This window comes from Pieris brassicae, chromosome 2, assembly GCF_905147105.1.
Source record: "Pieris brassicae chromosome 2, ilPieBrab1.1, whole genome shotgun sequence".
NCBI lineage: Eukaryota > Metazoa > Arthropoda > Insecta > Lepidoptera > Pieridae > Pieris > Pieris brassicae.
The window spans coordinates 14,018,805-14,151,837 of NC_059666.1; the positions used below are offsets into that span (position 1 = coordinate 14,018,805).

General features: G+C 32.9%; 1 protein-coding gene across 1 annotated transcript; it reads right to left on the reverse strand.

The window, feature by feature from the left end:
• Nucleotides 1–51,447: 51,447 nt before the first annotated feature.
• LOC123720245 (irregular chiasm C-roughest protein-like) lies at nucleotides 51,448–117,755 on the reverse strand. Its single transcript, XM_045676784.1, has 22 exons — nucleotides 117,621–117,755; nucleotides 91,616–91,872; nucleotides 89,596–89,746; nucleotides 89,160–89,240; nucleotides 81,629–81,780; nucleotides 80,599–80,690; nucleotides 80,051–80,159; nucleotides 69,676–69,754; nucleotides 68,718–68,806; nucleotides 66,187–66,289; nucleotides 64,579–64,712; nucleotides 63,765–63,888; nucleotides 60,598–60,743; nucleotides 58,677–58,830; nucleotides 58,269–58,498; nucleotides 57,093–57,254; nucleotides 54,968–55,151; nucleotides 54,529–54,630; nucleotides 53,720–53,803; nucleotides 53,111–53,184; nucleotides 51,630–51,705; nucleotides 51,448–51,473 (listed from the first exon to the last, which is right to left on the reverse strand). Exons 2-22 carry the CDS (start codon nucleotides 91,808–91,810, stop codon nucleotides 51,448–51,450), a joined length of 2,547 nt encoding a protein of 848 aa, XP_045532740.1. The 5' UTR covers nucleotides 91,811–91,872; nucleotides 117,621–117,755.
• Nucleotides 117,756–133,033: the final 15,278 nt, after the last annotated feature.

The window sequence follows — 133,033 nt, forward strand, 5'->3', positions numbered from 1 at the left end:
TTGCTATTTGAAGCTTTCGGTTCGTTGTGAAAACGTGTATGTTAGTTGTAACTTTGTTTTCTTCTAGATATTATGATGTCACATGCTTTGCGCTGCAGCATCTAATAAGCAACTTGTAAAACAAATAAAAAAAACAAAGGATTACCCTAAATTTAACTAAGAGTCCTTCAAGAAATGAGTGGAGCAATTATTAAAAAAACAAGCAACGCACTTGTGAGCCATCTGGCAGTGCGAGTGAGTGAGTGTCCTTATTACATAAAAAACAAGTAACTATACGATTGAAAAGAGTAATGTCAGCTAGTTTTTCTCGGCTGCTTTACATTCTTAATTTGAAAACTGGCTTTAATTTGAATACAGAATGATTTCTCAGAAGTTTACATCATCATAAACAATATTCTATTATTATTAGCTGGTAAAGTAAATTTTCGTTTTCATCCACTCTACTAAACATTCATTAGTTTTCTGTTATTTAAAGGGAAAAGTGACAGAACGTTCTTTAACTTTCTATGGCTTATTATTATTATTATGAGTATCAGTATTATCATTATAAATTTATTTAATTTTTTCATTTTTTATTATGATAATTACTAGTAGGTTAAGGATATTGTAAATACTACATTTGTGTGTAAATACATTTTTTATAAAACAATATAAGTCAATTTTAGAAGTGGCAATACTTCAAGATTTACTGACTATTATTTTATTTAAGCTATTTAATTGTCAAGGTGACAATATAATACTCGAAACAGAACTAGGACCAACCAGGTTCCAGAAGATAAACCCTCCATATATAAATTGTATTCGTTTTTACAACAAACTACATTTGATAATTATCCTACCCAAGCTACATTAGATAATTATCACTAAATAAGTTCAAAGCTGTCGTTAACTGTAAATTATTTAATAAAGCTCTTTATAAATATGACGAATATTTAAATGATCCTAATCCTTAGGATTGCTTTTCTCCAGTTCAAACACTACAAATTGTTGAGACTCAAAACTGAGCGATTAAACAGTGGTGGAAAGTTTCTTGCCAGTTCTTCTTGCCCGCTCTACGCCCTTGACTTGCGAACTGGTACTAAATGTAAATTTAGAATTAATTTGAATTCTATATATAATATATAATTAGTGTCGTTTACCTATATGAATAAACTTATTTTAAGTTGAGTAAAGAAATTTTTGTTTAATATTATCTACATCTACGAGCAGTGTTGGCCTAGTGGCTTTAGCCTGCGACTCACATCCCTGAGGTCGTAGGTTCAATCCCCGGTTGTGCACCAATGGATTTTCTTTCTATGTGCGCATTTAACATTAGCTCGAACGGTGAAGGAAAACATCGTGAGGAAACCGGCTTGCCTCAGATCGACAAAGTCGACGGAGTGCGTCAGGCACAGAAGGCTGATCAAGTACTTGCCTGTTCAATTAACAAATGATTATGAAACAGATACAGAAATCTGAGGCCTATAAAGGTGCCATTGATTTATTTTTTATTATTTACATTAATTTTATTAAGTATTTTCGGTCGTCAATTTATGTCTTTTCAGACAAGAAAACAATGGTCATAAGACACGGTAATAAATCTAAAGGCTGAGGACAACTTTTCCAATAACGTAGCGTTGTAATAACTACTAAAAATATAATACCAATAAGCAGTACAAAGTGATCAGCTTTGTTAAATTTTATGATGCATATGTGTAGCTCAACTAAGCTAAACACAAACTAGCCCAAGCTTTCGTTACTCAAGTGCAATGCTCAATTTTACTCCTAAGTTCCAGGACAAAGTATCAGTTTAAACTTTAAGTATTCTTTGACATAGTTTACACTTATATATTAAAAACAATGTGGTTACTATTTTAAATGAAATGTGGTTCTCGTTATTGAATTGACGTTAGATACATATATTATCTCTTAACCTAATTCGAAATTCAAATTTTACAATTATTATTAAAACAAAATTGTATGTTACATTATTTTTTAAGTATTTTTAGTTACATTAATTATCTATATTCTGGTAAAATGTGTTATAATCTAAAGGTATACGATATGTGACAGAGTTACGTAAATAGTTTGTATTAAACCGAGGAATTTGACATAGTTGGGTTTAAGAAAAACACTTTTTCAACGGATTAAAGCTATGTATTATTTTTAAAACTTATAGTTATTTTACTTCTAAATTACATAATTCTTAATTTTTTCCGACGTTTCGCGTACTTTTCAGTGTGCGTGGTCACGGTGACAGTTGGGTTTGCCTTGTATTGTATGAAGAAAGGGTGTGAAATAGTAAAAGCGACAATAAGTCGGGGCAGTCAATAGGGTGTAAAAACATCAGGTCGTATTGTTTACGTCTACATTGGTTTCAATACCAAAGGGCTTACAAGAATCTATATAGCTACTAAACTTTCGGAAATCTTTAAAACTTATAAACTTAAAAACGAAACGTTTCAATATTCCTTTTAGTGAACACAATCTCCTCTATGCGCATCATACTGTTCTGTCAATATCTGTATCTGTTTGATCTCTGAAAGATATTGACTGGTCCAGGTATACATAATTGTCGACGTATTGAGGGAATGGATTGGATTGATGAATTGATTAAGTGTGAGGTCAACTTCTCTATTTGCATTTGTTAGTTGATGAAGAATTTAAAGCAGGTTTATGGCAAGATCTTAACTGGTTAAGTTGTTAGTCATTAACATTTATTCCAGATTAGGGTTCTAAACGCGCTCTAAAGTACTGCAGTAATGAGTTTTGGAGACAACGGATCGCTTTTTCGGTCATTTCACTCCTGTTGCGACTGGAATCTTCTCCGTATCCTTCTATATTCACCTGGGCTGTGCTATTTATATACGTATTTAATGATGAGTATGTACTCTTTGGTACTCCTTATTGACTTCATTCTTCATTCAGCATTAAGTATTTAGCTATAAAGGTAATGGTTAAAATAAAATTAGAATTCACGTTCACACTATCTGAACTAGTTAATTTTTGCAGGATGCAAAATTGCACGGTATCACACGGTATTACGAAACACACCTAATATAAATATGGTATTAAAATATATAATTCTAATAACATATCAACAAATAAATTTTGATTATATTTACGCTTAAGATTTGATAAAACTCACCAATATGTTCTATATTTATAGTATTTATATAACAAATTTAAGTAAAATCAGTTTACTAGTATCAATAATATGATTGTTTAGATAAAAAGAGACTGCACAGACTAACAAGAAGCATGAATCAAGTAACTTACAGTGCCACATACTTTTGTTGGCCAACGGTTAGAATTTGGTACTACCGCCATTTTGAAATCAGACTGACATTGTCAGTTAGCCCTCATATACTTGTACAATAAATAATTTTACTATTTACCAAGATGCAATAAAAATCTAACTAAAATGTATTTATTTTTATACTTGCATTATTAATTACAAGGCCAAAGTTTTAATTATCAAACGTTATCTTAAAATATATTATATAGGTAGGTAGTACAAAACCTATCATATCAGTAATTCCTAAGTTTTCTGACATATTTATTTAAGCCTTAAACTATATTTTCTTGTATACATTTTATTAAGACATTTCAATAAATTATTAAGTCAGCCTGTATGACTTCAATATTCCCCATATAATGGTTAATTTTTATTTACTGGCAATACGCTCGAAGCAGCCAATCACTATGTGGCAGTGTAACTAACTGTGTGTGGGCCTGGGTATCCGGAAGCTATATGATGGCTACAGGATGCTCCCTTCCCTCGGTGAAATAATATGCGCTGGTTCGGCTATCGCGTGTCAGTATAATAAAAAAAGGAATCCAAAAATCGATAAGACTAAAACTAGCACTTACCATCAACGGTGGCGTATCTCACTCCAAACACTGGATCCTTCAATGATGAATCAAAAAAAAGTGCTATACGGTATGCGGTATATATTTAGTGCGCACGCAACAGCTGTTAAAAATTAACTCCCTTGCGCCATTACACCGGGACACCACCTAGCATCTCCAGTTCGTGTGTCAAAGTCAAATCGACAATTGTCAGCCTTCTTTGATTGACACCGAACACTAACCATAGTTAGTTATAACAATCGATAAAATATGACAATTGACTTCATAAATAAATCGGATTACAGTATTGACAGACTATATGAAATTAATTCTACAAAAAATATTATTGTCTACACTTATAAGGATTTAATACAAATATATAATTTATGGGTACATATTAAGACCTGTAATCATACACAAACATGATTATGAATATTCAGACCCTCCTTTACAAAAACCGTATCTCTCTAGCACGTGACCAATTATAAGACAAGTTGTATTGATTACACACACATCCTCTGACGTACACAAAATTTACTCTAGTAAAAAGTATAATGTATATTATAACAAGGAAAGAGCGTGTTTAATAGACTGGCCACGCAGTTGCGAGCCTTCTACCAGATTAAATGGTCATGGCCGGTGGGGCGGTATCACTTAACATTGGGTGAACCGTTTACCTCATTCTATTAAAAATAAACAAGTTTCAGCAGATCTCAAAAAACGAGAATGTTCTTATCACGTAGAAACGATCATGTTGCATTTGGTTTTTTTTAAATATTTGAAATGGCTTGTTAAAATCTGGCATTGACATCCTGGAGAAATCTGGAAACTTATACTACGACAGTCGTATAAATAAAAACTTACTTATTCCAACCTTATACTAGGAATAGTTATACTTAGGATAAGCTAAGAATAAGGAGATCATAATTTCTTACTTATAAACTTTCTTACGTTACAACGTTAATATAACTATTCCCACGTTATGTCATAGGCACAAGACGGCAACGTCGCATATCATTGATAAGCTTAATAAAAATCAGAAATTTGTCTCTGATAACCGTATTTCTGTCAGTTTGACGTTTCCGGTCGCTGTGATTTGAATCTGAGGTTGTTTTTTTTATTATAATATCCAGTTTTAAAAGATTTTAAAATGCCTAATAATAAAAGAGAGCGCTGGTTTTATTAGAAGAAATAAGAAAAGGTATGTGTTGTGAATGTCGAGTAAAACTGAAATATGAATGTTGCTTTTGTTGACTTTTAATTTGTTTTTTGTGTTCGATAACAGCACCCTTTTATAAATATATTACGACCCTATCGGTCCATAATTGAAAACAAAGTCTTAAATACGAACACAAAAAAGGAGAAAATGAAGGCTTGGAGCGAAATAACAGAGAAGTGGTTTATTTTAACAAGTACCTGTATCTTAAAAACTACATTGTTTAATCAAAACATACAATTGTTTTTAGTTGAGCATGGACATAATCTAAAATAATACGTTTTCGAAGCCAAGGTGACTTCTTCTACTAGCCATTTTATATAACAGGAGACAAACGGGCAGAAGGTTCACATGCTGTTAAGTGATACCGCCATGGACACTCACATTACCAGAAGGCTCGCAATTGGGTTGCCAGCCTTTTATTATTTTTTCTTGAAGGAACGTTAGTCGAATTGGTTCGGAAACACTTTAGTGGGCTGCAGGTGCCACATAGTGGTGGTATTGATTCCAACAACTCCTTTAAACACTCTTTTTGTTAAATACGGTAGAAAATGCAGACACGTTGACGTTGCAAACTTGGTATATAACGTAGACTCAATGTCAAAGTCCTAGTCGCTATAGTTGGCAGGCCGTAACGAGACTAAGTCCAATCCCATATACCCGTGTTCTTTGGTGTAGTTAATGTTTCTCCTGATTAGCAAAACAATAGCCCGAGAATCGTCATATATCCATTACAAAGCATCTAATGTAAAGTGAATACTTCAACATACACCCAGCCTAATTGGTCACGCGCAAACACTTGTATGGATCACGTTTCAAATGGTTTTGATCTTGTTACTACACTTATGTCGAGTGCATACAACCTCCACCCGTATCTTCATTCCAAGGACATTCTTAAGTAAACTGAGCATTTTGAACACATTATTTATTTAATTAATTATAAAAGTTACCAAGTGGAAATATTTTTGCGGCAAACAAATCTTCAGATTTTTGCATATGTTTAGTGATATTCTTGTCTTTCTGAATTGGTAAGTAGGTAATAGCTGCTGTGCACATGTCTCCTTGCGATGCTTTCCTGGTCGTTCCTATGCTCCAAAGTACGAATGAGGAAAATCATTCAGAGGAGTATAGCCACTCGCCTAGCCATAACGCTTATTACTCTTGTCCGTTATTAACCTCGTAAATCTGTGGTCAAAGATCAAACAATGATAAGTATATTTTTGCTCAGTATGATTTAATATATGGAGTGTTTCACATTTTAATAGTGCTTTCAAGATTTCTTAATAATTGCTTGTCCTATAAAGTATTGCATTTATCATATTCTGACCTATGGCCACAGATATAGGCACGGCTTAGTGATAGATAAAATTATTTAATAATAATGTTTATAATTAAAGAACAAATAAAATAAAATCTTATTAACCTTGAATTAAACACGTAATTTGACGTGCGAAGCAATTCAGACCTAATACATTGTAATAACCAGGTAATCATCAATTCTGTATGCTCAGCAATAATTTATTCATGTGGAGACTCATGTATTATGAATTAGTTATATACCAATTGGTAACTACTCCCATATAAATAATAAATTATAGTGTTTGAAATAAGTTTAGTGAGTTTGTATTGATGCCATTCATGTAACTCGTGAATTGATTTTTAGATGATAACATATTTCTTATAAATATAAAATGCGGCGATTAAAAGAATGGCGAAGAGTGCATCATTTATTCATGGTGATTAAATTTTTTTTGTTAACGTCACGAAACAAAGTCACCTAGAAACAAACATTGTAAACAGTGTTCATTTCATTTGGTCGAGGTTGTTTTTGAGGTTATACTTCTTATGGCACCTTAGAGAAAAATGATGAGATTAAATTTTTACGATGCGAGCGCACACCGTCACAATAATCCGACACCCTGAAGTTAGCATTTAATTATATAGAAATAATTGTTTTGTGATATCTAAATAAACTTTATTTAACTTGATAACGTAGTAAATACCTTTATCTATTGTTAGTGTCGTTTTCTTCTACAAACGTACAATAAGGCAAAGATAAAATTTTTAAAAAGATTTTTGGTTGTCACGCCAACGATGTATAACTTCTGACGCGTGTACATAAGTACACACACATGTTTTTTTACTCCTCTGTACTTTTTCTTGCCTTCCATTTATTCGAAATAATATATATGAAATATATTCAAACTAAAAATTTCATGAATAATCGAATAGAATAGATCGTTCCACAATTCAGGTAACTTGAATTACGAGGCTCAAATAAGCCGTAGAACCATCGCTTTAAATTAATGACTTGCCCATTGGACAAACTCCTGCCGATCCAAAGGCCATTTATTCGTCAGATCAACATCTAAATCTGAAGCCCAGCTCTCAAATAGATAGCGCCACAGTTACTGGACTCCGAACAAAAAATATGGACGCAATTTATTTAAGAGTAGTACAAGGTGTAAGATTGAGCGATCGGTGAAATAATTTAATTTTTCTAGCGATTTTTGTAATCGCTGTTTTTTTGAAGGCGTAGGCGTACCATAATGTATCTAGACAGCGCGGTGTAACGGAAACAAACATTTTATTATGATATTTGGAAAACAAAAGAATGCACATTCATTAAAATACAATACCTACGTTTTCAAAGCATTCTAAAACACATCTTATTGTTATGATACAAATTTTCATATACATAAATAAAATTAAATAAAAATGCGTTAGTGATACAGACACTACCATTATCAAGCTAGTTAGACTATTTCTAATTTTAAATATAAATTAAATAAAGAAATCAATGGCGGTACAACCTTATTTTAGGTGTGGGCGTAAGATTTCTGTATCTGTTTCATGATCATTTGTTAATGATATAATAGGCAACCATGTGATCAGCCTTCTGTGTCTGACGCATGCCGTCGACGGTTTTTGGGTCTAAGGCAAGCCGGTATCCTCACAATATTTTCCGCTCGAAAGAAAGTCCATTGGTGCACAGCCGAGGATCGAACCTATGACCTCAGGGATGAGAGTCGCATGCTGAAGCTACCAGGCCAACACAGCTTTTAATATAAATTAGCGCTACATATTTAGTGTCAGTTTCTCACAGTAGGAAAAACTGACAGTCTTAAACTTTAAGTCAGAAAGTCGTCTCGAAAGACGTTGACACACAACGAATAGCTCGACTCTCATGCCCGGTACTTGAAGAAATTCGCGTTAGGGTAGCGAACAATCTCGGGGGTCGGACGGTATTTTATTTGATTAGCTGTCACTTGACTGGATTATGGGGTATGTTTTACACATTGGAGACCTGATTGATTGGGTTAAAAGCCGTCTTTATAAACGACTATAACATTTATAGATACTATTGTAGTTCTCTGTATGATGGAATCGCTATAGAAATGTAATAAAACAGATATGCGTTACAATAAAAGATTTTAATACTTTTTATTTTAAGACCCTTTCATAACAATGGCGGTTTTACAAATTTTAAAGGCTGTGAAGTTTTTGTGAAGCAATTTCTCTCCTTTTACTCATAGTATGAGCTGAGGACGTAGAGGTCTATTGCTGGTTGGTGGGCAGCGTAATAGCTGTTCTACTCTAAAATATAAAAGTTTTCTACACTAAATGTATAAGTGAGAGTGGAAAGACTTTTATCTGTAAAACATACGAAAACCATCATGCGTATTGATTTCTAGGAGGTAGCAAAAAAAATTAAAATTCGAAACCTAAATTTACCGCCTTAGGCTGGAGCCTAATTAGCCTAATTAGCCCTAGCTTATTATGTTGAAGATAATATACGATCATTTATAATTGTTAAAGCATATCTTTACCAACATAAATAGCGTGTTTTTTACCGTTTTTTTAAATAAATCATAAATAAACAATGAGATAAATTTTAAGAGTTTGTTTATTTGGCCATTTTTTAGGAATTGGTTAAAAATTATTAAGCTACCACGAAAAAACGTAGATAAAACAGCAGTATATATATGATAACAGAAAACTTTCTTTTTACCAGCCAGATACTCCTACTTAATTAAACCCTAATAAATAATTCTGAACACTTTACTAAACTACAAAATGAATACTTGAATAGACGCTCCTATTAGAAAGGTCAAATGTCCCAAATCGGGGTCATTTGTCAAACATCAGACCCTAAAGCCTGATAAAATTAGGATATTGAGACCGAACTTTATTAATATATAGTAGTAAGCAACACTCCTGGACTGTGGACTTGGGTAGGTTTTTATTATTTTTTACAAAGCTCCTTTAAATATTTTTTTTAGAAAAATAAATCAATTGAATAGAAGAAAACAGTTTAAATTAAAGCAATTTTACTCATACAAAGCAACATATAAAAACAGATACTTGATCTTATTAATCCCACGGCCGTAGGTCATCATATGATAAGTTATATGAATCTGATCTATGACCACAGAATCATATTAGAATACATATGAAATTCGCGTTTTGTATGGGAGGAAAAAGTAGATTATTTTGAAATAGAATATTTTATTAATGAAAGCATGTACAAAGAAAAAACATTACAACGGGACAATTAAATGAATCATATTTTTCGAAAAACAAATGCACAACTAAATTGCTGTAAAGAATTGAATTTGGAATTCCTTACCAAAGAGGAGATATCAAAGGCCCAAAGGCCCGTCAGGTCAGGTCAGGTCAAAGGCCCGTACAACAAAACGTCAATTTAATATGTTAGGACCTAATATTTGTAAGCATTGTACACGCCGTCCGCACGTATATCGACGCTGTTCTAGTTTATGCAACGCATTTCTTCATCTTCAAGTGTGGCCGGCCTTGTTGATGTGGTTAAATAAATTACGATTCTTTACAATATTAGCTTAATTTTGTTCTAGTGCTTCTAGTGTAGTTTGCTACTGCAAGGTAAAGTTCGAGAAAACAGGCATCTCCTTGACCTAGAGCATTAATACCTGCAGCTGAGTTTTATCATCGGACGTCGAAGCAGAATACGAAATTCCACCCCTATCACCACGATATCCGCCGTTCCACAACTAAGCGTTTTTATGGCAGTTTTTGCCGCGTACCACCACTTTCTGGAACCAACTGCCCATTGCAGGATTGCAATTCGACTAAGGGTCTTTAAAAAAAAGCAGCGTACCAATTCTCGAAAGGCCGGCATCGTACTCGCTACCAAATTACTATTTAATACTTTATATTTACGTATATAACAATTCAATCCAAAACGATGAAACTTCGTCTTATATTTTAAAGTTAAGTAATTCATATTTTTGCATTTTTATTTAAAATTTTAAATATATTGACATAATTTATCAAAAGTAATATCCCCCACTTTTATTGCTATCAACTTAAAAACTAAGAATATATCAGTATATATATGTATAAAAATAGTATTTTATAATTAGTAATAGATATTAAAACATTATATGGTAGGTATATGTTTTGACTCAACTTTACATTCGAACGATCTATTTATGAAAGCCTCAATCGCTGATCTGGCCAAGACAATATATATAGCTATATATATCTATAGGTTTCTAGAATGTGTTATCTCAATATTGTGGATAATGGAGATGGATTGTGCTTGTAAGCAATAAATTACTTCCGGTTGTGGTAAAAATAATTAATTTTTGAAAATGTATGTCTAGTCTGCTCTGTATTCTGTGAGCAAACTTAATAATTCAACAGATTTTACTCACGCTCAGCACTGGCATCGTGCCACAGATTCAATGAACAAACAGTTGCAATGCATTTGTTATAATTTTACAGTTATTGATTTGGTATTCAACTCTTTGATACAAGCTTTTTTACGGTCGAACACCATGATTCAGTTACAGGGGATAATGGAAAAGGAAAGTATTGGTTACCTTAATATACCTGAATAAAATCCTTGTTTAATATTTGATTTTAAAAATGTTATTATACTTACTTAGACAGAAATAAGAAACAATTGACAAGAGGTGGTACTGTGCAGTTGTAGATCCCACTAGTTTAGAGTTCTTGAATGCACAACTGAATTAAGATGGTTAGAATTGATATATTACATCTATAGATAAAAATTAATTGCCTTGAAAAGTGATTTTTGAAGTTTCTTTTGGCGCGTTAGGGAAATATGATGAGAGTAAATTTTTCGAAGCGCGCGCACACTGTCACAAAAATCCGACACCTCAGCTAAAGTAACAGTTTAGTTTTTTCTATAGTTATTGTCGTCTACAAACGTAGAATAAAATATTTGAAAATATATATATATATACGCATAATAAGTATAACTTTTAACGCGTGTACGTACACACACGTTTTGTTTTAATTTTGAATATAACAATTTCAAATAAGAATTTACTTTTTCAATACACATAGGCTATATTGAATATAGCTAAGATGGCCGTAAGCATCGCGCCAGCGGCAATCAGCTACGAAATATATGAGAAAGAAGTAATTGACTTGACTTAAAACTACATAAATAACAAAACATTCACATTACGATCGCCTTAAATATTTATTTTTGAAAATTAATTTGTAAAATGCTTTGACATTGTTTTATAAGTCAAAAATAAACAAAGCAACACTTATGAATGTAAAAAAAAATCATGCTTTTAATTTTACATTTAGTGCCAGTTCTCAAATCAAGGGCGTAGAACGAAAGATAAGAACTGGCAAATAAACTCTCCGTCACTCTTTTTAATCACCAAGTTTATTGTTTTACACAACGTTTGTAAGGGGCTGCAACCATTACACCATGTTCCACATGACATATTAAGTAATAAATAATAATAAAATAAAAACTAAGGTTTGTCTCAGACTGTCAAAGATCTTCTATCATTCTTTATAGCTTTATAAGTCATTTTAATTATGCAGTTAATGTTACAAGGTTCCTAATAAATTTACACAAAACAAATATGTTTTTGTTTTCATTGTTCACTTCAATACTATAAAATAACCCAACTGGTGAAACATCACCTGTGCCCGCACCTACAATAGACTACACCACATATTTCGTAGAGAATTGCAATTTATTACTATTATTATTTATGCTTCTAGTTTATTCGCGATACTGAATATCACTTTAGTTAACAAGTTTGCTTCGCACCTTGACCTATAAACTATTGCAAATTACACTGGCTTATTGCCAAGTTTCTTGTAAAAATATGTATTGAAATTTTTATTAAAAAACTTATTTTCTATTAGTGGACATAGCAGTAGTCTAAAATGTACAAAGTTAAGTACATGAAGTTTGATGATTTCTTCCAATATCGAACATCGCGGCAGATTGCGAAATTCCACCCGTATCACCGCGTTGCTGACATTACAGATGATAGCGATTTCCAAGACACTTTCTGCGGCGCACCAGCTCTTTATGGAACCAGTTGCCAGTGGGAGTATTTTTAAAACTTTACGACTTACGGGTCGTTAAAAAAATGTATCATTTCTTAAAAAAGCCTGCAACACACCCGTAATCAGAGGTTTTCGGGTACGCACTCGAATTCCTTCAACAGTTAAGTATAAAAAGGCAGATGAAAGAATAGATTTTTTATCTTTTAAAGTATATTGGAACCATTATTTAATGGTAATGATTATTTTTACTCAAAGGCTCAAGAAAATCTCAGTATCATTGCCCTAAAGCCTACCAATAAGATGAGACTGGTTTATTTTTATATAGTGATGGTAATAGCTTTGTCGATATAAGAACATTCCACGGATATACATTTTATTTTCATGAGTCTAATTTTTAGAAAATATAGTCAGATCTCATATGATTTGATAACATAATTTTACTTTTAAAATTATTAGTGCTTTTAAAGGTCTTCTTGATATTTTTTTCATATAACAGGGGGCAACAACACACTGGCGGAAGACTCGCACTGTGCTTCCGGCTTTCTAAGAATTGGTAAACCCTACTCGAAGGACCCTTAGTCCAATTGGTTCGGAAATTCTTTGCAACTGGTTCCACATAGTAGTAATGCACAGCAAAAACTGCCTTAAAAACACTCAGTTGTGGAACGACGGCCGACGAGGTGTTACGGGTGGAATTACGTATTCTGGTGTCCGATGATAAAACTCAGCTGCAGGTATAAATACCAACCCAATTAGGTATTATACCTGATATAGGTATGAGCATATGCCACTCAGTATTCTATACCGGTCCGTAGCAAAAATGTTGACTCCTGGAACAGACCAATTTCACCGTCGCTCATTTACAGATATTGATACAAAGGCGTTGATAAAATTAGTTAGAGTTCACACCGATGCTGTACAAAGTATTTAAGCAAGACTCAAGCAAATATATCAATAGTGACTTTACTTCGACACCTGATTGGGCAAAGGCACTGCATATTGACTTTACCAATGTATCTCACGTTGCAAGCTTTGACGCGGCTTCAGCAAAGTAATTGCAAGGAAATCATAAGGAATATAAGGTATATTTGTATAGATGTTTCAGGCAAAAGTAATGTTTGGAATATTCATTTTACAAAAGAAATAAATTGCTAATAGACGTGCATTCAAAATATTTGTTTACAGACGTACCTGAAAGAGAATTTAATTATAAACTATTTTGAATTATAACAATTGCTCTGTAAAACTTTCTGATAGCAAAGAGAACACACATAAAATAAATAACAACCAGAGTATGTGTTATTTTCCTAATTTACTGTTTTATGATTAAGGCCCTGTATTCCTCACGGTGAGGTGAACCTCACCTGATGTCACCGCTGCCTAGGGATACTCACATTTCCAGAAGGCTCGTCAGTGTGTTGCCATCCTTATGAGAAGATCCCTTAGTTGACTCAGAAATACTTCAGTGGGCACCTGGTTCTACTAGTGGTGGTGCGCGGCAAGAACTGCCTTAAAAACGCTCAGTTGAAGAACAACGAAGGTCGAGGTGATACGGATGGTATTTTAAGTATAGAAAAGTCAAGGAATATTAAAGAGGAGGAGATAAGATATTATATATCATTGCTAAGCAGTAAAAACGTTTTTTTTAAACTTTCATGTGAGCTAACAAAACCGAAATTATACACTGAACAAGCTTAAATAAATCTAATTAGTTTGTTTATGAACGCGTTGATCTTAACTTTCGAAAAACATTAAAAAACTATTTTTAGCTATAAAATAATGCTACAAATTAACGCTGGACCAAACTCTCTTTATCTTCAGTTGGTAGCTCATATGTGAGCGACGTGGTGATAACAAGGAAACATGTGGCAGCAAATCTGTTTCCACCAGATTCTGTCCAGCGCTTCTTTTATTACAGTGTACAGTATTGAACGTACGCTCCATATAGAGCAGGGCATAAGATTCAACCTATATGTCTTATACCTATTGGAGGATATTGGAGTATTCAGTTCCCAACCTGATGAAAGAACGGTTTACAAATGTGCAAAACTAGTCCAGCTATGTATCGATAAATCATCTCATCCCTAAATTAATCAGGATTGTCTGACGTATTGCTACACATTCGTCTTTGACTTAGATACAGACTATTTAGCCAAATCCACCGCTTTTTTATCCGTTGTGTAATTTGTACAATGTCGCTGTCTCCATTTTTAAATTAAAGATTTGAATTATTGCTGTACACTACTATACTAATATTATAAAGAGAATAAGAATTAGAATTTTGTTTTTTTTACATAAGCCTTGAGTAACATAGGCTATATTTGTAACAATAATAAAAAAAATATTTTGTCATCCGAAGCCGGGACAGAGCAAAATAACTCGGTCTTAACTAAGCAAAATAGTGATTCCTTCAGCAAAATTGAATTGCTGCTGTGTTGAATAGGAATAAAGAGAAGAACTGGACAGGAAGAAAATAATAGGTTTATATGTTATCATGTATGTCATTATTTAATTTCGCCATGTTTAAGACCTACCAATTTCAAAGCTCATTTTTTGTCTATGGATTATAACATAACCATATGTTGGTACAGGCTGTAAACATTTATACTAAATATGTCTGTTGGAATAGTGACATGTTAAATAAAACAAAAATAATTGTCAATTTTAGTAAAAATCCAGAGCAAATACCAAGGTAACAAGGCGCTACTGCGTAATGAGCGATCCAGCTCCTTCACCAATCATTCAACTCAAAGACTGGTAGACGAAGATCTGCCTGCGCGTTTGGGTTCAAGAATCCTAAACACAGTAACAAGTCATTGTTCAGAAGCGGATTCCTAAATTAAGGTTCGAATGATGATCGCCAACTCTTGAAAGGTACTATAAAAAGCGTATTAATCGACATGTAAGGTACGTAAATAATCTAATTAATTCGTTTTAACACACGTAAAATAAATTTTAATTTTCTGTTCATTATTTCCTTAGGACTTCGAAGAAGCGCATATGTTTATAAATAAGCCCTTCGCCCTTAATTATTCAAGAGGTACATAATACATTCATACTTGTACAAATAAATCGTCGTAGCGTCAGCATATTTGTCCTGCAACTGTGTAATTTACAGCAGATTTACTTGATACATCGCCCAATTTCACATTTATGGATGTATTCTGGTATTTCGAGATTATTTCACGTATTCTATGTTTGTAATAACTGTCGGCTGGTGTATACAAAGTGTAAGCTATATACATTTAAAGAAAACTATATACAATTTATTTTTCTACTCATCCAAAGGTTTGATATGCTCTTTTTTCAGTACAACAACTTTGATCTACCCTATATATGTATATATACATGAAACTTTAACATATTTATTTTAAGTTTTGAAAGATTTTCCCGCAAATAGGAATAGTAAATTTTTTCAAATGTTCACATAAATATAACTCTCTTTTCTTGAAGTTGAATTGGTTCAAGAATACTTCTGTGGGTAACTGGTTCCACACACTGGAAGTGTATGGCAAATACTACCGTAAATAACGCTCAGTTGTAGAACGATGAAGGCCAAGGTGATATAGGTTTTCTAACTAATGAGATTATTTAGTATAACAGTGTCAATAATCTCTACTAACAGTCTCTAATAAAACTCTGTTCTTGTGATCTATTTTTTCACTTACCCCTTTTTAGCATTAAACACTGAGGTCTCCAACCTTTTTTCTAGGCTCGCAGTAAAAGTAAGACACGGACCGACAACAATATATAGTCGAGAAGTATATCTGTGATATACTTCCGTTTTATGATTATATAAGTAAATTCTTATGTAATCACAATAGAAATTATAAAAAATTTTTTTTTCATTTACATTGTTTATATACGACAAATATTAAATCCTAATCATTAAGTAAAACCAAACTCAATAATGTTTAATATCAGTAAAACAAACGTACATATTTAATCACTCCCGCTTTAATTTCATAGATCCAATTTATTTTATATTATTCCATCAAATAAATTTCGACTTTATCGCGTCTACCAAGGGCTTATTATAAATTAACCATATATTTAACTTTTTATTATAAATCAATGTAAACACAGTGTTCCAGTTTATTGTTCGTGAATTACATTTTTGAAATTGATTTATTAATTTTGGCTAAAAGGCTTTTGTGAAGTTATTTGTGAATTTTATTTTATTAAACATTAATAATTTTCTCATGTTTCATAGTTAATGTTTATAACAATTTGTGTAAATAACGAATATGAAACAAGTTATATTTTAAAATATATGTTCCATTGTTATCGTAATTACTATATCATTTTGTGCCCTAACTCACCTGTGCTAAATATAAAGAGATATATAATGAGATGAGGATAAGGAATATCAAAAGACATCTTGGCTCTTGGTCGTAAAACTTAGACAACGTAGAAAACCTTTTCGTTTGACACTCTCGCCCCTGTAAAGGGTGTGACCAACAAGAAATGCAAAGAAATAAAAAGAACAATTATTATCTCTGAGCAATCTCTAATTTTGTTCTAATGTCCTTGAAAATATTCTAACTACCTACAGTAATTTCTTATAGTATTCATTTTATATCAAAAATCTGTGACTCAACCTTTTTAGGTCTGGGCCTCAGATAATTGTATTTATTTCATGATCAGTCTAATAGGTAAATAGATGATCAGACTCCCGTGCGTGACCCTCGCCGTCGTCTTTGGGTGTAAGGTAAGCCGGTTTCTCGTTCGAGCGAATGTTAAAAGCACTTAATAGAAACGAATTAGTGTACATCCGGGGATAGAATTGAATCTCAGATATGAGAGTCGTACACTGAAGCCACTAGGCCAAAACTGCTCTCCAAAGCAAAGTTATATTTTAAAAAAACTTATTGTACTAATACGCTTACAGCTTTACATAATCGTGTAAATCAAATAGATATAGTTGTAGAAAATATTATTTTTTTAATGTAAGTCCTTATAACGGCTGTCGTATTTGAAACTAAACGGAAGCGCGAACATCATTCGAATAGAATTCGTAACTAAATTAATTGTATAGAAGCCACTAGGCCAACACTGTTTTTTACTGATATTAGAATTAATCCTGTGTTATAATATTAAACACAAAATACTCTTATTAAAAGGAAATTGCACTTTATTGAGGTGAGTTTGTCCATTATATTTTATGATGTTATGCGCCGCGGGTATAATGCAAATTAATGTCTCATAAGAGACTTTAGGGTTGTGTTATTGCAATTTTTAAACATTTATGGGGCCGTTGTTTACAGGTTACAAATGTATTTAGGGGTTAAGAGACAATGTCAATATGTATTATAAATAATAAGTAAGGGAATAATAATAAGAAAACGTAAATAGATTTTTTTTTGGTCTGAAGCATATTTATTATCGCTTATTAGTTGCTTTTTTTAAATTGTATTTAAAGATATTGTCAAAGTTGATTTCTCAAAAAGCACAGCAAGCAAGATTTTGATGAAAAATACTTTGTTTACCGCAATACAGCGAGGAAATTATATCATTAAAGGCTCCAACACAAGGACCAAACTATTTAAATTTGTTTTAGTTTTCAATTATTTTTGTATTATTATTAGTATTTAGGTTAGGAATGTTTTAAATGCTTTATAACTTTGACTTACAAATTACATAATTTGTTAAATTACAAAGAAATATAGTATAAAAAATGTTTATTCATTTTAAGTACATATGCATTACAATGTGTAATTTGGGAACCGTTTTAAGTAAAAAATACCTGTGTCAGGGTTCCCAGCTCTTCAATAACAAACTTAATTACACTTTCCTTAAATTATGTAGGCATATATTTTAATTAGATCTAAATAGTATATAATAAGCGTTCCAATGACTACGCAGTACATATAGATTGAGATTTCTTAAACAGTATTTAAGTCTTAATAGGTTGCAACCACATTACGCAATGTTCAATAATATCAAAAACCGCTTACGATTTACAAATTCCTGATGCCACTAATTTAATTAAATTATGACAACCCTATTATTCGCATCAGCGAAGTATTGAGCGAGGCTCTTGTCTATCTATGCTGAATCCAATTAACAAAGTCTGCAGTGAAAATGTTCATTGCCGACACTCCCTTATCACACGTCAATCGATCGCGTAGGGCTGCCAAAAGCAATTAAAATTAAAGTAATGTTAGTTACATTAGGCAAGTACGTACCCCTACCAAGCGTAGGACAGTTTTAAAATCGCATATCTCTAGTTTTCTATGATATATGTTCAACTAAGACTTGTAATTGTATTGATTTTATATTAAATTATTCGTTCCGACCATAATTAATAACAAATTCAGTCTAAAAATTACATAAATGACCGTTGAAAACAAAACAAATCGTTTTTCTTTCATCGTCAATCTGACTTTTCTATTCACATTCAACGCTGCAGTAACCATGATATTTAAGTATATTGAATAATCATATAACACAAATTTTATAACATATTATTTTAAACATAGGCTTTTCAAATTAAAATATATTATATCACATGAAAACGAACCAAAAAAATCTAATTGACGTTCCCAAAAGATTCAATTCAAATAAGTAGAATATTTAAACTAAATTCTCCAGTAAAGTTTTTCGTCTGATTATTACCGCTGTTCTTTTATGAATTGACTAGCTATGTATGTATCTAGGAGCGGGTTGAATAAAACGTATTAACTTTTTAATATATTTTTGGGTATTTGTGAGGACATTATGAAAACATTACGATGATTATTTCACCCATTTACACTTTCATTGGTATCCAGTTATGTTATGAATCAATGGTCACACCACTCCGTCCATACCGAACAATCGCTTTATTGTTCTACTTGACAAGCGAACAATACAAATACACTGAAATTTGCTGAAATATCTGTACGTTATGTCGGCTTAATGCTTTTGTATAATTGACGCATTAAAATGCTAATAAAACATAATGCGAGTTCATTTATGAATATTTAATTAGACATTATGTTTATAGTTGCACTTGTTGGTATCAGTGGCTTCGTTTGGCCTGGTTTTCTGAAGTATATATGTAGTTATTATTTTGGTTTGGTTTTTTTATATTGTCATTGATAGCTTTGTACAACGACCCTATTGTACGAAAATACACTGATCAGTGTAAAATTATATTAGATTTTATACCTTACAAAGCCAGAGTGTATCAACTTTTATGAATGAAGTAACAAGTATTATTGCGAATCTGTATAAACATGGCTTTGTATAGTATTTAAATGAAATAAATCAATGGGGACAACCTTTTTATTCCTGCGCCTCAGTTTTATGTATCTATTTCATGATCATTTGTTAATCTAATCTAAGGCAAGCAGGAGATTCTGTGTCTGACGCGCGCCAACGACTTTTTGGTTCTAAGCCGGTTTCCTCACGATGTTTTATGTTATGTGAATGTTAAATGCGCACATATAAAAAAGTCCATTGGTGCACAGCTGGGGATCGAACCTACGACCTCAGGGATGAGAGTCGCACGCAAACCACTAGACCAACACTGCTGCACTGCTACATTTAGGAGTATAATTATTTGTAAATAATCATTAAATTAGCGAAAAATTATTTTAAATATTTATTTTTGTCAGTCAGGAAAAAAACTATCAGGATTAGTCAAATCGATGATTACAAAGCATGTTTTTGAATAATTTGTCTTCGCCAAAATCCTCATACTTTCCTGGACTTTAGTTTTGTTTGAAACTGTTTTGATCGAAAAATGATATAATAATGATAGCACATGTAAATGCTTTACAGTGTCACCTCATAGCTAAATATTTAAAAAGCAATTTTCTAATACGAAAATCAAATATTCCAACAGGTAAGTAAATTTAGGGTAATAAAATACAATAAATTCCTAGTCTATTGTAGACCTTTCGTATTGACATCGCGAATATATTTGTCTGAACGAATCACGTAGGAAGTTACGTGACTTCGTGTTACACAGATTTTCACTGTAGAGAAAATACCTGCACTATTCGAATTTCCATCACTCTAAGATCTCTAATAAAAATGCCTAAATGTATTTCTTAACTATATTATTTGTATGTATATACACATATATACACAATTTTGTATATTTTAGTCACTGTGGCTGTGTGCTTTTAATACTCACTGTATTGCGATAGTTATTTACAATTATTATATACCGGGCGCCAAATATTAACTAGGTCCTGTCCAGTCGAACCCCACGGCATGCATTTTGAATTATTTCCATTAGGGCAGAGACTCTTGGGCCTTGTGTCCTCAGAGTGGGGGCATACATAATAATGTTACTTTTATTAGTTTTTTGTCAAGTTTTTAAATAATCTATTGCTATTTAATGAGTTGGTATAATGGGCTACTATCAATATACTTGGTTGGATACCCCATTATTACAATGATCAATACTAAGATCTGTTGATTTCTATATGCGCCAATAGCTTGCACTGAGAACATCGTTACGAAACCCAATCGACGACGTGTACTGGGCACACGCTTGAAAAAACAAACATGGCTGCTATTCGTACAAATGCACCACACTAGGCATATCTCTGTGTTGTGGATGACTTGATTCATGGTAAATATTTAACGGTGATCTTGTGAGGCAAATACATAAAAGGATTGTAAATCCAATGTAATGTTTAACATAGTAATAACAATAATTGTAATAAATGGCCAAAAACAAAGGGATGCCCGAAGCGCCGTTAGATTCGTTGTTCAGAACAATAATTAAATAAAAGTCATCATAGATAGCGTTATCCTCCGGCAAAGGTCAGTATAAAATTTAACAAAATAACTCCGGACCATGTTCGCACGATGTAATACATTATGTAGCCTTAATATCATACAAGAAACGGCTATGTACCAAAAAGCAAAGTTTTCCTTTGACATAAAACAACCTACATGTCGACATTATCAGCCCCGAGCGCTAAGTTAGTCGCGCCTGGATAAGCTTTATTTTTCATTTCGTTGTTAAGCGTAAAAATTCGTATACTTTCATTCAAACTTGTATGATGATTAGAAGTTTTGCATAACCTCTCTTAATGAAACATAATTAGTGTAATTCAACTCTTATATACCTATTCTTTTATCTCTTTCTATGTATTTATTTAAATAAGACAGTCAAAACCTTCAAAACGGACGATTAGCTTTCACAAACAGTAATTAATATAACTAAAACTAAGATTTACAATAGTAAAACATACGTTTTACGATACGGTTTACGCTGAGATGTACTCGTAAACATTAGTTTTAGTTAAGTGCAACGGGGCTTATTTATTTTATGAACAAACGAATTACTTAAGATATGTACCACACTATCTTTTATCTCGATAAATTAATGTACAAGACGGTATCTACAATCCGATTTTTTATTCGCAGACCAGGTCCTTAAAAAAAATCTCAATGTGCAAGCAACATTTCTCCTTTTACCGGCTTTGATATCAATAATTAAGTTTCTGGCCATCGGTTAATAGCTTTTCTTTAACATGAATTATAAATGTTTGTACTCCAGTAACATCTAGAATCCTTGGTCAATGTTCCAGTTAAATACAGTAAGTAAAATTTAGAGTCAGCGTAAAGGCACAACATGTTAAATCCATTCCTTCTCTAGAAGTTTTATTGCTCAGAATCTAACCTTTGGGAGGCTTACTTTAGAATTACTGTGGTGTATTTAAAGCTTTCATGGGACCGCGAGCTAACAACTTATAGCTCAGGAGTAAGATTGTATTTACGCTTTATTTAATTAAATATAAGTAATAAAAGAAGCGACGTTTGTTTTAAATAGTACAAAACAATTGTACGACGTTTTTTAAATGTAAATATAAGATACTTAGATATTCATTACATTAATCTAACATACTTCACCACAGCCAATATATTTATCTATTGGATTTAAAAAAAATACAATAAACGTATGTGACGGTGGAATTAGTAACAACACTATTCATATTACTTAAGAATAAAATTAACTACTAAAAACTCCATTATCGGACGTCGAGGCGGAATGCGAAATACGAACCTTTCCATCCAACACTGCGCTTTTTAAGGAACTTTCTACGGCGCACCAACTGCTTGTGGAACCACCTGCCATAAGTGATATTTCCGAACTGATACGACCTTAAAGAAAACATCGTACCATTCCCCGAAAGGTCGGCAACACATCCGCTACCTGTTGGCGTTGCAGGTATTCATGGCAGACATCACTTCATTCTGTTAGGGTTACTAAAATTTTATAATGAATACGTTGCTATATATAACATAATTAATATTTATGTTTAGTATAAATCGAAATAGTTGATTTATATTTACTGTATTTTATAATTAGAATATAAATAACACTTCTATTGTATGCCTCACAATTGTCCTGAATGATGACGCGGAGATGCTAACCAATCATAGAAACTGCTTGGTCTGTGATACTTTATAGTTTATACAACAATATCCGGTGTTTTTTACAATAAAGACAAGTTTTTCATGAAGTAGGTAATTTAATAAATATTTGATTTGTATTATTATTATCTTCAATTATTAGTACTTAGAATAGATAAAATGACGTATATTTAATGCGGTTTTTTAAATAACAGTTCTATTGACAGGACCATGATTGGTGGTTTTTCTCGAGTAGTGAAGCGGGAAAATGTCGGTGTGATCATTCAAAAAACTTGTTATACTTGGTAAAAACTTGGTATACCAGTGTGCAATTAGGTATTTACCAAATCTATTGTTCTCTTCTTTAAAACGATATGCTGCATTACTAGCTGGAAGAAGCTTAAAATTCAAAGTTGCTGCCTGCTCAAGCGAGTGCTAAATGGACAGCTAGTTATCGAACCTGCGATCTGAAGGACAAGAGTCGTACACTGAAATCACTATGACAAACACTGCTCTATGTATGTATTAAAAATCTTTTTAAGTCACAGAATGTATAGCTACGACGGTAAAATTTTGCACTCACGTATTCAATAATCAACAATTCAAAGCGGATCAAAATCGAAATCTCTTGACTATAAATTTATCGAAACAATCGAGACGGTATCATTCACTCGGAATTGTCTAATATTGACGATAAATATTCGCAGATCCCTTTTAAGTAATGAACCAGCAATCCTTTCACAGGACCTTATTGAGAGTTTGGAATATACGGAGTGTTATTATTCAAGCATGCATCAATTGTCTATGTTGTATTAACAGAACGGAACAGATATTTGGACGCAATTCAGATAAGTGAGAAGCGGCCTGTTGGAGGGGACGCCAGTCCAAAAGATGCCAATTTAGCTGCCGCCTAAATAAACCCATGGAACGATTGAAGTCAGCAAGAAGTCATACTCTATCAATCCACATCGTGTGCCACCATTTGGGGATGTCAACAAAAGCAGGATTTTTCTAGGCGAGCGTAATGTAAAAGGGGGTGCCGGAATTGTGTAGTTCCAAAGAGCATTCCCTGTAATTCCATATATACGACTAAAGACAAACTAAAAATGTGTTTATTTATTTGACAATAATTCATTATGTGTAAGATTTGGGAACAATTTAAAGTAAAAAAATACATATGGTTCAAGCAAGGTTGGCAAGGTTCCTAATTTCGTAACAATTTTTTTTTAATTCCATAAAAATATATATTTTTTATTTCATTACATCTTTTTTTTAATTATCTTTTTAATTGTTATTATTGTTTCCAGCAAGCCTGAGTGATTTTGAGTGTGTGGGTGCATTTGACTAAAGTGCAGGCAACTAAACCTACTCGAATTTATAGACTTTTCTATGTAGATATCACTGTAATAGCAATAAAACTTAGACTTATAATGTCTATATAAAATCATATTTACAATTATTTGTCTTTATGCATGTACTATTTTAACTGTGATTTTTTTTTGTACCCGTTTACCTATATTTGTTGGCTTTAGTAATTTTCTTCATTTGATAACATTTACGTTGTCATTTACTAGGAGGATTATATTTAACATAAAAATGCTAGTCCTGCTTTATAGGACAATAAAATTAGACAAAATCAACTGGTTGATAAGATTATCAAACCAATAAAACTAGATAGTTTTATTGGTTTATATTTGCTTTTTTTATTGTTTTCTTTCTTTAAGAAGAAATCAACTTTGATGTAGATTACACCCTGATTGACTGTATATTCTTTTATAAAGGAAAATGTAAAATCTACATTTGTAATTATGTGAGCACCAAGTATCTTCATAATAATTTAATTGTCTGCTGCATTATTTTTTATATCACCATGCACCTTTTGTATTTTAATTTAGTAGTTTTTTTTGTTCTAGGTACATGTTCTTCACGTAAAATTATCAAATCAATGTATACAAAATATTGTAAAAACTCAACAAAGAGTATGAAGTTTCTTGCTCATTCTTCTCCAAATTAACTACCTTTTGGCTTTCCAAAAGTGCCGACTTAATAGGCCTAATTGAAATTTGACTGATTTGACTTTGACGTTATCATATATTGTTAGGGGAAAACATCACATCTGTTAATTTACAACTAATGTATAACAATGGAGTAATGCAACTATAAACCGTATGTTTACAAATTATATACTTTATCTTGATTGATTTAGAAAGCCTTCTAATTATCATTGAAGATTGAATTCAATGAGATATCGTCTCAGCTACACTGACTAATCGCTCGCATTTCGATAAACCAATATAATTTATCAAATAACCAAGTTATTTATATTGGCGAATGAAATTAAGGAAATATATACTCTATATATATATATTACATCGATGTAATTTGTAAAGTGTTTTTTTTTTATAATCATTACAATTACTAATTCAACACTGGATTCTATCGAAACGTATTCGACTAAAATAAAAATATTTTTTAATCTTTTTGTATTCATACTATAAAACAAAGATATTTACAATAGCCCTGTGGAAACATAAACTAGACATAGTTTTTCTGTCTAGTTGATGTCGAACAAATTTCAAACTTTTACTCTCATGTATCTGTATCATATATAACATACAATTATAATTATTATATCAAGCGTAAAAAGACGGTACGGTACTAAGCCCATCAAAACATTAGCCGAAAACGATAAAATTAAAAATAACAAATTATGAAAACAACAGATGTTATTTCTTTTAGTTGGTGTACAAAAACGACGTCTACAAAATATTTGTCTAAATAGCGATAAATTTACTCTAATCATATAATAAGTTGATGTTAATTGATGTTAAATAATCTAGCGACAACTTTCTAAGGAGCTGGGATGATGTTCTTTGCAAATATGAATTCCAAATATATTAGGTGGTCTCACTTCAGTTACAGACCAACCAACCAGGTGGCTGTGGGGTCCAGGCAAGCAGGAAGAGGTCATTGGCTTAATGCTTATCTTTTGTTAAGTTGCTTTAGATGGCGCCTGGTAGATAGTAACGGTGACCCCAGAGCTGGTGCTTTCCTAGCTACGAATAAGTATCGCAATACAGCTAGGAAAGATACCAATGACCAAACTTTTTTAACTTTCTTTTATTAATTTTCAATTATTTTTATTATTACTATGTAGATTAAGATAATTGTAAATACTGTATATTAGATTGTTATGATTACTAATAAAGAAAAAGGTAATAACTGAAAAAAATTAATTAAAATCCTCGTTTTATCCTATTTTCACTACCTACTAATAAAATCTACAATTACAAATTAAGCAAACACAACACGAACTTCACACGTAGCCAGTGTAACACTGATCTACCTAAAATCAGAATCGAATACCGACTGTATTCGGTTCCACCGACTTATTTCGAAGCAACCCTACACCAGCTTGCTTCTTCAGCTACTGGAAAAAGTTTCGAATACGCCTGCGTTTTTGGTAGATGGACTTTGAAGTGATAGCGTTCGATAACGCGTGATACATTTTTACTTTTCATGTATTAAATATTATTTTCTCATTTAAGTTACCAGAATGTTTTACTGAGAATCAACTTCTTTAAACCTAAGAAAATATAATTAAAACGCTTACGCTTTGCTCAAATTGTACAAATATTATTTTAATTTATGTATAATTTTATATTTTTACGGAATTTGTTGTTCAGATTGTTATGGAACGGCTGGGAACCGTGACAGAGGTCTTTCTTAATTTAAAAAAGTCAATAGCGCTACAACCATTTTTAGGTCTGGGCCTCAGATTTCTGTATCTGTTTTATGATCATTTGTTAATTGAATAGGCAAGTAGGTGATCAGCCTTCTATGCTTGACGCACGTCACGTCGACTTTTTGGGTCTAAGGCAAGCCGGTTTCCTCACGATGTTTTCCTTAACCGTTCGATCTAGTGTTAAATGCGCACTTAGAACGAAAATCCATTCGTGAACAGCCGGGGATCGAACTTTATTTAAAAGGGTTCCCAAATCTTATACTTTCATTATAATTGATTTCAAATAAATAAACACATTTTTATTTTATTTATACTATAAGTAATTTTAGTTGAATATAATGACATCTAATAATTCTTCATATAAGTATTAGTCTGTCCCAATTCTTAATACAAACTGAAAACGTTAAGTGAGAAAACGCCACCTACACTAATGTCCCTAATTTTCCATTTTCCAGCATAATTTATCCTCATTTGATCGGCCGCTTTTAATTTAAATGACAAGCAATCCATCATTTTTCGTAAAGAAATTCCCATTCAATCTATTACAGTCACTGAATGGTTTGTAAAACGGTGCGATTTTTCAAAGTGATGATAATAATCAGATTTTGGCCAAGTGCGAACACGTTTAGCACTACGGGTTCTTCATTTAATATTTGTTAAATGAAATCAAAGAGCAGTGTTGGCCTAGTGGTTTCAGGTCTAAGGCAAGCCGGTTTACTCACGATGTTTGCATTCGCCGTTCGAGTGAATGATAAATGCGCACATAGAGAAAAAGTCCATTAGTGCACAGTTCAGAAATATAGATACGTCAACTGTCCAATGCACGGGATATATGTAGTTTCAAATGCCTTTGTTCAGTATATAAAGAAACGATATAACCCAATTCATACCTTTACGAAATTACTGTTTCTTGTTAATGTGCCTTATAGTCAAACAGATGAAATGAGAGGAACCCTGAAGGAGGTCGTTTAAATAATATCGTAGACGATTTTGAACAATGCCTGTCTAGTCAATTGGGTATTTTGATTGAATACCAACTTATTATGCTAAATTTATTTAGGTATGAAACATTTTATTATAAATGGTTTAAACTTCAAATTTAGCTACTAAAAACTCACGTAATTAATACATAAAAATTAATGATTAAAAAAAACACACACACCCATATATATATATATGTGTGTGTGTGTATTTATATATTAACTAAAATAAAATAACACACTCTATGTATATTAAGTATACATCTTTAAAGTTAAAATATATATCAATTAAAACCCAATACTTTAAATATTTTATAAACCATGTATGTATACCCAAAATATATAAATAGAAAAATAAACTAAAAATAAAATAGAATTATTAAATAAATATAAACTTGGTATATCAGGTATATTAAAAAATCAAATTCGAACAATATTCTATGTTTTGCTTGGTTAACATCTGTGCGGTCTAATTATTAGTCTTAGTTTTACATATTGTTTCTCAGTAAGTGAATTATGTACCTATGCAATTTTTATGAGAAATATTAGAAAGTCATTTTTAAACAAAAAAAAGGTCATTCCATACATATAACCCTCTTTCATTAAGAAACATAACAATTAATTTATTTTTAAATTATTTTTATTATTAAAATGTAAGTTCAGAAAATTTTATAAATACTGTATTGTTTGTAATGTTTAGGTTTTAATAAACGAGTTTTAAAATAACCATTACATAAGCTTTACATACTAATAATTTACTGATGACATAATATGTCCCAGGCTCCTGAAGTAAAGAGAATTGAGGAGTTGTTCGTATACTTAATCAGAATTCCATCATCAGAGATCGAAAGATCGAATACAAAAGAGCGAACCATTTCGTCAAAGGTTGATCACGATCCCTAGCGTTGCAGGTGTTCACAAGAGGTGCATTATTCTAAGTCATTATAATTGTATTGTAAAAAAATCAAATCTAAAATCAAAATAAGTTTATTCATGCGAATTAGCGCATTCTTATGAATGTCAAAAACGTTTACAAAATTTGCGAAAGAGCAAGACTAGGCAATCCGTTCGCAAAACTACCAGGAGGCCTTGTTCTGAGAAGAACGGGCAAGAAACTCAGCAACTTATACCCTCCTTAGGAGCCTGTGACTTGCCTTTTTATATTGTGAAGCAATATAAAAATATTATTTACCATTTTAGTATTGTTACGAAGACGGGTCGACTGAGATGTTTCTAGATTTTCCACAACTTAAAGAGCTTTTCAGCAGGCTGAAATATGATTGCTGACCATTTCAGAAGAGGGTAAATCACTTATTAGAAAATTGTAATTTGCATAATGTTACCCTAGTTTCCAGGAGGACATTTTTCAGGCAGTTTCACAACATGTGTGGTCGAGTAGCGCAGGTTTCAAGAGACCCGTTTTCAGGCGTTTTCAGGCCTAGTTATACCCATAGAAGGAATATTCTAGACCGAATTTTCCTGGTGTAGGACAAAAACGGAATGAAGGCGAGAGAGAGGGAAGATCAGAACCTTCTCGAAGCTAGACTGAGCAATCTAGAACGCCGTACGACAAGGACGGAGCAATGTGCGAGAGAGACAAAGAGTACGGACGTTCTAGAATTGTGCAATCGCTACTCAGTAGTAATCCCTCTTAGAGAGTTCTCAAATATTGTTCGAGATTATTCACAGGGATATATAAGCGAGCCGAAACGCGATCAGTTAGTTTAGTTTCGAATGCGATATCAAGAGATAAATACCGAAGCGATAACGTGCGAATAAAGTCAAGAAATATCCCTTGAAAAAATCTACGGCATTTTCTATCCGGCCCCCTAGCTCGTAAAAATATACACACAATATATAAACAGTGAAATAATATATGATAATTTAAAAAAAATCGTTCTATTTTTAGTCAATATAACATACATTTTTCTGAAATTGCTAACCAAATGTTTGATTATTCTGGTCCAACACAAAGGTTTACCATTCGAAATTTTCATATATTTATTTGCATTTAATTTTCCTAAAAAATATTGTCTGCGTTGTAAACAAAAAGCGTTACGTCCTTTTATTATTATATTTAATTCCCAGTTTTACAAATACCAAATAAATTGATAAAGCTGTTGATTTCCACGGACCCACTCAATCACTCATCAATAGGAATAGTTTCATCGAAAATTCTAATAAATTCGGTAGTAGTTAATCAAATTTGATTATTGCCAAAGTTGGTTAAAAGATATCGTAAGAGACTAGAACCTTATAAATGTAGTTCTTTCATCGATAGTAATTGATCCGTATTACTTTCCTCTAGGAAGCAAAAGAGGAATCATTAGCATCATTCGTTTGATCGTAAGTGGTGAATTGTTTTTCTAAACCAATCAGAGACATTCAACGCGATGCGTTTTGCTGACAATCAAACAAAACGCGCCATCGTACGTGTTTTGTTTTACATACTTCCTTTTTGTACGTATATTTATAACTTAAAATTACAGTAGTTTGTGAATAGCGGATAAATCGATTTATTTTAAAATTCAAATCTACCGAAATATATTTGTTGTTTGAACTATTTAAGATTAAAAATTGACATTTATTTATTCAATGGTAGATCCCTTACAAATTTCATAGTATTAATAATAATAATAATTATTATTTATTTATTTTCTCTCATATAACATTTACAACAAACAATAAGATTACAGTTAAGAAGGTATTTTGATTTTTGAGACTGGTTTCTAAACTAGGTAAGATCCTGTGGTATGGATAACCAGGCTTCCATTCCACACCAAAGTCATATTGAGTAACAAAAGTAATAATAATATAACCTAAAATAAATAACGTATATAAAGTAATCCTACAGCTATCATAACTTAATATAACCAAAAACAATTACTAACCGTAAAATATAATAAATAAAATAAATTATTGCCTTGCCTAAAGGGACTCCCTTTAGGCAAGGTTCCAAAGTTACTGGCAGCATTCGTTCATAGTATTTGTAAAGTTAGTTTAGAAAATAATATGTCTATATTGATTATATATAAAATAGTTATTTAGATAAAATACCATGGTGTTGTAATAATCGTAAATGTAGAATTATATGATATAAGCGTTAATTTTGTAATAACGTTCATTATTTACCTTCAGGTTATAACGTAATATCATTATTACCGTTATTAGGAGTTAAGGAAACATATTCACAAATGAAGAGGCTTTTATAAGTAATTTCAAAACTATGCATTTGAAATTTAATTTTGCGAATGTCAAGTTGTTACACGCCGAACGATCTCGTGATTTATTTCCAATTCTTTTCTTGGATCCAAGCTTATAGCATGGTGCCATTCGTATTCGAAGGGGTGTTTTAAAGTGACTTCCAAGAACACAGCTTGACTGCGCTTGAAGGCTTACCTGCCTGCGTCTTGACTGAGTGTACAATTCAGAGTCGAGACTAGTAACTCCTGTGTAAAAACGGTTTTATACATTATATGCAAGGGACATGATTTACATACAAAATTTAAGCATAAGAGATATAAAAAGCAATGGATTTTTTATGACTTTAATAAGAAGAAAGTGTTAACCTTTTCGTTAAGAGACGTTACTTAGCTAATTTTGAAAAAAAAAATACTTTGGACTCTGTTTATAAGTAAATAACTGTGCCTGACACACGGCGAATGAATAATTATTTAACCCATGGCGAAATAAAGAATGCGCAAATACATAGCAAATTGGAAAACCAAAGTCAATGTAAAAAAGACCCAGTTCTCTTCGGCGGGTAACTTTAATATTTTCGATCACTTTTACTAAAGAAGGCTTCTAGTGATTTACCCTTTAGATTTTCCATTGACACATGGAATATATATCTTTTATAAATCATTAAATGCCATCTCATACGGTCTAGTGGATTTGTCGTCAGTCCCGAACTTTATGGATGGTAATTTTTTTACAACGTAAAATATTTTATGGGTACATCCACTTTTTAAATATAAAATATGGAAACGGTGCCCAAGTATCAACTTTCATTGATATTCATGTTAAATAGAGCAGTGTCATCTTGGCGGTTGAATTAAACTTGCAGGAAATAAATAATATCTTTAATAACTCAACTTTATAGTCGAGGGCTATAAAGACTACTAGAGCTTATATAGTTATTTATAAAAGCTCTAGTAAGCTCTTTTAAGAATCTTCATGCCTTTGAAGTGCCTTTCCTGCGAATATTATCGTCTCAAGACGTCTACGATAAATATTTTTATGTAGTGAATTTTCTCTTAAAACTAAACACATTTAAAAAAAATCTCTAACAGATATAAATGCAACTTTCTTACATTCGTAAATATGATGTGCTTCAGTAATGGTTGTCAGGGATTTCGATAACGACAGAAAACAATTTCAACAACTAACTCTGTATATTAAAGTCATCTATTGCAAAGGATTTCCAAATAAAATATAATTTAGTGGAATTATTTATATAATGTAATATTTACATTTATCTTTATATAATTCTACCGTACGTGAGTTTGTCACAAAACTCCTCTTAGACGGCTGGATCGATTTGAATGATTTTTTTTATGAGTTTGGGTAGCGCTCTGGGTGATTTAGAATCACAAAGCAGATGGTACTGTATTCGGTATCTAGGTTAATTATGTATACTGATACTAAACAGATGGTTTTTTGGTACGAGTCCCGGATACCTTAACTGGCAGAGCTTTTGCCGCGTTACCAAAAAAAAAAAGTTTAATTTGGGATATTAGATACATGTATCACTTATTGCACGTTATTAAATTGCAATCAGTAGAAATCCCTACTCATCGGCAAAGAAGACAGAGGGTGTAGGCCGAGAGAAAAAGCCGGCGAAAAAAAACTCTCGGTACTCTTTTAAAATAGCATTGATGATTTGCTAAAAAAAAATTAATATCGCAAATTAATTAGAAGTGGCCTGCCTAGCACTAGTCCCAGGCCCTTGTATCAACTAGATAATCGTTAACTTTATAGTAAACGATCTGGGTTCGAGTCCCAGTGTGAACCGTTACTTATATTACTTTACCACAACGCGCCGTGCGAAGCCGGGAAAGATCTCTTGTATCACAAAAAAAGCACAATACTTCAGGTACCTTCAGGGTTCAGTGTGCGTTTATCTACGTGAGTTCATTTGCTTTGTGTGCTAAAAACCAAAAGTGTAGCTATGTCATTAAATTCCGTATTCCTAAATTGAAATTTATGTTAAACTTAGCAAGGCCTAATATCCAAAAAGAGTCCTTAGACGTATGATAAATTCATGAATTAATAGGATAACAGGGTATCTTGTAAAGCTGTGGTGCAGATTTTTCATGCCTTCGCTCGCGTGAAGGGCCCTTAGAAGCCCGCCGAGAGCCCATTGTTCTATCGTATAATAGACGCTACTTCACAACGCTGTCACCTTGTAATATGTTTTTGCGAGATATTTATCAGCTGTATTTAGTATCAAAAATGTCGAAGAGAAATTTAGATATTTGAAGATCATGGGATTTTTTATACATTCATTATAAGTGAAGCTGGTGTTTATTTAAATAACCGCTTTTCCTTTGTATGGCCGGTATGGTAAACAATTAGTTCTTAAACAGATACATTTAACAGTCACTTGTTTAATTATTAATTTATAATTTCCTTAACACTAAAAATGTTTAGAAAATGAAAAACTATTAAATGTAGAAAGTTGCCAATACTTTTATTGTTTTTCCAAGTAATCGCCGTTCCTCTCTCCACATCGTCGCATACGATGGAACCACTGAAAAAAGTAGTAGGTCCAACTTCCTTTGGCATTATTTGGTAGGCTTCTATGGCATTTTCGTACACTTTCACCGCATCTTCAGGGCTCGCAAAGCGAATACCTCGAATTTTATATTCAGTTCTTGGGAATAAATATAAGTCGCAGGGCGCCAGGTCAGGTCTGAATGGCGGATGATTCAATATGTCGACACCTGTCATAGTCAAATATTCAACAGTCTGTTTTCTGGAGTGCGCTGAAGTATTGTCGTATAGGAGGATTCTGCTTCGAGTCACTACTGTCAATTTTTTTCTAAGACAACAGGCAACCAGCGATTGAGATACCAGTCTGCAGTAACTGCCCTTCCATCTTCTAGCACAACTGTCGCGAAATGACCTTTCCGACCAAAGAATGAGGCAATCATCTTTTTCCTTGACTTCTTTACCTTAGTTGACCGATCCTCGAAAGGAAACACCCACTGAGCTGATTGTCTTTTGGTTTCGGGTTCGTAGCAATATATCCAGCTTTAATCACCTGTGACGATGTTAAATACAGCATTTGAGTCACCGCCGTTCAACTTATCTAACATTTGGCCACCAGTCCATGCGAAGATGTTTCTGGTCGTCGGTTATAGTATAGGGAAACCATCTAGTACAAAGCTTCCTGACGCCTAATTGTAATATTTTTTGAACTTGACTCATACCAATGCCTAGGCTTGTCCGTATTTGCTGATAGGTCACTCTCTTATCTTCCTCTATCATGCGTCGCACAGCACTGATGTATCTTCAGCAGTCGCTATTAAAGGACGTCCCTCGCGCGGATTATCATTGAGATGGTTACGTCAACGCTTAAACTCATTAAACCATTTGTAAATAGTGGCACGAGATGGGGCTTAATTAAGAAATGCTAATCATAGCCTGTCATAGCTTTGTTGTTGTGTAAGCTCACAACGAACTTGACTTAATGTTCTATAACCCCTAGGTGGGGCAGAGGGCGTCCACAGTGAGTCTCCATCGCGTTCGGTCTTGAGCCTCGTGTTTCACCTCGCTCCAAGTCTTTCCGGCTCTTATTGCCTCGTCCGCAACTGTCAAGCTCACAACGAAAGTCATTATAAATCCTTGACTGAAAATTTTCTCACCTTAGGTACATTTTCACCTGTAACAAGAGTTTTAGATTTGCCGCCAATTCACAAAAACAATTGAGAAATAAATGCTACATTAGGTTACCAAAGAGTTCTGAAATTTAAATTCAAAAAAGTTTTCATTTGCACGTTTCTAACTGGCCAGTTCTAAACATTTTCAGTGTTACCCACCTATCATCACTATCATAAATAAGCGTTAATGATCACATGCCGTTGTAACGCTAACAATCGATATATATACGAGTTCGTTTTACTTTTATAAGTAAGTAGAAATCACTAATTTCCTATGCCTATGCCTTGCTAGTTATAAGGCCTGGGCTCTCATGTTGCTTGATTTTATTTGATAATCCCAAAGGTCACTATAATCTGCGGGTTGGTTTTTGGACTCAGTTTCCGCACATAGACTCTCAATAGGTCCGTTGTGCGTGAAGCCCTGGTTAACTAAGCCAGCCTAACTCCTTCCAGAACCACATAAGCCTCCTGGGCACTTCACAGGTTTCACACAGCGACCACACTGTTCCGACTGATTCCACTGCGCTGAAACAGCCTCTGTACATGGGGATGTCTATTACCGCGGGTTATTAACAGTTTTATGGTGGGTTCTAACGCAGTCTGAATTTTTTTATTTGAATATAATTCTAAATTGTAAATAAAAATATTCTGCAGTAAGCCTTTCTAAATAAATGAAAGGACCACGACTTCGTACATATATTTAACACTCTTCTGTCTTATTCACTCGCTTACTAAACATTTTGAGTATTCAAAAAACAATAAATTTTTAGCTTTATTTAGTTCAAACCTTCACCTTATATGAAATGATCTACTTTAGTGGAGGTGCTGGTTAACTATGCGCGTACTCCAGTGTTTTATATATACCGTTGACATTTTTAAATTTATAAACGTAGGTATAAAATTAAGCAATTACGAAAAACCTTTCTCATTTAAATAAAGGTTATCGTCGGGAGGGAGGTATTCAATTACTTAAGGAAAATTGTAAGGAACGATTATGTAGATTTTGAATAGCAAAATGACTTGTTATTTTTAATGAAAAGCCTCTGAATGGGCCTTTTAATGTTTCTATCAGGTACGGGCTAAATACGAAATTATTTTGATCATCATTTTTTTATATAATATTATATCCAATTAATATGTATAGTTCAGAGTATATAGCTGTTAGTCCCAAGGTACTATGGTTCCACTGAAAAGTGGTTTCAGTGATGCTGGTGACAGCAACTTAAGCTGAGTTTGGCCCATTTTCTATTAAATTGATTGTGTTTGTATTATTTTTATGTGTATAAGGGGCTCAAAAAATCTTATACTTTCTATTATTATTACATACATAGTTTATAAACAAGAAGTTCATAGTATATGGCTGGAAACAAAAAGTATGAAAAGTATTCCATGAAAACGTCGAACAAATTCACACGACACAAATGGTCTCTACGAAAGCTTATTATTACCAAGATATTCATAGAATCGACACCATTCTTTTATAGAGGAAATCAAGTCCATTCAAGATCTCTAAGCTTCTACCGTCATAAATACGGGTGGCATTATTTCATATGAGAGCCCCTGAACTTGTTACTTTGTTCGTCGTCGTCGAAGTCTCTACCTCGAGTTCCATTATGGAACCAGCTTCAGGTTTTAATCCTTTAATTGCTTTTAGGTATTGAAAAATACATACTACAAATCACAGCGAGTGAAGCAGGACACAACTAGTAATATAGGTTATTGATTATAGATATGATTTGGTACAAATTTGATTTGTTCAGTATTTACGAATACGATCTTCTATATGTACTACGAAACATACATTCAAAGCCAGTTAGTGTTACGTCATGTGCTTAGTTACGTAATCCGAAGACAATCGGTATATTAAATGTTACACATTCTAATAATTATAATATTTCAGAATTATGTTATTTGAAATCGGGGTACTTGCTAAGTATATTAAATTTATATCCAAGAACATAAAAATCCAAGATATTTGTAGTAATGAAATCAAACATAAAAATAACTTTTAAAAACACTTCTGGAGCCTGGTTGGTCGTACACTCAAATTGGTTCTATAATCTTAACACATCGAATGCCTTAACAATGGATCAAAGTAATAGCCGTAAACCAGAACTTTTCATTAAATTACTTATTCCTTTTCATGAATAAAATAATATAGCGTAGGCACGTACGAAAAGTATGAAATAATAAAGAAAAAATGTTTATTTGATTAAAGAATACACACATAGAAATAATAAATTAATTAAGTTAAATTAGCCTAAGTTGCTGTCACCAGCATCACTGATATTCAGTGGAACCATAGTATCTTGTGACTAACAGCTATATACACTGAACAAAACAAAAAGTGTTAACAATTACAATAAAAACTATTCAAAAATAGAATTGAAAAAAATCAAATTACAAACAGAAATAATCACAGAACATAAATTAAAAGACTGCAACTACACTGAACAAAACAAAAAGAGTTAACAATTACAATAAAAACTATTCAAAAATAGAATTGAAAAAATTCAAATTACAAACAGAAATAATCACAGAACATTAATTATTAGACACTGCAACTAATTTCCCAACCAAAGCGACTGATATTCCAAAAGATATATTTTACATTTTATTTCGAAAGACAAAATACCTTGTTGTGAGCAGGTTGATTAAACCGGGCAGGTGTTATGAACGCAAAGTATGAATGGTACGTGAATATGGCACGAACGGTCCGAAATTACTTCAACAACACACACAACATACAACACAATTAAAAATACTAATTCACGAAATTAAATCTCTAATTAAATATCATAATGCAATTATGATTATGGTAAACAAGCATATATTAGTACAAACAGAATTTATACAGAATCAGTATTTAAATAGATTTGCATACAGTAATGAATTAAATTTTAGTCTGTATTTTTGAAGTGAAACATCTTTATCGGCGTTGGAAAAAAAAATACCGTCACATTTTTCGGTTACGCGCCATCTTTTTCTTGTCCCTACCACGGTTGATTTGAAGAGATTACAAGCGATTAATAACAAAAATCTATAATAACCAATAAAAAATATACAATTAATGAAATTTTGTAATAATCTTAGTAGTAATAAGGTAAAATGAAATAATTTTATTATTTTGTATTCATGTCTATGATAATAAAAGCCTTTTGTTAATCTTTATCTTATTTAACTTTATTTAACCGATTTCTGTAAAATTACATATAGTAGATAATTTTTCGAAAAATAACGTCATAAAGAACTTTCACTTCTTAGACTAGTACACGCACACATTTTTTTCTTATTAAGTAATTTTTCAGCGAATAATGCGATGCGTAGAGTGTAGGGGGTCTTGCTGTATCTTCTACCGCATTTACCACGGAGAGTGTTCAGAGGATATGTTGGGAGTAATACCTGCAGCTGAGTTTCATCCTCGCATGTAAAGCATTACACAATACGAAATCCCACCTGTATCACTTCGACGTCCGTCGAGTCACAACTGAGCGTTTTTTAAGGCAGTTTTCCGCGCACCACCAGTATGTGGAACCAGCTGCTCACTGAAGTACTTCCGAACCAATATGACTTAGGTTCCCTCAAGAGTGTATAAATTCTTAAAAGCTCGGCAATTCACTTGCAAGGCAATGTGAGTATGGGTACACTTAACATCAGATGAGCCACCTGCCCGTAAGTCTCCAATTTTATAAAACAAATTTGGTTGTATGTAAAGTCGGTTTAAGGGCTATAATTTTACGTGATAACATCATAAGAACACATTGATGACAAAATGCCTTTTTCCTATAAACGGTCACTTTGAGGGAACCTGTTTTAAGAGAGGGCTAAGTGTAAAACAGTTCAGTGCTCGAAGTCGACAGTTAATACAAGTTTAATTATTTATTAGAGCAGTGTCGTTTGTGCCTTCAGCATGCGATGATGAGAGTTATCCCTGAGGTCATAGGTTCTAGCTCCGGATGTGCACCAATAGACTTTCTTTCGATGTGCGCATTTAAAATTCGCTCGAACGGTGAAGGAAAACATCGTGAGGAAACCGGCTTGCCTTAGACCCAAAAAGTCGACGGCGTGCGTCAGGCACAGAAGGCTGATCCTACTTGCCTATTATGATTTATGATTTAGACAAATTGTCATGAAATAGATACAGAAATCTGAGGCCTAAAACGAAGAACTCAAAGAAAAATGATTAAACAAAGAAAGTTGTAATATGAATTAATTGATATTAAATGAAAATGTCCTGAAAATATCTTTAAATCTCTACTGTATAAGTATTACCTGCATGCAAAAATGCATTTTTTTCAACTATTAAATATTTTGAATTTGGAAAACGTATATTATTTTAAAAACTTCTTTCAATTTTGCGCCATTTCGAAATATTTTTTGTGGTAATTATCAAATTACCCCCCAAGGTAAGAAAATAGGATTGCAGTGATCGCCTTGCTCAAAGTGGGATGGAGCCGCATGTCATATTCCAGACACTTCAAAAGCTTGGTATCGGCCGTATTTTCATATATTGTATTATCAACAGATGCATCAATACTTCGTCCGTTGAACCAGAAAAGATCGGGGTGGCTCTTAGAACTACAAAGGCTGTTAGGTAGTTAAAGTCAGTATTCGTCTAAACTCCATTAGGAAGCAAACAATCTTATCGCGAGAAATGAATATTCCCGCTAGAACTATGTCGCGTTTCATAAAACAAGACCTGAAGCTCAGTGCTTATCGTCGATATACGAGACAAGCCCTGCATAAATCTTTAAAATAAAAGAATGGATCGAACAAAAGTATTCTGTCGAGATACGTAGATGAAAAGCACAGAAATATCCTCATTACTGATAAACAATATTTTCACGTTTGAAGAACACTACAATTAGCAAAATGATAAAGTGTACGCTCACAGTTCTAAAGAATCAAGTGATCGGAAAGGTTCAATGTGTTCATCATCCTGCGTCAGTGATGGTTTCGTGAGGCGTACGACACGCCATCTAGGAGTCACAAAACTAAATTTTTATTTTAAATTTAAATTTTATTTATTATTATTTAACTTCAGCCAAAGTGTATCAAGATACAGTCCTGGATAATGTTGTGAAACCTCTAGGCAATAAACTTTTTAAAAATATACCGAATTTTCTAGCAGGATTCTGCACCTGGTCACAGGGCAAACTACCCAAGCCTGGCTTGACAGCAACGTTCCGGACTTTATAACAGCTGAAGACTGACCCTTATGTAGCCCAGACGTCAAGACTTCAAATTATGGTCATGGCCTGCGCGACATTAAGTCTCTTAAAGACTCTTTGGAGCAAGTAGTAGCAAGAAATTTCCCTTTGTATTTTTGAAATATGTATTTTAAGATACAACATTTAAAGTTTGTCATTTTACTTGAAGACAGTCATTTTTATCCTATTTCTTTTAAAATTCAAAAGTTCTTAATTTAAATGACAAGCCAAAACTAGCGTATTTTCCACAGACTAACAAAACAAGCTAAAAGAAACATACATTAACACATAATAGATAATCATTAATCCAAAGTATCTAGTCTGAGAAATATAATTATTTCTTTACAATGTACTTTTGCGGCGCTTGCACGAATAGTTTCGTAACATGGCTTAATTTGTACAACAGTTTAATAATATGTACTAAATAGCTAATACGCGCTGTGGCAATTTCGGGTAGTTCTACTATCTATTTGTATATGTTGTTAATTAATAAAGTCAAAAAAAATCTGTGATGAGTTTACATTTTGATACCATTGCGGTAAAAGATTTATAAGTTCATAAAACTTTCATCTGTCTTTGCGATTCGGTTACCGCGCACAAATTTTCAGCATATTAATAAAATAAATTGTAACGTAATATTTAAACATGTACACTCAGCTGGTATTGTATTGTGTCGCTTTGCCAATATATAAGATAATAATTTACATACCAGTTTGTGTTGTTTTTATCTTGGATGCTCTTTGAGCCCGTCAAATGATATTTGTGACACTAACATGCAAACGTTATATTGTCTTCTTCGTACGTTACACATTGTTTATTTACGCCATTTCGCTAGAGACATTGCTATTATGTGAATAAAACTTTTTATGCATATTTGCAGAGGAAAATGTTTCAGAAATGTCTTTGCAAAGAACTAAACTAAACATACTATTTATATATCATATAAATAATAAATGTTGTGTTATATCATTATATTAATCGATAATTACTTAATCCAATGACACTAAAGCCTTAAACTTCTGTATATTACACGTGTCATCGCTTTTTGTGTTTGAAACAAGCTAGTTTCCTTACTATTTGTTTATATAAGTCCAGAGAGCTTGCAGGTGCTTTGATGTTCTATTAAAAATTGGTATGCTTTTTTATTTAACTCTAAGTCGAATTGTTTTAAATACATTTTATTGGATAGCTTTTGCTTAGCCTTCACGAAAGATATTTCCATTGGTGCACAATCGTGATTCGAACGCGTCAGGGATGACGGACGCATCCCTAAGCCACGAGACTGCTAATATCATTATATGATTTTATATATATATATATAAATAGTACAGTATAAAGTATTTAGATTTAGATTTAGAAATAATCTCTTTTATTTTCGAGTTTTTGAGTTGTATATTGTCATGGTTGTGTGCGCCAGCAATATATCCCTCACAATACTCAACTTGCATCGCACCGATGATTATGGTTAAACAGTTTGTATCAAGTAGGCCGTATAAACGATTCTAAGAATTGAACAGAAAAGGTTCCAAATATCTCGCGGTAATTCCATGCACATAAAAAGAGAATCTACTGTATTGTTCAATTCCTATTTTTGTAGATTTTGTGTAGTAGGTATATATATTGTTTGTGAAATCAATATATATTTAAATTTGTATTCATTTCCTTTATATACTAAAAGGCTTCTCAAAGACGAAAGAAATAAGTTCTTAAGTTTCAAAAATAAAGTAGGCGTGGAAAATATGAAATGAAAAACGGAACTCGTACAAAAACGTTAAGTGATTGGTAAAATTCGAAATCCGATCTCAGAAAAATTGATCCAATTATCTGGGTATCAAAGTAAATTACGAAAAATAACTTGTAAGAGGGCCTCGAATCTGTTAGAACTTTATTTACCTCGGAGCGTTCCTCGATAAATTACCTTTGAAAATTCCCTTTTTACTGAAAACTTTTGTAATTGTCCCTACTTCGAGCTAGTAATGGCGTCGCAACTTGCCTTTTGAATTTTTATCCTTTACATTTTTAATGTTTCTCACAACCAATGTTTATTTAAGATGAGTTTGGGAAACTTCCCGAAATACGTTGTTTATTACATGTTATTTGATTACTATCAAAGAATGAGGTTAATAATTCTCTGTCTATATAGAAAAAATACTGTATCTCTAAAAATCGAACCAAGAACTACCAATTTTAGAGCTTGCAGCGTGCAATATATCACTATATATACTGATATAATCAGAACACATTGACAGCTGCTCACTTCATTCATGATAACGTACAAATATGATATTTTTTGAATGAATGAATGAAAACATAAACCCGATCAACTACTGTAAACAGTAGTACACATTGTACACTAGTAATTATTTATGAAAAGATCGAAAAACATTCGTAAGATATTTTAGTTAAACTCACTTGTTTTTTTTTTAAATTTCAACTTTGGTATGAAAATATGGAAAACAAACAACATTGTTATCTCATTTTATTAAATCCCCGAGACGTATCGTTGTCAAGGAATTTGTGAAAAAATCCAATTCTGATACGTAAACAAAAATGTATACCATAGTAAAAGAATAAATATAGTATTTTAAGTTAACCCCGACAACCTATGAGCTTTAAAACAGCTCTATGCAGCTTACTCCTTCAAATGTAGAATGAAACATCACAATCAATAATTTTTACAATACTAACAAAAACAAATATTGTCTTTTAAATATCTGGATACTTTATAAATTTGAGAGAGCGATTAAGACCAATCGGCAGAGAGTGAGAATGGGTGAACGTAGCAAGAAGCATATAGCAATGGAGCGAGAGGTCGGAGCGAGTAGGCAGCCTTCTGTGACTGACGCACACCGTTGACTTTTTGAGTCTAAGACAAGCCGGTTTTCTCGCGATGTTTTCTATCATCATTCGAGCGAATGTTAAATGCGCACATAGAAAGAAAATCCATTGGTACACAGCCGGGGATCTAATCTACGACCACAGGGATGAGAGTCCCACGCTGAAGCCAACTAGGCCAATACTGCTCATTAATAATGTTATATTTTTGTAATAAACTATAAATATATTATTATATCGGCAGCGATTTTTTATCAAATTTAATCATATCAAGTGAAATTCCCGCATTTTATATCATGAATTATATACTTAGGCTTGTAAATAATTAGTTAGTGAAATTAATCTGACGCTTCTTTGTAGTATTTATTATTCCCTTCATTTTCAAAGAAATCAACATTATAATTCCCTAAAATGAAACATCATATCATTTATTTTTGCAAAATAATAATTACACTAACAAGTCTGGCTTTGTCATTATCATCCATTTACAGGTATAGTAATATTAAATTAAAATATACGTCAACTCTCTGTGCAATATTAAATGTAATACAATGATAACATACATCTCCTTTTGTACTATGTTTCACTTCTACTAAATCCTGGTAACATACTTCCACAATTGCGATACGCGAATTTGACGCGTATTATTGGAGAGACACGGTTTACATTATCATACAAATTCCAACGCGTGCTAAACCCATACATTGACACTTAATTTCACAAAACAAACATTAATTTTCTTTTGAAGGCAAGCTAGCCTTATTAAAGTACTATAAGCCATTCGATATATTTTATGAATTCGTAAATAAATATATTACATGATTGATATCATAGACATTTCTGGATCACTGGATTGGACCAGATTACAATCTAGCTGATGAATGTCAATTACTCAAGATTTATAATAATTATATATTTTTTTAAGTTGATGAAACTTTATAAAGAGCTTTTCAGAGAGTTCTTATATTTATTTAAAAATTTTACCTTTTAGGCAAACATATTTTTGTAAATAAATCTAAAAATAATTGTCACCGATTAATGTCAAAGATTTATAATCCCCGCTAATTACCGGGTAATGTAAAAGGGTGTCGGTCTGAGTGACTTTCCCTGTTTACTGAGTGTCCTTGGACTATTGCGTGTTCCCTAAAGTGTGTTATTAACCGTACAAACTACACATTAAATGACTATTATAGAAAAATCAAAAGTATGTTTATACAGTTATCGTTTATCTGACATCAAGGCGTTTTTTTTTGTGGTGGACGCCCATCAACAAATTTCTAAACATTCACAAATCGTCCATCAATGCGAGCGTCTATGGGCAGCAGTATCATTTAGCCTGCTGCCCAACTATTTGCCTATAAGAAAAATCAAGACAGTGTTACTCTAACATCTCCGAGAGCACCTAGACTCTGGGCGAGTAGTCTCATATTTTCAGTTAGTAGTCATTTATATCCAAAATGAAATAGAGAAATAACTGCAATTATTTTTTTAAGAGAACTTCGTTACAAGCGAATACAACATATAAAGTTTAACTGATAAAGTTTTCGAGATTAAAACTCTTACAACGAAAAGAAAACTTACGAACAATAAATATAGTAATTGCATGTGCAATAGCGTTGCACCTGTTTTATACGGTTGTGAAGAATGGTCTAAGTTATAAGCTTAGGGCGACCAAGAAGACGTGGTCACAATATTTTTATGAACATTTTGGTTCTTATTGAAATTATTTGCAATTACTAAGCAAACATCTATTCAATACTAAGCAAACGCTAATTTTAAGTTAATTTTAATAACTTAGGTTAAGAATATTATTTGATCATTGAACGGATGTTATCTTTTCCATACAAATCTATAAATATTTTTTTTATTTACACATACAGCTTTTGTATATATGACAAATTCAAATTTATTACTTACTGTAAAGGTTATACAAATTTTAATTTAAAAGTGCACCGATGTTCGTGTATTTAGAGGTCGAAACAACCAAAACAGCCTTCTTAGCCAAATATTTTAAATGTTTGCCTCTTATAACTTAAACTATGAGGTGTACATTGCAAATTTTATCGATAAAGTTTTGTAGTCAATGTAAAAAGTTAATAAATAAAATACTACATTTGATTTCTTTTTCTCTACTCCACCTCTGCGCTATAATTACAGTCAAAAGATCGACATTTGAGAAATTTCTATAACCCTTTTTACTGGCCTCAAACCTTTGTCTATCTTTGTTATCGTTGCCTTGGACATTTCGCATTCCATACTAGATCTTGAATAAAAGGTTGGAAAAGTTGCGGCAAGCGATACGATGGCTATATAGTTTTGATCACCAATGCAATTGCAATTACGAGCTGGAAGCAAAAAGCACATAACCGGCTGGAGGTTCTAGCTTGAGCAAGGTACACCATCACCTTGATGGCTGGAAGTATTCCACGGTTCGTTTCACAAGGCATTTTCTTTTGCGAACTAGCGAACTGTGGAATCGACTCCTGGTGGGGGATGTTCCCTGAGACATACGACGGCCAACTCTTCAAAATTCGAGTGTACTTCTCCCTCAAAGACCGGAAACGCTAAAGATGGGTGTTGCGATGAGCGTGAGATTTTTTGGGCATCCCGAAGGCTCATTTACATTTTATATTATATAAAAAGAAAGTTAGGGCCCAATGGGTTGTACTGATCATGAGGTACATACCTTTAACTTATCTTACGGGGAGGCGTAAAATGCGCACATGAAAATAAAAACGCATTGATGCACTGTCAGGATTTTAAAGCACGGGTGTCGGGTCACACTCTCGAGTCTCTAAGCCTATACTAATCATTGATTAACATGTCTAATTAAGTTTCAACCTAGATACGAACCGCAGGCATTTCTATCCCTAATAAAATATTTACAAACGGGACGAATTCCAATTTGCAAATTCAGTAAGCCCTCAAACGACCTTGTCGCAGGCACTGAACCTTATACCTACATCGCTGTAATATCGTATAAGCCATTCAATTATTTTTTACGATCAGGTGGGATAATACCATCTAGTACAAGGTATCACCTAATTGGGTTAGGACTTAGAAATATACGCACGCGATTGTAGAATCTATTTTCATATTATAAAGGCGAAGTTCGCGCGCAAGGTAGAATATTGTGTAATGGTTGTGGCAAAGTGAATTTGTATAAAAATCTAACTTTTTAATCTATTAGTAACAGTTATTGTCTCAGAAATTCAATAATGTGGGTTCAAAGTTTTTACAAATATTAAGCTCTCTTCGTTGAACTTTTTCGATCATTAAATTATTTTCGAGTATAACAATTTATATGGATTAGTTAATCGATACATAGTTACGGATTTTATGAGCATAAATAGCATTAATATATTATTAATATTAATTGCATCTGATTTACTTCTATTTTATAAATTTTCATTCCTGTCCATGACTTACAATAATTTTTTGTTTTAGCGAAAATCACATCTAAAATGTTAACGATGCTATTTGATTCGCGCCAAAGTATAGTTTTTTTTGTCACTTAAAGTATTCAATCTGGTGGACGGTAAATTTCTTGATATGTCAGCGTTCTGTACTTTTACTGCGTGTCTTTGCAAGTCAGTGTACATTTTTGGGTCTCAGAAATGCAAGTTTCCTTAGTGTTGATATAATAAAAATATACAGACTCAGTATCATTAACATTATATTTATTTATACGTATATTACTCGACGGATGCGGAAACGCTAACGCAGCTATCCTGCAACCGGAAACGCTTGTAACCATTTCCGGTCACCGATGCTGCGATCTTGTTATAATGATCATGATTACCACTAACATATAAACCTTGTTGGTTAGAAAGTTTCTATTTACGACTGTATATTTGGAAACATCCATTAACTTCACAGATTATTTTTTTACCAGAATTATCTAAATGTTACAAAATTATTTCCTTAAGGATCGGATTCGTTATAAGGAACCTCCAGGAAAGAGAAAAGTGGAAAGACTACAAAAAACTGGACTGTGATAAATGGTAGGGAGAAGCAAAAAAAACATTCAGTGGTGCTACAGATTTCTAAATCTATTTCATGCTTAATTATCAATCTTCTAGGTGACCAGCCTCCTATGCTATATTCCTAGACTTTTTTGAATCTAAGACATGTCGTTTTCCTCACGATATTTTCCTTCACCGTTCGAGCAAATGTTAAATGCACACATAGAAAGAAAGTCCATTGGTGCACAGCCGGGGATCGAACCTCATGGATGAGAGTCGCTCACTGAAGCCACTAGACCAACACTGCTTATGAAGAAGCAAGAAACAAATCGAAATACCAAAGATCAGGATACAGACTGCAAGACGCGAAATGAAAAAAAACATACTTAGAGTAAGTATGTAATAACGAAACTAACACCCATTCGAATTGTAAGTTTTTCTATGAAATGATATTATGTGATAATAAATCAATTCAAGAGAATATAATATAAGACAAGGTATGGACCTTGTCTCTTTTCTTTACCTGTCCTCTGAAGTCTATTCTTAACCGAATATTGGAGCTGAAATTAATCCTCTACAGCTAATTAATTCATACCCTATCACTAGTGAAGCAGCCAGGCAGTGCTCGAGATTGAACGTAAACACAAGGCAAGGCTTTTGTCGGCCTCCACTTGATATTAATGCCTTCGTCGATTGCTATTTAGTGGGATATTGCAATATGCAATACATCAGAATAAAGATAACATTACGAAGGAACTTGGGCTACTTCAGGAAAACTTTCGTATTTCCACTTCATTGTTGATCTTTGAGATAACTCTTTATACCTTTTATGCAAAAGTCAATAACTTTTATTTCAACTCCCAATGGTCTATTAATTACCATCTGGCTACTGTTTGATATCTGCGTTTTAAGGCAGAATAAATTAGAAGAGAATTCTGTAGCTGCCAAGCTGAAGCAAAGATTGTATTACTGAGAATCAAACCTAACCCACGAAAGCATATACATATTAAAGTTTGAGACCACAATAATAATATATATTATTATGGTCTCAATTAAGTCTTAATGTGTTTATACAGTATTAGTGTTTACATTGTGTATGTGAAGTAACTCTGCAACTGGGAATAGAGCAGATAATACGTTTACATAGTCTCTTTCAATTATAGTTTCGCCTTTACTGGAACTTTGGACCGGGTTTATTGTTTACCTTTGACAATTAATAAAAAAAATCGATACACGGGGATGATGGGGAACTTTTACATATTATTTATAATTATGTTTTGAACAATTTTACTGATTTTTAGCTTGTTGGGACTTTATGTACCTTCACACTAATTTTTTGGTCTAAATTGACCGGACTAAAAGGCTGTTAAAGCTGTTAAATTAGTCGAAATACCATTAGGAAGGAAAACATCTTATCGCAAGACTTGAAGATTCCCGCTAGAACTCTGTTGTGAATTATAAAACAAAAAATCCCTAAATCAATCTTAACAATTAAATAGAGAGGATCAATCAAAACGCTTTCTAAATTATCGTCTTTACCGATGAAAAAATGTTCACGTTTGATGAATTCTATAATTAGCATAATGATAAAGTGTACGGTCACAGTTCTAAAGAAGCTGATCAATTGGTCGAAAGTGTACAACGTGGTCATCATCCTGAGTCGTCCTGATAGTTTGGTGGAGCGTGTCTTGTCACAAAACTATATTTTTGCGAAAAAGGAGATAAAACTAGCCTAACTGTATCAAGGTGCAGTCTTGAATCATGTTCTGAAACCTCTCAGCAATATGTCACGAGGCACGAACTACACAAGCCTGGCTTGAAACCAACTTTCTAGACTTTATAAGAGTTGGAGGCTCCAGCCTAGACCTCAAGCATTTAGACTTCTAATTATGATCAGTTATAGAGCCTTCTCAACCACGGCGACGTTGAGTCTCTTAAAGAATCTTTGGAGCAAGCAGTGGCGAAATTTCTCTTGGAAACAGTGCGTAAATCCATAGATTCGTGGTCAAACAGATTTAAGGCCTGTATAAAAGCCAAAGTGGCCACCTTTCGAATAGATTTTTTTTTGCTGAGACGTTAATAAATACTATGTATTAAATAATATTATAAATACTATTCAAATAATATGACATAACTGCATTAAACATATTATCACAGGATTTATGTCTGGACTAGGTATAAACAGTGAGTGTTTAATTAAGCCACTCTAAGTATATTTACTTAAAATCCTTCATATTTATGTAAGAAAGGATTAGGGAATCCTAAGTATAGAACCAATCGATTAGCCAGTGAAAGGACAAAATCTCGTCTGATGTTTGTTAAGTACTTTACATTTTATGATTTCTAAATATATTTCTTTTAAGATAGATTTTTTGAAGACTCCTCTATAATATCTCTGCGAAAACCTTCGAACGCACTTAAAGATAAGTAGTCAATGGTCAATATTATCAGAACCTTATTGAATAGTAATAATAATCCAAAGCCACTACATACATATATGATCTATATATCATTTTTTATATATAATTTTTTTGAGGCAATCTGTGACACTGCCTGAAGACTTGTGAGTGCGTTGCCAAGCTTTTAAGAACTGGTATGCTATGAAAGGATCCTAAGTCGAATGGGTTCGGAACTACTTCGATGAGCAGCTGGTTCCACAGTGGTTATACTCAGTTTAATTTTAATAAACTTCGAGATTTTCAGCGTACTCATTTACAGGTTGTATATGTCCCACTAATACCACAAAAATAACTCCTCTCTTAGGCGAGAGGGAATGGTTTGTAGTCCCCACGCTAGCCCAATGCGTATAGCATTCATCCATAGAACATAACATCTCAATGCATTCGTCATCTATTCGTTAGCTTTTCGCTGAAGGAAACGAGAGGAGACCTGCATACATTTACAATGAAAGAAAAATATAAAAAAATTGAGCTCGCGGCCTCTTGAGTGGCATTTTGCCAGCTCTGCCACCCCATTGTGACGCCACTGTTCAGAGCCAAGTCTTAGCGCTATGACTCCAGAGGTAAGACTTAAAATTGTACCCTAAGACGTCGGTTTCCTCAGGATATTGACATTTGGCGTACGAGTGCTATTTACGCACGTAGAAAGAAACATCTAGAATTCAATGCTTGGACCGCTTTTGTTATTTTCATTTGAACTTAATTAAAACACGTTTTCATCAAATGGTTTTATTTCAAAATGCACACAAATTATGATACAAATATAATACCAGCAAAGTACCTTAGTATAGACGTAAACACGATGTTCACGTTGTAAAATAATATACAATTTGGCTGAGTAGCCTCTGCCTAAAATATTAGAAAAACATTACCATAGCTGAATAAAACAAAGTCGTATAAAACATATTGACAGCTTAATTTTAGAGATTCCGCTCGGGTGACTAAACTAATGCTTCAAGACTGTGATTAGTCAATTGTATCGATTTATCGATAAATTATTTCTTTAAACAACAATAAAAACTGCAAAAAAGTCTAATGAAACCGGTAATAGCAGACAATTTAAAGTGATGATTGTTTAATTAAAGCAATAACGTTAGCTAGTTTGGTTTTTGATGTATTTTAAAAATCGGGTTTTTGGCAGTGCTTAGTATAAATAGCATAGCCATAAAGACGTCAGACTAAAAATATATACGGACGGTGTGTGATATGCATTTAAGTATTTTTTCATAAAATAAGTTTTAAATGCGAAGTTCATAATTAAATAATTAGAAGTCGAGTCCTTCTAGATTTCTAATTAATGGTTTAAAAACTGTGTGCGTAGAAAGTTCGTGCAGAAAAGCAGTCGTTTTCATTATACACTACTGGGCAAATAGTTCAGGACTGTTAAAATTTCACTATAAACTTTGCGTTTTTTATATTACTTGCCATTCGTAACGGATAAAAAATCACGATATTTAAGTTTTATGTATATTTAACGAAGTTTAGACATAAATTTGTAACAATCCCGATATGAATTGTAATACAGTAAAATAGGCAGTTAACACAATTATTATACTAATAGTACACACTTCAGTCTTAGTCAGTAGTTCTCTTAATAATACCTTTGAGATCTTGATATAATTAAAATTTATCATTCACTATAGGTTATAAAGGCTAAAGATAGAGTAATCTTCTTCTCAGATTTGAATAATTTAGCAGCTAAATATTATAAATAAAATACACTTTATTGATTTAAAACTCGATTTATTATAATTAACCAGCGGATGTTGTGTGTGTCCTTTACCATACGAGCGGACGCGTACAGAAATAAAGATAATTGGTGCACAGACAGGGATAGAACCAATGATTTCAGGATGAGGTAGCACGCTGAAATCACTAGGCCAACAATTATTTAACGCAAAGTGTATTTTATATAAATACTAGTGTATAAGTAGACATCATTCTTTGGAATATACTTGCAGACATCTTTACTTATTCTGATGTATCTGAAATGGTTTTTTGATTGTCAAAAGTAGTCATGAATTTGGAATTAAAAATAAAAATAACTAACTAGAATTTTTATTAAAGTTCTTTTAAAAAAAAATTATAAGTTTTACGTCTAGTAGCAAGTCGTAGTTCGGACAAGACGTTAAACCTAAAAGTTTTAGGAAACTGAAACTATTGTTTTAGCCTTACACTGATCACATACATTTAAAACATTGCATGAGAGGATACACATTAGACTTTTGTAGTCAAAAGAAAACTTTACAGCAGAATAAGCACCCATGTATTCGAAGTAGTATTATAATCAATGTTTAGAGAGACACTATGACACAAATCATATACAATATGTACATTTATTACATTAACCGTAACTAGTAACTACTAAATCCATTATTCATAAACGTACTATATACCTCAAATATCTATTTCTTCTCCTTATCACTCTTTTGTCTTTAAACTCGTGACGTACTCATTAGATTAGATAGTACGTGCATGAAAAATAACGTAAATACTTAAAATACATTCTTTGACATCAGTTTTAAAGCTTTAAATTTTTAGGCTTAATAATCTTCTAATCGAATTTTTTAGGACCGAATACTTTTTAAATTCACAACTGGGTTGTTACTTATACGTAAATAAACTATTTCATCACACATGAGTTCCCGTCCCTTGGCCTGTTAAAATAAAATATAGTTGTTAGTGTTTAAACAAAAAAAATATTATCCAATTTAACTTTACAAATGAAACTCCAAAATATAACAAATTTAAGCTTCTTAACAGTGACTCGTTACAAGTTTTTTGTTCGCAAGTGTATAATTTGATATCTTTACCTTTAGTTAATTTCGACGTCTGCAAACCTTGGTTCGTTGACAGAATATAATGGGCTGTCTGCGACGTCTTAGGCACCTTTGAACAAAGTTTTAGCTAAGTAAATTGTAACTTATAAATATTAAAATTTCACGTATATATATTTTACGATCGTTTTTTTATAGAAATTAATATAATAATATATCAATACGACGATTTGTATTATTCCAATATAAAATAGATTGATTTATCATAATATATTATATTCTGTACTGTATTATAGGTACCTCTTAACAATCTCTTTGGAGTAGATATTTCTAATAAAACCGATATTATGTTGACGGTGTACATTCATGTATACTGCGGCATTATTTTAAAATACACACACGCCTATCTCTATTAATTCTGTTTAAAAATAGAATTGCGCCGCACCCTTACATTTGTTCCTATTTCAAAAATAATTCCATAAAACCACCCCTGTGAGGGAAATATCTCGTTATCCATAAATAGAGAAATCAGAGCGACCCTCCGGGGTAATTGCACTTGAAGAGTCAATGCGTGCTCTAAGTGCGTATAGGGGTAATGTCGTTACGTACTAAGGTGACGATTCGACGCCTTAAACGTCAAAAATGGTTATTTGAATGTATATTTAAATTCTGCAAGAAAAGGGAAGTTATTTTAGGATTTTTTAAATATTTTTAACTGACTTTAGAAAACTCAGAAGAGGAGGTTATCGATACGACGTATTTTCTCCTCCGTCAGACCGATCTGAATGACTGAAGTGTCAAATTATTCAGATTTGTCGGGAACAGCTTATGATATTTTGGAAATGACTGTATTATTTGGTGTAAGTCTAATGGATCTAGTCTGGTGCAATTTTAATTGATATATCGTTTGCATTTATGCAATATATTTAACAAGCATGTTTTTTTTAATTACCTATAATAATACTTTACTCCCCGTGCCATTGAGTCCAGAGACTTTTATTATCTCTGATTTTTTTACTATAAAGATATGATATATTAATTACAATAAACTAATTCACGAATGGTGTATTACGCATCTCGCGAGATGCGCCACAGCTACATAGGTATTTATTTTTATTTACAATATTGCGACCGAGGCGGGACGTAATTCATCGCGAGACCCGCTCTTTGAGTTTTGTTTGCCGCCTTTATATATTTAATAATTAACAATCATGTTGTTTGCCCTAACCTTTTAACAAAATTTGAATTTCGTATCTCAAGATACCCCAGGCCATCATTAAATTTACCCCTCCTTTCCGAAGGATTCGTTTTGTCTGAAACTCACCGATATCCAGATTGAGTATTCTGATAAAACGATCAAATTTATCCAATAATAACGCATAATATTTTGAATTATTCAATATCACATTGCATAATTATTTTGATGAACAAAGGATTTTCAAATAAATAATTAAATAGATTAATAATTATGCTTCGATATAGGAGTATAAATTTTATAGTAAAGCGATAGAACTTACTTGTGGTTGAGCTGGTGATGGGTTTGCTGTATGGCTCGTAACGGGTAGTGAGGATGGTGGTGACAACGAGAGGCCTAGAAAGGATTTAATCGATTTAAATTGATAAAAGGCACAACACACTACTGGGTCTTCTGACTAGCCTAGACTAAGTAAAAAAATGGTCCTGAAAGCATACGCACTTTTGCATAATACCAATTACAAGACTTAGTTATGAAAGACAATATAAATTAAAATAATGTTATAAATTTCGAGTCAAAAAATCCGTAAGTTGCATCGTTTTTTGAATGTAAATTTGGCGACACTCTTTGGTAGCAGTTACAATACTTTTTAATCATACAGATAATTAGTGAATTTATCAACAGTATTTTATCAATGAAAGACGACACTATATGGGAGCAGTGTCGACTTAGTAATTCTTGAGACGTGTAATATATATATATATATATTAATTATTATTATATAATATAAACTTTGCGCCGTTGGATTATAATTTCGTAATTGGATGGCCGAAATTAAACTTAAGCGTATTTTGGTAAAGTGAGAATTTAATATATATGAAAAACAAAATGTGATGCAGAATAACAACGGTTGTTTATAAGTAATTTGTACCTGACTGTTGATGAGAAAGACTTTTCAATGTGTAATATGGTGGTGGGGCATTCTTCGATGATGTGTTTGGTTGTGGAGCGTACGCTGCAACAATTAGGAGAAGAAAATATTTAGAATAGTAACAAATATCTATTTATATAATTGTAAAGTTTGCATGCATGATGCCGACAGTCGAGTTTATTGCGGGCGAGGATAATAAAGCGACAAAAGAACGTACACAACTGCGCAGTTTTTACTAATTTTAGCAACTTACAAAGTACATTATTACTCAATTGTTGTCGTTATTGAGTGTTGGTGTAATGCTATTTAGAGTGTATCATTGTATGGAAGGTAAGCTAAACCAAGCAAAGCCAATTGATTTTGACGCTTTAGGGAGTGCGTCTATAATCGAGGGACGTTACATGGACTTTATACTGTATATGTCAAACTGATATCCTCTTTTTTGAAGTCAATTAAAGAGTAATCGTCCTGTTATGTATTGATCATATTGCTGTATTTTAGTTATTTTATTCAAGAAACTGTAAGTGTCTTTAGCTCTTTGCACTAATTGGACCTTTGAAACTATCTCAAACTTTCTTCGACAGTAATATAATTTCATATAATGTTCGTAACCTAATATATAATACCAACCTGACCTGTATTCCAAGACTATGTAATCTAAATCACCTAATATTTTCCTTCTAATTGAAGAAGTTTTATGCCTTGCGCATGAAACAATACACTACGACGGCGATACATCTAAGTGCTTTATTTTCAATTGTACAAACAATTTTTCCTCAAACAGCAGTTAACACTCTTCCCCCACTTACCAATTCCGGGTCCATTTCCTGTCAAATACGGATTTCCGTATGTGGCTGCGTACCGCACGTCCACTCCCGACATCAACACTCCAGAGTTTGACATTGGAATCACTAAAGGAATATACATAATAAATAAGAGGCCAGGGTACCAAGTATTTTAATTCAAAAAATGTAGACCCAAAAAATATATAATCTTTAAATGTATTAATATGTGTGTATCATAATATACTGAATTAATTCCTATAAAACTATGAGAACATTTCGCATTCTTCAAACAACATGTTGATTTGAAAATTTTCATATATACGAATTTTATAAAACAGACCAAAGAGATTGGGCTTTGATTTTGACTAACTTTTTTAATGTAACTTGTATGCCTACTAATAAGAGAAAAGTCATTATATTATTATAAAACGTAATGGTGAATTAAAATAAAATGAATACTTACAGTCTGGTCCGACCATCCCGCTAAGCCTCCCACAGCTCTGCTGTCGGTGTAGCGACCCACAGTGACTCTGGTAGGTCACATCGGTACTCCTAGATAATGATCCGGTATGTGAATCATTGGAGGGCGGCGCATAATCACGCGAATAGTCTACGTATGGTACGTAACCATTTGCTTGTGTTTGGCTCTGTAAATGTATTGCATTTTAAGTTATTAATTTTAGACGATAATCCTTTTTTCACAAAACCTGTTAGTTGTTTCACTAAATTGTTAAACGTAAAAAAGTAATTATCGGAGGGAATCAAGCAGAATTTTTTATTGTCTTTAATTTCGAATTTTTAATATTCAAAGTTTTCAAACAAACGAATCGCGGTCAGCGCTTTTGCTAAAATTTCCGTTAATTAAATTTATTACATACCCGCATAAGGATGAAAAATTCTAGTTATTGTTACAAAAATGTCTTGACTTAAGAGTAAGTTTGATATATACTATTTATCAGACTTTGATTGATGATACTGAACATTTAGGGTCGAGACTTACAGTTAAGTACTCGTATTACTTCCGTATGTCAAAAACGTATTGGTCAAGCGGGAGACTTACATGGCATTAAGTGACATAAGTCGACCCTCAGTCGTCCTCTAATTCATTTAATAAGCTAGGTTGTTCAAGAACTTGGTTTCTTTGTATTTAAGGGATATGTTGGATGACGACGGCTAAAGTTGTTTGCGATACCAAGGGCCAGTACAGTGCTATATCCAACACTATGGACATCTTTATATGTTCGCAGTGAGTTCACAGAAGCGATATTGTGTAACATATATTAGTATTGCATATTTAATTATATTTTATTTTGTATTTTTTGGTTATCATATTGGCTTAGTGTAAGGACAGTGTATGTATTATTGTCGAAAAAAAATATGATAGATTACGAGCTTCAGGTTGAATCTATGGTGAACTTATTAAGTCTAGCATGTTATGATTATAGCTTAATAAAAATCACTGAGTATGTTATCAACGCAAAGCAACAAATGCACCAAGAATTCACTAACAAAACATAAAGCAACAAAACCGGGTCATTCTCGTTTGATTAAAACATCAAGTAAAACACAAAGCTGGCTTATCCGCACTATAATATGACATCATATTTCAACAGAATTTCGCGAATGTACACTATTAGTGCAAGTCATGAGTCTACCGGACAGTGATAGAATTTTTGGTCATTTGTTTTGTTGAAATTGAGTAAAACAATTTGACCGTGAGCAAAGCTGGTGAAGTATAATGTTGAAAGAGCATTCAAAAATTCAAGCAAGCAAAAACAAAAGAACGTTTGACACATGACATTTCGAAGTCTTGATCATGGGAATGGCTTATTCAATAGCATTAGATATATCCCGGAAGTTAAAAACGTAACCTGCTCTTGCTTCTTGACATTCCGTGTTTGAAGTTCGTCTACATGGGAATTATTGTACATCAGTTCAATAATATTGTGATTATTTATAACCTAAGTCTCAAATGGAAATATAAAATGGAGCATATGCACGACGTTCTTCAATCAGAGATACATAGACGATATTAGATACATAATAGTGGCTGACTTAAAATAAATTTAAAGTTCAGTACAGATCTACATTATAAATTTAAAATTGTCGCAAATGTGAATAATAAGAGTGCTCAAGCAAGATATAATACAAAACGTGACTAAGATATCAAGTGTTAATGTAATTTCGCTGAAACTAGGTCATTAAAATTGTGCTCAACGTATAACAGTTTTGTCTAGCCCAGGTCTTTTGAGAATTTATTGTTATCGTTTCCTGGCAAAGATCTATGTCGTGCGTTTGGACCCCGCTATACAACAATGGGGTTCTTGTGTAAATGTTCAATAAGCACTTGCTTTTGATGAAAGAAAACATCATGAGGAATGTATAATAAACGACGTCATCCGCTTGGATTTGGAAGGCTTGGTGACATAATTATTTAGTTTGGAAAATTAATTAAATATCATGAACTGACACGTGCAATACGAATTGGGTTATGCATAACTTGAAACTTAACACACGGCCCTTGCCTCGTCATTTAGACTTACGGTTGAAAGTTATGTATTTAAAATATTAGTGGCCCCAGTAAATACCTTGTATTGGAGGTTGCTAATTGGTTGGTGAAAATCGCCGCTGTACCGGATTTGATCATCATACGATTCTGGTAGTGGTACTGGACCAGCCAAAGGCAGCCCTAGATTCGTTGTGAGATGTATTGTTGAACGTAAGTCGGTTTCCGATTCATGTGAGGTATCCTAAGAATTATAGATTATATAAGAATAATGTCTCTATATATATAAGAATAAGGTTAACGCACAGGACTAAGTTAGGTACGCTCGAAGCAATTTTTTTGTGTTGGTATCTATCGAAGTAGGCTTTAAAAATTATCAATGAAGCAGAACTCAAAAATATGTCCATCTCAAATCCTATCAAAGCACTTTACCATGCAAAGCACGCAAACCGTAGAATTTACTTTTATAAGTCCAGTCAAATGAGCATGTCAAAATACAATTAAAAGCTTAAAATTATATCTATCAATATGTATGTATATATGTGGTATGTCGAAACTTATAATCTAAGAAACCCATCTTAAACATTAAATTAAACATAGACGTAGTTTTGCGATAGATGTATTATAAAAAAAAACCAAGCGCATTGTGAGCGTTTGTCGTTGGAAACATGCTGGTCCTACTCCATAGGACAATATACTAGACAAAATCAACTGGCTGTTCATCTAGTTATACAGGTTTATATATTTTTATTTAAATGATATTTGACGTAGATCACACACTGTTTGTCTTGATGTTTTTTATAAAGAAAGTTGCAATATTTGTAAATACATTAGCATCATGTATCTACATAATAATTTAGTTATCTGCTGCATTGTTTATTATAACACCATGTGCCTTTTTTATTTTAGTATAGTAGTTTTCTTTTGTTCCAAGTATATGGGCTTCATATATAATTATCATAAATAAATATTGTAAAATCTATTTTAAAAGAGAAAGTATGGTGCCTTGCCAATTCTTCTCCATATGAAACTACCTTTTGGACAACTAGTCTTATTTTTTTTTAATATTTTTAACTTTTGACTTTCGATAGTACATTTTTAATAGGCCTAATTGAAATGAATGATTTGACTTGACTTGACCTGACTCATAGGAGTCGAAGAGGAATATATGTTTTAGGTGTTTGTTAGTTCATATGCATTGGAATTATAAACCTTCTGTTTATACAATCAAGATGGCTGCCGTGCCCAGAAAACTTACCATATCACAGCTTCCCTCAATTTGTCGAAGTTCCAATTTCAAATCGCTGATGTTCGAATTTCGATCGCTCTCTTTATACGGACAACTCTTGCTTACGTCAGTCAAGTCCGGTTTTTTGACATCACATTTATTATTTTTACGATGACACAGCATCACAGCGAACATAATAATGAGAATTATGATGGTTAGAGATGAAGCCCCAGCGATGATGACCATAAGTGATGAAGATTCTATGAGAAGAGAAAGTAAATATGAGTTTAGAGTTTTTACAGCATAAATAAATATTTTGAATGCATTAAAAAGCATCTAAAAGTGTCAGTAAATTTCCACCTGCATTAAAAAGCATCTAAAAGTGTCAGTAAATTTCCACCTCTATAAAAAAAATTAAGAGCTAAAAACAGTACTTACTGTCGGGAACCAAATGTATCAGCATATTATCAGAGCCATACGCGTTTACAACTGTGCAGTTGTACTTTCCAAAGTGTTTTATTTGACTATCTCGAACGATTAACGTTGATTTTGTCAAACGATCCGCTAATGTTTCTTCAAGAAATACGTATTCCTGTAAGGTAAATCTTAACTTAGGAATGTACTTTATCAAAATAACTTATACACACAGGTTAGAAATTATATCAGATTTTTAAGATATTCAAAAAGACTTTAGTCGGTAAGAGAATCGAAAGCTTTATAAAAGATATATTACATGTATATCTTTGCTGGGAATCTATAAATAATGGGACTAATTAATTACATATTTATGATTAAGCGAAGAGCGTAAATTTACTATAAAAGCTTCAAACATATTTATAATGAAAATCTTCTGTGCATGTAATCCGGTGTCCATATTAATCCTTTAATCCTTTTAGGGATGGAATTTTCAATATCCCTTCATAGATGTTAATAAGATAAATCAACTTCCGAAATTCCAAGTTTCCAGCCCCTTGTGGTTTAGGCTCTGCATTGATGAATCGGGAATAGTATGTGGATTATTATAATTATTATTTAGTAGAATGTTGGGATTTTTTAAATTACTATTAGACCCAGACCCTTACTTTTAGACCCATAAATTATCAAAAGACAAACAGTTTATTTTGGGATATTTCGTCTCATACTATTACGTCTGAGGAGATATTTTTATTTTATTTATTTATTTATTAAAACTTCGTTGCAAATAAAAGTATAATATAATTAAATCAAAAGCAGGCCAACTGGCGGCCTTGTCGCTTTTGAGCGATTTCTTCCGACAAACACTCATAAATTATGTTGCATGATATTATTATGCACTGGCGTCAAATCTTAAAATTTGCGGAATCAGTTATGGATAAGTAAGGCATTATTTGCCTGCTTTTAATGACAACAAGTATATACTATATATATTTTATACCTTTTCATTTAATTATGTTCAATTTTTATATTGTAAAGTAACGAAGTGTTAAAAAATAAATAAATGTATGATCATACTGCACATGTCGTAAGATTTAAGTTTTGCTGTCAGACAAAATCTTCATATTAAAACGCCTCACAAACAGCCTTTTTTTATGATTTACGCAAACTGCCCTGACGACTGTCTTACTTCCATAATATCGAGTAAATCTTCTGATATTTTAATAAATTTATAAACCTCTTTATCATCTCCACTTTCTTAATTACATTCCATATTTTTGAAATTGGACATAGACTACACTTTTTTACCGGATTGATAAACTTATAATTATTTTACATAATTTTAAAATTTTCTGACGTTTCGCGTGCTTTACAGCGTGCGTGGTCACGGTGACTGAAGACATAAGGTGTTGAATGTCAAAAAGTATCACAGCCGTAGAGAAAGTTATATTATCTGTATTTATTTCCCCGGAGTTGATATCGACTAAAACTCACGGTGTACTCTATTATCTATTATTATATTTCTGGCTCATCGGAAACGTCGGAAAATTTTAAAATTATCTAAAATAATTATAATATTATAATAATCTAACATAGCTTCAATCCGGTAAAAAAGTGTTTTCTTTAAATGTGTAAAAGCTAGGTTAACAAAAGACAATACTATTGGCATATACTATATATTCAGGTTATTTGTCAAGGTCTTCTTAAGATTTTATTCAAGGGTTGTTACTAATGTTTCTATATGACTTCTGTGCTAAAGATGAGCCCGAAAAACGATAGTCCTACAGGAAATGTCGATGATGTCGAACGATGTCGGCCATGTTTTTAAAGCCATTAAAGTAACTAGACGAAACTAGACTTATTCATAGAAAATTTTGTCATAGTAGATTGCGAGTTTTTATGAACAAAGCCGTTAACGTTGCATGCCTTTATTAGTTACACTTACTTGATTGTGAAAAGAATTAATTTCGGCCCCTTCATAGGCCCACATAACAAGATCGGGCCTCGGAACTGAGAAGGATATACATTCGACTCTAACACTATCTCCCTCTATCCCATATTGAGTGTTATTGGAGACTATTTTTGGAGGTCCTGCAAAGAAAGTTTATTTACATATATTTATAGATTTGAAAATTGTTACTAAAGATTTTTTTTTATCATGAACGTAATTAAACGTGTGATGTGAGTGATTTTTAGTCCCTAAAGCGATAGCAACCACCGCCCCTGAACATTAAAGTCGCTCTCGTACCGTGCTAACTCGAGGTTGCTGCTACTACGAGTATGCACTCGAGCGGCGCTAATGCGGAGCCCAATTACCAGTGTGAACACGAGCAGCGTAGTATTAGTTTAAACAGGCATATAACAACGAAAAAGTATTTTAGTCCAAAAAAGGATAAGTTCGGCTCGAGATCGGACAAGTTTTGCCGCTTTGAACGATGAAGTTAGATAGATTACCCACCGATTATACTGCAAAATGAACGATTCCATGGGAAAAGACAGTGAGAGTGAATCACAACAACAATGTGTAAGGTGTAACCAGTTCAACAAAGGTACTTTGCTTTTTAATGAACCTGTAAGATGTTTACCTAATTTGGCTAAAATCGTCTCGAGTTGGGTGTTCGTGCAACAAGAACTCGTGCAAGTGGTTAGGAGATATATACTGAAAATACATATGAAAACGTTTCGGTGTTGACGTGATAGATATGTTATATTTGAGAAGAACACACAAAGTTCAGTTTAAATAACATTTCATATATATCAAACATAAAAGGGTAGGAAACTAATCTTTAGTCGTAAATTTTACAACCAGTTTCCTACTCAGACAAGTTAAAACTGACAACCGCACAACTTTCCTTTAGTTTACCGTGGTTATATATAAAATTAATATAACATTAGTTTCCTAACTTTGAATACCTAGTCCCCATTGTGGGATTCTATTTTATTTAAAATTTTATCAACCTGAAGCCAAAACCGGAGTTATACCTAGGTAACTATAACTGAAGTTATAACATAAGTGTTACACAGAAAATGTAAAGAAAATGAAAAACGGCTTAATGTAGAAAGTTGCCAATACTTTTATTGTTTTTCAAAGTAATCTCCGTTCCTCTTTACACATCGTCGCATTTAATGGAACCACTGAGAAAAGCAGTGGGCCCATTCTTCCTTAGGGGTCACTTCTATGGCTTTTTCGTACGCTTTCACCGCATCTTCAGGGCTCGTAAAGCGACTACCTCGAATGTTATCTTTAGTTCTTGGGAATAAATTAAAGTCGCAGGGACCCAGGTCATGACTGTATGGCGGATGACTCATTATCTCGACACCTGCCGTAGTCAAATTTCCAATAAACTGTTTTGCGTAGTGTCGAAGTGTAGTCTTGGCGAAGGAGGATCCTGCTTCGAAAGCGCTGCTGTCGAATTCTTTCCAACACAACAGGCAAAAAGCGATTGACATACCAGACTGCAGTAACTGTCCTTCCATCTTCTAGCACAACTGTCGTGAAATGACCTTTCCAACCCAAGAATGAGGCAATCATCTTTTTTCCTTGACTTCTTCCTTTCTTTACCTTAGTTGGCCGTTCCTCGAAAGGAAACACCCACTGAACTGATTGTCTTTTGGTTTCGGGTTCGTAGCAATATATCCAGCTTTCATCACCTATGACGATGTCAAATACAGCATTTGAGTCACCGCCGTTGAACTTATCTAACATTTGGCGACACCAGTCCATGCGAAGATGTTTCTGGTCGTCGGTTATAGTTTAGGGAATCCATCTAGTACAAAACTTCCTGACGCCTAATTGTTAATGTAATATTTTTGAACTTGACTCATACCAATGCCTAGGCTTGCCCGTATCTGCTGATAGGTCACTCTGTTATCCTCCTCTAACATGCGTTAAAGGACGTCCCTTACGCGGATCATCATTGAGATTGCTACGTCCACGCTTAAACTCGTTTAACCATTTGTAAATATTGGCACGAGATGGGTATTCATTAATAAATGCTAATCGCAGCCTTTATTGTTGAGTAAGCCCACAACGAAAGTCATAATAAATCATTGACCCAAAATTTTCTCGCGTTAGGTTCTTTTTCACGTGTAACAAGAGTTTTAGATTTGCCGCCAATTCACAAAAACAATTGGCAAATGAATGCAATATACTACATTAGGTTACTAAAGAGTTCTAAAATTGAAATTCAAAAAAGTTTTCATTACCAATGTTTTCTATATTTTCAGTGTTATCCACGTATTATAAGCTGGACGTCATAATAAAATTAATAATTATCTTCACAAGTTTACTTAATAATGTATTGGATATATGAGAATCTATGGTAACGGATCGTTCACCGACTTTAATAAAAATGAAACAGTCTTGTCTGTGGCACCAGGTGATTTGCCATCACAAGAAATATAGTCTCAACAAATTAAAGTACTTGCAAGCTATGGTCCAAAATAAAGTCTCTTTTTTAAGTTACAGGAGGCAAACGGGCAGGAGGCTCATCTGATGTTAAGTGATACCGCCGCCTATAGACAATCATTGCTAGAAGGTTCGCAGGTACGTGCAAAAACCGACAGCATTTCAAAAAATTGTATGCTGTTCTCTCGAAGAACCTTTAGGCGAATTGATTGGGAAGTACTTGAGTGCGAAGCCGGTTCCACAAAACACCACCCGTATTACCTACGACGGACGTCGAGGTATTTTGTATTCGGCCTTGCCGTCTCTAAATCGAGGATAGGAAATATTTATATTGTGTAATAATTCCTATCCCTTTGCACTAAAATTTTTAATAGAATTTGAGCGAAGAAAATAAACTAAATTAAAATTACAAACAGAATATACTTAAGCTAAATCATTAGAGTCGGTGTGTGAAAAAATATGACATATTTTTCCGAAAATAATTATGGTACGCAAAACATCCTCATCATCTATATTTAAAAAAAATAAGTAAAGAAAACAGTTCGATTATTCAGCGTGGGACTTATGTCAATCTCAGTGACATTGTGTCCAAACTAAACAAAATATGATCATTATGGGTTCATGGTTAGTAACCTGTATCTTATGTTATATTTTCGACAAAATAAAATTACTTTTTGCTTTGTAAAATTTACTCATAAACATACCTTTTATGTACACCATAGCAGCTGCTTCGATGTCCTTCCGTCCGTCTATACTACCTCTGCACCAGTATTGGCCTGCGGATTGCTTCGTCACAGTCAGTGTTAGATTTGATGACTTGCCCACTACCTAAAACGTACAACAATACAGTAAATATAAATGACTAATATAAATATTAATTAAAGCATTTGTGCTCTGACCGTTGGTTACAAACAAATAATGTTAGAATTACTCCTACTGTATACGGTGAATTTATTTCCTCATTCGTATAACTCAATAAGTAATAATAAGAAAATTAAATTGAGAAACATTATATACATTAAATATATATTAGTGTTCAGTCACGGCTTAGTACTGTATTTATTTTATTAAATATGTAATACTAGAGATAAGATGTCTTCTATAGTAGGTATACTTAATTTGTGAATAGTTTCAGCAGCATACGCGATTTAGGAATCTTTATTAATATTTTTTTCATACCTTATGTTACATTATTGCAGTTATTAAAAAATATTATGGTCATTGGGGATTGTAGGATTTTAATGATAGCAATAGCAATATTTTAGCAATAGCAATTTTTTGAAATCGGGCCAGTACTTTTGGAGTCTATTTAATATTACCAACAAACAAACATTTCCTCTTTATTTCATTATAAAAACCTAAAGCTTTCGGTAAGCTAATATATAGCAACATAGGGATGAAATTATGTATAGGGAAGTACGTTGCGTAAGCGACGGTCACTTGGTCTGCAAGGTGTGCGTCAATCGACCAGCCAGAATATGCTATCTGTCTAGAAAGAAAATTATTGCATATACTTACAATAACCCTATCATTTTCGTATCTAAGCCACAATGTTTTCGGATGGGGGTGACCATCGACTGAACAAGTCAGTGTTGCCACTGAGCCTGCGTCGCCCTCCACGTTCTGCGGTTTACTCTTGAAGGAGGGACCGTCTGTGACAAAATAGAATTCCAGCATTTTTTTTTATGAAAACTACATCACCATATTTAAATAAACCTTTGTCATTTTAATGCGTATTCATTACATTATTTACATAACCCGTCGTTTTGAATGCTTTTCATCGATCGTGGCCAGTTGGAGACTGCTAAAAGCCTTCGAATCGTGTTAATATTAAAATAAAATGTAGTACAACCAATATTGAATGCGTCTAATTTATCGTTTTAAATGTTAATCTATCTATAATACCAACTAAACAGTTTTTTTAACAAATATATCTCAATATGTCTCTTTGACAACTCGAACAATTTTTATAATATACAATAATTTGGCAGTTTAAAGTTAGAATAAAATTCGAATGATGTTAATTCGTTCCGTGTCGTTCCAAAAACAATTTTATATTGTTTTAATATATTCTATATATGGAAATATTATGTGCTTATTATATTGTAGCAAAAGTCTAAATGCCGACTTCAAAGCTTTGTAATGTTGATATTGTGATGTTACCTACATTCAAAGCGCGTAACAAGAAAATCACTAGAAACGTAGCGGTAATATATTAGCATTTATATCTATAGAATAAATTCAACTTCTCTTTTGTCTCTTTCTGACAAAATGGTTTTTAAGCTATGATAAAAAGAGATGGTTGGGTACTTAGTCTTTATAGAAGAGAGAAATTAAACTGTTTCATTTTTATTTTCATTTATATTTCGCATCATACAATTTAAATGAGTGAATATTAAATCCACATCCCCGAGTACACAGTACTTGTAATGAGATTGAAAGTAAAATGAAAAGTATAATTGCTTATAATTACATTCTTCAGGTTTTAACTTCAACAAAAGAACTTTGTAATTTTCAACTTTCTGCTTGACCTTTCGTTTTAATTATTTTACTTTTTACGTTTTTAACTGTTTCTTTTTGAAGATTTTTATGAAATTTCCAAAGACCTTTTTGTTTTCAATCTAAAAATACATAAGAAGGTTTGACGCCTACCTACGTATCAATTATGTCATCACGGTTATTAATAAATGTTTACGGAAAAATTCTAAGACGTTCGCCTACGGAAAATTATGTGTGTGTGTATCAAGATTTACTCTGTGAAATGCTTTACTTATAATTAAATTAACATAATAAAATAAGAAAGTAAGAATAAAGATAATAAGAATAAAGAATTGTGGAAGCGATACATTCTTATATAAACGATAGTTGCTTAAAATTACTTAGTAAGTCACTGTCTGCAAGGCTACGAGAGATTATTAAAGCTATCGAGCTCGAACGATTCAATAATGAGTTAAAATTATTTAGAGTTTTTAAGCAAATACTGGCTTACCGAGTCTACAAATTCGATGTATTTGTCTCACCTGAATATAATAAACTCAAGGGTATCTCAATAAAAAAATCGATATTAAAGTTACGTAGTAAGCTTTTCAAATGTGAAATTTTTAAAAAATGATTTTTGGGTCTTACATGTAACTTCAAATGCCTTCGTGTCAGCGCTTTTCCCAACTTCATTGAATACCTCGCATTTGACAGTAGCACTGTTGTAGGTCCGTGTTATGTTTTTTATTATCTAAAAAGAAAATAGATTTATGTATATTACACTTACATAAGTGAAGTTCACCTTTGTATTTGTCAAAAATCTGTTAAAAGTAGTGACTTTCAAGAATTCGCCAAAATGCGTCTTTAAGCAAGATGGCGCCCAGTTCCTATGTCGTACCATGCCAGTAAACACGTTAACAAAGGTAAATGGTGATTAATCAAAACAAATGACAAATGTTTTTGTCTTAATTATTCATTTTTGAATTACCGAAATACTTAATCTTAATTATTTTTTATATAATTGATTGTTTGGTTGCCCTTGCCTAATCCAAAAACTAGCAAGTAACATAGTATATGGATTAGACACACAGGCATGTAACGTCATTATCGTTTCAATTGACGTTAAAAAAAATATTTTTAATTGAATAGTATGTAATTTGTGATAATTTAAGTTATTTTACTCCATAACGATTTTCAAAGTCCTATATTCAAATTCTGTTTACACTGTCATGGAAGAAAAATAAAACACTCCTATAGAAAATATTTATTCCTATAGGGATACCCTTAAAATTATCAAATATTTAGATATAATATATAATAACTTTCCCAATGTCAGAATTTCATTCCCTTTTGGGAATCCGCCCACCTCTGGCCTTTGTAATTCTCACATTACAGTTAATTTTAATTAAAATTTAAGTGACTTAATTTTTTAAATCAAATAATAATTAAAGAATTTTTGGACTGATTTACTTTGCTTTACTTGAGATACAGATGTAAATATCTTATCGTTGATTCTAGACGAAAAGTTATAACTCAGAAGACTTAATGCAGTATGTCTCAGTCACTAAGCTTTTGATCCTCTTACTGGTATGCTGAAAATTATATGAATCACCTACTGATGCAAAATATATGTTACCAACAGAACTTGAAATCGGACATTTGAGGTACCTATGTATGCTATTTTCTAAATGACTTTGTTACGTTAAAAATATTGTTTAATTTAAGTTTAACATTAGCAGGCTGTATTTTGTCCTGCACTTAATATTTAACCGTCATTCACATCGGTCAGCTCGTCATACTTTTTCTTATTCTTCGACAAGTGCATCAGCTGTTCTACGCTGGCCACTCCCGGCCATTCTCTGATATTTTGGAGCCGCATCATGATGACTTGAAGAAGTCGGTACCGTTCGTGTCAAAGCAGATGTCCCAACTAACTTATATTCTTTTTAATGGTATAGAACTTCTTCGTTCGTGACTCTATGGACCCAGCTTATCCACAGCATTCTTTAGTAACACCACATTTCAAAGGCGTCGAGTTTCTTAATAGTTGCCTTCTTCAAGGTCCAAGCTTCAAGCTCCAAGCTGGATTACCGATATTTATTTTAAGGGGAAAGGTTTTGTATAGACATTCTAAAAGTAGAGGTAAAATCTGACAAGTGCAGGGTAAATGGCTACACTTAGCGGCATTGGATTTACTGAATCAGGTCAATGATTGGTGGTAATTTGATGGTATTATACTCCAAAAACCCAAAAAATAAGTTTTACTTATAAAACAAAATGCATAATCCAATGTTTGCTCTTTCACGAATTGTCGGTAACATACATATTGCAGATATTTTTCTCAGCCAAGAATATAAAAATATACTTTTGAGACGAGTATAAAGATGCGACACAGACGCTCTGGAAAATTACCATCGTAAATGTGAGGCGGATTATGGTTTTTAATAGTTTTTAAAAGCTTCTCAGCATTTTACAAGGCTATTGGAATAAGTTTTATGCACAAGTTATAAGATATAGAGTACAGTTTTTAAAAGACCTGCTTCTAAACAAACCTTACGCAGAGTTTTTCACTTAATAGGCTTCCCAAATCTTACACATTGTAATGTACTTACTGTACTTATATTTAATCACATTTTTATTTATATATAAAGTGTGTGATTGTATTTTTATAACAAATGGGCAACTAATATTTAATGATACCACCACCACTCATGGACAATACAAGCATGGATACAATAATGGAAAGCTCGAAAGAATCGTTACGCTTTGGAAAATTTGATTTTAATTCTAATTGGTATTTCGTACTGTCAAGGTTTATCGTATGTAACCTTAAACCATTCGGATTATAAAATTCAAGTTTTGATATACGAATGACAAATTGGCCCTGAGTGCCGAATCTTATTCTGGCTTAGAGCTTTAAATATTGCCTTTGATAATGCATAAAAAATAAATTAGGACTGGAGTTTTTTGTCCACAAAAACATATCAAACTTGCAAACAAACTCGAAACTGAATACTGATGAGAAATGTCTAGGATATTGTGTATGCGAGCGTATATGAAAATTTAAATATATAATAATTATATACATAAGATATTATTGTAAGGGTATTGTGTTTCATAAAGGTTATAAGTTCGATAAATAACAATTATGCTTTATTATATATTTTAGTAAAACTTACCAATTCATTCCCATAGGATCCAACAACAGGTTCACTGTTCACATACCATTTGAATGTTAAATTGTTTGGGTTGGCCATCGCTTGGCAACCTATAAAAAAATATTATTAGCACAACAATTTACGATTTCTTCAATTTATGAATGAACACTATTTTTTCAGTATTCAACTGACTTTAGTAATGTTTCGAACAGATTACACGGGCATGTTTTTACAATCGCTTAGACTCTATAAAGTATAAGTTGCAGAACTTAGGAAACAGTTACGAAGTAAAATTATGTGGGGAATTGGTGACTACTGGAAGACAGTATGCTCTATTCAGACAGCAGGGCATATCCTACGGAATCTGAAATACTTTTGAGGCATAAACATTACTATTGAATAATTGCGACAAGTTTGGGAAGATTGACAGATGAATGTAGGGAAGTTGATTTTAAAGTAGGAATAAAATTTATTAGTAGTTCTAGGTAGTATGAGGGTTAGTATAATTATTGTTTGGGATCTATGCTGTTAGGTAAATTTTTGTATGCCTGTATGCATGGCTACTCTGATATTATAGTACACAAAGTAATATCTGAAGCTACTAAACAGATTTTAAAAACACTTTTATAAAGCTACACTGTTCTTGAGTATTAATATATGCGCATTTATATAATTTTATCTCTCTCTCTCTTCAATCGGCAGCTCATGTCTGTGCGTCGTGGTCAGCAACGAAGCATCTAGAGCGGACTATCTTCTTCCATCGGTTTCTGTCCAGCGCCTCTCTTATGACAGTGTTTAGAGGACGATGTGTCTTTCACTTGATCGGTGTATTATGATATAATTTTATAACAACACTCAAATGCATACAAAGCATTATTGTATTCCTAAATCACGTTAACACCAGGTTACATATAAACAAAAGAAGTTTCTCTTAAGAATGGATGGCAAATAGTGAATTAGTTTCGTAAAGAAAACAAACCTAAAACTACTGTATCGCCTTCATGAACTCTGTTTGAACCGGTCCTGAAGTGGATTTTCACTCTTGGCGCGAATTGAACCTGGAACAACATCGGTAAAGTATAATACCATCGTGATTAGTAGAGTAAAACTTCGGATATTGGCTGCCTGGCCAAAAACCAGGCTGTGAAACCATTTGTCTTTTCTTATACTAGCAATAACAATTTCTAATTATTTTAAGTCAACGAGAATAAACATATTATGTCGAAGTAGACATGGAGTGAAATTCGGTGTGCCAAAATATAATCTGGAATTGTACAGGGAAAACACCTTTTGTATGGCAATCAAGGTTTTTAATAATTTTCCAAAATCTTTAAAAGATCTTGAAACATGCGTGAATCATTATAATTTATATGAATTTGATAACGTTATAGCTTATTTTAATAATGTGATAATTTATCACTACAAATAATATAAGCATTGACTATAATGATATGACTCATAATGTATGTAACTTCTATGTTTTCATGTTGACAAATTTTCCCGGCATTTTGTGTGGCAGTATATGCGAACTTTAGATGTACCACCATAACATTTTTGCACCATATTCTTGCAAATAAATAATTATTATTAGTAATTATCGTCTTAGACATGGAAATGTGTCAACCCGCAACTATTAAAGTATATAAATCTAATTAAAATTCATTTATAGGTATATTACGTTACCCATCTTCAGAAAGGTTTTATTTTGCAGTCACTGTGTTTCATATAGCCGTATTATTATTAAAAGTGGCCAGTGTTGGCCTAGTGGCTTCAGCGTGCGACTCTCATCCCTGAGGTCGTAGGTTAGAGCCCCGGCTGTGCACTCAGAAATCTAAGTTTCAGACCTATCGTTATAGGTAGGTTGCAGATGATTTTTTATTATAATTAAGAAAAATGGTCTTTCGGTAGTACGGCGATTCTCGTATTATTAATGTACTATCAAATACTACTAAATGCATTCAGTCTACTTGAACTTTTTTGAAGAATTCTGTCAAATTGTATTTAAGCTGTAATAAAAAAAGATAGATGAGTATGTGGAAGAAGGAAGGTGCTGCGTTTCGTCAGACCTTAAGGAGGAATACTAGGAAGGAGGAATAGGAATAGGAATCGAGAAGTTATTTTTTTAGCGGTCAGACTCCGTAAGTTCCTTTCCGGCTATGACGTCATCACAGTGATTGAAGCCACACATTGTAGGTGTTGCTACAAGTTCTTGGTTAAAATGGCGTAGTAACATTCTTTACTATAAATGAAATAATATTAGGTACCAATCTGACAGCTCAAAATTTGCAACGAACATACCGGATTTTGTATGTTTTACAGATACAGTTGTATTAATCCATTACTAGCGGGAATGTATTTATGTACATTATCGTTCACATATCCATCAAAACTTAAAGTTTTTTACATAACACTGTACTAGGGAAAACCTAAGCATTTAAAGTACGTAAATTCAGTTAAAACTTTCCGAACATTCCGCTCGGAAACGTAGATTTAACAACCTTAACTATTTAATTTGATTTAAACTAGACTGAAATAAAATGTACGTATTTAACACGTCTATGGAAATTCATGACTCTAAATATATTCAGTTTGCGCATCATAAAAATCATAACATTTTTAAAAAACATCACATCTCGTAGTCTATAATCCTAATTTTTATAAATCTAATCTAATAAGTCATCTGTTTCTTGTCTACTGTTTTTACTAGTACAATACATTTACATTATAATATAATTAGTTTAAATGTTTGCCTAATGTATTACTAGTTACAATATTTTGTTCATGTCATGAATAATTAATAAGAAATAAATACTAAGAATAATAAATCAATCGTGAAATTATTAAAAGATTTACGAATGAAAGCAACCAGTCTGTTGTAGACACGCGAAAAGTCAACGTCACAGTATTTTTTTATGGAAAGGACGCAAACAAGCAGGGTCACTTTGAATAAAATGATAACCGCCGTGTATGGATACCTGCAAGCCAGCGAGTATGTTGCCGATCTTTCATGGTACGCTCTTTTCTCGAACAATAAGACAGGTTATGGTCCAATCAATCAATATTTCTATCTTACAAATTGTAAACATATATACATTATATTACCATTCGCTTAATTTAAAGACGTGGACTCATGATCCTACCGTGTTTATTTGCAGTAGATCAAAACAAATCAAAATATCACAGGTTGGTAGTTGTCGGCAGGTTATACAACATATACATGTAAGGTAATAAAATGAAAGTTGAATGCTTCTAAATTCACATTACCAGTTCTCAAATCAAGAGCGTAGAATGAACGAGCGGAACTGGCAATAAACTCTCGGCCACTCTAATCACCAAGTTTAATTTTAATACGGAGTTATAAAAACAATTTATTTGTTATAATATGCTGTATATGATGAGCTTAATAAACACTATAATATCTTGGCAATAAAGATAAGAGAGATAGAATATAGATATTAACGGATTTAATAAGAGATATTTAAACAATGTCAGCAATAAGCATTCCACCATGCACCAGAAGCACATTCTGTATAATATAAAAATATAGTTCACATAACACATTTTGTCAAAAGTCGAGCTTGTACAAACTGAGAGTCTTTACTACCACTTTCATAGTGGTCTTTTTTATATTAATACTTTAATCCTTCTCATTTTATATAGAGTTAAAATATGTGTTTGCGTTGCGCGCCTGTCAGTTTCACGAAGACAAATATTGTCTATGATAATAAGTCTTAATTGGGCACATATAGACATGACAGAAATATCTTTTGGTGGCGTTGTTCGAACTGTACCTTTAATATGTAAACCACATTGCTAGTCGATAGTTAGTCGATTCGCGGTTCTTAATCAACACCTCTGTATCATTTTTTTTTAATTTAACCAAAAAATGTACGCACTACTTAAGGGTTGAGATTCGTCCGCTTAAGCCACTACGCTACGCTTTCGCTACTAGTTATTGATAGCGCAATTACGTCTTCCACAAATTCGTTTCCAAGAACCAATATATTTCTGTAAGCCCTAATGAAGGAAAGACGACCTCCTCTAAGTCTTTGACCTTTGCACTTCTAATCATTTCTGGATTGTTTGTATTATTATGTAATGAAGTGTGAAATATATTTTTTAAAGTACTGGCTAAAAAAGGAATCTTTTTAGTTTAAATTTAATAATTGTATTGTTTGGCTAGAATTTAATTATTGGGTATGTTAAGGTTCCAGATGTAAATAAGTATATTTTTGTTACTTATCATCTGGTTTTTTAGTATTCATTTAACATTAAAGTTTTATATTTTCTATAGTCCATGGCCGCAAAAAAGGTTGTCATACTTGCAATAAACGACTTTTACTCCAGGTGTTAAGAGTGTAGTGTATTTATTTACAAAGGTTGCCAACGCTCGGCATTGGTACTTAAGATATGTAATACAAGATTTAATGTGACAAGCGTTTATAGCCAGGCAGCATAGGTTATATAACAAATACAAAGAGAAAAAAAAAACATCGATTCATAAATAATAATAAAAAATATTTTAAATCAAGCAAGAACAACAACAAGGGGAAGCAACTATGGATATCCGGAACTGGCTCGTTTATCAGAATGCTCAATCCGGATATCGAGTTTTGGCCAAAACGTATTCTTCTGAAAAGAAAGACAAATGGTAGATTGAATGTCTAGTGTATCTAGAGGGTACACGAAATTTAAATTAAGTAAAAAAATAACTAACTTATAGGCTTATATTGCTATATATATTACACACTCAACAGGAATTGAAAAATAATTGCATCAAAATAAACATATAGCTGCATAATTGAGTAATCCCACTACGCCTTTCTGTAGCTATTCTTTGTCAAAAAAATTACCTGAAAAACATGAAAAATATAAATTCGACAGCTGAGTGATTCCAATAATGAATCGCTACAAAGGTAAAATAAAAAGAACTTAATCGACACTTAAGCTTTCAATAGTACAATGTATAAAACACTTTTACACTTTAAGCTAATCTATGTATGGCTTCGTCTAGACTTGTGATATCCATTTTAATGATTAACGCTTCAGGGTAGGGGCGTGTACCCCTTTAAAATTCAAGTTTTTCCCTATCGTATTGGGGGAAAGTAGCGCTTTATAAAGGAGTTAATAAAATCAATAATTCTTACGGTTTGCTATGCAAATGAAGTTATAGTGTTTACTATTTATTATTACAATCAAATATACATAGTAATAATAAAAATAATTAAAAAGAATATTAGACCTTTAACGCTGACAGAATTTTCTCGCTGTATTGCCATACTTATTAGTTAAGCAAGGAAAGCAGCTCTGAGGTCACCGTTACTATCTACCAGACGCCAACTGAAATCTTTAATTACCCCACGGCCCAAGAGTCTGCATTTCCTTTGGACAGACATGGCTAACGCGTCCACACAGCATCCCATACCAAAGCTCGTCCCATCTCACAAAGGATCGACACACAACATCCCATCCGGCTATTACATTACAACTAACTTATTGTGTGCAAACTCTAACGCTTATAAACGCTGTCTTTTAGGTCTCCGTACTAAGAGAGAGGTAACGTAATAACATTTAAATACAATAATATATTATTAAGCATAAATTAGATAGATAGATGACAGATTTTTAACTTACTTATCTTAGAAACAATACAAAATTTCTTAAAATATAAGTAGATACAGAGGAGAGGACAGTTATTTCATTATTAACACTTCGTTACACACAATATGAACAAAAATAATAAACAAACTTTAACTATAAAAAAAGGATACATGAAACATTAAAAGTAAAAAGTGCCAATGAATCACTATAATTCAAGATCAGTCTCACGTCAGTTATTAATATTTTTATTATAATTTGCGTCTTGCACATTACGTACAGTCAAGTTTGTATACATTTAGGGCGCCTTTGACGTTTGCCGCAACGTGCCACGCGGCGGCAGCGCTGCAGCCGCACTGCTGTCGCAAGTCTGCAAGTTTGACAATTGTAGTGTACTACATATTCTCACGATGGACTCTGACGAAGAAACACTGTTCTTAGTGTTACTATTAAACCGAAAAAGGATTCATTTTGTTAGCCCCGAATGAGAATTGTCACGGCAAGTAATAACATAATTGTGTTAAAAATATAGTTTTTTTTACTTGCAGTTTTGTTTGTGAAATTTTCAATAAATGTATTGCTCATTTATTCCCATGCCTTTTTCTTTCCGATTTTATTGATGTATTTGTCAGACCATGAATCCCATATTGCTGGACGACTCCCAACCACATCGATAAATTTTTCAACCTGATTTTCATGTTCATGTTACAAGTCTATTGTATTAAAAAATACGTGTCCATAGCACTAGTCGATCGATGAACTGATGCGTGGCCGCAGCACGGGTGTGGCGCTGCAACCGCGCGTTGTTTATTTACATAGATTTACAAAGTAGCGCGGCAAGTTGCGGTAAATTTAAAGGCCTTATGTTCGTGACGTAAACCTGTCATTCATTTTACCGAAAGGTCTTCTTGTAAAAAGCAATCAAGACAAAACCGACAAACCTTTTTCATTAATCATCAAGGATGGTATTACGCGGTTTGCACACGAAAAGTCGAATTAGTGAACCCTAGTTTAGTGGCCGATAAAATTGTTACGACAATGTAGTTTGTACAAATGAGTTCGTTTTATTGAGAACTTGAATTACTATATATTTGTGAAGTATATTGGGATGGGGCCTTGTAAAAGCGGTTTTCAATATTCTAATTTCAAAGTAATGTTTCTAATGCAAGTTCTAAACACTCAGTGGTAGTTTTGTAGTGTTATAGCATGGTTATAACTAAAGTATCTATCTCATTTCAAGATAAATACAATTTGACAGATGTATTTATGGTGCAATAGTTTAAAGAGGGTAATCATATTTTTATCATTTCTTGAATATTAGGGCAGAACTAAGACACTAAAGTTAGTTTCGTTTTTAAGTTTTATTTATTTGTTTACACTTTAGTACATTTATAGTAAAGTCAAAGGGCGAACTTATCGCTAATAAGTGAGCTCTTCCAGGCAACCCTAAATAAATAAATATGATGGCTAAAGAGCAGCACATAACCAAATCTTATAAAGCAACCTTAATCTAAAATAATACAAATAAAAATTAATAAATTAAATTAAAAAGACCAACACACAGATTCATGAATTGCGATGCAAAAAAAAATACAATTAGTGAGTGATTGTTAGTTATATGTATTAAAATTGAATTCTGCGATTTTAGCACTAACACAACGATGGGATTTTAGGTGTAAATCTATGATTATACACCAGTGAGAAATGCTTCATTTATTTATTTTATTTATTTTGAAAGAATATATTATCGACATTCATAGCAAAGACATTCAAATATTAAACTTACAATTTGGCATAGAGTGCATAGAATAGATAATCGATTTTTATATAAACGTAGAATAAAATTTTTGAAAAGGTTTTTATCTTGTTACTGCAAGAATTATATCTAATAAAGCGTATACATAAGTACACACACGTTTTTGATATAAAGAGATATCGGCCAGTTCCATTACATTAGTGAAGACTAAATAGATTTTATTGTAAAGAGTAGATGAATACTTGATTTTATGACCTCTACCCAACATAAAGTCTGATAGTAAAACCCCAAGACAAGTTCACAAGTAAAGTTCTGCATAGCATGAGTAAAGGATACTTTTCTTTCATTTTGTTGCAATTTTGTGCTTTTAGTTAGATTTCCGAACAAACCAAAATAAATATTTTGCTTCTGAAAGAAAGAATATTCCGTAGTCTATATTAAAACAGCTGAAAAGTTCGTAGATGACGCTACTTGTATTAAATTAGCCCTAGCCTTGAAAAGACACGTGTTTAAATTTTACAACTTTCGTGCTATAAAAATGGCATCGAAAAATTATATGACCGCTATAATTGTTGTATCGCTCTCAAAGGGAACTATATTATATAACCAACAAAAGATTTTGCATGCAGTATGTACTGCGAGCGAAACTACAGCAAATAACCAGTAACTAAAAAAGAAAATTGATCTTTACTTAGACTTGTGACTTGATTATTTATCAAGATTTTATGCTCTTCAACGACATCCCTAAAAGAGCAACCTCATTCCAATAAAAACGTCGTAAATTCCGTCCAATTCAAAGACAATCAATAAATAGAGAGCCGATTTTGCACACATAAATTAAGCTTAACCAATAAACGAATAAAAGAAACGTAATAAAGAAACAGACGGTAAAAAATCCCGACCACAATTTTTTTCCCTCGGAAAATTCCCGTAACCATCCAACGTACGCTGACCTGGCTGCTTACAGTAATTATAGGGGAGGCTTGGGACTTTTGCTGATGGGGGAGGTCAGGCTAATCTGGTCCCTTGTCTGCTAAAGTGAAAATAAGAGCGTTGTAGTGTTCTAATTTCGTGACGATACGCCAGAAGGCTCGGACAGAACATACTTTGTGACAGATTATTACGCCTTAATGAAACGTGTTGGAATAATATAAAATCGCGAGTTTTGTATGGAATAACAAGTATGTGATATCTGTTGTGGTCACAGATTAGGTTATCGACACGTCAATAATCTGTGGTTTCAGATTGACAATTTAAATTGTCTGTGGTGTCAATTAGGGTAAATTAAGGCTGTAATGTGTTGACTTACGAACAGCTACGTGATATTGATATTTCAATTTTATGTTCACATAGTGCCTGTATGTCGACGACTTCATACTGCAAGGCATAGAAGCCTGATCGTTATGTTTTTTTTAAATAATAAATAACAAAATATAGATGCGTCTGCCAAGTACACACAAAAAATATAAAAACATTTGACTTTGGAATTTTTAGGTCCGGCTCTAATAGGTAAGCCAAATTTTCGAGACTACCATTTTTTCTATATTACATGGGCCGAACGGGTAGGAGGCTCACTTGGTTCTCAGTGATACCGCAGCGCATGGACACTCAAATTGACAAAATTCTCGCAAGTGCGTTGCCGGCCTTTTAAAAATTGGCACGCTCTTTTCTTAAAGAACCCTAAGTCGAATTTATAAATTTGAGACCTCTGCGCTCATAACGTTAACGTATGAATAATTGCGTAAAATATTCATAGATGTATTAAACTTAATTAATTAATTAGTAGTATACAAAACAAAATTTTTATTTTAAATATTGAATACATTCTTAATTGAATAAGAAGATGACTAAATAATGCCGTAGTATGTAAACCGAAAATGAGGCACGGGCAAACAAATTTCTGGGTCGTTTACGGATCGTACTCCTGGCAAGCAATAGTTCATATCCGTGTCTTTAATATACATTGACCTAGTAATTTATTGAGTATAAGTGGACAAAAGACAAAAAACCAGTGCCGCTACAACCCTTGATATTTGCCTCATATTTCTATGTCTGTTTCGTGATTTAATGCAAGTAGCCTTCTGTGTATACACAATCGACTTTTTCTACGATTTAATCCTTCACCGTATGAGTGTTAAATGCGCACAGAGACATGGTGCGTGTAGTAAAACTGTAAGACCTCAGGAATGATAGAGACACTCAAGTGCTAACACTTCATCTCAATGTGTAAATATGAGCTCACTATAGCCATATTATACGAACACGAATCCCACAAAATGAATTAAATTTAAAAAATTCGTTTTTGCGAAGAAACCGCGACAATGACTCACTTAATCGATTTGGTTCGATATCGAAACGATTAATTACAATGCAGTATTCAAATCGACAGAGATTAACTGTAAAATTCCCCTTCGACTTTACCACCAAACTCAATCAAAGTATAAATCTTTAAGAACTTTACTTACAACTTTTCCTCCCAATCCATTAGGTATAGCTATGTTTTTACGAGCGAATGGATTTTATAATCGAGTTACCGATTCGATTGTTGAATCGAATAATCGTTCGATTGTCATTTTTATTGCGTTTTCGTACCTATAACTTACGAAGTAAGTGTTCAAGGGTTATTTGACTATCGTATTATGAACATATTATGCAATATTTCTTTCGGCGCAAAACGGGAAGATTTTTTAATGACGGCCAATTAAGTATATATTTCTGTAGTTTTTGTTTACGCCTAGTGACTTTGGCGACTCTCATTCTTGAGGTCGTAGGTTCGATTCCCAGCTGTGCACCATTGAATCTTCTGTATATGTGCGCATTAAATATCGCTCGTTCGATTTTGAAAAACATCGTGAGGAAACAGGCAGACCTTAGACACAAAAAGCCGAAGACGTGTGGCAAGCACAGCAGGGACCTACTTGCCTATTAAAAAATGAAATGATCATGTAACAGATAAGCCCAGACCTGAAAGGTAGCGCCACTGGTTTTATTATTTTTAATATTTTCTACTTCCATCACTGTTACTTAAAGAGTCTCTCAAAACATTGCCTAGAAAATATGGAGTTCTCGACACGGCCAATTGCACACAGTGGCTTCTGTTTTAATTAGTGTACGTCTAATTTTTCGTAAGTGCAAATAGTGACAAAATTTTAATTAATAAAAAACATTGACAAGACAAAACCAAGGCACAAGAGGACAATGTCCTTGATTCAATTTTTTAATTATGTATTAAAAATTATAATTGTTTGAAACAATAAATTATTCGAACCGCTTATCCTAAAAAGCGTGTTTCGATGTTCGCTAAAAATGGCATAATTTGGCGCGGCGATTAAGCAGACGTTTAAGATTTTATGCGAAAAGTTTGCTGAGCGGACCATCTTGTTTGCATAATTTAAGTGTTATGCTTAACGTAGTCAGCACCGAAGATATACAGAATATTATGTATTTTAAAAGTTAAGCTATCTAAGATTCACGAAACTTATAATTTTAAAATGCAATTTATTTAAGCTGTATCTATTGTTTATTAAAGTGAATGAAAATATTTTAAATAATCGTTCGATCAGATCTTATCACAGCATTTTATTACATGACATATTTTTAAAGGAAATACATAATAAGCCTTCTGTGCCTGACAAACGTCATTTTATTTTGTTTAAGAACTTTTCTTTACGATCTACCTTCACCATATGAGTGTTTATTGCACACATAGAAGGAAAATCCATATATGCACGTCCGGGGTTCAATACTATATCCACGACCTGTGGGTTAAGGGTCGTTCGCTATTTTAAAATCTTCAAATATTGCTTTATGTGATGTGAATGTGTGTGTATTTAATTATTATATACTATACAAAGACTATAACAAAAATAATACTTCATGAAAGAAATCTTTGTATCTGTCTTATAAAATATTAGTATTCTAAAATATTTCTTTTCTCGAGTCTAGCCGAAAACTGATCAGCCATCATGACTTATAAATAAAAATATAATTTTAGATTTACCTTTATCTTAATTGTAGTCGCCTTATAAGCTCGATCTGCTGTATTCTGTGCTTGACATATAAATGTCTGATTATGATGTTGCCTCCGCGGACGCAAACGTAGTATTGATCTGTGAAATTAATTATATAACAATACTAAAAAAATATTTAATTTCCTAGTTAATGTATAGGTTAAAATTATAGATAAAATCCCATTCACAGGAATATATTATGCCCCCTCCAAGGAATTCCATATTTCCCACTACAAAAGCCTCTTGAATACAATACGGGCCAGCAGTTTAAGATAAATATAGTTATGTAAGTATAATAGTTATACAGGAAAATAATTGTGCTTTTATTCGCAGGTCGAGAGTTTCGAAATATAATATATATTATGTCCCTCATTATTTCGGTGATTTCCCTTTACTTATAAAAAGACTGGTGTAACTGGTTTAAAGAAGAAAAACACAGTGAGAAGCATATCTTAGCTAAAATCGACAGTGTGAGACGAAAAAGGCCTAAAAAAATAACTGCAAGTTGAGCTCTGCTTGTAATCCTTAAGTATTTTACCTTGCCGTATACCGTCTGCCATCAGACATCTCTTCCACAGCGTATGTCACTCCCTGGTTAAGCACGCCACCCTCGCTATCGACCCACGTTATCTGAAAGTTAATTAGGAATTATTCATAGACCTATCTGACCTACTTGCCTATTAGATTAACAAATGATCATGAAACAGATAAAGAAATCTGAGGCCGAGACCTAAAAAGGTTGTAGCGCCATTGATTTGGTTTTTCTTTTGTAGTTCTATTTCTTTTGGCGCGTTAGGGAAGAATGATGACACCGACTCCGCATACCGTCACAAAAAATCGACACCCTGAAGTTAGCATAGTCAACATTTTAAAATAAAAATGTCCATTTCTTTAATTATGTAGAAATATTTTCTTTGTAATATTTAAATAAAGATAATGATAATGAGTTATAATACAACTTTCAATGTATTAAATACCTTTTTCCATTGTTAGTGTCGTTTTTTCTACAAACGAAGAATAAGGCGAAAGATAAACATTTTTAAAAGATGTTTATCTTCTTACGCCAAAGAAGTATACTTCTAACGCGTGTGCATAAGTACACACACTTTTTATATTAATAAACCAGATAAAAATTGATTTCATAAATAAACAATTGGTTACGGGTGGATGGGGATTTTTGGCCGACGTGTTTTGTGACAGCAGCTATAGCGGCAATTTGGTCTGAACTGACGGGTCTGATTGAACTGAGACTTATGGGCTACTGTTTTCCGTGACAAATATAATAACAAGAGTTTCATTAAAATTCGCTTCACGGTATAAAAACACAATTTTTATCGTAATAACTGGATATAAAACCTTTATGACTATAAATTTGTCTAAAACGTTATGTTAGAATTTTTCCACAACAGCAACAATTTGTCTGTCATAATTCTTTCATAGAAGATGGTTATCTTTGAATTCCATTACTTTTGCAACATATATTACTGTTTATATAATAAATTGTTAAGAAATTTATAGTTCTAGTTTGTGTATCTTAATCAGATATTAAAAAGAATGTGGAAAGATACCTCAGCAGCAGGTTTGCCCCCTACAGAGACACACTCTAAGTCAACATCACGCTCTTCCACAGCATTCAGTACTGGTCCCTTCAGGATCTTCGGAGGCTCAGGTGGTACCAGAACCGTTAGGCGGGCGTACCTCGACCTGATTGCCGCTTCACCTATTAGAAAAGATCAAGAGATAAGTAAGTTTCTATACATTACGTCTGCTACTGTAATAGAGTATATATATTACTTCTATACTGAAACATAATAAAAATTTGCTATTTAGGAACAGACATTAATTAAATAATAGCTTTTTGTTATGACGTCATTAAAGTCAGAGTTAATAATGCCTTGTAAAAATATATATACAATATACAAGTTTGACGTTTCTTTAGATATATGACCACAGATTGACAGTTTTGTGAAGTGAGAAGTGCCAACAGTGAACCTGTGCCAATGTTCCCACCTCTTCCATAATTAACTTAATAGTAAATTCCATTCAAATATATAATTTAATTATGTCATTTTTAAATTATTTTTGTTTTTCAACCGTTTTGAACACGCCTGTGTGCATGAATGAATGTTAGTGAATGAGTAAGTGTGTGGGTGCATGTATGTCTCAGAAGCATCTCCAACACTGCGTAAGGTTTGTATTCACAGTATCTCTATCCCTTTTACTATATCAGAATTCCTAAAACGGAGCATTTACATCAGATGTAATGTAACTGAATGTAGCCGAAAATTATAAAATCGCAAGCAAGTTACCAATGTAAAAAATGCGAATAGCTGGTCACCCAACAAATGCGACCGAGAATTTTTAGTTCATCTGTGGTATTTTACTGGTCTCCGTAAAATAAAAATTTCTAAAAAGTATTGTCTTTGGTTAACATAGCTTTTACACATTGAAAGAAAACAATTTTTTAACCGACTACAGCTACAGCTGTGGTACTTTTGACATTCAACATCTTTTGTCTTCAGTCACAGTGACCACGCACGCTGTAAAGCACGCGAAACGTCGGAAAAATTTAAATTTAAAATATTTATAAGTTTATAATAATACAAATAGATTTAATACGGTTAAAAAATTGTTTTCTTTCAATTTCTTAAAAGTTTCAAATCAAGTTTTGTTCCAGTTATATATACCAGTGCTTAATGAACTTGTAATATTTAATCACAATTTTAAATTAAATTATTCATACCGGATATCCGGTTTCAGTATCCATAATACCAAATACATTATAAATTGTATTTATTAGTTTGAACCGCTACTTATTGTGATATATAGGAGTATGCATGGCATAGAGGCCACGCCGCCTGTCCGAGCTGAGCTATCAAGGCCCTTCAGGACAATAACAAAATTCCAAAAAAAAAATAGAGGCTAAAAATAGTGCTTTTCTATCAGGTTCTATAAATTAAGATACTATTACTTATAGTCTTTATCTTAATTTAGATTATATAAGATGGTGGATGGTGGAAAATAGAGATGTTGTCGTTGGTCAGACAGTGAGGACTGACTGCGCAAGACGCAATATGCAGGCAGACTACGTATAGACAAATAAATAAAATCAGTTGCTTAATATCTAACCGCTCACTGTCCACAATCTAATTAAAGGTTAAAAGACTGGCTAATGAACAAACCTTACGCGGAGTTGGAGATGCTTCTGATACATAACATGTAGTTACGCATTACACTCATCACTCACGCGTGTTGTAAACTAATATAAATTTATCATTTATCAAGTTTGTTTTGGATGAAATGGGAACTCTGACACAGGTATTTTTTACTTAAATCTGGTTATAATAATAATCGTTTATTTGCAAAGACATTCCATTTAGATTGATTAATTACAAAAATACGCAAAATCAGCCACAGAAAAAGAGGCATGCAAATGTCATATTTATTATCATAATATCAAAATAATAAGAACATTTATGTTATATATATATTTGTTGTCAAAACTTGTAGTCTAAATACTCACGCGATCAAGACAGCCTGCCTTTAAAAACTTACGAACTAATCTTACACATAATAATGAATTGTTTATAATAAATATACACTTTTTTTCCTTATTATATTTTTAATACTTTATAAAACGCTTGGATCTGTGTTAACTGTATCTATGTTGATTAGTAACAAAATTATTGTATAACAATCCACAACGTAATATAATATATCCGCTGAACAAAACAGTCTTAAATTTTCATCGGGCGTTGACTTAGGCTAACTATAAACAAGGAGACAAACTAATTAAGCTTTATATAAGGTTTCTCACAACCTTAGACACACCTTAAATGGATTAAGAATGCTCCGTTTTAACTTATGGAACGACAGCATTCTTTCTACCTTGTACCATTTTAATTGTTAATTTTAGTCATCTTCATTATAATGTTAATTGTAATTTATACTAAGACGAGTAAAAAAAGAATTAATTTTTCCTCGTTAATGTTTTCATTTATATGAGATCAATTTGCTTTCTAAAGCTGACTCCCAATAACTATAAAATCGTTTTTCCGGGAAGGCAGGAAATAAGACACATAATAATCAAAAACAGAGGCAATAAAAAACGTTAAAACTCGCGGTATTGATTCCTACGAAAAATGTATGCTTTAGTGATAGATTAAATATAAACAGTGGCACATGCATTATTGTGTTCTGCTATCAAAGAAAATAAGAAAATCTTTTCGGTCCGTCGCTCAGGACTATCTGTTTTTACCGGTTTCTGCCTCTTATTACAGTGTATAGTTTTGAGCACAACGAGTCACTTGATCTGGATGGCAAACGATTACGTGATCTTTTGCCTTCTGTATTACCAACCACGATCAGTTTATATAGAGTTTGATCATGATCGATGTATCGGTGTCCTTTGCAGTCCACGATATTCTATACTCCATATAGGAAGACAGGGATAGGATCAGTCAGTATCAATCTTAATTTGGGTTTTGATACCAGTTTCTCTTTTCTTTCAGATGTAGTTCAAAGTTGCCATTACATCTCTAGCCAAATCGCCTTTGTAACTCAGAGACAGTGCTGCCGTCGTTAAACATTTGGAATTCCAGATATTAATAGCGATCAACGCTGATGCCAGGAATGTTCCAAGTGACACGTGGAAACTTTCCGGCTGGATATAATATCACAATTTTAACTTGGTATTAAAGAAGATGCCTCATATAATTAAAATGATAAGGATATCTGTTCTCGGAAGCAGGCGTATTAAACTTTTTCGTTTATCTTCTGTCTTTTATTTATTTTACTCTCAAAAGCTTCCAAATTATTTCCACGTTTGAGAAAATATTCGTAACAATTATAGTGTATAATGTAACGAGACTTCGATTCATTGAAGTTTTGCCACATAACAATCCAATAAAGCATCAGGTCATCAACCAATCCTTGAACAATTACATTATTAAGGCTTACGAAATAATTAAGTAAACATAAGTTTGAGTCTATAAATTTGCGTTTAGTAATACGTAGGAAGGGAGCGAGAATAGAGAGTGGTGAGACAAACAGTGACAGAGAACGAACAACTTCCAACTTGCCACTGCGCTGTGTAAATTCGGTATTGCGGGATGGGTTAAGACATAAGCGTAAGTACAATATATATTTTTTTAATTATCAAATGTTGGAATTTTGGGTTACTTAATTTTTTTAAATGTAATAAGAGGCAAACGGACATGGACACTCTCAATTCCAGAGCCCTAGTTGCCGGCCTTTTTAGTATTGGTACGCTCTTTTCTTGTAGGACCCTAAGTTGAATTGGTTCGGAAATTTTTCAGTGGGCAGCTGGTTTCACTTAGTGGTGGTCCGTGGCAAAAACTGCGTTACAAATCACTTGTGAAACGACGGACGTGGTGATACGGGAATTTCGTATTCTGCCCCGGCGTCCGATAATGAAACTCAGCTGCATTTATACCTAATAAATCCGAAGAACTCCTCTGAACACGCTCCATTGCAAACCCTCTACGAAACGCCAATAAATCAAGCCGCTCGTAGAGGGATTGGTCGTCGTCATATTGAAAATTATCATATCCCGGTCGCCTAGCGCATATAACTTGGACCATAAACACTAGACAAAGCCACAGCAGTGAACAATTTGCAAGTTTGTTTGCGTTGACCATTCGGAAGCGCTTCGTTTCTTTACAAGTTACAACGATTTTTTTATGAATGTGTACGTAATGGTTTCACAATAGACTAGGGGACTGTGAAAAAGGCTTACAAATGAAACTAGAGTTCAAAGTCATTGCGAAGCTTTTGAAAAATCTAAAACCTTATAAATCGTTTCTGTTATTGTCTATACCAGCTTAGGTTTTGTTTTGCTAATCTAATTACCCTTATACAGAACTCTCTAGTTCTATAAATACTTTATCCTTGACAAATGTAACAATTTCCAACTTTACACTACTATTGTTCGTCAAAACTTTGTAAAATGTTTCCTAGGTAAAATAAAAACCTCTTTATACCAACACTTTTAAGGTTATATTTGTATACAATGTATCCAATATATTTGTAATAACGCATAAGCTAATATCCAATCGTAAAAATGAAGCGTAAATATTTGTTGTAATATTGGTATTATTGTAACACAAGTTCGAATCTGTTCACAAAACGCTGAGTAATATTCTGAAGCCTTATATTCCGAAACCCCGCGAACAAAATGTGACTTAGGGGAATCATTATATCACGAGCTAGTTACCTCTACATTGTCTTGTCTTGTCTACATTATTCAACGAATTATCTACTTGGGGGATATGTGTCATATTCAAATAAAATCATGAAATGTCAATAATACCAACTTAAAACATAAATATTTCGTGTCTATTTCGTCAACAACGGCGTTTCCCGGCGAAACTTTAGTGATTGCATAGCTAGTAGTCATATGAGTAGAGACGTTTATAATATAATGAAAAAGTATTTGCAGTAATTAGAGAATAATACAAAGTAGAAGTCTTCAGTAAAGTAGCCTATATTATATTAAATAATAAATACTAGATGGAAACGTAAAATAAATATATCATGATAAGTTGAAAAGAATTTTTGAAGTTAGTTAATAAACAATGAATAAAACCTAAAAGTTCCTTAAATTTCTCCTCCTTATTATCAATATGAAGTTTTTAACACAGCAAAAAAGATTATTTAGCTACCTAAAATATCTAGACACAGAATAAAAGTATAGTTATAGTATAGGAAGTCCACATATAGCACTTACAATTTCATAAAAAGGCAGCATTTCTGAAACCTAATAAAGGGCGAAAACTTGGACCCTTATAACCATTCAAATGAATCACTTTATCTAGAAGTTAGAAAATTAGTAATCACTGTAACTTGTAGGGCTTTTGAAATTAAGATAAGGGCATTTGAAAAGACAACTAACTCAATAAACAACTTTAAGTCCACGGCGCAAAGTTAAATTTACTTCGGCAAGTGAAGTCTAACTTCGTTAGAAACTTCGAAACGACAAAAGGACGTTAATATTTTTTTGATTAAATTGTATTCTTGTTAGGATAATATGGGGAAGAGTTTATTTGGATATAAGACTAATATTAAGGACAGAGGTGTACTATATGAAACCCTAAAAACGCTAAGCATTTTCTAGTAACGCCTTGTATTTGGTCCAGCATGTCGGTCGGTCCTAGCATGACCAAAGTCTCTTATTCGTTGTTATATACCACAAATATATTTTAAATAGCGGCTTGAAGGGAAATTAAGATGCAAAAAATACGTAAAATATATATAAATATATGTATTGATATTGTCATACCTATAGGAATATCTGGAATATTTGACATTATATAATAATTCATTTTCATTATATTACTATTAATCTCATAAACTACAATATTAAAATGGCTTGCTATTAACACTAACTGAAAGTGAGAGCAACAACTACAACAAATTTATATAATTGATAACAAAAAAATTCAAAATGGCAAAGTAATAAATAGATAAAGGACATGTGTGATAATAATATCTTCTATTTGTCGGACGATACAGTCCATTCATTAATTTAATGAATGATCTACATCAGATCAGAGTTGAGAAAATTTATAGGCGTATGAAATGGATTCTAAGATTTCTTGCTTAATGTTGGTAGGTTATATTAAATTACTATAAGAACAGAAGAAATAGAACGCTTTTTAACGTGATCCTTTTGACGACGTTTTAATATTAAAAATATAATTTTATAACTTTTGCATATTACGCGAAACACGACGGTAATTGACGTCATTTAATTCCAGGCGTGAAATTTCTCTAATGAGGCCAATTCGTCAAAAAATGTTTCAAAGACTACTATGGCCATATAAACTACTATAGTGCAAATAAGTTCGTGTGTTTAAGATCAATTCTAAGTTAAATTTCTAAGCTATCTAATTGATTTCAAACAATCTTTCAGATATACATCAGCAAATGACGAGACGCCTATTTAATTTTAAAACAATTAAGAGAGAATTGGAACTTCTAGCTTAAATAAAATTTTGAACGTTTAAGACAATAATAATAACATGTGTTAAAATTTCCTGAAGTTTCCTTAATAACCAAATTATGTATGATAGGTTCGTTCCTTGCAATGCATACATAAAGACGAACCCACCATTTAAAGTTAAAAGTAAAATAGCCATTGCTACTAATACAATACATATATATATTTATACAATATTCATTTTCTAATTAAATATACTTTTACCAATAGATATTATATAGCATATTTATACGCGAAGTCAGTAAAGTCAGTATTTTGGAGACTAGTAGTATGTAATGTTTATAAAAGTATATGAAAGAGGTTTACAATTCGACGCATTACTCCCTAGAATATAGTTTCAAACCTTTCCACAATACATGCCATATAACTACGTAATAACAAAATTAACTCAACATTATTACGATAAAGTTTTGGCTAACCCAAATTCACATAACCGTAATTAATAAACAAGTTTTTAGGCGTAACACATGTACAAACTATTTGGGCGGAAGTGGCAAAAAGTTGGCGGAAGGGCTAATATTTCAAATTTAGAATTGTAAACAAGTTCACGTGTTCAGGTTTTACAATCATAACATTTTTTAGTTTAAATGGTAACTTTTTTATGTTGTCATTTTTATGTAAGGCGAAAAACGACAACGAAAGGCAATACATCCTAGATTTAACACAAACGAAAAAAAGAACTCAATACTCTGATTAGAGAACAATTACAGATAATGGGAAAGGCTAGACTGATGATATTTACTTTGGCTTTAACTACAAACACAAATACACAGCACGAACAAAAGACTCACGTTATATAGAGGGCGCAATAAATAATAAATTTAAACTTGTATAAACAACTTTATCAACACTTTTATTAACAAACTTTCATTACAAATGCAAGCGATACATTAAAGAAAACGATTAATGTAAAATAAAACATAGCGATCGGCGCTTCAAATCATGTAATGTAACTTCAATAAATTCTGTCAAATGAAGTCATTACGAAGAGTTGTATTTTTTCGTTCCAACCTGACATTTAGGTCTCCTTAATACAAGTTCTTACCTTAGTTAATGTTAATTATTATATATTTACTAACCTCTTGGACCTGTGCTGACCTGACATTGATACATGGCATCATCATCCAATGTCACGTCTCTGATGTCCAATGAATAATCACCTGAAAAAAAAACGATAAATAATATGCGACACATATCTACGACTTTTTACATATTTAAAGGTTTGGTCAGCATTTTGAAAGTCAGCTTTTATGTTAGCGTTTCATAAATCGCGTCATCGCGTCCTGGTAGTTCAGAGGGTTCGCAGGAACCGTTTCACTCGTGTTTACTACTGCTTGGGATTGGAACTCCATCCCTCCCTATTTTGCAAGATAAATGCTGGAGGAGAAAACGCGTAATTTCGACACGTATTTGATACTGTTTGAAGTCGCAGTTAGTCGTACTTTCTCAGCATGATGATGCAGCCAAACACCAGTGTAAAAATAAAAAATTGCAATTATAAAAAAATATTCTCACCCTCTTCATCGCTTCCGATCATCTTATACCGTTCGTAGCCTGAAAGATGTCTGTGTGTGCCGAGCCCAAAGTCGTCTTTGGTCCATTGGAGTTGGCCGACTTTATTCACCACCCGACATGGCAGTATGACTCTTCCACCTACCACAGCGCTCTATAAAAACAATCGATTAAAAGTTAATAATAAGCCTAGATTAGACAAAATTACGCTTGTTACGCTAAAGTGAACTGTTGTTGCTGCACTTCTAAAAATCAAATTTTTAAATAAACACAAAAACACTTGATGGGTATAGAGAGAAAATTTTGAAAATACATAAAAACGTTTTTTTAGCACATAGGTTTTCATTCGGAAAAAACGAACAGTCTCTATTTATAGTGTGACGTGTACCATATGTTGGAAATTAGCTACTTAAAAGGTACTACGTAAAAATCGTAAGGACGAAACCTAGCTCGCGGGCATAGCTACTATTACATATATATAGACATAGACGAAGACATAGACATAAAATGTATTACTAACAAAACACACACACAAACAAAATAAATAACAATAATGAAAGAAAAGAAAAAAAATATGAGAGATAACAATGATTTTTTTCTTTTAAAGTTTTAAGTGTGCTGTGTTTGTAATACGCCCTGGCTCAGCATTACGAGTATGCTGAGGAGCAGACTGTTCCATTGCGCTGGTCATTCTACCAGAGACCAGAACAGTATGTATACCTCATATATTAATGTACTGTAACTAATTAATCCAACAATCTTTGGTTATGTAATTCTATATGAAAAACACTAAAAAGGTTCTATGTTATAACTATAAGTATAATGTAATTGCTGTATTTGTATCTGGTCAAGATGCCCGATTCAGACGCTAATAAACTCTTAAAATATAATAGTAGAATATTCAGCTTTATTCCTTAACTCCTAAGAGGATAAATCTACAAATTTTCAATTAGTTAACTAGATTCAAAAGGTCCAAGGGCCAATAAATAAATCAAGAGTCCCTCAGGAAGTCCCGAAATCAAAGTTCGGACCTCAGAATATTAATTTAAGAGATTCATAAATCAAGTTTTCCGTTATTTTTTACCTCGCGAGTTGACGTCTTGGATACGCCGATATTAAAATTCTTCAGATGCCTTAGTACATATTTGCTATAAGTTTTATTTATAGCTTATTGTAGCTGTTTAGCTAAAATAAATCAATACCTTACAACTTTTTTAGGTCTGGGCCTCAGATTACTGTATCTGTTTCATTATCTTTTGTAAATCTTTAAGTAGACAAGAAGGTGATCATTTTTGGATCTAAGTCAAGCCGAATTCTAACGATGTTTGCCTTCACAAATTTAAGTTAAATGCGCTCATAGAAAGAAAGTCCATTGGTGCACTGCCGGGGATCGAACCTACGACCTCAGAGGATGGAGAGGATTAGAGTCGCACGCTGAAGCCAACACTGCTGTTTTTACTAGAATAAAAAAATGTTTCATATCGTTGACGCTTTAACGACATTTGTTCAAGTATGCAAAACGTGCGGCAAGATTTTTTTTTTTTTAAATCGTGAAATGCTCTGCCAGCTTCCCGGGCACAGCAGAGCATTTCTTATCGATTTCGATAAAAAAGGTCTCATTAAAACAACCAATGTAATTGTAATTGTTCCTAATCATTTAAATACAAAAAAAAAATTAAATGTTTTGCCTAGAAATCTATTGGATTTAATAGAAACCGCGGAGTTCCCATGTTACACCCCTACACAACATGTTTTTTTTTTTTAATTTAGTGAAAAGTTTGAAAAATGCTAATTATTGCTAATAAATTATTAGGAACTATAAAAAAAAATTCTGGACTTAAAAGTGCAGAACTCATTCTAAAAACTATCAGAAACTCTAGAACTATTGTGTTTGCTGCCAGAACTCTAATTTTTTTGTGCTCTGCTGGTAAGTGCTCTGCTAACTTTACAGACACGCCCTCTGAAGTATTATAGTATCCGCATAGTAAGTGCAAATATACATATATATTAAACCAGAACTAACCTGATCTTGTGGCTCCAACGCGAACTTCTGTTCCTTCGCACACACTGACACTATTAATAGATAAAACATCCATTGCTCGCTCACTACAACAAAGTCTAGCACTGTCCTTAGTAAAATGAACAATGTATTTGAACGCCTAGTCGTTACTCTAGCCCTTGTTTCCTTTGATTTGAGTTCGTTATTGTGCTGATACATTTTGTTTAGGGTGTGAAAAATCCAAGTACAGCCATTTGTTTTCAGTGCATTTTCTTTTATAGCTGAAACAATAGAAATACTTATTAACATTTACTATTTACTTGCCGTAACAGTAAAGTTATAAGATTGTAAGGTTATAACTAAACGACGGGTTCCATGGCCTGGTGGTAAACGCACGTGAGTCATACGCCAAAAGTTGAATTTACGGCGAAACAATACTTTACTGATCGATAAAATATTTTCGAGTTTAGAATAATAGTAGTAAAAGTTTAATAAAATGTTTATTTATTTATTTTAATATTAATTATATACAGCAAAAAACAATTATACTTAACATATTAATGAAATATGAAATAAATAATATTAACATTTGACTAATATCTAATTCTGCTGTGTTGTGTGATGTCGTGAAACTGAGGGTATGTACGTGAGAGTGTGTATGTGGGGTGTGCTCATGATGCAGGTGATTTAGCGCTATGAATATTCTTAATAATCATATTCCGAGATAGCCTAAATCAAGTCAATGTTTAAATAGCAATCGTTTTAAGTCCAGGCTGCGGCGATACAAAACTTATTTTTTTGCATAGTTGGTGTTGATGTAAGAAACGTGAAATAAATCATAATTATGAATCTGGTAGGCAAGAACATGGAAGTGAATTTTTTTCTGGAACTGAATTAATTTTATTTGATATAATTTTTATTGCTTGCCAGAGCTTAATGTATCAATTTTAAAATGTTATAAACTAAAACTATATAATAAAACTTATTATAGGTGTTAATATGATCTATAAATTATAAAATTGTTTTAATAAAACTATCCATCGCATTAGATATCCAGCTTTGTAGTATAAAATGTAGCTTATTTTCAAAGGACGATTTCCACGTAACCTTATTACGAGGAAGAGAACAAACTCGTAATTTATACAATAAAAATACATTTAAAGACATTTATGTTATGTATCTGCTGCAAAACGAATATTTGTAATACCACATATACTCGTACTGTCAAGACGTAATAAACAAATACTGTAGTTTCGGGAGCGGGTTGCAACTCCTTAGACTGGACCTATTAATATACTTGAAATGAAGAGATGCTGGTGCTGGTGGGGGAGTTCGGCTCCATTGCTGGTAGAGACCAACCAGCTCAACATACGTAGACGGCTAAGACAATTTCAGAATGATCCTTGATGTATCAGGAGTCCTCAGAAAATATTCGTGCCCTCGGATAACCCATGACGGTGGTATATGTCGTGGCGGTGCGCGAAGCCCCAGAGCAAGTGTTGGTGGCGCAGTGGAGTTTTGGTGGTTAGGACCTATAAATATGTTTTGTCTAACGGCCCTCGTTATTTTCTTCGCTTAAATGTATATTTAGTATTGTCTTCTGTTAAAATAGCTTTTACACTTTCGTCTTCAGTCAGCGTGACCACGCACGCTGAAAAGTACGCGAAACGTCGGAAAAAACTTAGAATTATGTTAATAACTATAAGTTTTAATAATAATACATAGCTTTAATCCATCCATAAAGTGTTATTCTAAATGTATATTTGTTAAACTATGTTAGAGCGATGTTGGGGCGGAAACATAAAGTTTTGAACTACCTTATATTTAAATAATTTTAATGAGCTGTTAAAGTTTGGTTTATATTAACACTTAATTAAAAAGATAGCGTCGTTGTTAAAGAAACTTAAGATTTCAACGACTAAGACTTTGAAACTCAAATAAATGGAATATACAGTTTTAAAATTAAAAGCAAAATAATATTTATTTTTATGATCAACACTCATAAAAAGATTAAATAATTAACAATGATTTTTAATTAAAATAGTAAAGTTATATTTTTCACCATATCTAAATTAATTCCTAACTACATTTTAATAAAACTCAATTGTAAGAAGTTGGGAACACATGAACGTCACATTATTATTGATAAAAGTTTAGTTATAATCACTGTAACTGTTTTCACTTACTCGTATGTATTGTCTCATTCGGTCAAATTGTGTTGACGCTCCGATGAAAAGAAACATATGAGTATAGTAATAATGGTGCAATTAACCTAATATTACGCTTAAATAACTTTATTTCTCATCACAAAAATGTATTTTATTTACATGAGAAACTTAATCTGTATATTCGAACAAGATAGACATTGCCATCAGCCGTCCCAATTCTAGTCCACTAAGATTATTCTGATATGTTTCTTTAATGTTCTAACGCGCTAATATTACGAATTTTAGACGGTAATTGATTAAATAATTGCACACCCTCATACTTAATAGACTTCTTCAAATAATTTGTACGCGGCTTCGGCAAGATAAGCAAACTCGCTCGACGAGTATTGCGTGTAGTGGTGTGTTTGATTTCATTATTCATTATATGAAGTGTAAAACGGTGCAAGTGTAAATGTTAATTTTGAAACTACCAACATCCAAATATAAATATAATATTATTTATATTTATTTTATTTTATAGAACACAGGGCAATATGGCAGGAGGCTAATGTTAAGTTTACCGCCGCCCATGGACACGCTCAATGCCAGAGGGTTTCTCTTTTCTTGAAGGACCTTCAGTCGTGTAAACCGACTATCCACACATAGATACGTATTTAATTCAATATATATTAATTTATAATATATTTTTTGAAGTGAAACTTCTTTATCGGCGTTGGAAAAAATTTAACGTCACATTTTTTCCGTAACGCGCCATCTTTTTCTTGATTCGGAAAAAGAGATTCGAAACCATTTATAACAAAAAAATATAAATACAATAACAAGACAGTAATAATCTATTACAATTAATGAAATTCTGTAATAATCTTAGTAGTAATAAGGTAAAATAAAATAATTGTATTATTTGTATTCATGTCTATGATAATAAAAGCCTTTTGTTAAACTTTATCAAATTTAACTTTATTTAACCAATTTCTGTAAAGTTGCATATAGTAGATCATTTTTCGTTATAAAGAAGTTTCACTTCTTACGTGTGTACACTAGTCCACGCAAACTTTTTTTTTATGAAATTTACTACCCACACACAGGATTTTTTTTACATCAAAGTGTTATCAAATCTTATATTATAATGAATTGTCAAATGAATAAACACATTTTTTATATATAAGCGCAAATAACACACCGTAAAGAAAAATATTGTATCATGTGTTACAAATTAAAAAAAATTGCCACCGGCCAGCCCACACATAGATTATGCCCTTACACCGTCTTGGGATGAGACTTTTGTATCTGGTTTGTGATCAATTGCTTTTTCTTATAGGCAAGTAGACTATCAACTTTTTGTACCTGACGGAGTCTTTTTCAGTCTCCTCATGACTACGTAACACTACCAAAGACAAAGGAAAATGTCTGACTACATGAGAATATAACACGAGGTGATATAACTAAAACTATATTGTTACATATATTAAATCTGAGCTCGGAGCAAGCGCTGATAATTCATAAATGAAGTAACATTATATTTAAAAAAAACGGTTTAAATGAAAAGAAATCGCGTGTTTTTACCGAATAAGTTTTTCTCATAAAAATAATATTAGTGCTTTATTCATAAAAGATATTTTAGTATAATTGAACTGTTTTTCGTCCCATGTCAAATTGTTTTTACGCTGCGATGAAAAGAGATAGAGTTAGTTAAACAGTGTCATCGGATTTGTTATTGACGAAAAAGGGTACATTTAATGAAATTTACATACAATTATGTAAATTTTAATGAAAATTTCTTTTAATACGTCATTTTGTCAACAATCCTCTGTTGCTAAGTATCATAGATCCGAGTTAATCTACATCAACACTATCGCTAATAACAAAAAAATCAATGGCACTACAACCTTTTAGGTCTGGGCCTCAGATTTCCCTATCTGTTTCATGGCCATTTCATAATCTACTAGGCGAGTAGGTGATTAGCCTTTCTGTGCCTGACGCATGTAGTCGCGTGGGTCTAAGGCAAACCGGTATCCTCACGTTGTTATCCTTCACCATTCGAGAGAATGTCAAATGCGCTCAAAGAAAGAATTGGTGCACAGCCGGGGATGGAACCTACGACCTCAGAGATGAAAGTCACACGCTGAAACCACTCGGCCAATACTGCTGTGACAACCATCGCTTTATCTATCATGGAGTTGCAGCGTGTACCAAATTGGCGCCAGAGCGCCATGATAACAAATCTGGTTTTCAGTATAACCCAAATCGCCCATTCCCATACATTGCGCCACAGAAAATCACATACCATAAAAACAGGTGGTGACCGCTCTACAGATATACTAAATTTAGAATAACATATGATGTCTTTCTCTTGTCAGATTATTTGTGTGATAGTAATCAGGCCCTTTCAACTATTTTTCAACAAGATAAACTAACTGTGCTTATGTAACCGTTAAGGCTATACTCATTATCAATATCAAGTATATAAAAAAAATATATTTATGTATTATTTTACAGTAACTTAATACAATATAAAAAGTAAACTAAAAACATAATATAAAGTATTATATATATATGTATTTCCGAACCAATTCGACTTAGGGTCCTTCAAGAAAAGAGCGTACCAATTCTTGAAAGGCCGGCAACGCACTTGCGAGCCTTCTGGCAATGTGAGTGTCCTCCTGCCCGTTTGACTCCTATAATATTTAAAAAAAAAGAAAACATAAAACCTTAATCTTTTTATAACTAATCATAAATAATGCTATTCTTGTGAATTCACCCAGTGTGTAACTAAATATATCCGTCTCACAATGACATTCAGGGTGCGCAAGATACGCGTAAATGGCGCTCGTCTGAGTAAATTTGCACGCGCTCGAAATGTAATTATCAAAACACAAATATACAGTAAATACAATATTCTTAACCTACTATGTAATAAGAGTATATAAATAGAACATTTTAAACTAAGTCCCTCTGGTAGAGAACCTTTAATGCCTGGTATATTTTGGTGTATTTGGGCAGGAGGATCTTTTCTTCTTCTCATACGCTTAATAAGTTACGATTTTTTTTGCCTATCCCTACGAAAATTTCTCTTGCTCATTCTCTTTTACTTTGTATTCTTGATTATGCAGATGTGTGTTATCGAGATTTAACTGTGTTGAAGCTTGATAAGTTAGAGCGCTTACAAAATGTTTGCATCAGATTCATATTTGGACTTCGTAAATTTGATTCTTTGTATTATATTTTGTTTAATATTAGTTATAGTTGTATTTGATTTGCAGTTTTTTTTGTTAATTATTTATGCACCTTTGTAGGTGTTTATTTTATTTATTGTTTCATATTAGGGTTGCCTGTAAGAAATCGTTTGTTAGCGATAAGGCCGCCTGTTGCCAAATAACTTATGTAACCTACTTACTTTTTGTTTATAATTATGTATATTATGAACAATAAATAAATATTTTTTTCAATTGGTAACACAGTGTACACCGATGAACGTCAAAAAAGAAATATACATGAAATTCGTCTAATTTTACATTTTATATAGTATCGGTGACTACAGTGTATACATTTCATCCCTGTATTGCGGTAGAAAATTGCTTTATAATTATACATCTAAGTATATCGTTCTATTATTAAGATAAGTTATTTGTATATAACGTGAATGTCCAATAAAGAAGTTTTATGTCCAACCTACTTTATGTTGTTCCAGAACGCAATTATGACCAACAATTTTAGGGTTGGCCTCATAGATACTCACACTACCAGAAGCCTCACAAGTGCGTTGTTGGCCTTTTAATAATGATACGCTGTTTCTTATAGATTATTACCGCTCCCCTGCCTTGCCATGTTAATTTTAAACACATTTAGTTTATTTTAATTTAATTATTGCTTTTAATGCTTAATTTTAATTCAATAATTCTGAATTTTGAATTTTTGAATTTTGAATAATTGTTGATATCGGTACCGGTATCGACGATATTTCTATAAGAGTATCGGTATCGTTAGAACCAACTATGAAAAAGGTAATTTAAATAGACTCTGAAATGTCTGACACGTGTATCATGCTGGTCCCCAATGGGGTTACGGGACGCAAATTTAAATAACAATCTTGCAATTTTGAAATAATTTATTAAATAAATCAAAGTCAATATCAATCAGAAATTGATTTTACAATTGCGATGCGAGACAACCGCAGGTGTAACGGATATATACCGCTGGCTGTACAGGATGTTTATCCGTTTAAAAGCTTTTAGGATAACTTAAACAGTAGATTTAGATTAATGTTAGCCTTGTAGTTAAGAATGGGGTCCTCAATCCTGAGGTCAACGGTGGAGGTGGAAGAAAACATCGTGTCTTAGGCCCAAGAAATGTATAATTTGTGCCTAATTAACTAGGTTAAAGTAAAAATAAATAAACTAGACATCTCATATATTAATATAAGTCACACCTGTCTGCAAAAGAGATAGAGTGAGATGAGAATGGATTTGGTTCGGACGTTCCTTTTTTTCTTTAACTCCGCTGGCGGAGCGAACCATTACCCAAAGTAAAGTAAACCTCCTCCGAAATTAAAGACATTATTTCATGATATTCTTAAATTATGAATTTAATACAGAAAGCTGATCTATCAACCCACCCCCACTACCCATACTCGCCATATATATATCTCGGGGCTTCATTTAAAATAGGCTATATTATAGTAATTGTAAGTGAAATATATAATTGTCTATAGATAAAGAAATCATGACTACATTACATTTAAAACAGTAAAAATATAATGTTTAAAAACTTTAACTTGTATTTTCTAGCCATAAAGGTTCCAACAATATTTCTATAAAACACTGGAGATAAATAAATTCAAAATTTGTATGTTTGTTTATCAACATTCTGTATACGCTTCTGATAATAATTGATAACGTCGTCTCACTCACGCAACGGTTCACTGAACTCTTGGAAAAAGTTCCCACATGTCTCGTCCAGTTAAGTTTGATCCGTGTACGTAAATTATTTGTACTGCAACAAGGTCCAATGATGGCTTATACAATCAACTTTGTAAGAAACTAGTCTACATTAATCACGTTGTGATGTGAAATGTTTGTTTTGACTTTAGATCCGTAATTGCCCTTAAATTGCTGAATTAATATGGATGAAGATGTACATAGGATGTGATAAATGTTTAGAGGGACACGGAAAATGTTTCAGTATTTTTTTTATTAAAAGCTATATTTACTTGTAAGGACAAAAGTATGTATAAAGTCTTAGACAATGGAAGAGATATTTTCTGACTGAGCCTCCGACAAAAATATGCCTGTATCTTATTATCTGATGTCTAAAGCGTAGATTTTATCCCTACTACCACTACTATGAACGAATGGTGAACAGTTTACGTCTATATACGTCAAAAACAGAGAATATATGTCCCACAGTTTAATGTTTTAAACACGAAATTAGAGATCGATTGTATGCAAAGACTAAATTTGCTATCCAATATATTCTAAAACTCTATTGATATCACAAAACTTAAACCTAATTTGAGATGAAGTTTTGATTGCTATTCTATGCAGATCTATTTGGGGTGTGTGTGTGTAGTTTTGTTTCAAGTATGACAATCATCTATCATAATTATTATAAACCTTCAAAGATATGACTAGTAGAGCTTTTAGAAACGGATATAATATACTTATTTTGGTAAATATTTATGGTGATTATTTATAATTAATATTAATTATATAAGACAAATTTTCACGCCATTTTGTGTGGCAGAGTATGCAAAACTTTGATTGTGAGATTTAAAATTTAGTCGCTGAAATAATAATGTACAATGTGTCGAGACAATGAAAAGAAACTTCATCAAATAGTATACGATAGCTCATTGGGCAAATTTTTCCGCCATACGATTACAGAATTAATATTGGTTTTTAAAAATCATTACGTATTTTTAATATTTATTTTGGTGGTACACCCCTTTTTATATTTACAGGTATAAAAAGTTTATAACCTATCTAATACAAAACATTGATCAAACATTGTCAAGCCATTTCGAAGGACTGTGATGTGAATATATAGACAACATACAGTTAAAGCAAAAGTTTCAATAACAGTTTAAAATAACGCTTAGCGTACGTGACAGCCCATGACAAGTATTTTTTGTAATGCATCCGTATTTGTGACAAAAACGAATTACAATCTTGTTTTTAGGAAGTTTATTTGCATTCCGATAATATTCCCACGGCAGCTTTTAAGAATTTAAATTGCAAAATTTATTACTTATATAAAAAGCGGATTCAGTAATGTACGATAATTCTTATAAGTACAGCCGACTCACAGTCGTCCAGTAAATAAAATTGTAGATTAGTAATATGTAATTGGTATGATTTCCATTATTGTCTAACTGTTAGAGTATTTTTCAATTACAATTGTAAATTCAATACCTGTGTATTTTAATATTGCTATTAAAATTTAAATAAGTTTTTTTTATATAAACAAACGTTTAGCCCATTAAATGGGTGCATTGCCGGCCTTTGAGGAAGGAGTATGCTCTCTTTTTAAGTAATTGGAAGTCGTATATCCTGGGGAAGACACCCACCGGAAGTTGATTCTAAACTTCGCTAGTTCGCAAAGGAAAATGACAAGTGAAGCAGATCGTGACCTCCAGCCATCTAGGTGAGGTACGAATAGTGAATATTTATTACATAAGTATAACTCAGATATATCTGACGTATATTTATTTACTTTGCACTCAAGAAAGGACTAAACAAAAAACACGGTCATAAATCTAAAGCCTTTACTATGTAACTTCAAATAGCTACTCGTATTCCGACATCGAGCCCGATTTCAATAAGAACTTTTTGTACCGCGCTATACCAATGTTGCAACATCAGCGATAGGACAATTTTTTTATATGGGACACTGCTTAATACCTCCTATGTCGTTTCGGTTTAATAATACCTCTACAGTGGTTTCGCAAAGAGCGCGGAAGAAAGTGCCAGGCATACATCTAACTTTCATACAAAAAATTTATGCGTCTCGGGGAGCCTGACAGAAGTGATAACTTAAACTAATCTAAGTGTTCATTCTGTAATGATACGAGGATCGTCTTCTGTTTGATTCATCATATTTTTAAAATTACTTAAAAAAACGGTGATAGTTTGAGGTTATATGCTCACTGTCAACTGTAAATGTTTAACGCACACTAAACACTGAGTAGAGAAAGCATCTGTCCGAAATACGTCTACCACTGCAGCGTGCGTGAAAGAGAAGGTAGACAGACTGACCGTAACGCGTTATGTAGCGGTTTACCCTCCCATAAGAATTTATCACTTCAACAACAAACGAGTACGGCTGCTGTTCTAGAGAAGTCATATTAAAAAAGAACAAAAGTGAAGTTAAGATTATCTTTGACAAAATGCAATTCAACTCGCAAAACCAAACGGCCTATTACGCGTCAATATTTTGTAGTTACAACTATATGACAATTCTCTTAATACGGATCACATGATATGCGTGTGTGTGACTTCTCAGTCACTCATTAGAGTCATTAAGTATACTTAAGGTGCTCGCTTCCTATAACTTGTCGGACTCAATTTAGTATGACTTGTAAAACAGGCTTATTCAGAAATAAATATTCTTAATAATCGGTTCAAAAAATATTCTTAAAATTACCTTTATTAGTTTAATTATACCTTTTTAAATGATCTGACGTACAGTGGTGGCCTGAAATTGTCGGATCGATTCAGAGCATGCAAATAGACTTCTATGTATACATTTAACACTCGCTTGTACGGTGAAAGAGAATACCATGAAGATAGATAGATCAAAACCTACTAAAACCCAAGACTACGCAACAGATACAGAAATCTGTGGTTTTTTCTAGTCATCTGTCACTATTCATCAAAGCGTAAACACAATTAGACAGAAAGAGACGAAAGCGTTCATTACTTAAGGCGGTGCAATTATTGTATTTATTATAAATGACCATCGTTTTTCGTTCATAAAAGTCAATATACTTTTAATGTTTCTTCCTATCCATCTTATTTTTTTTTTCATAAATATCATTTTTATATTTTTAGACATTTCTCCTCTATAACTTAAACAATTTAATTGAAACTCTGTATCTAGAACATTATTTATTCAGTAATTAATTTCAAACTTACATCTATAGTTCGAAGAAAAATAAGTTTTCGTCTTTAAGGATTTTCCGACGATGTAAACAAGCTTTGTTTTTAAACAATTAAAAAGCTAACAGTATCTCTTTAACTAAACTTTAGTAAGAATAAATCGTTCTAAAGACCGGCAACGCACTTGCGAGCCCTCTGACCGTGGCCGTTCATGGGCGGCGGTATCACTTGCGGTTAAATAAACATATACTGGATGGATATATGCATAATCTGCCTAAATTCATAAGTCGAAAACTATAACTTGATGATTTTGACATATCCTTGATGTACGAGTTATAGTGATTACGATATATTTATTCTGCCCATGCACCTGATAAGCCTTTTACTTTTTTAATAAATATTTTTACGCTTTCACCCCATAAAAACGAGAGTTATGTCGCTAAACATCAACCGGAATCATATTACGGTTCCATTTTCCTTGTAACAGGAGACTTGGCATAGGCAAGTCGTATAAGACATTCCTTCAAGCCTGGAAATCGTTGAAAACCACAATACTACTAACTGTTTATGAGCCGTAGACTTCCTTGAATTCATTTGTGGTTGAACAATGGGAATTCTGCCCTTAAAGCTTATTATACACGAGGTGATTTGATGAAGCAATTGTTGCAACTGTTAATAAAATCTTATTAATTTTAAGCGGTAAGATAGGAAGAATATATTTAGTGTTATCATTTTTGGTGTTCATACTATTCATAATTGACAAAAATTCCTTATTTATATATGAGATTGACAGTGGATTTCACACACTTGTTTTGTTTGTGCGTGCCTAAGTTGTTTTAGAAAAAAATGCCTTATAGAAAAAACTTTAGTATGTTTGCTATGCAAATAGTACAAAAATAGAGGAAAAGCGGTAATATGAACAACATATTGGCCAATCAGAGAGTAGACAGAGCTTCATTCCAAGAAGCCGCAACAGTTCGTTTATAATTTTATTCGTTTGATTAAAACTTTTTCGTAATCTTCTACCGAACTTTATGCAATCCCTAATAATTCTTAACTTATTTTACGTACTCATTTCACAAATTCACAACACTTTGGCAGGCTTCTTTTTCAAAGTTGCTTAGTCTACAGACTGCCTTCGTTTAACTCATAGCTCAGAGCCTCAACCATCTCCATTATTTCGATCGAGTTCTCTACCCTGATTGAATTGCAATGCAATATTCATTTGTTTATTATTTTTTCTTTTGTGGTACGTGCCAGAAAATATTTTAAGCCTCTGTTATCGTTGGAAGCGAATAAATTTCAAATAAGTCTGGAGCAGAAAACAGGCTGAACTAGCACTTTGTAAACGGTTCAAATTGTTTACTCACTTATTAACATTGCCTTGTAGCAGGTTGCGTTTGATTATTGGTCGTCTTTCGTCGTAGATTTCGTCTAATAAATTTGACATTAGTTATAATATTACGTCCGTTTGAGCAATCACTATCGAACGCATATTTTCATCTTTATTAAAACAAATGATAATTTTCACTTTGTTTATTATTATAGAAATATATCCATCACTATAAAATCTAGAAGACATATCAGTGCTTTCAAACTATACATTTCTTAATAAACACACATTTAAGTATGGTTATTTGTTATATAAATATAAATAATACATGAAAAACAGCTTTTTAAAATGTATAGATATAGTCACAACTAAGTAATCATGTACTTAATGGAAACCCCATCACTATACCTTGATCCTCTAATACGTATAATAGGGACATCGAAAAGATAGGTCGGATCAAAAAAATCAAAATTTTTATACCGACGATCAATAATTGTAATTGCTGAAGAATTGAAATATATAAAAACGTTGATTTTGGAACTGTTACGACTGAAATACAATACGCAGAGGCGATGATAACTTGGAGAATCTGATCGTAGTTGGTAACACAGAAGGATTGTTCGAGGTTGGATCGATCAAGTGAAAGACTCATCGTCCTCAAAACTTGACACTGGCATAAGAGAAGTGCTGGACAGAAACCGGTGGAAACATATACTCCGCTCCAGAGGCTGACCACGACGTTCAGGTCGACGTTAGGTGATCGGCCGTGTCTGGCACACGCCGTCAACGTTTTGGTCTAAGGCGTATCTCACTATTTTCTTTCATAAATCCATTCAGCTGGGGATCGAAACTACGACTCGTTCATATTTCTTCAAATATCATAAAGAGGAAAGATTTGTATGATTGCTTATAACAAAGTCCTATTGAAATTATTTCATCAATAGAACGCTACATAATCCCTAGACTATATTTATTTCGAAAATGTTTAACAAAAATGTATGTGAGGAATACGCTAGATTCGTATAATAACGCCCACGCCTTCAATAGAATGTTCCGACAACAAAGCATATTTACAATGAAATAGATACAGTTACTTACAACAAACAAATTACGCTTCAAGATTTTAGTTCGAAAACATTTTAATAAATATCTTACATTTATTTTAGTACAAGAAATTTCTGTTTGTCAAATATATTGCTCATTTGAAGCTTTTACACATCTAGAATGCTTAGGTTTTGTATAATCTTATATGTTTGTATGATTCACGAACTGCAACTCAATTCTACTTTAGTTTTTTTTTTATAATACAGGAGGCAACCAACAGCTGTTCAACTGATTTTAAGTTGTACTGCCGCCCATGGACACAGAGTAGTTTGAGACGAGGCGATGAAATTCAGAAAGGAGACTTACCGCGAACTGACTCCTGTATGTAAAAATCCATTTTTTTTTGAAGTTATTCTATTTGCCCACTGCTTTCCAATTAAAAGACCACACTAAGTGTCATTTCAGAATCATACCCAAAGACGTATATGGGTACGGGATAACGCATTCTTAGAGCGAACGCTCGACTTTTAATTCTTAATCTACGATTCCAAAGAGTAATGGTACTTGGTACTACAAATTTTTATTGATGTTAGAGATACAGAGTTGAGGATGCGCTAAGTATGACTTCCGTATGTCAAATGTAGTACGTTTCTGACGGTAGTGACACTTAACGCTAAGTTGAGATTTTGAATTTGTAAGACACTCACGTTGTCAGAAGTATAGATATAGATTGGGATTGAATACAGTACATTAAAATAATACAATACTTCGCGATACCTTTTGTATCCGTATACGATAATAAATGTAATCGTCAATGTATTTACCAAATTACAGGAAACAAATTAAGCCCATAACCTGTAAAACCAGTCCATTTAGGGTAAAAATCTCATTAAGTTACTTAATATTGCTTTTAAAATACCGATGTCCGAACATAATTTGAAAGTATCTTTACCAATCATTATTGTAATTGGCACGTTGAAGTTAAATATTTTAAACATATTGAAAGGCTTATTAATTGACGTAAATTAATATCCATTCAATTGTTATGTAGTCCGTATAGTAGTATAATTATCGTTATAATAATGAAATTTCTATGTATATTGATAAACTATCACAAATATGTTATCTTTTTTATTTTTATGTAATAGGAAACAAACGGGCAGGAGGCTCACCTGATGTTAAGTGGTACCGCCGCCCATTGACACTCACATTACCAAAAGGCTCGCAAGTGCTGAAATTTATTATGGCCGAGACCTACCTACTTATTAAAAAAATGATAACGAAAACTATTTCGGAAATCTTATGACAAGATCACGAGTTGTAGCATAAACCATTGTGGACCACCAAACCATTTAATATCCTTTTTAACCGACTTTATTGGATTACGATAATATTGCATTTCATGTATTTATTGAGGCTATCTATGTAGACCATTTTACCGAATATTCGACCTTATTCATAAAAGGTTCTGTGGGCTACAACGAGCTCAGAGTGCCCCTAGCTGCGCTTACCATCTATCTTATACAGCTGATCATGAAAATGAAAGAAGCAATTCGGCTGTGCTCCAGTGCATAGGCCTCAGGGTACCTGATGGAGTTAACATCGGCCGCCGTTTCTATTCGTGAACCAACTTTTTGGATGAACAAATGACAAAATTTATTAAAATAATAAACGAGTTTTAACGATTACTTGACGTTTTTTATTGTCCGTTGAGTGAACTGACAAAACTTTTGCCCTTTTTGTTAGAAATAGTTAGGTACTCTGTATATATTTTTTTATCTATTACTGTTAAATGTCGTATTCTATGTGTATGAGTATGTATTGTTTTGCACATAATATAAATACAAATACATACATGGGATGACCGTAATGGTAACATTGTTAAATAAATAATTAGCCTTAAGGCTGAGTTCTATTTTCCTCAAATATCTATAAAAAAATCGAACTGATATGATCGAGCTTTCAACTCAGAGAACAGTTCAAAATTTATCAAGTTATAATATAAAAGGTAATAAATTTTGACAGTATATTTGTACTGTCCTGTATGATGGACAGTTGGCTAACCAACCGTGGTCGAATAGCTACAGAGGAGAGTCTAGTCTCTCCATTGTTAGAAAGAAAGCTGTACTTTTAACTTTTATAACTCAGTCTAGGGCTTGGCGTGATCAGGATCTGGCGATGGCTATTCCAGAAATATCCTTAATATTTATGGGCAAGTCTTAGCCCGCGAGACGCGCGTAACCTCTTGTGCTCATCTTAGTTATATTTGACAATTCTGTCGGTACATTTTCCAGCTGCGATTTGTGGCCCAGAAAGACCTGGTACGTTTAAGTCGTTTTAATTTGTATTTTCTAGATTATTAAAAATGCAAGCTCTAGTAAATAATTGTTGCGCACGAACTGAATCAATTCTATTAAGCCATGCTGTATTACTAAAGAAATAAAATAGCTTCGTGTAATGAATGTTAAATAAATCGCAATCACGCTCCGCCATTAAACACGATTAGCGTTTGCACATCCCTAGCCATTAGTTAGCCTTACGTCACGTAGTGATGTCCAAATGCTTTATACTCCAGGAGATGAACACTGATAAATACCAAATTAAAACGGACAAATTTACTGACTGCTACAAAATCATTTATATATAAAATAAAATATATAATAATACAAAATAAAAATAAAAATAATACATTATTTGCAAGAATATGGTACAAAAATGTTATGGCGGTACAATACGAAGTTCGCATATTCTGCCACATATTGGCGTGCAAATTTGTCTTAAAAGGAATTTTACATTTTACCTTATGAGTCATATCAATTAGTCAATTGTTATATTATTTGTAGTGATAAAATATCACATTATTAAAATATACTATTACGTTGTCAAATTAATATTAATTTTTTTTTTTATAAAATTTAAATTAGTCAAACATATGTTTACGGTTTACAATAAGATCTGATGACTTTTTTATGTAACACGGGGAAAAACGGGCTCATCTGATGTTAAATGATAGTCAAAGACACTCATGTTGCCTGAGGTCTCGCAAGTGCGTTGCCGTCTTATAAGAATTGGTACGCTCTTGAATGACCCTCAGTCGAATTGGTTCGAAAATACTTTAGTGGGTTCCACATAGTGGTGGTAAAACATTCAGTTTTGGAAAAAAACCTTGGAACAAATGTACACATCAGAGTTCTTACAACAAAACGGCGTCATAATCCGTCCATTAGTTTAGTAGCTACCATGCCATAGCAGACACATACACGTCAAACTTTAAAACACAACTATTTTTGCATCGGGGTTTTTGAAACTTGACTTAACTAGTTGAGGCTAATGATATGTATATGAATAAAGTACTATAACAGTGGTGTGTTCTCTTTAAATTACTTTTTAAAACTACATTTAAATTATGAACACGTTTTATATAACATTGTCGCGACTTTAAGTAGTTTATATAAATAGATACAAGGAGTATATGTCAAAATCACTCAGTTTTTTCTTTTTTTTTTAAAGAGATCAACTTTGACGTAGATCACACACTTCGCTACGCTTTTCTTTAAAATGAATAAAGTAAAATCTAGAATACGTGAGCACCATGTATCTACATTATAATTTAGTTATCTGCTGCATTGTTTATTTTTACACCATGCGCTTAATTTATTTTAGTATAGTAGTTTTTTTTGTTCTAAGTACATGGGCTTCATATATAATTACCAAGTCAATGTTTAGAGAATATTGTAAAAACTATTTTAAAAAATATGGAGTTTTTTGGCCATTCTTCCCCATATGAAACTACTTTCTAGAAGTGACAACTAGAGTCCTATTTTTTTTATATTTTTAACTTGTAATTTTGTCTTTCAAAAGTGCCTAATTGATATAAGTGACTTTGACTCTATAGACAAAATAATATGTTTTACAGATAATCTTTTTAAAGGATTATCTGTAAAACATTGTTGTATGTATCTGTTTCGTGATCACTTCTAATAATAAAGTAGGTCATCAACCTTCTGTGCCTGTCACACACTCGACTTTTTCTATAAAAAAGTCGAAGTCATTCCGGTTTCTTCACGGTTTTTTTATATCTTCTTTACCTTATATAAAAAGCAGGTTACATAAGTTAATAGACAACGGGTGGCCATATCGCTAAAAAGCGATTTCTTCCAGCCAACTCTAGTATGGATAAATAAAAAAAGAACAGAGGGTAAAGTATATGAAGAGCTTAAATAATTAACTAAAATAAAATAATAATAATATTAACAAAAATGACAAAGCTAATCTTAGGGTTAATTAATATATTTATGTAACCAATTACGGCAGAAGATCAATACTCAAAAAGAAGATTTTTTAAATAAATTAAATAAAAGACAGTGCTCGTCTGATATCGAGAGGCAAGGAGTTTCAAATATTATTATATTTTATATAGTAAGGTGATAAAATTCAATTCCGATATTCCGACCAGAGAAATTCCATTTGTGCACAACCGGGGATCGACCCTACGATCCAGTGATTAGAGTCATGTTGAAATCACTAGGCCAACACTGTTTTCATTGCGTTATTTATATCATATTTAACCCTTTTGTATACAAATTATAACTATTAAAATTATAATCACCCATTATTGATTTTGGTGAAACAGAATGTATTTGATACTAGCGGACCCGGCAGACGTCCTGTCTTAACTATGAATATTGATTTAGAAGTGGTTTAATTAACTAAAAATGCTTTATGATATTGTTTCTTTTTCTGGCCTGTATATAAATAATTTTGTTGGTATTCCGACATGGGAACAGGCGACATAAAACTGGCCATGTGAAAAACATGGATTTTCATGAATAATGCCACCAACAATTAGCGACTGTAATTATTTTATCAATATTATACCTCCGATCAAAGCATTTGTTTTAAACAATATTAATTTTTCTTACATCCCCTTTGACGATATTTGCAGCACACATTATGGTAATGCTATGTCAAACGCCGTAAGGTTACATGAAAAAAGTTTGAATTGTAAAAGCGCTTCTCCTGACAATAAGAAACAACACAAAAAATAATTAGCAATATCGGTCCAGCCGTTCACGCGTGATGCCGTGAGCAAGTGAAATAGGGATTCATTTATATTGATGATATATATAGATTCACACAACTGCCTCCGTTGAGACAACGTTGAGAATTACAATGCAGCTCTTATACTACAATCCTTTGTATAGGAAAGCCCGATAAACATTCTATAAATTTCTATTCTCGATAAAACGTTTTGTGGTCGTTAACGGAAATAGGTAATTTGATAGAAATCTCTACATTTAACACCACAATTACGGGGAACATCCCTTAAATGCCATTCCGTTATTGTAAACCTTATAAAGGACTTAATGTTTTGAATTATACACATTGCGATATAAATAAAATAAATAATACTCGAGTATTGTCTTTGGTTAACATAGCTTTTACACATTGAAAGAAAGTAAAACACGCGAAACTTCGGAAAAATTTAAATTTATGTAAATAATTATAAGGTAACATAACCTTAGTTCAACACAAACGCGGGCAATGTGACTTGCCCATTTCTAATTTTTATTTATCAAGTTTTCAAATGTTTCTGACAGACGTAATCTTTCATTGATATTAGTGTTTCTATAAAGTGATCGTTCAAGTCAGCAAACGTAATTAAAATTAGTATATGTATTTTTCTATTAATAATCTTTTTTTATTGATTCTTGAGCAGCTGATATAATTCTCGAAATAAGAAAATTTGCTTAGGAGTCTCGATCGATCCGAATCCTTGAAAATGCATTTCCTTTACAAGCAAAGAGAAAGTGTAGGTTGCCATATGTGTAAAAAAACAAATACTGCTCACCATCCACATGTCATCAAAAATAAGAAAATCAAACCCATGACCCCTACACCCCTACGTAATACTTGAAAGGCCCCTAAACAGGGAATCAAAACGAAATTCGGATAAAGCGAAAAACACAAATTATATTTGTATTATACAAAAACGTAGTTCAACACGTTTCATTATTAACATTACCAATGTGCGCAGGTCCTAAAGCTTTGCGGATCTAATATCACGCCACGTAAATGAAACACCTGCGAATCAATTTTCACTCGTAATCAAAATACACAGATGTACAAAACGCAAACGTTGCACAATTGTCTCGTACGTGACATAGGTGGATCAAATAATATACGATTTTAAGCTCTATACCTCTCTAGTTGTACTTTCTCATAATTAATACAATTATAATGTGTAGGTCTGTGAATATTAGAAATATCCTTGGAAAAATGGCTACACCAGTCAACTCTCTTTCTGAACAACATAGAAATATATATCATGTGGGTATAATATAACACCACAAGCGTCAGTTAGATTTGGAGCTTAGTTTTTTTAATTTCTTTCTCTTCACTGAGTCATCAATGAATAATTTAAGTCTTACCTAATTTACTACGAAGGATATTTAACAAAATAAAATTTTGAATAACTTTACTTACAGTCTCTCTAAGCAGCTTAAATAAAAGAATGTGTGTGTGTGTACTAGTGTACACACGAAAGAAGTAAAACTTCTTTATGACCTTATTTTTCGAAAAATTTATCTCCTATATCCAACTTTACAGAAATTGGTTAAATAAAGTTAAATAAGATAAAGTTTAATAAAAGGCTTTTATTATCATACACATGAATACAATTATTTCATTTTACCTATTACTACTAAAATTATTAGAATTTCATTAATTGTAATGGAATTATTACTATGATTGTTATCGTTATTATATATTTTTGTTATTAATGGATTCGAATCACTTCATATTAACTGTGGTAAGGACAAGAAAAAGATGGTGCGTTACGGAAAAATGTGACGGTAATATTTTTTCCAACGCCTATAAAGAAGTTTCACTTCAAAAAATATATCCAAAACAGGCTACAAGGTTATCAATTCAAAGTGTAAAATTTTGTATGTAAAATATTGTAACTGCGTCCATCGATCGATTTGGCTGATTCTGGTGTCAAATGAAGCGAGATTACATCAACTTCAGTTAATCTTCTAACCCGTATATAATTATCGTTTAATATATACAATTCTCTTTGTAATACAGAATCAAACAATAGAATGAAGAAATATATATATTTACTCGAAATACTTTGGTGTATTTTGGAGTCGGTTCTAACCTCTTTTAGTTCTGTATAAACTGTTATATGTAATTATGCTTTGGGTTACAAATGAAATACCTATTACAATAACCTAAAAGGTGATCAGGCCTCTGTCTGACACATGTAACTTTAACAGTACGGACGGCGCAGTTACATGCGCACATAGACAGAAAATCATTTATTTCAAAGCTGGGGATCGAACCTACAACCTAAGAAATAATAGTCGCAAGCTGAAGGTACTAAGCTGTTGGCACATTTTAAACCTGCAGTACATTTTCCTTTAAAACCAAGATAGAGGATTCCTCGAACATCTATTTGTGGATGTAACAATGATGTTTTGTTCAAAGAAAAACAATCAATTTGTTTTTACGTTGTAATTGGAATCCGTTAAAATGGTTTGTTTAGAAGCTGGGATCTAAACAAAATGATGGATTTTTATGAACTGTCTTGAAGGGCCGGCTAAGTTCTTGCATGCATCAATAAAAAAGGGATATGTTACTCAATATAAAAAAGTTTTTTGTCGGAACACAAGTATTCATAATACTAAAAAATACTTTTCTTCAGTACTTTTTATTCAAATACAATTAATATAAAAATGGTTTAATTGAGAATATCTTTTCTTTATTGTTTGAATTGACGGGTCGAATTCACAATGCAAATTTCCCAAACATAACGAAGCTCTAAGTATTTATATGTTTATTCAAATGTAATTTAACATTTTATTTTTTATTTATTTATTTACACTTCGTTACACTACAAAATAAAAATAAACATAATTAAATCAGAAGGAGGGCAACAGGCGGCCTTATCGCTTACGAGCGATCTCTTCCAGGCAACCACTGTGAGTAAAGAAAAAAATAAATGTATTAAATAAGATAGGCATTTTATATGTTAAAGTTATTTTTTATGCAACAAATTTAAGTTTCCGTTTTAAACTCAATAACGAAAATAGAACGTTCCATTTCTGAAAATAAACGGTCGGCATGACAACGTCTAACAACAGTCGCCGTCCCCAGAGGAGTGCATTTGAGATTGTACTTGTTTTCTTCAACATTTACTTCAAATTCAAGTATTTCTTTTATAAATTGTCGTTGAAATCGGAAGCAAGATTTTGTAGGAGAGAAACAGCTGATTTATTTTATCTCCTGTGGGTTTTAAAAGAAAGTTTAAATGAAAAATGCAATCGACATATATAAAAAAACCATTGGCCCTACCACCTTTTGGTCTGCGCCTTCATTCACGTATTCTATTTTGTATATAGATATATATATATATATATATATATACAAATATATATTTATCAGTTTGCCTATTATTCGTAATAGGCAAACTGATCAGCCTTCTGTGTCAGAATCTACTTATTTAATTAATTTAAACTAAAAATAACTTTATTCATATAGGTAAACAAGTCAGAAAAGACGTTAAATTTATTCTAACTTTACATTTACTACCAGTTCCCAAGTCAAGAGCGTAGAGCGGGCAAAACGAACTGTCAAGAAACTTTTCGCCAATCTTACAAATTAAACTAGAGCAAATAAATCCCAAGGATTAGGATCATATTTGTCAAATTTATAAAAAGCTTTATTGATTAATTTACATTTAACGAGAGCTTTAAATTTATTTAGTGATTATTCCCTAATTTTGCGTGGAAGTTTGTAATAGATACTAATCTATTGCATGAGTCCCATTATCGGTATGGAATGGGTTTTGAAGAACGAATGGAGTGTAAACAGAGACGACAACAGGACCGACAGTGTGGGCTTGGGCATGTTATGCCACACTTATCTAAGACCCATACGAACGTGGAACGGCACGAAACAAAAACAATAACATTGAAATTGAATTGACCAATGAGGAAGTTTTAAAAAATGATAGGCTTTAAGATCACTAGGAAATTGTTAACGAAACACAGAAATAAATTATACATTTTCGAAATATAACAATAACAACATAAATATATGAACGTCATGTTAATTTCCCCCTTGTCCTGTCTCCTCTGTATTTATATGTGGTATACAGGATCTTTTCTACGTCTGTTTCAATAATAATTTAATATTTGTGTGAAACACAGCCAAGGCAGGATTTAGAGGTCTTGGGGCTTTGGGGCAACAAAGGAGTGGAGGCCCCTTAGCCCCAAATTTTTATTCATATAAAAAAATTAAGTCGAATATTTCAATCAATACTTTATTGTGAAACCAAGTAGATTATTTTAGTGTTTAGCAAGCATATAAAAATATATCAAATGAAAAGTTGTTTACTAGTAAGAATTTAAAACATTTTTTTCCGAAGCCTCTTTTGTGAAGGGGCTGAAGCACTAGTTGCCCTCCCTAAACACAGATATGTTTACCAAGCCATAATGCATGTTATTACGAGTATATAACAAGTCTGGCCATAAATACATAAAATCTTTTCTTTTTTTAACTTTTTAATCATTTTGAATTTGGAACACGTACACACCTTGCTCGAAGTGGGTATGGAGCTGTCGGTCATATTACAGACACTTCAAAAACAGCCGTATATTCATATTATCGTACTATCAACAAATACCAGAAAAGATCGGGGAAGCCGCGTGTGATCTACAAAGGCTGTTAAAGCCAGAATTCGCCGAAACCTCATTAAGAAGGAAAATATCTTATCGCTAGAAATGAAGATTCCCGCTAGGACTCTGTCGCGTATCATAAAACAAAACTTGAAGCTCGGTGCCTACCGTCAATATACAGGACATGCCCTACATCAATCTTTCGAGTGGACCCTCATCTAGCCCAGACCTCCCCTTTAAACTTCAAATTATGGTCAAACATGGCCTGCTCTAAACAACACGGCGATATTTAATCTCTTATAAATCTTGGATAGTAAGCAGTGGCGTTATTTCTCATGGAAACAGTTTTAAGATTCGTGGCCAAACAGCTTAATGGTCTGTATAAAAGCCAAAGGTGGCCATTTTGAATAGAATATTTTGTTTTTTTGTTGAAGGTTTAATATGTATGTAGGTATACATTTTAATAATATTAGATTAGTTCATTAAAAAACGGATGACTGGACTAGGTATATTTATCGTAAACACAAATTGTATCACCTCTATATAGACACTTTATATAATCATAATAAATGTTGTCGACTATCCCTTCATTCTCATAAAACTTCATTCATGGTTCCCATACAATACTTAACGACCTATAAGGATACATTACAAAAACCAGTGGAAATAAGGTTGTATCCGACCTTGTCAAAATTACCGCACCTGTTCTACAGTGCATTGAACAACAGTAACTCAATGAACGAAAAGCATATATTGTGTGCTTTTAGGTAAGAGATCTCGAATATAGCATATATTTTGTACATACATTTGTGCTTTTTCGATATTTTCCCTTTGTCAAACATATAAATGTTAATATTTTCTTATATTATTCGAGGTTAGGAGTTATTAATAACTCCTACACGTTAACGTGGGATTTCATAAATTTAGAATAAAATACATACGGAATAATTCTAAATTAATTACATTTTGTTAAAAGTGTCAATAAATTATGCACCCAAAGAACTTTCTGCTTTATTATTTAATTAAAAACTACAGGAGTAGAAGAGACTCTTGAACAAGGGGTTCAAGTGCCTAATGAATGATTTTAGTTGGCGCCTGGTAGGTAGTACCGGTGACACCTGAGCTGATGAGCTTATGTTTTCCTCGCTTAATGAATAAGTTTCGTAATGCAGCGAGGAAATGCTGCCAGCATTAATGGTACTGCCACAGGGACGAAACTTTTTAAATTTGTTTAGTTTTTTATTTATCCGTTTTTTATTATTATTATTTTTACTATGTGGATTAAGAATACTGTACTGTACAAGTAAACGTATATAAAAATACATTTCGAGTTATTTACAGAGATTAAGTGCCACTGTCTTACTTAAGCGGTATACCTTCTTTTGTATTACTGTTTGTTTTTGTACTGTAACCCGAAAAGGAAAAAATCATGCCTTCGAGCGCAGCGTATTTTTTTCTCAAAACCCGTTCCGATCCCAAAGCCATGGGAAATACTTTTTTAACAGGTGCTTCTGATTATAGCATCCTTTTACCTGAATGTAAACTTTACCTGTGATAAATTAATTATTAGGGTGAAATTTGAAACGAAAACAAAGTTGACGAGACAAATCTAACCTCAAAACACCTAAAAACTTTGTGTTTATTTTTCTAAAGGTTTATTTTCAATGGTTTAAAATGTTTCGAATGGATTTTAAGAATAGAAAACCAGATACTATAACTACTATACTATACTAATCTATAATAATATTAACAGCCAACCGCGAACCACCATTAAAACTAGCTGCCAACCGAAGTATTCCCGAACCAGTTTGAAAGGGTCGTTTAAGAAAAGAGCGTACCAAAGGCTGGGATTGCACTTGCGAGCCCTCTGTCGCGGTGAGTGTATGGGTACCATTAACAACAGATGAACCTCCTGTCCGTTTGCCCCTAGGTATAAATAAAGGTTGTTTGTGGTTATAGGAGGCTGTAGAGGTAACTTCTTCTAACCGCGCCTGTCTGTTCGCTATAAACTAAATAACTACTAAATTAAGTCAATATGGCAGGTAGAAGGAGACCTGGCGGCAGATGCACGTCTTGGTCGAAAAATTGATCGTTCAAAGCCCTAAGTCATTGTCTAGAAGCGCGGTGTCCAAAATTAAACTATCATGATGATCGCCAACCTTCGCAAGGAGAGGGCACTATAGGAAGAAGAAGAAGACTGAATTGTGTGCAGTTTTCACCAATATCTATAATCATTCATGAGGAAGGTTTAGGTATATATGTATATCAAGAGTCGTGACCCGTATGATGCCACGGTGGGTCGCTAGTCAATACTATTAGGGTACACCATTTAGAGCATTATTATAAATAGCAAGAGCATCGTATCGGGTGAAAGCCAGCTGATATGATATGCTTGCTGTAAATCTTCAAACATTATCGAACGTTTGTATTATTATAAACTTATAATTATTTTACATAATTTTAAATTTAAATTTCTCCGACGTTTCGAAAATTTAAATTTAAAATTATGTAAAATAATTATAAGTTTATAACAATACAAATAGCTTTAATCCGGTTTAAAAATTGTTTTCTTTCAATGTGTAAAAGCCATGTTAACCAAAGACAATACTATCGAACGTATTAAAATAGCGTAAACCCTTTCTTCTAAATGCCCAAATAACTTGTTTAACACATAATTTTACTCCCATAAATATCTGGGCAATGGCGTCTCACATTAGCGCCATCTACTAGGGTCATTGCGACATGGAAGGAAGTTCTACTGGCACTGGTAGAATTTATTCCAGAAAAAGGCTATGGCGGGACCCTTTTCAAAGCTTGCTATGGAATAGATCTTGGAATAGAAATGCTATAGGGCTTGGCAGCTTAAAAGGGAATGATATATGAAGAGTTCTTCCTATCAGCTGTATAAAAGACGCGATAATATATATGGATGTTTTATTTATTTATTATCTGTTTTAAAACTATAACTTTATTACTATTTATGTTGATAGAGATACATTTTAGTATAATAGGCAATACAATATAATGTTTTATCTGAAAGGCAAACAACCAATGTTTCAATAATAAACAACATAATTTGAATATAAATAATATTGCATTTATAATCGAATTCTACAGTTATACGTATAGATTTGATTTCGTAAATTCTAGAACGGCACATTTTTTTAAAATACATGTTTCTTTATTGATACATCATGCAACATTACGATCTAGCCTAACTTAAGACCAATAAGTAATTTAAGTCTATTTTTTACTAACTAGTTGACTGCTTTGTTTTGTTTTTCTTTCCTTATTTAAAACGTTAAATTTGTTTGCCTACCCATATATGTATGTACTTTTTGTTAACAGTCAATATGACTTTGCTATGGAATGGAAGCCTGGTTATCCATATCACAGGTTCTTACCTAGTTTGGAGACCAGTCTCCAGTTATATAAATAAATTATTAAATTATTATTAAAAATAAATACATTATTAAGTTAACCTAATTTACTAATAAGGATATTTAACATAAGTCTCCAATAACACTACTTACAGTATCTATTTAATGGCAGACATTGATTTTGTGTTCTATTTTCAACTTGCCACTTTCTACTTGAAAATAAATATATAGCTTCATCCTTGTACGACATGATCTATATATATGATAGTATTATTGTAGGAATGATGTCTCATCTATTACCAATTATATTTATTTGAATTAAACTCACCGTCACACCATTCAGATCCGTAAAGTTCAAACTCTATCACATTCACAATAAAACCTTCTTAAACTGTCAAGTTCATGTCAAACAAAAAACAAACGAGAACGCGCAATTTAAATTTAAATTCGAAACATAGACAACCACTAGAGACGGCGCCCGGGCGACTACTGTTTGTGAAAACAATTTTCCCTCATAGAATAAGCTATAGATATGACATACGTGCATTCACTGCATTTATAAGGATACTATAGGGATTAAGGATAATCTTGAATCCTTAAAGGCTTTTTCATTTAAACAACATGTTTCAGTAATCCCATTTGAACGCTTTTATAAAAAACAACTTTTAGTATAACTTCTTAATTAGAATGAAGGATACATTTTATATTTACGAAATGAACTCAAATATAAAATAATGATTTCCTGTTAGCCAATAAAAGCGGTACAATGAAGTCGTCATGAAACACAGGATCTTAAAATATAAGTAAAAAAGAGATTACTTAGTCTTATTGCACTCTTTTAACCGAAGTACTCTCTCTCTCTCTGAGTACGTGTATCTTTTTGTCCAATTGTGTTTAAGCTGTGACGAAAGGAGACAGTCAAGTACATTAGTTGTAATAAAAAATACGATTTTGACATGTGGGTACCAAAAGGATTACTTTGTTTTCTTGTATGAACTCAGTTCACGCATTAAGTGTTAGCGAGTCCCACATAACCATTCACCACGAGGCCACTGTGTCCTGTGCGATACTGTGCGATAAAACCTATGATCCATAACCCTGAGGATGTGAGTTCTGAACCCAGTTGAACCAATTTAATTTTCTTTACATGTCTACAATGGGAGGTTCGTACTGGAACACCGTGAAGGTTAAAATAGCTTAAAATTTGACGAGGTGCATCATGTATAAAAACGCTATAAGATTTCCACTTAACAAGTAAAAATGTCACCGATTTTGTTTTTGTATACCTTTGAATATCGTATGTCGATTATATATATTCTGCGCTATAAATTTACCTCAAAAAGAAAGTGCACATGACAAATACTAATGTATTATCAGAATGGAATGAAAATAAAAAAAAGATTATTGGCCCGGGGTATTTTGAATTGGCTCGCGTTACTGGATTGACGTATCTATAATAAAATTAATCTATACTACTACGCTTGCTTATTTACTGATGAAGTACAGTTTAACGAATTTTATTTATACGTTTTATATTCTACAAAGCGTAGTTAAGATTGTCGCATCTTCATAATATGTGATATATCAGAACTTACAAAGAGTATTTAACCTAAAGTTCTGGAACCAGAGAATAAAACATATTTACGCACACACAAATATGAAATAAAATTTAGGTCTGGGCCTTAGATTTCTATATGTGTTTCATGATCGTTTGTGAATTGAATAGGCAATTAGGTGATCAGCAAAGCAAGCCGGTTTCCTCACGATGTTTTCCTTCACCGTTCGAGCGAATGTTAATGCGCAAATAGAAAGATAGTGCATTGTTGCACAAGACATCGAAGATATGACCTCAGGGATGTGCGTCGCACGCTGAAGCAACTAGGGCAAAATTGCTGAAAACCAAATACCTACTTATAAAATTTCTTTCTTTCTAAAATGAATTTAGTAATTAAGAGTAGAATAATTCAAGATATCGATTCACTTATCCTAAACCGATCAATTTAAAGTCAAAGCATTTATTTCAATTAGGCCTATTAAAAAGGCACTTTTGAAAGTCTAAATTAATAAAAAATATTTATAAAAGACCCTTTCAACATAAGGAGAAGAATTGGCAGGAAATACTCTTTCTAAATAGTTTTTACAAATTTCGCATACATTGATTTGATAATTATATGTGTGTACAATGTACTTAGAACAAAATAAAACTACTATACTAAAATAAAATAGGCACATGGTGTTATAACAAACAATGCAGCAGATAACTAAATTATTATCTAGAAACATGATATACAAATATTGCAACTATAGGTTTTATATTATTCCTCATAAAAAGGAAGTAATTAACATACAGTCAAACAGTTTGTGAGTTACGTCAAAGTTGATTACTTGTATAAAAAAAAAAAACGGAAAATATAAACCTATGCGACTAGATTATTAACCAGTTTAATTGTCCTATAAAGAAGGCCAGCATTTTTATGTTAAATATCCTCTAATTTGTCTACTAAGGGTGTTTAATAAAAGTTAGAAGTTTTTAGTTTCAATATTTTACAAAAAGAAACGTTTATTAACGTACTAAAAGCCTTAATTAGCTAAATACTAAAACTTGATAGCTCGTTTATGAAGGTCATATAACATAATTTTTATGGGTATAACTAGGTTCTGAATAATATGAAAAAATACAAACGATAAACTTCTAACCAGCGTAAAAACAATTTTCACCATTGCTTTGATTTTCTCTTAGGGTTTCACTGTCTCACCCTTCCCCTTGTATTTCCCCCAATTTATTGTTTTGACGTGAATAACTACTTCAGACTAACCCTACAGGGCCAAGGACAAAATATGGCACGTACTTCCCTGGTCTGAGTATACCTAGTACATGACTATGTATTTGCTAAGCCCCGACAATTGCCTAAATATGACCCGGTTGATATGTTTTCCTATTTCATTATAAGGGATTTATAGGACACGAATGTAGTATGTAGAATTTTTGTTGCTGGATTGGAGAGCTTTCTTTGAGTGACTGTTCATTTTTTATAAAAGCTTTTTAATATTATCTTTTGGAAACATTTGGTTGCAGAATACTTTTCTTGTATGCGTGCAGAACTCGTAGATTGTTATTTTTTTAAATATTACAGCTAACGTTAATTAAATACAATAATTAATACTAAACATAAAGCCAAAGATTGAAGAGTTTTTATTGTACTCGTATATATTCACGAAAGGAAAAAATATATATTAATACATACATCCAACTAAGTTAGATCTAATTTAGCTGTGTTTTGTGATGGTGTGAAAGTCTGAGTACGTTAGTGGGTATATGTGTGGTGGGCTCATGATGCAGGTTATTTAGAGCTATGGATATTCTTAATACTAGTTTAAAGCATTCGTGATAGCTTATATTTATTTATTTATTAACACTTCGTTACATTACAATATAAAAAAAAGAAAAATTTAACATAATTAAATCAAAAGGAGGGCCTTACCGCTTTCGAGCGATCTCTTCTAGGCAACCACTATTATATATATATATATATATATATTTATGTAACAATTTAAAATGTTGTATTGATTAAACTATGTATAATTTACAACTTTCTGTGAGTGTTTTAAGTTTTAGTTTTCCATTTTATTTTTGTGAAACGTGGTTGACTGGAAGAAACTGCTTTAGCAGTAAGTGCGCCCATTCACATGCCTTGTCTCCTGTTTTGTGTTATTGTTGTTTTTTTTTATAGAACGGGGGGAAACGGGCAGGAGGCTCACCTGATGTTAAGTGATACCGCCGCCCATTGACACTCTCAATGTCACAGGGCTCGCGAGTGCGTTGCCGGCCTTTCAAAATTGATGTAAATAAAGTGTTATTATTTTTATAACACGTTTCAAAGTAAAGAAAAAAAGGGAGTATCGAAAATTTCACTCCTTTAAATCGTAAATTATAAAAACCTTTAAAGTGACTTTTGGGTCGTTTTAATTTAATACACAGTATACAGATTGAATGTTTGCTTGCTTGTTCTATTTTTAAAATATGCAATACGCAATACACAATTTTCTCAATTATCAAAGAATGTTTACAACCATACTTTTACACCCTGACACATTCTTCAGACTCGTCATACAAAAACTTGTATAACATTAACCTGTTTTCATCATATAAAACTGTTTTTAACTTAAAACAAGTGAATCTGCCATGTCTATGGAAGCCTGACGGCAACAAAGGGCTATGTCATCGGGAATCATAAAAACTTGATCCTTCGCGGTTGCGCAAGGTCAGTTATTTTATAGTATAGCTTAAATTTTCACATACATATATGGATAAAATATATAATATTTATGCGAGCACATCTCTCTCCGTCTCCAAGACAGAGACATTTATTATTTTGCGTTGGACGTCATGGAAGATCGATTGAATTTGTTTTGTTGAACTTTTTTGGTGAACTTTTGTAGTCCCATAAGCTTTGAAAACTAATCGCAATGCAGGCACAACAGAAACTATACGTTTGTATATAAAAAATGACAAATATAAATCATTTAATATAAAAAAGATTTCACCAATATTTTCTCTTATCGGAATCCATAAATATTTGTGATATAGATTTCCCATGACATTTATGATTTGTATTAATTTCATTTCATTATATTAAAATTAACAACTACTGGTTTAAAATAATGTAACAGTAATTTTCGTTTTCTCTTGTTCCATTTGCAATGTTCATTTTAAGCACATGGTAGGCTTTTTAATTGTGATATGAATACTTACATTAATTAAAATATTGATTTATTTATATTCAAAGCGTCGCATTTAAGGATAGTAGGTGATCAGTCTTTGCCAACAAAGATAATATACCAGAACACGTTTAGTTGACTACTAAGATATGAAGACTTTGAATTTATGAAAGTAAAAATATTTATTATAAAGCATCTTAAAATTCTACTTACTAGAATTGCACCTGCGACGCGCTAAAAAACTGATTATGAACGACAAGTGTGTGACAGAGACAGATTGTTATTTACTCTATTTAGAAAGGAACAGCTACATTCCACAAGAAGATACTTAAGAAATAATGATAGAAGATTGTTTTGACTAGAAACATGACGATATATTACTTGAAAAGGAATTTTTAATTTTAGAGTACGTTTCCACAAAATTGTTTTAGGTAAGGTAAAGCAGGTAAACAGATACATTATGGCTTTATTATTGGTATATATGGTCTATGGATAGATGATATAACATTCTGACTTCAGTGTCTCATACATTGAGTGTTAACTACACTCAGAAAGTATAATCTAACTTCCAGCGGTTTTAAGTTCACAGTTCAGAAACACACGTTTCTACGTTAAACACTGTATCGCATGGATTGACGTCTTTTGTTTATCTCACCATTCCAGTTAGCAAAAGAATTCATCCGTTATAAGGAATATATATATATGCATTTAAAAATTGAATTACTTTCATAATAGTGATATATTTAAGGTCAACTCGTGTAACTTTAAAGTGTATAAAAAGTACGATAGATAATGTTAATGCAAATTAAAATTTTATGCGGATTTCCGACTCATTGATAACGTTATTTTGATTGTGACAATGACATAAAAACCTACATAACGACTGTTAAAGGACGTGTAGATACATATTATTTAATTGTTTATCCATCGATTACTGGTCAGTTATACAAAAACCTCATTAATAACATTTCTAAATTTTTCATTAGTGTTTTTTTACTGGTACTTCATCTCGAACACTATAGAGAGTGTATTATATACTATTGCTTGTATGTATTTTGATTTTAAGGGGTTATTACCTGGTGGCGCAGGCGGCAATCTGTGTCATTTTTTATTTGATTCTGGATTTATTTTGATTGATATCATAGTTGCTTCACTATTCTTTAGCATAGATCCTACAGCTACATTGTGTGTTCGGGGTGTTTCATTAACTGGGGTAGTGCAACGTTAGTCAGAGCCACGTTTGTTTACGTCTCTAATTCGTACCTAGCCCCATACGCCAGTCAGTCCAGCAGAAATGCCTGGCGTACAGCTTAAATCGGTGTAGGCAGTTTTGTTTACGTTTTTACTGCCTTTCCGCTTCCCATGCTGGGAAGTCCCTCAGCGTATGCAGGACGTCGTCCCAGATGTCTTGGACACAGTGGTGACAGGCTGGTGCCTCACACCCTACTACTTTTGGCAGATAACTGCCGAAGCATTCGAAGCAAAATTCGGTAACTCAGGTGGCCCCAGCGCCACCTTAGCCAATGTTGAAGCAATGTCTGAGGGCTTCGATCGTATATAAACCGGCACTGTCACCTGCCAGCTCGCTTTCATACCCTGCTAGAATTTCTGGGTCTATGCAATGCGTTTACTTGTACCAGCGTGGTACGCCCTCGCAACCGCAGCAGCGACCGCTTGTGACTGCCACAATTGTGCCGGGTAAGTTTTTCAGCCCAAATGCAGCCGTACAATGTTTTCGCACGGATCGGTATAGACTTTGGCCAAAAGAGCAATAGACAGTTACAACTACTCGATTTCCATTGCAACTGCGACATAAAATTACCCAAAACTAACAGAATATGTTAGATATTTTGGGTGTAACGTAATCCAAAGGGGGTATAGGTAATATAAAACAAAAAACGAAACCGAGCATTGAATTGTTATTGGGACGAACAAAGTTGTGACACGTCCCGAATATACAGGAGTTGTAAATGGTGTTAACCAATCATAATCTAACGGAATGCGCCACGGTTTCGTATTTCGTTTTATATTTACCAAGTTTGTCGCTCTCGATAATGTTCATCGCTATAGAATACTATTTTATTATAGTTATGTTTGAATCCAATCAATTGATGCCAAAATTAGAGAGAGAACTACTTCGAAATTGTATACAGCATCGTTATCTCTATTGGTTGCACAGTAGGACGCCGGTCTAAAGAGACGTAACACTCCATAGCTAAAGAAATAATATAATAAACGACGCCAAAATGTGAGCGAAAGTATCTCGCAAAAACGCTGAATTGAAACGGCTGAGTACCGTTATGACAAGCCCTTTTGTTTTTTCACAAATTCCTCCATCGAGTTACAGGTATAATGAAAAGTCTCCCTCGGTAGCCGCCATGAATTAGAAGGGGTTAGCTGGGGTCACATGTTGCGGTGATCTTTTAAATTCCGACAGTTTTATTAATCGCCCGCCCATATTAATTGGGTTTTAAGTCTGGTGCGTAAACGTCGGTATTTTACCTAATAAGAAAATTGTTATGAAGTGTTAATATGTAGTTATAAAGTTCAAAGACTAAATGAGTGAAGAGAGAAAAGATTTTTGTATGTATTTATTTCACTTCCCGCTCTTCAAATCAAGCGTCTGTTTCATGATTGTTTTACATAGTTGATCAACTGTCAATGCAATTAATTCAATTTGAACCCAGGTCACCTGTACACACTATATTGATTATAGGCTATATTATTATATCCATGGCTTAGTTTATAAAACACAATGCAGTGTATAGTATTTTATTCCTAGATTAAACCTCAAAATTAGAATAAACACACTTTATACATATTATATCTATACTACAGGCATATAAATAAGTAAACGATGGATATAAAAATGGCGGCCCGCCTGCTAAGTTGTCTTGCACAAATAATAATATAAAAATGGTGCCAATCATATTTGACAAAATATAAATATCGAGATGTTGATAATACAACAACAAAAAGACGATCAACATTGAATTTGTCTATTTCTCGCTATGAACTGCGGCACGTAAACGTCTCCCTAACAAATGTCACTTGACACCAACTACTGACCTTTCCAACTACACCTACGAGTATTTAATACGCCTTTTACTTAACTTTTTTGGTATTGCATTTAAAAATACTTTTACCCTTCTTGGATGTGACCTTTATTATAAATATAACAATATTGTTTACTACAGACTTTAAAGGAGACTTGATCCATCCCTAACGAAGAACAGAGCACAGTGAATAAATTTGGTGTCAAGCGCAATCATTTGATTAAGTACTTAGGAAAGCATTATTGTACTATTACAGAGCGTCTACAATGTTTGGTTGTGCAGTTGTACGATGCGCAAACCAGCCAGATGAGGCGCGTGCGGAGGAAAGCACGCTCGCGGTAATTACAAGAAGGCTGGATTACTTTTACATGGGTCATTACAATGAACTATATGTGCCTACATAGTAAAAAAATGCCTGTGTTTTTTTTTTGTGTGTGAGCTTGTAGTTAATTTAATTTTTTATGATTGACAATACTGTTAACTAATCTACAAATAGAATATTTAGGACAACATTTAAGCTACAATAATAACATGAACTTATAACTGTCTGCTTAAATAGATAGATTATTATGTTATGAAATGGAGGATCGATCATTAATAAACGTAGTTGAAACTTAGGGCGAGTTCTTGGTTTGGCTCAGATCTGCGCCCGTACTATGTAACTTCTGCGATACAGATCCTGACGTTTTTGTATGCAAGTATGATGTTCTATCAATATCCGTAACGCTGATATACCAACGGTATGATCGCGCGGAACAAAAAGTCGTGATTGAGATCGAGATTGCTATTTATCGCAATTGGAAGTTACTGAGTCCATGTCCCTGTTATTTAAATCTTGATTATCCCTTGCAAACTTTCTATACCCGGCATAGCGATTAATTTCTAATGTGCGTCAAGAGATTTTTTGAAATTTCAGTGCAAATTAAGAATAGAATGTCAATGACCCTCGTTCGCGCTCGTTAAGATAGAGAAGAACGTAATGAGAAGTTACCTGTTTAAGTTACTCTTGATGGAAACTGCCTACGATAACGTTTTTTTTCTCTAACTTAGACACTATTAATACATAAATGTAGGTTAATAGTACATTAAAAATGTCATACCGAATATGAAGCGGTAAACTGTTCATCAATTTAACACAAAGAGGAAAACAATGAATATTTATCTATAATTAGCCGAAACGTTTCTCAAACAGCGTCCTATGAAATTAAAACGAACCTGTTCGGGTAGAAAACATCAAATTAAACTACAAAGCGTGCTCGTTTACAAATTAATTTATGTAAAGGAATGTTCACAAATTATCCGAAACACGTAAACTTCCACAGCATTGTTTATATCTTGGGGTTATTTCTGCTTTTTACAAGGAGAAAAAGGCCCGGCATTTAGTTATATATTTTATAATATTCTAAAGTATCAAGTAATGTAGTATGTATTATCAAAATTAATACCTACATACTTATCAATATCTCAGAAAAACTAAAAAAAAAATCTACTCGTTATATAGGCCTTTAATCTGTATGGCCATGAATCTATGGATTTACGCACTGTTTCCAAGTAAATATCGCCACTAAATATGTTTTAGGAGACTCAATGTTGTATGCAGAGCAGACCATGTACTCTAAAACTGACCATAATTTGAAGTCTGGGGTCTGGACTAGATGAAAGACAGTTTTCAGCTCTTTTATAGGAGGAGGTCTGGAATGTTGGTTTCAAACAAGTCTTGGGTGGATCGTGCCTTGTGACCAGGTGCAGAACGCTACTGGAATGTCTACGGTATATGTATGAAGTGTATTGCTGTGAGGTTTCACAACATGATCTAAGACTGTATCTTGATTCACTTTACCTGAACTCCTTTATAAGACCAAACCATTACTAACACAGAATGATGACACGTTGTACCTTTCCGACCACTAAAGTAGCTTCTTTGGAACTGTGAGCGTACACTTTATTATTTTTCTTATAGAAGTGTTCTTCAATTGTGAAAATTGTATCATCGGTAAGGAGGCTATTTCTGTGCTTTTCACCTGCGTATCGTGACAGAAGGCGTTTTGATCGATCCACTCTCTTTAATTGTAAATATTGACTTAGGGGATTTTAAAATTATATACGTCTTAAAATAGTTCAAAATAATGAAAAAGTTGAAAAAAAGAAAAGTTTTTAAGTACCAGTATTTATGGCCATACTAGTTATAGTATGGACATGTGTCGGGTTTAAACTTGATTTAAAAATCTCTACTCGCTAGTTCAGCTAAAAATTTATCAATTATGAATTGAAGTTTGAAAAGAAGAAGCCACAAGGCTCCTCGCTGAGCACTGAGTTAATGCTTTGTTATGAGAAGATTAGAAGAAGCTTAAATATCGAGAAACACTGCTACGGCTATTGTGTAATTTATTTGTTAACGCTATGTAACTACCAATTGACTGCGGTCAACAACGAGATACATAGGAATAGAGAAAATGTCGTAGAGGCAGTAATATTTGTTAGACCGCTTGCTCCCATAAATTCAGTTAAATTGAATCTTTCCACAGTTCTTTGTTCAAGCATAGTTCCGGAGATTTCACCGGTGATAAAATTAAATTATTACTTTCTGAGAATGAAGGGTTTTAGTGAAATATACCCATGTAGAGTTATTTAATTAAACAAAACCCAGTCGAGTGTATGTGATGAAATTACACAAACTAATATTTTCAAGGAAAACGATGTTATAACTTCTTCATAATAGTGTTGTACTAAATATTTTTGTTGAGAATGGTCCATTTTCTGCGCAAATAGGGGTTTGACCTGCCTGCCGGTACTATGCCTATGAAATGCCAGTTTCCTTACGATGGTTCACTGTAGTGTCAAGGCAGCCAGGATTTGTTCGATTGGAAGTGCTTCTTAGTTGCGAATACGCTTAACGAATAAGCTTAGACTAATTGTATACTACAGTAAAGTAATAATTTGAACTGTGTCATCGCTTAAATTGTTCTGGGTTGATTGGTCCAACCGCAAAGGGTTGAGAATTAATACGGAATAATTAAACAAATTAATTAATTCCCACAAGCTTCGATGGCCTATTGTTTGTTCTGTGTTGTTTTAACACCTTTTGACCTATTTTCAAAGGTTAATTATTAATATTGACCTTACAACTTGAATGAACTATGGGGTGTTATTACTAACTTTCAAGTTGTCATCTGTAATTTAATATGAAAGTAAAAATGTATTTTCGGACCAACAGTCATTTGGGCATAAAATGATAGGAATTAACATTCCTTAGAGCTGGGCTTAGGTTTACGAGGCTCATATGCATGAAACCATGACTAGGGAAACGTGGCCATAGGACCGATTTGTACAAACACTGGTTCCATTCAACAGTGCTGTCGAAATACGGACCACCAAAGTGTAGATGACAAAACAGTACTACAGCATAGCGAGCAGGAGTCCCAAGATGGCACGAAGATGAGGACCAGGAAAAAAGCATGTCGCTTCTGAAGAAAGTTCACGTCTAACAAGAACAAACTTCAATAAATGGAAAGCCTCCTGAATTCTGGTACCAAATGGTACTGGGTAATGGGAAAAGTATCGCACAACGTATCAGCAGTCCAGGAAGTAGCATCTCCCGGGCTGTCACATTTTCACACACACAAGAAAAAAGCTCTAACATTTTTTTTTAGTTAGTTATTTGTTTTACATTTGCGACTGTTTTGTAATTATTTACCTAAACAATCTAAAAACGCCTCGAGTCCTTTGGCAATTTGAGTCATAGGCGGTATCACATTACGTTAGGTAAGCCAGCGTACGATACTGTATTTTAGATTTAAAAATAGCTTAACAAATTGCACTCGTATTACTTTGAAACAAACGTGAACACTATTTAAAACGTATGAATAATTTCGTTTATGATAAATCTATTTATCAGATAAAAAAGTTCACGTCAAACCCATGAATTTGTTATACTAGTTGGATCGTTCGTGTGCTTCTAACCGTTGAATTCTAGATGTTATAGTTTCATTTATACTTAATCCACTTAACGTTTTGATTACTTAAGCCGATGTTAAATGCATAGTATGAGCAGAGTGCCGATTGTATGAAGCTAAATTGATAGCATTCACTTGTGTTTTAACGCTTTATTCGTTGATTTGACTTTTGCCGCTAAATGGGCCGAATGGGCCTTTTTGTTCAATAATAAAATAACAAGTATTATATGTTGTTTTAGGCAAAAGACTATAATAAAATTACATAGAAAAAATATTTTGGAAGTTTTTATGGCGCGTTAGGGAAAAGTAATGAGAGTAAATTTTTACGATGCGCGCACACACCGTCACAAAAAACTGACACCCGCACACCGTCACAAAAAACCGATACCCGCACACCGTTAACAAAAGTAACACCTGTTAGTTCATTTCTTTAATTATGTAGAATTTTTTTATTTGTGTTATAATAAAACTTTCAATGTATTAAATACCTTTTTTTCTATTGTTATATATATTTAAATAATTGCTGCCATCATTAATTTGTCACAACTGAATGTTGTACAAAGTTACTATTCCGACCCGAGGCCCAAACTTAATAGACTTAATTGCTGTTTGAAGTTAACACTTCTTTAGGGCGCATGTGAGTAAATTTTTTATGGATGAAACGCAATAATAATAATGTTTGCGTCACGAAGATGTGCAGCGTTTTTGTCCAAGAAAAGATAGAGAGCGATTAATACCTATTGAGAGACAGTGAGAAAGCCGAACGTAGCATGAAGCAAAATAGCCATGGAGCGAGAGTACGGAGGAAGCAAGTGAGAAAGATCGAGAGACAGTTAATAATTACCGCTATCGATAACGTCAGCAGCCAAAAGATATTTGCACCTTTCATCATCAGCTAGTTGTTTCAAAGTCCGAAGCGCTATATATGGACTTGAATCCTAAAAAACGCGCTTAAATTCAAATAATTGTAACGGACCAGATGGATCAAATCTATAATAAACGCGTTGATATTTATTATATTCAGAAAGGGTTTTTAATTGTAAATACATCTGTTTAACGTTAGCGGCAAATGTTCGGGAACGTTCTAAACCGAAGTAGAACTGCAAATAAGTCAGACTGCAAATTGGACCGACACGTAAAATATCATTAATTGATATGTTACTATCAGTCTTCGCGCTGGAATCAAGCACTATTCTGACTTTGGTGCTTATAGATGACTCACGAATTATGCCGTGATGTGGAATAACGTATCTAATATTGTTGCACCAATCTACTGCTGGTGAAATATAATCATTTTGCAGATATTCAATAAATATTTTGTCATATGCCTCGCGATAAGTAGGCGATGACTGTAATTTACGTTCGAGTGACATAAACAGCCTTTTAGCTATATCCATAGATGAACCCAAATGAAGAGGGCTTTTCTTTAATGGGAGTGCGACAATATATCGACCTGACGAATCACGATACGTTGTAGTTTTATATATGCGTTCACTCTCTTCCTCTTCCTCAGTAAGGAATGCGGAAGACGTAGATGACGGCTCCTCAAGCTCCCAGAATTTCCGTAAAATATTTTAGTAAAGGGATACCCGAGTAAGCGCATAAAGCCGACGGACCTTTTATATTCATTCATTAAAATAAAACCAAATGTTGTTTGAAGAGCATCAGGCATACCAGGCGGTCCCTGAATACGACCCTGCTTGAGTAGTTTCGAAAACAGTGGCGCACCGATCCACATATCAACCTGACCGGGTTCATGAAATATATCATCGGCAAGCAGTACATTAAACAAATATTCCAACTTCGATCTATCAACCTTAGAAGTGGGTAAATAATCAGTAATACGTTTCACGATTAAAGAATTAATGGAATATTTTTGTCAAAACCAGAGGATATAACTATATTAGTTGTCCGTATTATATCATTCGAACAGCTACCAAACCCGTTCACTTACATAGGTTCGTACGTATTGTAATTTAATAGTAACTTTGTACAACATTCAGTTGTTATAAAATGATTTTGAGAGCCGTTGTCTATAAGACAACGCAAAATATGCCGGTTACCACGGGTATCAAAAGTACATACGCAGGCAGTACCAAGTAAAACCTTTGACGGTTGTGATATCCCAAATCTTAGACGCCTGGGAGGAATCGCGGGATGCCGTAGGCATTATCTGCGACCTATCCAAGGCGTTTGACTGCGTTGACCACGATACTCTCATTTGTAAGTTGAGCCACTATGGTATTCGTGGTAAAGCTCTCGCGCTTGTCCTTTCCTATCTTTCAAACAGACAGCAAAAAGTAGAAATGAGTGGTTCGAGATCATCAGGATCAATAGTGAAAATGGGCGTGCCGCAGGGTTCCATATTGGGTCCCTTTTTGTTCCTTGTTTATATTAATGATCTCCCGCATATGATGTCTGAGATATCGGAAATTATCTTATTTGCTGATGACACTTCCCTCGTTTTTAAAATCAATAGGAAAGATTCCAGTCCAGTAAACGTCAATGATAGCTTAGTAACTCTATCGAAATGGTTTGCCGCGAATAATTTACTCCTCAATTCTGCTACAACTAAATGTATCAAATTCTCACTGCCTAATGTCACCCCAGTAGGGCTTAACGTAACTCTCGATGGTGACAAACTTGAAGTCATCACTGAAACCGTTTTCCTGGGCATAACCATTGACAGTAAATTACAATGGGGAGCTCACATCGCAGCATTATCAGGTAGACTAAGTTCTGCAGCTTATGCAGTCAGAAAAATAAGACAGCTTACTGACGTTGCTACAGCTAGGCTTGTATATTTTGTTTACTTTCATAGCATAATTTCCTATGGTATTCTACTGCCATATTCATTCTCCAGAAAAGGGCAATTCGTGCAATTTACAATCTTGGCCCCCGCGAGTCTCTGAGAGAATTATTTAAAGAAATTAATATACTCACGTTGCCTTCCCTTTACATTCTAGAGAATATCATGTTTGTTCGTAAAAATTTGCATCAATTCACTGTCAAAAGTGTTATTCATTCTATAAATACCAGGAATAAGCATAAAATAGTAGTCCCAAAATACAGATTAACAAAATCGAATAAATCGTTTCTTGGGAATTGTGTCAGATTCTACAACAGGCTACCGAAGTGTGTAACTGATCTTACGACTAAAAAGTTCAAAAACGTCATCAAAGGAATCCTAATTAAAAAAGCGTATTATAAAATCCAAGACTATGTTGACGATAAAGATGTATGGCGCTAATTCATCTCTGCATGTGCGGCTTCCCTGGCAACTTGCGAGCAAGTGTGTGTATCTCATTTTACACTAATAGTAAAAACTCAATTTTCTTTTGCATTGTATAGAATCTCTGTATACTTTGCATTATATAAACTTCTCAGCCGATTATTACTATTGTAACCGACTCTTTGTAAGCTAAACCATTGTTGAAAAGAGTGTCCATAGAGTTTCTTGCCGGTTCTTCTCCATGAGACCCACTTTTTGGAACCGTGCAACTAGACGTTTCATAAGAGCCTGCAAAGGCCTATTTGAAATAAAAACTTTTGATTTTGATTTTTGATATCAAAGTATTCGTTTCGTGATCGATTTCGATTCGATCGGTTTTCGAAATCGGCGCGTGAATGTTATTAGGTTCGTCTAAGGAGCCAGATGCGACACGCGGAGAACTATCGACTAGCAATGACTCACGCTGCGACTCAATGGCTCGAGCGTTTGATCGCAGTCCATCGATAACAGGTTCGAACGATTTCGCCTGTTTTTCAAATAAACAGGGATTTGACGAAAAATGCAGCAATGTATTGTGCGTATTGCACGTTTTACAACTTTTAACAGAATTACAATTTGTGGTTTTATGTTTTACGCTTAAACATTTTACGCAATAATTCCATTTTTTTATGATACTGAATCGTTCTTTTGCATTTAATTTAAAAAATCTGGACAACTGTATAACTGATCGTGGATTTTACTATTACATAAAGGACATTTTGAATTAGTTTGAACAGAATTA

Coding starts and splice junctions, on each gene's coding strand:
- LOC123720245 (XM_045676784.1), bottom strand. CDS start 91,810: ATGTATCAGCACAATAACGAACTCAAATCAAAGGAAACAAGGGCTAGA. Junction 81,781..89,159: donor GGTCAGCACAGGTCCAAGAG/GTTAGTAAATAT, acceptor CTTTTCTAATAG/GTGAAGCGGCAATCAGGTCG. Junction 64,713..66,186: donor GAAGGCATTTGAAGTTACAT/GTAAGACCCAAA, acceptor ATTTTGTCACAG/ACGGTCCCTCCTTCAAGAGT.